Source organism: Hemibagrus wyckioides, linkage group LG09 (genome assembly GCF_019097595.1).
Source record: "Hemibagrus wyckioides isolate EC202008001 linkage group LG09, SWU_Hwy_1.0, whole genome shotgun sequence".
Lineage (NCBI taxonomy): Eukaryota > Metazoa > Chordata > Actinopteri > Siluriformes > Bagridae > Hemibagrus > Hemibagrus wyckioides.
The window spans coordinates 23,852,361-23,996,539 of record NC_080718.1 but is presented as its reverse complement, the minus strand read 5'-3'; the positions used below and the strand labels follow the sequence as shown (position 1 = coordinate 23,996,539).

The 144,179-nt window shown below is 39.7% G+C and overlaps 5 protein-coding genes across 12 annotated transcripts in view; 2 read left to right on the top strand and 3 right to left on the bottom strand.

The window, feature by feature from the left end:
* The window catches only part of rps6ka1 (ribosomal protein S6 kinase a, polypeptide 1), a 100,047-nt gene extending 97,829 nt beyond the window's left edge, over positions 1-2,218 (top strand). For 3 of the 6 annotated variants that reach the window (XM_058398933.1, XM_058398931.1, XM_058398932.1), the window contains one exon: positions 1-2,218. This exon is cut by the window's left edge and continues 1,512 nt beyond it. The gene's annotated coding sequence lies outside the window, so the exon portion shown is untranslated. The other 3 variants (XM_058398937.1, XM_058398935.1, XM_058398934.1) reach the window with 1 other exon arrangement.
* Positions 2,219-13,125: 10,907 nt separating this feature from the next.
* On the top strand, positions 13,126-18,341 carry LOC131358954 (TMF-regulated nuclear protein 1-like). Its single transcript, XM_058398404.1, has one exon. It carries the CDS (start codon positions 13,665-13,667, stop codon positions 14,178-14,180), a length of 516 nt encoding a protein of 171 aa, XP_058254387.1. The 5' UTR covers positions 13,126-13,664; the 3' UTR covers positions 14,181-18,341.
* A 5,058-nt stretch (positions 18,342-23,399) lies between these two features.
* Positions 23,400-67,163, bottom strand: asap3 (ArfGAP with SH3 domain, ankyrin repeat and PH domain 3). 3 transcript variants are annotated; one of them, XM_058398970.1, is made up of 26 exons: positions 66,801-67,163; positions 58,732-58,804; positions 51,797-51,942; positions 48,421-48,495; positions 46,258-46,307; positions 46,061-46,172; positions 45,438-45,523; positions 43,663-43,738; positions 41,127-41,213; positions 40,782-40,891; positions 37,622-37,691; positions 37,429-37,516; positions 36,770-36,818; positions 36,449-36,615; positions 35,629-35,762; positions 34,779-34,870; positions 34,081-34,261; positions 33,012-33,097; positions 32,485-32,600; positions 31,476-31,543; positions 29,553-29,660; positions 28,814-28,985; positions 27,707-27,935; positions 27,056-27,257; positions 26,819-26,947; positions 23,400-25,615 (listed from the first exon to the last, which is right to left on the bottom strand). In XM_058398970.1, exons 1-26 carry the CDS (start codon positions 66,924-66,926, stop codon positions 25,541-25,543), a joined length of 2,907 nt encoding a protein of 968 aa, XP_058254953.1. In that variant the 5' UTR covers positions 66,927-67,163; the 3' UTR covers positions 23,400-25,540. The 3 variants fall into 3 exon arrangements, with proteins under 3 accessions (XP_058254953.1, XP_058254954.1, XP_058254955.1); XM_058398971.1 differs by having other exon boundaries at positions 26,823-26,947; XM_058398972.1 differs by lacking the exon at positions 66,801-67,163 and adding an exon at positions 58,961-59,201.
* Positions 67,164-80,708: 13,545 nt separating this feature from the next.
* On the bottom strand, positions 80,709-103,635 carry e2f2 (E2F transcription factor 2). Its single transcript, XM_058400028.1, has 7 exons — positions 102,836-103,635; positions 86,760-86,862; positions 85,572-85,791; positions 84,704-84,865; positions 84,445-84,559; positions 83,901-84,099; positions 80,709-83,770 (listed from the first exon to the last, which is right to left on the bottom strand). The coding sequence occupies exons 1-7, from the start codon at positions 103,100-103,102 to the stop codon at positions 83,517-83,519; spliced, it is 1,320 nt and encodes a 439-aa protein (XP_058256011.1). The 5' UTR covers positions 103,103-103,635; the 3' UTR covers positions 80,709-83,516.
* Positions 103,636-120,231: 16,596 nt separating this feature from the next.
* id3 (inhibitor of DNA binding 3) lies at positions 120,232-121,911 on the bottom strand. Its single transcript, XM_058398152.1, has 3 exons — positions 121,536-121,911; positions 121,318-121,406; positions 120,232-120,617 (listed from the first exon to the last, which is right to left on the bottom strand). Exons 1-2 carry the CDS (start codon positions 121,827-121,829, stop codon positions 121,350-121,352), a joined length of 351 nt encoding a protein of 116 aa, XP_058254135.1. The 5' UTR covers positions 121,830-121,911; the 3' UTR covers positions 120,232-120,617; positions 121,318-121,349.
* Positions 121,912-144,179: the final 22,268 nt, after the last annotated feature.

The following is a 144,179-nucleotide window of genomic DNA, read 5'->3' as shown; positions in this document are numbered from 1 at the left end:
TAGCTGTCATTCTGGTCAGGCAGGAAGCGGAGAGGTTTATCTCAGACGCAGGTTCTCACAATTTACATAATCCCCCCCCCATTAATTAAATTCATTAGATTTCCTCCAGCGAATCAGCATATAGTTAAATTGAATCATTTAGGACTGATTCGATATGAACTGTTATGTACTGAATCATTTTGTAAAGTGACTCATTAGAAAGTTGGTTCGGTTTAAGTAACGAATCACAATCTGAAACGATTCACTGATCAGCCTCTGACGAGCAGGTGTTCGCTTTTCATATACTGAATCACTTGACACTAAACAACTCATATGAACCAGTGAAAAGAGTCAAATGAACCAGTGAATTGTTTACAGAAGAATCGATTGAATCGTTCGTCTATTATACTGAAATGCTGAGTGTGTGGTGGAGCAGTGTGTGACAGCTGATGGTGTTTCAGGGCAGAGTAACTGTGTGAATCATCTTTGTACTGTAAATGTTGTTAAAGTATATATTATACATATATTTTCTTGTGTTCAGAAAAGTTTCTGAAGGTTGATCTAAAGCTTCTTTCCTCCAAAATTGCTTTGTCCAAATGTGGCACTTGCTTTCTTCATGTCTTTTGGGGGGGGGGGGTACAGCCCCAACAGCACGTGCTGTTGGGGCGACCGTCATCTCCAGTGTATGTTCTTGTTCTCTGAAGACCCAGAGTCAGGTCTGTGTTCGGTTCCTGATGCTTTTCTATTAAACTCACCTTTTTCTGCCCTGCACTTTCTCTGCTTCTGTTTCTGCTTCTGTTGCTCAAACTTTCTACACACAGTGTTGCCAGATTGGGCGAGTTCCCACCCAGTTGGGCTCCTTTTGGTTATGTCTAACTGGGAAAATATGCCTTGGGTGGGTTGATTAAAATTGGCCTGGTTTGTGATGCAACTAGCGGGTTTTTAATTTTGACTATAAACATGATGTTTTATTAATTTTCCATTCAAATGAACTTTATTATAAAGTATAACATGTAATGTTGACGTTTTAATAGAGACCGGCCATGCTGTATGGTTTAGAGTCACTGAGGAAGAGGCAGGAGTCAGTGCTGAAGATGTTGAGGTTCTCTTTGGGAGTGACACGGTTGGCCAGGATTAGGAATGAGTACATCAGAGGGACGGCTCATGTTGGACGTTTGGAGGACAGAGTTAGGGAGGACAGATTAAGATGGTTTGGACATGTTCAGAGGAGGGAGAGTGAGTATATCGGTAGGAAAATGTTGGACATGGAGCTGTCAGGCAGGAGGCAAAGAGGAAGGCCAAAGAGGAGGTATATGGATGGAGTAAATGAGGATATGAAGCTAGCGGGTGCAAGTGTTGAGGATGCAGAAGATAGGGATAGGTGGAAAGAGATGATTCGCTGTGGCAACGCCTGAAGGGGAAAGCTGAAAGAAGATGTTCAGTATAGCCAATAAGGTTCAGGAGAGTCTTGTCCTATCAGACGTTGTACTATAATAAAGACTATTTATATTTATCTGGAAGTCCCTATAAAAAAGTAAGCGTGTTTATATGCTATTATTCTGCTATAAAATTCTGATGTCATGTTTGATAATTAAATAAACGTATACAGGTAGCTAACAGTGTGTGTAAGTAAATAGTGCCCTTTGCACTGACCCATTTGTTTTGGGTTTTCTGTTTATTACTGTATTAGTTATCACAGTGGGCTGGTATTTTTTAAATGGGTGACTTTTAAGCTGTAGTTGGGATGGAACCCTTCAATCCAATCTGGCAACCCTGTGTACACAGAGTCAGTCGGTTTAATCTGCTCCATCGTGTGTCCAGGTTACATATACCCTGTGCTTTCTTCCTTTTTTAGGATTGTGTGGTAATTAACTACAAGACACAATACTACAAGACACAATAAAGTCCAAGGCTTTATGAGACGAGGAGAAAATACACAGATCCTAAAGCACGGGATAAAAATTTCAACACGACTGGACATTTATTCCTGCTTTTTATACAGATGCTGCTTTTCACATTGATTTAACATATCATGTTTCACAGAGCTCAGTCATTTTGGCATTGATCATTAGAATGTGCTATTGTTTTTAAACAAACCAAACTGTTTATTATTATTATTTTTATTATTATTATTATCAGAGGCGGCAGGCATTATCATTACTGCTAGGATAAAATATTGAAAAATTCAATTGTTAAAGCATGCAATAAATCTACTATGAATCAGTGAATCTGAGTTCAATGTGGGTTTATTATCAGTAATGAAGGTAATCATTAAACACACACACACACACACACACACACACACACACACTGACTGGAGTTGCCTAATCACTTGACTGCTGTAAAGTATTTGCTAATTGGGTCGATCTGGTCCAAGCTCCTTGATTTGATCCTTGGTATTTTTGTAAAGATAGAACCGAAATTTATTTTATTTTAAATGAAAGATAATATGACTAACAGAGGAACAGTACGACTAAATGATTTTATTTCATTATTAAAATATATAACTATTGTTAACGTGTTGAAGTAGAATTCTTCACTGGCTAACTTTAATGGGGTGGCGCCCCGGCACACCCTATTAACCGGTCGCCACTGATTATCATTCACATTTAATCTGAATTCCTCGGAGCTGTGCCCCTGAGGGCCTGAAACCCCAGCCTCAAACCTGAAGTGATGCACGGAAAAACTTGTACATGTTAAATATAAAAAATCCTTTCCACGTCACTCCCTTTTGAGTTTCTTTGGAGACGTGTCATTTGAGTCGAATGTGCACTGTGCTGCTTTTGTACTCGAGCTGGTCTCTAATTTTATCAGCTTATTGGATTAATGTACTAAATACTCTGACACACTTGCAGTTATATGTGAGGAATTCGGCTCAGTGTGCTCTCTTTAAGATGACTTCTAGGTTCAATTCCATTCAATTTTATTTGTAAATAATGGACGTTGTCTCAAAGCAGCTTTACAGAGAAACAAAAGAAACAAAAAAGGACAAACTAATCATCCCTAGTGAGCGAGCCTGAGGCGACTGTGGAAAGGAAAAACTCCTTTAGATGATAGACAGGTCTGTGTTATTTCTTCCAGTTCTGTCTAACCAGTCAGCTGTCCATGAGCAGATGATTGATGGAGGCTGAAGTTCTTCCTCCGAGACACGTGAAGCCAGCGACTGCATCTTTGTCAGACTGCTGCATCACATGGCAGTGTAACACACTCACTATCTACCCTCTTCTGCATACTTACTGACCTCAGTGGTGTCCTCGATTGGGTAGTGATTGACAGGTCATAGAGAGAATGCTGATTGTTTGCTCTTTTGCTCCTGGACTGTGGTGGTGTCAGGATTCAAACTTCTTGACAATGCTGTGAGTCTGTATGTTATTCCTTCTTACATCCTGAATGGATGTGTGTGTGTTTCAAACAGTGTGTATATTCATCTCTGATACACACTCTAGCATTTTAACTAGCTGTGTTGAGAATTTTAAAATGTTTCCTGTTGCTCAAAGTTCTCCGGGGCTATCTAACTCAGAAGTCTTTGGTCCAGATAGAGATCCAGTAATTCAGCAGACCAAACCCAGCACTAATACAAACATATGCATTGCTCATAGCTCAGTGACTGTTTTCTGACAATGAACCACATATTAATGCAACTTATTTAGCTGAAGCAGTTCACTGGACCAGAGAGCAGCTCCAGGCTTAAAGACATTAGCTTAGAAAAAGGGAAATTTTCACTTCCATAGATTCTTCATTTTGTTTATGATCTCTGAATGTTCTGAATGGTTGAAAGAAATATCACTGATGAAAAACAACTGGGCTAGAAAAGTGTGTTTATTCTCCCAGCTTCAGTTTTAAAACAGACTCAGATCTCGTCTGTACAGGATCTGTAGATCTGCTCAAAACGCTTTCATGAAGCTCTTCAGAAAAAAGCTCCTTGCTTTTTTTTTAAGCAAGGAATTGCATAGAATTAAATATAGAATTTGGAATTGCTGATCCAAGTCCACTTGTTAAACTCTTAACATGGGGTGGTGGTAGTTAAAGTGGTTAAGGCTCTGGATGGTTGATTGGAAGATGCCCCAGCACTGCCAAGCTGCCACTGTTGGGCCCTTGAGCAAGACCCCCAACCCACCCTGCTCCATGGGCACTGCATCATAGCTGCCCCAGTGCTCTGACCCCAACCTCCAAGGATGGAATATGTGAAGAAAGAATTTAATTGTGCAGTAATGTGTAATATGTGACAAATAAAGACAATAGATAAAATAATGTATTCTTCAGCCAAACGTGTTTGTGTTTAAATATAGCTCTAAATTTGGGTTGATTTTATTATTTTAAATATGGATGCCTTTTCAGATCAAGCATAAGCAGGTACATAACCTGGGGCCAGAAGTATGTGGACACCTGACCATCACGGTCGTATGTGACCATAAAGAAGCACAGAGTTTTCCATTTCCCTGGAACTAAGAGACTCAAACCCTGTTCCAGCATGACAATACCCCTGTGCACAAAGCCCCTGAGCTCCATGAAGACATAGTGTGTTAATGTTGAAGAGGAAGATCTTGAGTGTCCTGCACTGATCCCTGACTCTGACTCAACCCCACTGAACACCTTTGGGATGAACTGGAACACTGACTAAACCCCAGACCTCCTCACCTGGCATCTCAGGAGAAACTCTCCAACATCTAGTGGAAATCCTTCCAGAAGAGTGGAGCTTATTATAATGTGGAACATGTTCTGATGATCATACACGTCTGTGTGTTTGGTGGCTGTGTAGTAAAACTTTCCGTATAAACAAAAGCTGCTTAGACTTTAGGTTCAGGTTCTGATGGCTCTAAATGAACTCTGTATCCCTTTAATTCGAACAAACCTGCGATAAAGTGAGAGCTTCAGCTAAAAGAGCTTTCCAGTATCAGCACACATTTTAGTGCTTTCTCTGCACTAACCCATCTGAGTCAGCTCACAGAGCAAGAACCGAACGAACCTCATCAGCTCCCTGTTAAAGTCATGGTCCATTGTGTGTCTGGTCAGATTCCTGGGCAGGGTCTGACCCTGATACAGCTACATGATGGCGTGCTTTATGAATAAATATCTGATGCTCAAGCACTGGATGAAACCCAGTGTTCATGAAATAAAATGGTGCTGATTTCATACAGGAAGTGATCATGTAGACTGTAATTTATATTAAATTTAATGAGAGTATTGATTAACATGCTGCTTATTGTAGCACAAGCTGCCTCATGGCTGTAATTTCTAAACCTCTAAATATTTAATGTGAGTATTAAATCTTAGTTTTTATAGTCACTTAGATTATTGTTTTTTATTCTATGACATGTGCAGTGGGTTTTTAATGGATGATGTAGAAATCCTCTGTATCACCAAATTACTGTCAGTATTCAGGGATTAAATGCTGTGCAGTGTGCAGAGAGGTTTTATTGAGCAGAATGTAGATGCAGTTTATCAGCGCTACATAAATGCTATTTTTATTTATTACATAATCGATGGCTTGATTCAGGTTTTTATTACAACTCTACAATCAACCAGTGGAGCAGGACTTTAATGAACAATCCATATGACTTCATCTAGCTGGACATCAGGCATACAGTGCATCTGTCTGTCTCTCTCTCTCTCTCTCTCTCTCTCTCTCTCTCTCTCTCTTTCTATCCCTCTCTTTCTTTCTGTCTGTCTCTCTATTTATTTCTCTCTCTCTCTTTCTGTCTGTCTGCCTCTCTATTTATTTCTCTCTCTATTGCTTTCTCTCTTTTTCTCTCTCTTTTTCTGTCTGTCTGTCTCTCTATTTATTTCTCTCTCTCTCTTTCTGTCTGTCTGCCTCTCTATTTATTTCTCTCTCTATTGCTTTCTCTCTTTTTCTCTCTCTTTTTCTGTCCCTCTCTTTCTGTCTGTCTGTCTCTCTATTTATTTCTCTCTCTCTTTTTTCTGTCTGTCTGTCTCTATCTATCTATCTATCTATCTATCTATCTATCTATCTATCTATCTATCTATCTATCTCTTTCTGTCCCTCTCTTTCTGTCTGTCTGCCTCTCTATTTATTTCTCTCTATTGCTTTCTCTCTTTTTCTCTCTCTTTTTCTGTCCCTCTCTTTCTGTCTGTCTGTCTCTCTATTTATTTCTCTCTCTCTTTTTTCTGTCTATCTATCTATCTATCTATCTATCTATCTATCTATCTATCTATCTCTCTCTCTCTCTCTCTTTCTGTCCCTCTCTTTCTGTCTGTCTGTCTCTCTTTATTTCTCTCTCTCTTTTTTCTGTCTGTCTGTCTGTCTGTCTGTCTGTATGTCTGTATGTCTGTCTGTATCTCTCTCTCTGTCTCTATCTATCTATCTATCTATCTATCTATCTATCTATCTATCTATCTATCTATCTATCTATCTATCTATCTATCTATCTCTTTCTGTCCCTCTCTTTCTGTCTGTCTGTCTCTCTTTATTTCTCTCTCTCTTTTTTCTGTCTGTCTGTCTGTCTGTCTGTCTGTATGTCTGTCTGTATCTCTCTCTCTCTCTCTGTCTCTATCTATCTATCTATCTATCTATCTATCTATCTATCTATCTATCTATCTATCTATCTATCTATCTATCTATCTATCTCTCTCTTTCTGTCCCTCTCTTTGTCTGTCTGTCTCTCTTTATTTCTCTCTCTCTTTTTTCTGTCTGTCTGTCTGTCTGTCTGTATGTCTGTCTGTATCTCTCTCTCTGTCTCTATCTATCTATCTATCTATCTATCTATCTATCTATCTATCTATCTATCTATCTATCTCTCTTTCTGTCCCTCTCTTTCTCTGTCTGTCTCTCTTTATTTCTCTCTCTCTTTTTTCTCTGTCTGTCTGTCTGTATGTCTGTATCTCTCTCTCTCTGTCTCTATCTATCTATCTATCTATCTATCTATCTATCTATCTATCTATCTATCTATCTATCTATCTATCTATCTACCTACCTACATGTCAGAAAGATTTTTTTGATTTTCCTTTTTTGCTTGTTTTAACTTTTTTGTAGTTTTAGTACTTCTTCCTGCAGCGAGTACAAAGACATTCTCACCGTTCTCTCTCTCTCTCTCTCTCTCTCTCTCTCTCTCTCTCTCTCTCTCTCTTGCTTGTTCAGTCTCTTGTCAGAATCCAACTCTGGGACTTGTTTCTAACCTTCCTGAGATCTCCAACACCACCCCATTGATCCACTCCCTCCACTGGCTTCCTGTATCAGCCTGCATCAGATTTAAGACACTAATGCTTCCCTACACACCCATCATAAAAGAATTGATCACTCCCTGTACTGCCCCACGCTCCAGCTGATCCTCCAGCACCGCTCGACTGGAACCATTATCTCTCAGGGTACAGTGAAGACCTGCATTAAGACTCCTCTAGATGTCCGAACAGCCGAGTCACTGACTGTCTTCTAATCATATCTAAATACCTACCTTTTCCTGAGGTACTTGAACACTTTCTTGCTGCATTCTTGCTGTATTTAATCCCAACAGAGATTTTAGAGTGATGATATTTCTTAGTCTGTGTCTAAGTGAGCAAGAATCGATGTATTCACTGATTCGAGACTTCAAGCACTTCTGTAAGTGGCTCTGGATAAAGACATCTGCTAAATGCTGGAACTGTAAAGGTACATTTTAACAAACATTGAGGTAAAAACAGTCAAACACTGTCTAAAACCATGCTAGCCAGGTGACTTCCTCACACACAATGTCATTTTTGATCAAGCTGTTAGAAGATTTCTTCTGCAGAATGGACATTAAGCCTAATCTTCTCAGTTTGCAGTCAGATATCAGCTCTGCTCCTGCGCGTAGATGTTTGTACTCAAGCCTACACACTGTCTCTACTACAACACAGAGGGGTTTTTTTTTTACCTTGCTTATATTTATAAATCTTTATTGATTCAGTCAATACTTCACACGTGTTAATAAAGTAATGGAGCATCCTTTAGGGTGGAGGTTGCGTTTCACTCAGGGTGTGTTCAAATAGAATTGAAACCATGCTTTTCTGATTGCACATTAAACACACACTGGCACGCACAAAGGCCACTTGGAGTTCAATTCAATTCACTTACATTTTGTTTGGGTTAGAATTTTCTGGTTCACTCGGAGAAGAAGTCTGAGTCACACTGCTGCTGATGCTGCTGATACCTCCGAGCTGAATTCAGGGAAGATCTTCCCAAAATATTATAGGGCAGAGGATGCCAAGATAGATACACAGGCATGCACAAACATTTAGAGTTCAATTCAATTCAGTTTCATTTTATTTGTATAGAGATTTGAACAATGGACATGAGGCAGCTTTATGTAAATACACATGATCAGCCATAACATTATGACCACCTGCCTAATATTGTGTCGGTCCCCCTTTTGCTGCCAAAACAGCCCTGACCCATCGAGGCATGGACTCCACTAGATCCCTGAAGGTGTGCTCTGGTATCTGGCACCAAGATGTAGCAGCAGATCTTTTAAGTCCTGTAACCTGTGTTCCTTCCATGGACCACCTTTGATAGATACTGACCACTGCAGACCGGGAACACCCCACAAGAGCTGCAGTTTCGGAGATACTCTGATCCAGTGGTGTAGCCATCGCAATTTGGTCCTTGTCAAACTCGCTCAAATCCTTACACTTGTCCATTTTTCCTGCTTCTAACACATCAACTTTGAGGACAAAATGTTGACTTGCTGCCTAATATATCCCACCCACTAACAGGTGCCATGATGAGGAGATCACCAGTTTTATTCACTTCACCTCTCAGTGGTCATAATGTTATGCCTGATCGGTGTATGTGCAAGTGCTGGAGGTGATGGTGGTGAAGAAGAAACTCCCAGAGACGATATTGAAAGAAACCTTGAAATAAACCAGACTCAAAAGGGAACCTCATCCTCATCTGGAGGACACCAGAGGGTGTGATTATAATTCTAAATCATTTCTCTTCTATAACTGTGTGCTATATGGTTAAAAGATTGCAATAACATAACCAGGAAATTCATTCTGGTTTTAACATAAAGTCTCTTGTTCATATCAATAACACTTTAAAGGCATCTTCATGGTTTCTAAGTGGTACTATACTCAATAATCTCATGTATGACCTTGTGGTTCATCCTCAGCATCAGGGAGCATCCTCTAGGTGATGAGACTTTAAGCAGGGTTCCAGCATCCGGATGGATCGGACAGGTCTGGAGAGCAGAAGCGGTCAGGAATCACTGGTCCACAGAGAGAGAAAGAGAGAGAGGTTATTACACAGATTATTAGGTATGCAAATTCTCACAATCCTCACATAATGGTCAGGTGTAGAATGTAGGTAATCCCAGTGTGCTTACTGGTGCTGCAGAGGTGCCAACATTTACAGTTGCATTTATTATTTTAAAGATTATTTTAAAGCTGCTAGATTGAAATACAGTATAAGACACATGAAAATTACTTCCTCAGTCAAAGCTGCATTCAGATCTCACACAAATTAAAATTCCCCTTTGACAGAAACGACATGGGATGTGAAAGAGGCACTTTTTTTTGCTGGTGAGTTTCACTTCACTGTTGCTCAGCTGCTTGTACATGATCGAGCTGCATCATCCATTCTGACTGGTGTGTGGGTGTGTTTGAGGTTAAGTGTCAAGTGTGTGGGTGTTTGAAGATGTGTATGTGTGTGTGTGTTGCCAGACCTTCACAGTCTAATTTAAGGTAAATGTGGGAGGCTTCAGTGAACTCTGCTGAATTTAAGGCCAAAAAACCCCAGAAACCAACTTACTCTATACTAATGCTGAACTTTTCTACTACATCTCGAGTCCATTCAAAAGAACATTGTTATAGAGCTGTATAGTGTATAGTGTGGGTCGAATGTGATCTGCAACTTTCTGCACATATTATCATCAGAGAGCAACTGCCAAAGCACAAACCGTGCTGGTCAAACTGGTAGCCCATCCTGACCAACTGGCTTCCTAATTACCGGTTTAACCTGACTGCTGGTTTCTTCTTTCTTTTTCAGGAAATTTCAAATGGTTGTATTGGCTTTTCCCAATGCGTAAGCAATGGCTTTCTGTTATAGACATCTCTCTAGGCTTCATGTTGGTTTATCCATTTTAGCATTTGATTTGTGTTCATTGTCAGTAACCACTTTATCCTGGTCAGGGTCTGAGACAATCTGGAGTCTATCCCAGAAACGCTGGGAGGCAGGAAGGCACGAGAATACACCCCTGGATAGGACGCCATTCTGCAAGATTTTTTTGCACTGGGAAAATTCCACACAAATATTAACCCAAATTCAGAATGAAACCGATAACCCCAGAGCTGTGAGCCAGTAACACGTACCACTGCACCACCATGCCCTCGTACTGCTGTGCTTTCTTGTGAAAACAACTTCTCTATGATTTTGCTTACATCTCAGTGAGTCAGAAAGGTGATATTTATAGTCTGATAAGGTGATATTGATAGTCTGACCAGTATGGTGTGTATTTTGGTAGCTGGTTAGACCAAGCTGGATTTTTTAGCAAGGACGGTAAACACTCGACCTTTTCTCTCTCTCTCTCTCTCTCTCTCCCACCCCCTTCACATCTAACACAGAGGTGAGATGTGTATATCTATAAGACTGCAGTAATGCAGAGAGCCTTTGTCATAATGGTTATATAACATTTGTTCTTCTAGAACATCTGAAGACTCTTCTATATTTTATCTTCTAAAATCTTCTATATTTAATAACATACACATTCATCTTATGAATAAAAATATTCAGATTTTATAAATACATCCATTTTTTTAAAAGCCCCACTCAGGTATCTGGTCCTTTGCTTTAGTGAAATCTAGTGATGTTGCATGGCCTACATTTGCATACTGGAACCTGATTGGCTCTTATAATTTATGATGAAATAACACGTCTGGGGTCTAAAGACGTGCTATAGGCTGATTGACATGTCTAAATTGTCCATTTTTGTCTGTGTGTGTGAGAATGTGCCTCCAGTGGGTTGTCCCCTATCTTGTGTCTCGAGTCCACTCGAGGAAGCTCCAGCAATCAGCATGAGGTAGGTACTGCACTCTGATAACCGCTTTAATCTTTATTTATCCAGAAGATTTCCATCACCAAACACTTAAGCCGCTGTTCTGTGCCAAGGCCAAAGTTTTCACAAGCTAAACCTCAGTGTCGAATAACACAGTGACCGTATCATCCTAGCTAACATCAGTGTTAGATGTCAGAAGCGTATGAACCACATAAACCCCACAGAGCTATAGAGGGGCTCTCAAGCTTCACATGTCTAGACTGTATTGATCGTAAGCATTTACAGGAAGATGCTTCTGCGGGTCTTACTTTTAACTGAAAGATGATGAGGGTGCAGACAGTCGTTATAAAGGCATTATCCTGGAACCTAATAAATTAAAGCTGACACATTCATGGTTTTTTGTTTTTTTAATCTGTTTGCTTTCTCCGTTTGCCTGTGGATAGTTCATTAGCTTTGGTACTCTGGATAAGAAGAGTAACCTGGTAGAGATAGAAAGACGGTGTTCATCGTCTCTTTCCTCTCCTGAAGGAAACAAGATTGACAAGCTGAACCGTTCAGCTTTCTTTTGGACTTTGGATAGTATATATAGATATTAAATAAATATGTAGCTTACAACTTAGAAGGTTTATTTTCCCTGTAGAAGAGCTCTACTCCTTTTATACCTCAGCAAAAATCCAACAACTAGAATTTTTTATTCATTAAATTATACAGTATATTGCCAAAAGTTTTGGGACACCCCTCCAAATCATTCAGATGTTGTTTTTCTGGGGTTGGGCTCAGCCCCTTAGTTTCAGTGAAAGGAACTCTTAATGTTTCAGCTTCATACCAAGACATTTTGGACAATTTCATGCTCCCAAATTTGTGGGAACAGTTTGGGGATGACCCCCTTCCTGTTCCAACATGACTGCACACCAGTGCACAAAGCAAGGTCCATAAAGACATGGATGAGTGAGTTTGGTGTGGAGGAACTTGACTGGCCTGCACAGAGTCCTGACCTCAACCTGATAGAACACCTTTGGGATGAATTAGAGCGGAGACTGTGAGCCAGGCCTTCTCGTCCACATCAGTGACTGACCTTCCAAATGCATTTCTAAACGAATGGTCAAAAATTCCCATAAACACACTCCTAAACCTTGAAGCCTTCCCAGAAGAGTTGAAGCTGTTATAGCTGCAAAGGGCGGGACAACTCCATATTACATTCATGTGCATGTAAAACCAGACATCCCTAAACTTTTAGCAATATAGTGTAGTTTTGATCTGTTTAGAGTTTCACTTTGTAATGTATCTTACGTTTGCCTCCATAAACATTTCTCTTTTTACTCTCTTGAACATAAAACAGAATTCACAGCTTGTTATGTTACTGAGAAGTCAGAAGTCCTGAAGATTTCCCCACATCTGAATACGTAGTGACCGTTACAAAACTCTGACACTGGAGACTCCATCCATAAATGCTAGCTAAACATCTTCTCACAGAAATCACCCCAACACATAACCTAATAAACACAAGTCCCAGTGAATTAGCGGTTACTACAGAAATTCTAACAGTTCAACAAGTGCAAGAATATAAACATACTGTCAGAGCTGCTGTAATGGAAAATGAATCAATGCCTTCTGACTCATCGGATTTGGGAATTCGACAGCGCTGTCTATGTAAATTTAGATATTATAACAGGTTAAGTGTTGATGGAGAGTGTGATGAGGAAGAAGATGATGTTAGTTAATGAAAAAATATTAAAAGAAATAGATTCATTGGATTTTCACCTCCACTGTTGATCAGGAGCTTTTTAATATTTTTTCGAGAAATGATTGTATCGTTAATGTAAGGTACAGAGAAATGTCATTAAAACATTTCTTGTGTAAAATTGTGCAATGTCCCTTTAAGAGTGACCTTCTTGAAAACTATTCTAGTACAAATCTTTTCACTCCAGTTACAGTGTAATATGTCACTTAATATCGTCTTTTATCAAACTCTGACCTTTAAAGCAGCCACTGTACCAAAAACTGATATAAGCTCTGCAGTTATCATGCTGGTTATTTTCCATGCATTGTGAGTCACAATTAAAATGAATGTGCTTCTGCTTCCTGCTCCATCATTTATCAGTGCCAGTGTCTGTTACTTAGCAACAAGCGAGTCGAGCCACATCACCAAATGTTATGTTTGAAAGTGGTCCAGCATGCGCTCGGCTATTTCTGACCCACGCTGAGGAGAATGACGGAGAGATGAGATGAGAGAGGATGATTAATACAGGGCTGTGATGCTGATGCTGATGGTGTTATGACTCTGTTGCTAAGGGCAAAGAAAAGATGCACGTGGAAACAGAGAGGAAATCTGGAGCACAACCTCTTGAGAAAAGGCAAATAAACCCAGGCTGTCTTTGGGGTAGGAGGTTTTACGATAGGAAAGTAAATCGGATGGAGAGAATGGATACTGTTTGGGGGGAGAATTGAGAGTGGATGAAGGAGGAACAGCTAATGCTGCTGTCCAATCAGGAGCAGTTGCCTCATCAGCTGCATCCAATGGCATGAGAGCAGGCTGATTCAGTGCAGGGAAGCGGCTCTGCTGCCGTTATTAATGAATGGAGCGTTTCTCTGCTAACACCACACCTCATCTCTCCCTCTCCCTCTCCCTCTCTCTCTTCTCTTCATCTCTCGGCAGAGGTGAAAACAACCTCAGAGGCTTCGCTACCTTTAGTAACGTGCAATCAACATCTCTGACGCAAAATGAAGAAGCAGCAAGAAGAAGATGAGAGTACTGACGGCACTCCATCCTGTACAGCTCCATCATCTTCCTCTTCCTCTTCTGCCCTGGCTCCACCACCAACCCGGAGATCCATCTCCATGGGTGACTTCCGTCGTGCCCAGCCTGGTTCTGAGATGCCGTCTGCCCCAGCCACAGCACCATCCTCCAAACTGGTGACCCCGAGCTCAAGCATGGAGTTTGAGGCGGCTCGACGGCGCCTGCTGGAGGTTGAGGAACGTCGGCGTGTCATCCAGGAAATGGAGCGGCGCCTGGAAGAGCTACGTGAAGTGTTCGTACGCTCAGAGCGTAAAGCTGCAGAGCACGGTGAGCTTGTGGCACGAGTGGCGGCCACAGCTCAGCAGAGTGAGCTTTACGTTTCCGAAAACTCTCAGCGGCTGAAGAAGGGGCTACGATTCAAGCGGCATCGGCCCACCATCATCTTCTCGTCCATGCTGGGTCTCAGGACGTGTCTGCCATGGCCCGTAAAACTCAAGTAGCATTGAACGAGAAGAACTGGACTTTTGACCACTAGTCTGGTCTCAAGGGAAGTATCAGAAAGCCCTAAACATTTAGGTTTTATTCTTCATGTGGAATCTCTCCTGAGGACAGGGATGAGTCCTGCTGCTGTAATGTGAGACACCACACTACTGCTCAGAGATCTATGTGTATGTATGTATGTATGTATGTATGTATGTGTGAGAGAAGCTTCAGTGTCTTTGTGTCGTGTGTGGGGCTTATACGTCTTTGGTATTAAATACAGAGAGCCTCAAAGGTGCTGTGAAACTGCATGGGGAATTGAGGTTATATGACCTTATGATGGACCGAGAGCTCTCAGAACTCTCTCCGTTTCTATGAAAACACTTTGCCGACAGCCTCGAATGGTGTAGAATTGACGTCAGACTTGCATCCACAAGTCACGTTTAGCATCATTTGTGGTGGTTGTTATGGTTGCTGCTCTTCTCTCTCGGGTGCAGAGCTTGGACACGGGGGAAGAAGCTCTCGTCACCTCACGTACGGCCTCCTGTACCGTCTCCGCTGCCGGGAAACTCTCCTACTCTGTGTTTGCTTCAGAATGTTTGGTAATACCAAGAGAACCTCCAAAACCGCAGCCTAACATCGACTAACAGTCATTCATGTTGCTGCTTTACCTAATGCTGGGTTTCTAGACGGTTCTACTTTTAGTTAGTCACACAAGGACCTATGTACAGTTTATATTTATATATATTTTGTGCTTCTTTCGTCCGTACGGACATGTTTAGGGTTTAAACGTTCAGGTATAAGACAAAAACACAGGTGCAAAAGATCAGAATGGACGCGGTTTCCTGGTGCATATTTGGATGTACTTAAACATTGGCTGGTTCAACAGGGTCGATAGGAAGTCGCTCTAAGCGCCGACGCTGCATTTCTAACTTCATTTACTGTCTTCTGAGCAATGTCTTTCATTGTGATTGAAACCCTATAGGTTTTTTGTCCCCCCGTCTGTGTGTACGTCTCCTTGTGTTGTGTTCTTGTTAGGAAACGAGAGTTTGTGAAGCTCAGGAGAAAGTCACCAGGGATTTCTATTGTTGGCAAGAGCAGGTTAGGACAGGAAGGTTCAGAAACTCAGAGAGAGAAGATCCTAATTTCACTGTTTAATGAGCAGAATAACCTTTATGGGGATTGGGTTTATGTGGTCGTTATGATCTATACTCCTCCATATGAGTAGTGTAATAATCCACATTGTGCCTGTGTACATAGATGAAATGCTTCCTGACGTTTCCAAACACTAAACGTGCACTTTGATTAGTGAAAATAGCTTAATAAATGCAAATGAGATGCAAGGATTGGGAAATGATTTGACTTTAGTTTTCCTCAGAGGGATGCTCTTATATGTATGTGTATGTTCCTTCTCATAGACTGGGTTAACATCACGTTAACTCAAGAGCATCACGTATCAAATATTCCGTTTTCGGGATTGTGAAAGCGTTTAGATATAAATAACGTTCACTTTGTTATAACCTTTAGAAGCAAATCTAGCGCAAATTTTAAGCAAATCGTGAAAGAGCAAGCTGACAGGATTTCCAGAACCTTCCGCTTCAAACTCGCGCTTTCACCCCCGCCTTCATTGTCTCTGCGCTCTCACGCATGCGCAGTGCCGAGCCCGCGTTGCTGCAGCGCTGACCTTACGTCACTTGGGCTGGCTGTTTTTTTTTTGTTTTTTTTTTTATAGCTGATTTATTTAGCACATTTATTCTCTTCAGCAGCAATTTCACTTCACTTTAGCCTGGTTGCTAATACGAGTGAGAAGTGAGAAAGTGAGAAACGAATCAAAAGCAAGCCACAGAAAGTACCTTTCGGTCATTCGAGTGCGAACCGATTCGGGGGGAAAGATTCACACGAAAGAGTCGATTCGTTCTTGATTCGCCCTTCACAGCCTACTCGGGCTGGTTGTGTGGGTGGCTCAGCGCCATGTTGGACTTTAGATCAATTTTACTCAAATATTAATGGTTGTAGACACGTTAGATGTATTATACGTACATTAAAACATAACTACATTTAAATAAATGTACCCACATATACTATTTTATTTTTTAAATACCCTCAAAACGATTACAAAAACATTGTGAGGACATGGTGAACAGCAGGGCTCTCACTAAGAAACACACAAACTGTTTTAATATCTTGCTTTGTCTCAAATAATAGTTATTTGGCACTGGATATGTGGACTTTGAAAGCTGTGTGTAGAATTTCTAAGGGCTTTTCTCTCTCCATCATTGTGTTCAAGCGCTTAAAAGCCCCTTTGTAAATGACTTAAGGTCAACTTTCTCATGCTGGTTCATTTTCCAGCAAAGGGCTATCTATCACTGAAAAGTATACGTACCAAAATTTTCCCAGTGCATATTTAAACAAGTTAATAATACACACAATGCTAAGCTACGATTGTAACCGATCTCCTTCATGTTTCAGATATGTACCGTTCACCTACATCTATCTAGTAATATATATTATATGGGCAAAAGGTTGTGGACATCTGACCAGGTTTGGAGTGGATGACCTCTGGTGTTCTGCACCGATCTGTGAGGTCAACCACACTAAAACTCTTGGGTTGCGTCTTCACCCAACATCACAAATGCTCTAGCGGCTGAATGAACACAAATCCCCACAGCTACCAGCAAGTCAAGTCAAGAAGCTTTTATTGTCATTTCAACCATATATATAGCTGACATAATGAAATGAGACAAGGATTCTCTGGTGCTGCATAATTAAACAACATAACAACACAGAGCTACAAAACAACACCGAACTAATGACAGAAAGCATAATGTCCTAGCAAACTAAAGTACACATGTGGAAAGCCTTCCCAGTAGAATGAAGATCTGAAATGTTTCGGTTCAAGAACATGTGGGTGTGGAGATCAGGTGTCCACAAACATTTGGTCATATAGCTAACGCACAACTACTTACCAAAAGAACACTGTCTTAACGTTCATGTAATGAAATATCTCCATCAGATTTCAGAAAAACTTGAATCATGGACGTCAAAACGAGCCGCTCAGCTCAGAGACCCAAGCTGCTCAATACATGTATGAATCACAGACTAAAGTAACAGCCTGTGATGGAGGCTACAGTGGTGTGGGAAAATGCAATATTTTGATTATTTTTGTTAAATAGCTTTTAGACAACATATACTACTTCCAAAGTGGTGTATGTTCACATTGTTGTACAGTAGACACACACACACACAAACATCGTAAAGTGTACAAATCTATTATGTAGGATTTGTACTATTAGTACTAGTTTACCTTTAAGACAAATGTATGGTACATATTTGGTAAATGTACCAATCATATTCATTTCTATGACGCTGTATGAATGTTAAAATCACTAAGACTGCATCATTTCTTCAAGGACAAAATCTCTTTCAGAAACGTAGCATTCTCTATCATATTTATTACTGCATTTATTGAGTACAGGGAGTCAAATATTTCCCCACCACTGTATCTCTCTCTATCTCTCTCTCTCTCTCTCTCTCTCTCTCTCTCTCTCTCTGTATCTACACGTGTATAATGCCACTTATTCCTTCAATGCCTTACTCAGTCTGTACAGTCTGTATATGAGCGTTTCAATGTGTAGACGAAGCCTCAGCTTTGCCTCTTGTCGTCTTTGCACTGCACCTCCATTGAGTTCTGCTGTGAAGGAGAACACAAGTTTTTTCCCCCAAAGACCTCAGTGAGTGGGCCCACAATGCAGCATGAATGTACCGTACGTCCTAATGTCCCAAACCTCGCTGTAATTCTGTGCAATTTCTTAATACTTCTGTTGTTTTAGTGATGTAGGAAGCCTGATTACCAGAACCCGCAAACCCCAGATCATCAGCGATCCCTATACTCTTAATAAATATACTTCATTATTTAACTTTTTTTTTTTTTTTTAAAGAAAATCTGCTCTAAAATTTATAATCTGCCTATTATCTTCTTTCGAATTCTTGCTTCCAGGCTTTCTGCATGAATGTACTTTGCTTTAGATTGTATTTAAGGCACATTATATGCTTTAATATGTAATTAGATTCTGTAGTCAGGTCTTTATTCCTGACACACCACATATGATGACAATAATGTAGAACCTTGCTGCTTATGTACAATCCTGAGAAACAATAAACACGGATATATTTCATGGTCATTATGTAAACCGTGCTTTTTTCTTCTGTTCACACTTCGCTGCTTACAGATAGCAAATACAAGAATGAGACTAATTCATGCTGATTGAGGATCGTGACTGCTGTGTGGAAGGACTGACCTTTGAGATTTCACAGCATTCGAGCGCAGAAACGGATCATCAGCAGAACTCGATAGGTCAGGTGATGAAGAGGAAGTGCTCCAGATGTGTTCTGCTATATTTAGAGCTGACGTTCCGTTTGTATCCCGGACAGTCTGATAACAATGAATGAAAACATGAAGAAAAAATGCAAAGCAATGATTTTTTTTTGTGTGTGTGTGTGTGTGTGTGTGTGTGAGATGCAGTGAGGCTTCAGATGAAATAAATGCAAGCTCAGGATTTTAATTCAATTCGAACAACTAACTCAGTTCCTAAGTGTAAGTTTGATGAGGAAGAAATATCCATCCATCCATCTTCTACACCCGCTTTATTCCTAATTAGGATCACGGGGATCTGCTGGAGTCTATCCCAGCACCCATTGGGTGAAAGGCAGGGGGTACACTCTGGACAGGTCGCAAGGGCCACACATATAGACAGACATCCACACACACTCATTCCTATGGGCAATTCAGAATTACCAATCAACCAAATGTACATGTTTTTAGATTGTGAGGACACCAGAATACTCAGAGTAAACCCACGCAGGCACGGAGAGAACATGCAAACTCTACACAGAAAGGGCCCTGCCGGGATTCGAACCCAGGAGGGAACAGTGCTAACAACTGAGCCACCGTGCCACCTGAGTAAGAAACACTAGGATTTTATTTTCCTAAACAAAAGCACATCCTGCATCCTCTGAAATCACAGCAATGGACCGATTTTTATTGTTTAATTCATTAAAATATCTACTGTACAGCTAGAAACAGCCGTTCCTTCACCAGAGTGAAAGTGCAGAAAGTAGGGAAAACATCTTCACTGCCACAAAAACACATCTTCTAACCCGAGCTTTTCACCATATTAACTGTTATAGTTGCAGGTTTTTGTAGTCTCTTTATCATCAAACTTAGATTATGTAAACTGTTTTACTGTAGAAACAGTAAAATAAATGCATTGACAGGATGCTTTAAATATAATCTTCTGAATTATAGTATGAACTTTGTTCTGCTGTTTGAAAGAAATTTGTCAGAGCTGCTGTTATAGGAAATTATTCAACAAGTGTCTATTCTGGGCTAGTGCAGAAGAGTGAGAAAACATATTTAATGTGATCTAGGAGAAGAAATAAGATCATGATGATCAGCGTGGCTTATGAACTTAGTAGTAAGTAAACTGGCATGAACTTCAGCTAAACCTAGTTCCGGGACACTGAAGAAGTATGTTTATATATATATATATATATCTTATCAAACATCTGGAAGTTCAAGTCTAAAAACACTAGAGAAAATGCTTCTATTTTACACAACAATTTTCTTTACATGTTAGATTGGATATATTTTCAGCAATCTTGGAAATACTGAGGTTCGCAGTATCCGGTTCGTCCCCAAATGTTGCTTTAACGACAATGAGACTTGAGCTGCATGGACTCCACACATTTGTGCAAAAACTTAAGATCCATTGTAGATCAAATCCATCAGTGTCGTCCGTACACACGCTTCAACAGCAGGGATGAGACATGAGGAAAATCTGACTTTAAATGCAAAGAGGATATCGTACACAACATTACATTTAAACAGGGATCTAGAAACAGTGCATAATCTTGAATGTTCAATATTAAACATTACATAAACATTTCAAACCCAGGCACTAAGGGGTTAACTCTCAGTCCCGGTCGTCCCAAAGCCTGGATAAATCAGGGGGGTTGTGTCAGTTAAGGCATCTGGTGAAAAGCCAAACCAAATACAGGTTGTTTTTTGTTAGATTCTATCCAGATGTTTCTTATTAAATCTTATTAAATAACTAGTAAATGACAACCTCTGCAAAGGAAGGAAGTTTAATCAATCAAAGTCACATACAGTGGTAGCTCCAGTAGTTAAGGTGTTGTTGATTGGAAGGTCAGGATTCAAGCCCCAGCACTGCCAAACTCCACTGTTGGGCAATTGAGCAAGGCCCTTAACCCTCTCTGCTCCAGCATTATAGCTGCCCCTGTGCTCTGACCCCAAACTTCCTCAGCTAGGATATGCGAAGAAGAATTCCACTGTGCTGTAATGTATGTTGTATTTTCAGCTGCTCCCTGTTTGGGGATCATTTGGTCCGCATGTTTAGATTTGGAACAGGTTTTCCAGGCTTGGGACCGGCACTGAGAGTTTAATCTGTGTTTAATCCAGGCTTGGGACCGGCACTGAGAGTTTAATCTGTGTTTAATCCAGGCTTGGGACCGGCACTGAGAGTTTAATCCGTGTTTAATCCAGGCTTGGGTTAGCTCCCTGCCTGGGAATCGAACCCGGGCCATAGCAATGAGACTGCGGGACCTGCTGCTGGACCACCAGGAGGCTTGTGCTGTAATGTATGTGTGGCAATAATAAAGGCTTCTTCTTCTATATGGCCATACGTTTGCGGACACCTGACCATCAAACCCGTACCTGCTTACTGAACATCTCATTCCATATTTGGTCTTTGCTGTGGAGTTGTCAAACTCCAGCGTCAGTTCTTCAGCTTAAATGTATAATGTATAATCCATAAAATGAGTTTACTGTACTGTATATAAAATCCATGAAGCTATACCGTGACAGAAGATTCACTCCTACATGCTTTCTATTTTCTTATGTAAGAGGAGACTTGAGTTCAGAGCTTCTAAGCCGGAAAGAAATAAGTATTTTATAGGAATGGTGCAAGATCAAGGGGGAAGAGAGCAGTGTGTGTGTGTGTGTGTGTCAGTAAAGACAGAAAGTACTATTACTCTAGTTCTATTTCATTTTAATTTAGAAATCGACAGAAATAGATATACTATGAATGAACCAGTGAAGTAAACACACTAAACCATTCAGCATCTAGACTTTATACATCTAAAAATCGTATTCTTAATGAACCTGATCGAACAGAACAGCAGGATTATTTCCTTCAGAGCAGAAATCAGCTCTCTGTATTCAGTGACTAAAAAGCCTCATTGACACTAAACAAACTCATAAATATTGGATTATTCAGCTTTATACCGCTGCACTGCAGATCTCCAGCAAATCTCCAGTGTGTGTGTGTGTGTGTGTGTGTGTGTGTGTGTGTGTGTGTCCTCCATGCAGTGATGTAACACCTGGAATTATGCAAGATCCTCACTCAGCCCTGATTCATGGCATCTACGTGGCCTTGATTACACACAGGATCTGTAAACACATAATCCGTATGAAAGCAGCTACTAATTCACTCATCTGTGAGGTGTGTGTGTGTGTGAGACAATCATAAGCAGATATTCCTGAATATACTGCATTATTCAGTGTTTTCTAAGGCTTAAAGTGTACAGCCAGGGGTTCAGCATTAGGATATTTTTCTGCATTACACATTTTTCTAGATTATTTGGATTTTTATTCATCCTAAATTATTATTATTTACATTGAATCGACTCACAATCATTTTTTAATTACGTCTTTTCACACTTTATTAATTAACCCTGGGTCATTGTGAACTGCAGGGAATCTTGGTTTATCTTCGTTTCACATTTCACACTGCTCACACTTTCCCTGGGATTACCAATTAATCCTGGTTTATTCCTAATCTCTACATTGTACATTCTTCTACACTCTACATTCCCAATCCCATGATTAACAGATGATTTTATCTGCAAATGTTTGTGCTGTAATCAACCCAGAATGGATAAATACAGCGTGCATCTGCATTGAATAACGTCTCGTCTCGTGCTTTCACATCACTGAGACAGCTTTGCAGTTCTGCGTCCGAGATGGTTTTACCTGTCCCAGCTTTCGAATCCTTTTTGGCCTTTTTAAGTAGTTGACCATGGGACGTGGTCCGAATTTCCGCTCATTTCTGTGATGTTCAGTATTTTGCCGTCTGACGCTACCGAGCCATTTTTTTTGTCTTGCTACTTCCTGGTACTCACGTGATCTGTGGCACACGCTGTTCAGTTTGTAATTGGTGTCTGTCTAAATGTCTAACATTCTAACGCCGCATCGTTTTACACTGTAGATGATATGAAGTTAACACTGCAAGAGAGCTGCTAATCCTGCTCCAAAGCAGTGTTTCATAAGGTCGGGTAAAAAGCCGTCCTGAAACCACTTCTCAATTACAAGTGATTAATTCTTATATTTCCTAATAATAAACCATGAAAAATTACTTTTACAAAAATAAATAAATAAATAAATAAATAAAATCTAACTGTAAATTGAATTAAATAATTATAATTTTAAAAAATCTACTAAAATGATTTTACCCATTTGGATTATATAGGTAGAATATTCATGAATAAAAAGCACTAATGCCTCAAATACATACACCGATCAGGCATAACATTATGACCACCTACCTAATATCGTGTTGGTCCCCCTTTTGCTATCAAAACAGCCCTGAGCCGTCATGCACTGTGTATTCCGACACCTTTCTATCAGAACCAGCTTTAACTTCTTCAGCAATCTGAGCAACAGTAGCTCGTCTGTTGGATCGGATCACACGGGCCAGCCTTCGCTCCCCACGTGCAACAATGAGCCTTGACCGCCCATGACCGTCTCCAGTTCACCACTGTTCCTTCCTTGGACCTCTTTTGATAGATACTGACCACTGCAGACCGGGGAACACCCCACAAGAGCTGCAGTTTTGGAGATGCTCTGATCCAGTGGTCTAGCCTTGTCCATTTTTCCTGCTTCTAACACATCAACTTTGAGGTCAAAATGTTGACTTGCTGCCTAATATATCCCACCCACTAACAGGTGCCATGATGAGGAGATCACCAGTGTTATTCACTTCACCTCTCACTGCTCATAATGTTATGCCTGATCGGTGTATATAATTTTTTAATGCAGAATGAATTTCAACCTGCTTTCAGTTTTCTTAAAGGACTCATTTCTGATGTAGCGTAACACATTTATTCCAAAAAATGCTTAACATATTAACAATGAGCAAAACAGTAAGAAATAAACAATCATAAAAAGAAAGGACATTTATTAAAGCTAATATTACATCATTCATGTACATTTCAACTAAAATGCATTTCATAGACCAGAAGGGTTTTTTTGGCAACAAACAAACAAACAAACAAAAAGGGAGTTGAACTGAATGGTTTGGATCTTGGGGACCTGTAATAGCTTCATAGAAGTGAATAAGAGGAGTGCAGGAGTGCACCGGTCTGTACTCGGCCCTCTGTCCTGGCATTAATAATGCAGAGGGATCTCTAAAAGCTGCTCGGATGCAATGCAGTACTAAAGCAAGTGGGCTGGGTCCAACACACACACAAACACACACACCCCAAAATACTGAAAATACAGACTGAACTTCAAGCATAATACAGCAACTACATGTTCTGACTCCCAGACCTAGATTATTCACTAATGTGGAAAATACTGCTCTTTCATATCAAGGCTATATAAAAAAAAATCACAACCAAACACAGAAATCGAATTATTTCCCCACACTCACTCTGTGAAATATCAATATCTGAGAGCCTCTGCTCTTGGACTTCACACTCACTTTGTTACAGGAATCTGATCCTCCCTTTTGTGGCACTCAGTCTTTTCCCACTAAGAGACAGAGCTCTTAGTGTGGATGGACAACATCATCCTGCGCTGTTTAGTCCATTTAACTGGAGCTCGGGTGCTCAGTGTGGTTATTTAGGCAAAACATCCAGAGAATTGATGATATCGGGGCGTAAACCGGGCCGAAGGACAGAGCAGAAATGCTCTAGATATTTAGGAACAAAAAGAGAAGAAATAAACACTGGATTTGACACAGAAAAAGTTTCGAACTCATTATTCACAGACTTGTATGGTGCCTGCGTTATGTGTTCAGGTGATTAAACCTTTCTCCTTTAACTCTTCTGTTACTGTGAATAGGAATGAAAGAGGGTTCAGTTGTTTGATTCGTTTTGTGGAATTATGTGCAATGCAAAACTAAACCAAAACAAATGACATAAGTACCGATTTCGCTCCGATTCGGATTGAACAAACAGAGCAGGTGTGAAAGTGCTCTAAAATATTCGTGCCTTGAGTTTCTCTCTCTTTTATTTTGGTCTATTTAAAAATAAATTACGTTACAACGATGAACCATGAAGCCAACGACTGAACATCACTATTTACAGACTATAATCTTTCAGACTGACGAGCTTGGTGTTACTGTAAACGTTAGCGAAGGACCGTGTTTGTACGCGTTATTCTTTCTAAAAACTGACTGAATTTTTTTGTGATACGTTCACTGATATTAAAATATCAACATAGATAATAAAGTTAGCTAGGTAACGACCGAGGCTGCTGATTTAGCGAGCTAGCATGAAGCTGCATCATGTTTTATCTGGGAAAATGTAAAGAACCATGAAAACAACATCAGACGGTTTCGAATAAAAGATTTTGACAGGAAATGAATAAACGAGTCGGTATGATCGATTACACTGCAGATGAAGCTTGAGACGGTTTGAGAAATGCGTCAGAATTAGCGGTGTAGAAAACCGTTCATGTGAAATCTTCTTGTAAACACGTGGCTCCGTGTCTGTCCGAGTTGTGGGTTTTAAAATGGGATTGGAGAAGTGAGAGACTGCTGATTCAGCGAGAAAGACAAGCAGAACGTCCAGTTAAAGGCAGGAAACACAATATCTTTCCTTTTCTCTGTCTCGGTCTTGCTCACTGGGCTGAAAGTCACTCAGTGAGGATTGTGTTTCACAGGATGCTGTTCATCAGCGTCTCATAACAGCAAAATATCCATTAAACCATGGGAACCTGTGGACTTGGGCACGAACAGTCAGGAAATGCACTGCATTTATTTTCCCTTAGTGCTCAGATGATCATCTGCCGTCCTTCTGGAACCGATGGCTTCCTGTTACCTTTATGAGTCCGTATACCGTATGTGTGTTTACTAAGTGCTGCTTCACACACCAGCGTCTCTCCGGCTCCGCATGGCAATTTTAACGTCTCTAAAGTGGCACGGCCGATGTGCTAAACAGTCTGAGGTACAACATCAGGATATAATTCCCCCCTAAATCCACTTTAGTGCAGCACACGCCGTTCCGACGCGGACACGGACGAGCAGGTGGACGCGCTGTCCTCGATCGTCTCGCGTGGGTGGAAGCTTCCGGAAAAGAATCACTCTCCCAGTTTCATAACGTAGTTGACTGGAAAGTTGCCGCTTTTGCACGGCTTGCCCTCTACATGCCCCACCTGAAAAGGACACGAGATAATGCACATTAAAATGCTGCTATAAAACATACAGGTCACGCAGTTAGAAGGATGATGAGACGTGTCCAGCAGCGCACTGCTGAATTCTTGGATCTGATTGGTCAGAAGGTGTTGAATCTGATTCTATATTAATGTGCTCATTCCGGTTCGTTATTATTATTCCTATAGGAACAGTTTCACACACTGGGCATGCAATCTACCACTAATAATAAACAGATTTTAATAAACCCTGTGTTGTTATTTCACTATATATCACTAATATGTTGAGGTGACGTTTTCTGTAAGATGTTTGTTTACCATTTTTAGATGCTTCATAATAAGAATGCAGCTCTTTTATGCTTTTCTGACACGGGAATGGAATTTCCGGGAAATGGAATCGGACATTTTCGTCTTGTTAAACTTATGAAAGGGGATTTAGAGCTCTTCTAACTCAAGATATATCTTATGGATGTTTGACTACAGTAAATGTAAAGATAAATGGATAAAAATGGCATGTGGTAAAGGGTAGTCTTTCTAAAGAGATGATGAAGTGAGGTATAAGAGGAATAAAGCACCTCAGTATGTGCTGTTTTTGGAAATCAGTAATACATCCTATATTTTCCTATAACAGCAGACCCCAAGGGATTCATCTCTTTCTTCTTCTTTTAGATATGCGAGTGAAGCGTGTTACCTGCGGTCTGGGGTAAGCTATTAGGCGCGACTGTGGGTAAAATAAATGATTTATAAGCTGCGTCTATAGGTACGAGGTTGCATTAAATGCTGCTTAGGCAAATGGAATGATGCCAAAGACATGTCAAGTGTAACACAGTTCCAAGTGTTTAAAGGCATGGATAAAACTGATAAAATTAAAACTAAAAATGTCTGGGTAATTTAGTCGAGCCTCGTGATTTTTCCCTACGTTAGACTCGATGGATGAGGAAGCAAACCAAGCTTATTGTACTATACTATGTAGATTGTATATATATATATATATATATATATATTTATTATTACTGTAAAGTGCAATAATACTTTCAACTAGTCTCACTACCTGGTCTTCTGCCTGAGAGTCTCTGAACAAGAATCCTCTCAGCCTGACAAGGCTAATAAAAACGGTATTAATAACGGTATTATCCCTGGTTCATTAATACATGAGGTTTAATGCTGATGATTTTGTTTGGTGTGTGTGTGTGTGTGTGTACTTACCCACCAGTGGGGATCATCAGAAGCAGTCACTATTATAATATCATTTTTACAGAAGGCCAGCTGGTCAGAGCTCACAGACATACAGTCCACTAACGCAAGAACCTTCCTCTGCCGAGGTCTCATAGAGATCTGACACACACACACACACACACACACACACACACAGTATAATGAGTTCTGTGTAACATTCTGAATTAAGAATGCAGTAATATCTAATCATTTGGTGTAGCTGGTTACCATGGCGTTCTTGCGTGACCGGGGTGGTGGCAGTATGACGGGTACTGAGAGATTAGCATTAGCATTAGCATCAGCATTAGCAGTGCTGTTATTGGTCAGACTGCAGTAGAGCTCCTCCATGCTGCTTCCAGAGCTGGGAGATCCTGCTGCACACTTGCTACTTCCACTACTAGTTCGCCGATACGATGTTGTCTTCTCCGACCTACACACACACACACACACACGTTAACATTTCCATCTTGTTTGTAACTAAGCAGACTTTTGTGCCAACCCTAAACTCCATCCATCTTCTGCATCACTTTTCCTACGTAACAAGGAGCTTGGAATCTATTGCAGGGGATGCTGGGCACAAGGCAGAGGGACAACCTGGAACCCATTACAGGGCACAATCACACACACACACACACACTCTGGACAATTTAGAGATGCCAATCAGTCTCCTGTCTTTGGATTGGGGCAGGAAACCAACATACATAAAGGAAACCCCTGAAAGAACCCTGAGAGAACTCCACACATACACCACAGAGGCAGGACTATTCCATTTCTTCAGCTCACTTAATGCTTTGACTAATTCTCAGTGTGTGAGTGTGTACATGTGTATGAATGTGTGTGTGTGTGTGTGTGTGTATAACAGAGATCAGCGGCTCTTACACGACAGGTCCGATGGAGCTCTGTGTCCCTGATGAACTCTGACTCTCCCACACCACTGCCTGTCTCTTCAGTGCTCCGTTGCGGGGCGAACAGGGTACCCGTAACCCTGAGACCTCTGTCTGGGGTGAAGGGGGGCTGTTTCTATAGGAACCACTCCAGGAACTGGAGCTGAGGCGGGAAACAGAGTGTGACTCCTGGGTGGAGGTGCTGATTTGGGGGTCAGAACGACCTGGAGCAGGATGAAATAAACTATGTGTTAAGATGGAAGATGAAGACATAAAGCATGTTAGAAGTCTAAAGAGCATTATAGCACTGGCTTTTATACGTTTTCCTGATATGTGTAATTTAATGTCTAAATTTGCCATGCATCATGCAAGAAATAAAACATGATGAGGCGTGCTTTTACAGGAAAATAATCAACCACACTGCCTGATCCTGATTATTATTATTATTAATATTATTATTATATATCATTATATTACCAACAATCCAAACTGTATTAATTAGCAAATTTATTAATGCACTTATTAACATATCATACTTTTTATCCATTTATAGTTAATGTTGATCCATGAACATCCACATGAGAACTGAGCTCCTGTTATCACTTATGTACCAGCAGCTGTAAACAGCTGCTCCCATACCCAGCCTCTCTTTTGTAATGTATTGACTGTTACACCACACAGTGTTACACACCGGAGACTCCGTCCATAAATTTGCATTTCATCAGCTTGGAGGGTCTGGGATTTGAACCCATGACCATCCTAATCAATGGTTAAGGTATTGGACTACTGATCAGAAGGTTGTGAGATTGAATCCCAGGTCCACCAAGCTGACACTGCTGGGCCCCTGAGCAAGGCCCTTAACCGGCAATTGCTTACTTGTATAAAATGAGTAATAAGGTAAGAGGCTCTGGATAAGGGCAAAATGCCATAAATGTAAATGTGTCAGGTAAAGAAAAATTCTTCTCCTAAATAAACCTCACCTTATCAACATGTATGCGTTTTTACTTTGTCAAAGCTGCTGTTATAGAAAATTAATCAACACCTTCCGACCAATCAGATTCAAGAATTCAATACTCTAAAGCAATGAGGCAGAGGCTCTAACCTCTCTGAATGGATTTAGCAGGAAGAGGAGGAGGTGTGTGGCCTCCGGAGACGCTCGCTGGGTTGCGGCAACTATATTCTACGTTCTGGTACGGTCTGTCAGGGTCGCATGGAAAATTCCCAAAACAGCCATTAGAGGGCAGAGGCGAGCGCAAAGCCCGGGGTGGACTGGCCTACGTCAAAGAAAGAAAACAGATAAGCAGACAAGACGTTTTATTAAAAATGATCCTTTTCATACACTTGTTATCATGTTAGTCTTGAATAAATAATGTTTGTGTCTCACTATTTATCCATATGTTCTGTCTGTAAAGTCAGATGAATAACTGAGAGTAGAGTGGAAATAATTTATATCCATAATAATCAATCACTCAAAAGGAACTTGATTAATCAACGATTATTCCTTCTCTCAGGCATGTCACAGAGACGGAGATCATTCAGAGGTCTGTATATAATCATTTCATCATTGATTAAATAGAGCATTTTGAGTATATTTCAGTAAATTTCAACTTAAAGCTACACACTGAAATGAACTGTACTACATACAGAGTGTGTGTGTGTGTGTGTGTGAGAAACGGAAGTTCTTGTACAGCATATAAGCATGAAACTTCCCTGTTGTCAGTGAAGTTGAGATAATGCGTAGGAAGTGTGAAAATGCCGCTGATGTGTGTTGTAAATAAAATTTGCTGAGTATAATGAGTGATGACTATAGATGCATGATGAAGATAGTGTTGTTCACGCACCTTCTCATCCAGATCGTCTTCGCTGTCATACAGGAACTCCTGTGGCATCTCCCACGTGTACTCCACATGGATCTGGGAGTTAAATTTCCCACTGTGAGCCAACTCCAGCTGGGAACACACACACACACACACACAAAGAGAGGCAGAGTATTTAAAACCCAGCAGTTGTGACTCAGTTGAACATCGTGAATGAGCGCACAATGTAAGCACACAGGGAACGACATTTTGGACAGAGCATGGACAGCTGCGTTCTAAACACACACTATGTCCACTCTCATGCAGTCGGTGTAACACAGATCCTGACCCCGGCAGTGAAAGGACACTATGTGGATGTTATGACACTGAGTCAATATGCAGCGCGGTAGTGAAGCGCCAGCTTGTGTTTACAGAGCGGCGGGTGGCCGCTGATACGGGTCAGTGTGCTGAAAACCGAGCTTTGATTCGATCCGAAGAGACCCGAAAGGATATAAAAACAGATTTGTATCAGATTGCAAACTCCTTCCATTACATAAAGACGTACATAGACAGCGGAGTGTAACACTATATCTCTGTCTCTATCTGTATTTTAATCCAAAGTGGGTGTGGCCTAGACCTTAAAACAATAAACTCAAACACTAGAACAAAAACCCGAAGCTGAAATAATTGTCATGGTGTGTGAGTTCCGGCTCTGACAGTTCCCCAAACCTCAACTACAACGTTGTGGTTTCATCTAGTGATGAAGAGATGTATGTGGGTGTATCTGCACCCACACATTATTATAGTGTGTATGAGCCTGCAACATTTTTTGGAAGAATCTGGTTCTATTGCGCCTCATTTCAGTCACTGTGACCCTGACCAGGCAGGTACTAAGGATGAATGAATGAACTCAAAAAAATAGTCTTTTTTGCACATTTCCTCACTTGCTGTTGTTGTTGTTTTTTGCACGTTTCACCAGCTGCTGCTATGCAGAAGTGTATATGTTTACAAGAACCCTCTTTGTTTACAGTTCTCCTATATTGCACATTGTACGGTAAAACCCCGAGTTCTGTTCCGTTCGTATGCCGGATTTGTCTGACGAAGTGAGTCCTATACAGCTTTAACACAAATATACAATGTAAAGCATTAAAATAGACCCCATGATCTTGTCCTTGTTCTTTTGAATCGTGCCACGATTCACGTTAGAACAAGCGACGTCTACCATCTTTTTGCCTCGCTCTCAATTATTTTCAAGTTTGTTTCCATGGTTATTGCTTTGTGCTTCCTAGCAGATCCCCTCCACATCACTACTGCTTTTCCTCTTGCTTCCAGACATCCTTGGCTCTGATTGAGCGCTGTACTATTGTACACTATGGCAGTGGACAGTAAGCACACAGCAGCAGAAGACGACGTCTGGCAGACACTTCCGCTATCTACGAACGTTCGTAACACGAGGACCGTTCGTATCTGTGAAAGTTTGCAGCTCGAATGTTCGTAAGTCGGGGAACTTATAACACAGAATGGCGCTATTTTGTGTAATTGTCCTGTACTGTGTTGTTTTGTATTGTCTTTTTGTCTTGCACTGCACTTTATGTGGCTAGTCCTGATCTCTGTGTTGATTTTTATACCTCTATGTTGTTTTATGTAGCACCTAAACGTTGTTTCATCTCACCGTGTCCCGCTACAGCTATATATGGTTGAAATGACAATATAAGCTTCTTGACTTGACTTCATATTTTCATGCTTACCTCAAAGTTAAAAAATACTTGTAAGCCTATTTCGTTACACCGGAGTCCTGACACACACCTCTAGTCTCGACCAGACGCCTGTGACAAGTTTCCTACACGTGTCTATGTTTGTATCTGTTTGTATTAAATACAGTATTCATATTCAGGTACATATAGGTATTCAGTAGGTTTTCGGGATTGGTTTGTAAAGTGTATGTGTGTGTAATGAGATCAAACCTACCAAGTCGACACACAGCGAGTGCTGCAGTCTCTTGGCGATGTCCAGTGCAGTCTCTCCAGCAGCGTTTGCTAAAAAACAGAAAGAAAACGAACCACAGCGTTATATGCTTTTGGTATGTGAATGATCAGGGCACGTGACCGTAAAAAAAATGGGGAGGGGTTCGAATCGAATCAAAGCAGCTTTTCACATCCCCATCAAATTCATTAGCATTTTCATAATGATGCAAAATCAAATGTTTCTTAAGATTTCACGTCGTCTTCGTCTTGTCGGTGCTAACGTTCGAGCGAGAGTGTATAATTCTGCTACTTCCTCGTCTCCTCATGCACTGTACTTGGTTTCATCCATCTTCCCATTTACCCTGTCCAGTTTCCCCAGTCCCTTTTGCTACAAAGCCTCCCCAAAAAACATGATGCTACCACCACCATGCTTCACAATAGGAATGAGAATTCCTAGATCTTTGCAGTATCGTGTTTCCCCCAAGACCAGGAAGTTCAATTTCGATCTCATCGGACCAAGAGAGCATTTTTTGCCCACATATGCTGAGTCTTCAAGGTGAATTATATATCCATATTTTTTAATAATGGCTCTTCTGTCAATCTAGACTTGGTGGTTTTATTAATGCTCTATGAGATATTCAACATTTAGGATTTTTTTGTAACCAAACTTCCTTGAGAGGAACAGATGAAGAACATTTGATAGTTTAACTAGACACAGATTAACTCCATTCAACTAATCAGCTGATTCCTGGTGGCAGCTAGCTGCTAATTTAGAGGCTACACAGCTAGAGGGATGAACGCTTGTGCAATCACAAATGCATGTTCTTCACTCAGTTTAAGCCTGAAGTGTAAACAAGTCCTCCAGATGTTCTGAGCTCTTCATTCAAAACTGAAAAATTTCCTTCTGGCCGTTTCAAGCAGTTCTGCCCTATCACTAAATGGTCATGTATGTGTTTGTGTGTGTTATGATGATGATGATGATGCTAATGATGATGACGATGATGATGGTGTACCTGTGTGTAAAGTAGCCTTCCCCTTAAGAAGCAGTTTTAGACATTCTGGTTTATTGTAGATCGCACAGTAATGTAGAGCTGTGTTTCCTTCCACCGTCTTCTTCTCTAGACAGCCACTGTAAAGAACACACACACACACAAGTTAATGTTTTAAAAGTGGGCAGGGTTACAGAGTGAGAGTACACATACACTCTCACTTTGTAACCCCGCCCACTTTTCACAATTACAGTCATGACAATGTCAATAATACATAATGCCACACATTCTTGTGTTTGTTCTCTCTCTCAAATACACACACACTCTCTCTCTCACACACACACAGAGAGTCTCTATCTCTTTCCTCTCTCACACACACACACACACTGTCTCTGTCTCACACACACACTGTCTCTGTCTCGCTCTCACACACACACTGTCTCTGTCTCTCTTTCTCACACACACACACACACACACACTCTGTATCTCTCTCTATCTCCCGCTCCCTAACACACACACACACACACTCTCTCTCTCTCTCTCAAACTGACCAGTTCTGTGTCAGAAAATCAACCAGGCCCAGAGAGCTCTTCTCAGCCAAACGCACAGCCACATGGAGAGCAGTCTCTTTCAAATCCTGGGAAAGACACAGATGAAGAGAGATTAGTCAAGTCAATAGATAAGGACTATCTTGGCGATATCCTGCTATTTGAATCATATCCTCAGAACTCCAGATCCCCAGAATCACAATAATAGATTTAAATCCACATCTAGAATACATGTCTCATCTCAGCGGAGGCGAAGATGATCCGGTTACAGATGAAAGACGAGGAGGAGACGTGGAATTACAGGAAACAAAGAGGGAAAGATCATAACAGGAAGGAACGTTACAGCATCGTGACGTCTAGCTATAATGAATGACTCGAGTAAAAGGCATTTCAAGAGAGGCAGTTAACCACATGTTGAACACTCAAACCTCCACATTCCCTTTGGGATATGAGTTTAAAATCATTTCAACTCTATAGAAATAAATGACAGTCCACCTACTGGACACTTAAGGTCTAAGAGTGGAGTCTCAAAAGCAGAGATGTCCGATTACAGGTTATATCTTTCTTACTTTTAAAACAAAAATAGATTTGAGAAATTATATTTAAGCTGCACTGTTCTCAATTAAAACTAAATACATCAGTTATAAATGTACAAAATGATAAACATTCTATCATTCTATCACACTATTTGAATCCATTACAACATGAAACCCGGCTAAGATTTAACTCTCTTCTGTGGTTTTAACGCGAGTGAGCAGGGGTTAGATGTGAAGCTGGAGGGATAAAGAAAGGCCACGCTGACTAATGGTTCTTTGGCACGAGCTTCATGCTTGTCGTATCTACTGTACACTGAGATTCATCCTGTTCAGGGTCAGTGTGGTTTTTGCAGAACTTATTTATCATTGGATTGGATTCATTTGAAAACACTGCATGAGGAGCAAAACCCTCTGTGCTGTCAGAGTGGGAAAGATGCTATACACTCTCACAGAGACTTTAACTGATGGTGGGAGTCGTGTATGCGGAAGAAGGCAGACAGCTCTTTTTCTCTACCAGATGTGCATGTGTGTGAGACCTTTTGATCGGGTACAGCTGTGGGTTTGGACAGGTCTTCTCCCTCGGCATACAGCTGCAGGAGGGACGTCAGGTCTCTCGACTTCACGGCGTCGTACACTCGCAGGGGCTCCGAGTGCTCTTTAGGCATCACGTAGCGCCTCTCTACGTACTTCGCAGTGATGTACTCCTTTCTCGCGTTCCTAACAAACACACACAAACTTTTCAACATCTTTCGACAACAGTCTATTAGCCCCTGCTCTGTTGGGCAATTGAGCAAGGACCTAAACCACCCTCCCCTCCAGGGCCGCTGTATCAGTGCTCTGACCCCTCCTCAGCTGGGATATGCGAAGAAAGGGATTCCACTATCTGCTGTGGCGATAACAGAGGATTTGCTGCTTCAGTTCTTGTACAGATTTCGTTATGAGATTATAAAGATTATAAAACATGCATGCATTAAACCTCTACATATTGACCGTTGCTTATTTTCTTCAAAGATGCCAATATTTCTGGAGGGCACTTGGACCGCTTGCGCAGTGATTTATACTACTGAACAGCCACAAAAGTAAATTCGGTTCAGTGTGTTTCTGTGTTTATACACAAGAGCCACAAAAAGACCTTTCATAACTCACTGACTGACCGACTGGACAGAGTCCAGAGCCTCTTGATTAGCAGTCCAGCACAGTGTACAGTGTGGTGTGTGTGTGTTGTAAAACTCACATGTCACTCTGCGGTATGGGTTTCACTGAGTCATCGCGAAGGTTGGCCTCCATGACGTCATTGAACTTGTTGTTACCGATGCTCACTGCGAGCTGTGGGACAAAAAAGAAAAGCGGGAATACAACTGGGCTCCCGTGACGCAAACTCGAACCTCTAATTCAGATTTAAGACTGACGAGTGATCCAGGTTCGGCCACAAGGCTCAAAAACACATGGATTATTAAATTTATAATGTACTAGCTGATCTGTGGAGAAAGATGACGTTTGTATACGGAGCCAAGGGTCAACCGATGGGATTCGTCCAGTTCTTATAGTCAAAGCTTTAAGTTTTTGGACAGTAATGCAGGATTTTCTATGCACGGGAGCTATGACGACACGCATGTGCTTTGTTATTGATTATTTTTCTATAACAGGATATCCTGATGTGTGTTTGGTCAATGATTATAGTTACCTATTCAATTTGTATTAATTAGCTTCATTTAATAAAGCAGAACGTTCAAAACACAAATCTTCCATCCTGTGAAAGAAGACGAGTCCTTCCACAAACATCTCCTCACACAACATCATGCGAGTCCCTGGGTCGGTTGTTACCATAGAAACGATTGATGTAAACCTGTGATCTGCTGTAAGGCCAGCACTCCTGTATGAGCTGCTCTCATAGAAAACTAATCAACACGTCCTGACCAATCAGAATCGAGAATTCAGTGGCGCTGTGGTATGAATTTGTTTAATAGATGTCCTAATAGATGTGCAAACTATGCTGGTAAGTACTGGATTGTAGCAAATGGTTCAGGGATCAAATTATTATAGGTTTGGGGGGAAAAAAAGTGTGTGTGTGTGTGTGTTTTTACCAGTAACTCGGATGTACTCAGCATGTCGAGAGTGAGCGACTGTATGCGTGAGTAGTGAACCCCGAGCTTCCGGTGGATTCCTGAGCATTCGATACAGGTGAGGATGCCCAGGTTAGAGGAGAGCCAGGTGGGTTCTGCAGGAGAAACAAGACGACCGAGTAACACAATGAGACCAAATTAAGCCGAAAACGTCTATAGAGGTCAACTGGAGAGAGTAAATATGTAGATATTATTATGTAAAGTGTGCTGTGTAAAAGAGTCAGTTGAGGTAGTGCGTGTTGTACAAAGAGTCCTGTGTGTTGTATAAAGGGTCAAGAGTTGTGTAACGTCTTAATATGTAAAGAATGCATGTGTGCTGACAGCTTGTGACCAAAAATCTAATATACAAGGAAGCAGTTAAGTGATTAATGCAGGTAAATGCTTCATTTGCATTATTATTAAATTTAGTTTTATTATTAAGCTGCACTGTGGATAGTTTCTGGTCACAGAGCTGCTGTGAATATTGTATTGGCTGTAGGTTCCATCAATCCGCCAGCCATTCTGAACAACTACTAATGGTTTAGTTCGTCACTAATCCTGTATAGCTGCCTAATATAAGTAAATATATATTCTCTATAAATCCTTTCGGATCTGATATATTAAGTCAACAGTAAACAAAGTCGAAATTTTTGTACTGCTGCTTGTATGGGCTCAGGGTCGACGTGCTGAGTGTTCACTTGCATGCAGGATATTACAGAATAAATCAAACAAACAAGCGTAAACAAGCGAGAGATTATTCATTAATGTCGGACGTTTTTAGCGGCGCAGACGTGAGTCATACCCGGAGCGCTGCAGTCACAGCAGGTCTCGTTGCCTGGAAGATTTCTCAGGCCTGCAATTACAGAACGCGCCAGGTCCTGCAGCCCGCTGCCCGGGTACTGGAGCTGATCTCCTCCCAGAGCCGTGTTCAGAGCCGCCTCTTTACTATTCTGGAGTACAGACACCCAGCTACAGAGAGACAGTTGTTGATTATAAAGTCAGCACATAACATTTAGTGAAAATATCAGAATACATTCAGGACTAAGAGACAAACTCTAGAGCTGGCATCATTAGTGTGTCTGTGTATATATAGGGGTATTTTGGGATGTGGTAGGTTCCTTACATCATACATTCATGCTCATCCTCTGCTTGGAAATGATACGTGCGATTATCTGTGTGTGAGAGAGAGACAGGGAGAGAGAGATACAGAGAGAGAGAGAGAGAGAGAGAGAGATGGGTGTGAACACAGTGAGCATATCAAGGAAGCAATGTGGGGAAAAAAATATAACGGCCAAGGGAATGTAGGAAGAACTAACAAGCCAAGACAAGCCCCTTACAGCAAATGCTTTTCATTACCACACACACACACACACACACACACACACACACACACACAGCATCTCTTCTATATATAGACACACACACACTCCTACAAAGAGCTGCACCTAAGTAAAAAGCTCTCTGCTGTGCTACTCCTCAGTCATGGGGTACTCTGAAATCATCAATGCAAACGGTTTTGCTTTTATTTCTAGAAATAAATGCTTAAAATTAGAAACAGTTCAAACAATCACAATGAAAAATGTCACAAATTTGCCTGTTTTAACTCTTTTCATCCAGTCACACTCCAGACTGGTGCTTTCTGTTTCAGATGATATATATATATATATATATATATATATATATATATATATATATATATATATATATATATATATATATATATAAAATATATATAAAATAACAGATAAGTTCATATTCATGGAATGCCAGTGGTGGACATACGAGTCACAAGGTCAAAGGTCCTCTTCTCCTCAGGGTTGGGTCGAACCTGACACGTGAGGAGGTTGAGCTTGGCTGGAGGTCTGTTAATCTGAGAGAGACAGAGCAAATATAACCTTAATGCACTTTATAAGGTACAGTATACTGGATTTTACAGGGTGTGTGTGTGTGTGTGTATAAGATGCAGGAACCTCACCGTGCTGTGAGAGATGGTCAGACAGCCATACTTGACTCCACATTTCCTCTTCTGCCACACCTTCCTGATTCTGAGACACAAAAACACAAACACATGGTGGAAAAGTGACCTCACACAGACTTCTTACCCAGCTCAGCATTTTACCAGCGCTTGACATCAGAACTGAAACACAGCTCAGATCTCAGGCCAGAAACCCGCTGTCTCGTACAAACCTAATGACTGCCGTCCACCATCATCAAAAGCGGGATTAAAAAAAAAGAAAAAAGAAAAAGAAAGCAGCAGTAACCATGCTATGGAGGAAAGCAATATGTCCTGATGAGTCACTGTTTATTCTTTCTCCACATCTGGACTGGATTTTCTTGGGAGGAAGTCAAAGGAAGCCTTCAACCCACATTTCCTACCTTCCAACCGCTTAACACAAACAAGACGCTCGTCTTAAAGGCGTCTTATAAACCCCACCGAAAATGGGACTGCCTCCTTTATACTCTTTTATGCCGATGAACAATGACTCCAAGTGGATAACTGAGGCCTGGAGAACGTTGCCTGCTTTATTTTAGCCTCAGACTTCAGTTCTTGTCTGACGAGAGTGGAACCCGATGTGGTCTTTTAGCTGTTGTAGGTCAGTCCCTCTAAAATATTTGACATGTTGCATATTCTGAGATGCTTTTCAGCTCAACGCAGTTGTAATGAGCGGTTATTATTATCACCATCATAATCACCATTATTATTATTATTATTATTATTATTATTATTATTATTATTATTATTAACTTCACCATCATTATTATTATTATTATTATTATTATTATCACCATCATAATCACCATTATTATTATTATTATCATCAGCATAATCATTATTATTACTATTATTACTATTATTATTATTATTATTTCTATTATTTCCATCCTGCTTGCTGGATGTTTTTTGTTTTCCGCACCACTCTATATAAACACCAAAGCTCTAAAAGCTATTGTTTTTGTGCACAAAAATCCCAAAAGTTCAGCAGTTTCTTAAATTAATCACTTATGATGTCAACATTATCTTCAGCTCTTTACATATGTACAGGTATTAAGTGGTCAGTGAGTATAAATATATCCCCTACTGGGTGTGAACTGGTGGAACGCCAGTCCATCACTGGGGCTCTGTTCACACACATTCACATACTCTTCACACCTTGGGGCAATTTAGTGTTGCCAATCCACTTTCCAGCCTGTTGTCTGGAGGCGAGAAGGAATCCAGAGACCAAGAAGAAACCCACAGGGACATGGGGGAAATACGTGAGGTCAAGACCCCGATCGAACTGGTGACCCTGGAGATGTCAGATGGGAACTCTGGGTTTTTTTGTTTCATTTTGTTCATTTGAGCTGAAACAATGGATTCATGGTGCAGTCTGATTGTGCTACACTAAAGATGTCAGCACACTGAAACTAGTGTACGCTCGTGTGTGTGTGTGTGTGTGTGTGTGTGTGTTATCTACATGTGTAATCTTAGGATTTAAACATTCGAGCCTACACTCAGTCAGAGGTCAAACAAGACTAAATGAAGAACAGCTGAATCATACAAGTAAACGCACCAACTCTCTCTCTCTCTCTCTCTCTCTCTCACACACACACACACACACACACACACATACACTCACACTCAAAACAAACTGCAGCCCCTGTCTTCCTGGGGTAACTGACTGAGCCAACAAACACCATCATCTAGACACCAGTGTTTGGTTTTAGGAGAAAACAAAAGACCTGACAAATGATGAAGTGTGTTTGAGAAAGAACATTCTAGCGATTTCCCAATACACACACACACGCACGCACACACACACACACACACACACATACGCACACATGCGTCTGGTTTACTGGCATAATGTTTGAGAGGTTTAATAGGAAAAATGTTGGAAGCTTGTTAACAAAATAGAAACTGATCTTATATTCTGTCCAGGATTTTATTTACATCACCGGGTTAATTCACCCATAAAGTCATTTATTTAATATGGAAGTGCCAGAGCCATCAAGCAACACAACAATGAGCAACACAGGAATTTCTATTTCCTATATTCTGTGCTAACCATTCATCATTCGTTTCTCTTCTTTTCTTTTTGTGTCACCAGATGAAGTACATACTTCCTTTCTTTTCCTTTCGCCTGTAATTGGACATGTTCCAGGAATGCAGGTCATCATTAATAAATCATTCGTGTTCAGTGAGCTCTTTATCCTGGTCAGGGTGGACTCTTGGGAACCACTGGACACGAGGCAGGAATACACTCTCCAGTGTGTTTGCACAATGCACTTTATAGTACATGAAACTGACCAGCATGATAATTACATCACTCTCCATTCTGTAATGTTGTACATAGTACAGGTTACATAACCGCACATCATGCTACTACATGTAACCTTATATTCTATTACCTCTTATTATGTCTATTCATTTATCAGGCATAACATTATGACCACCTGCCTAATATTGTGTTGGTCCCCCTTTTGCTGCCAAAACAGCCCCGACCCGTTGAGGTACGGACTTTACTAGATCCATGAAGGTGTGCTGTGGTATCTGGCACCAAGGTGTTAGATCCTTTAAATCCTGTATGTTGCAATTCACAGGACTTAAAGGATACTTTTGATAGATACTGACCACTGCAGACTGGGAACACCCCACAAGAGCTGCAGTTTTGGAGATGCTCTGATCCAGTCGTCCAGCCATCACAATTTGGCCCTCTAATTATTTCTATTCATTTACAAAGATCAGGCATAACATTATGACCACCTGCCTATCGTGTGGGTCCCCTGTTGCTGCCAAAAACAGCTCTGACCCGTCAAGGCATGGACTCCACTATAGATCCCTGAAGGTGTGCTGTTGTATCTGGCACCAAGATCGCTCAAATCTTTACACTTGTCCATTTTTCCTGCTTCTAACATTGAGGACAAAATGTTGACTTGCTGCCTAATATGTCCCACCCACTAACAGGTGCCATGATGAGGAGATCACCAGTGTTATTCACTTCACCTGGTCATAATGTTATGCCTGATCAGCTGAAAGAGTGGTACCTCTACGCTGATTATATGATGATGAAAAGACTTGGCAACAAACAGGGTTTACCAGGTGATTGACTAATCAGATCTGGTTCAGACTGGGGAACAGCCTTTGTCTAACTCACCCGTCACTCTTCTTGAGCAAGAAGCCTGATTTCTCGGTGCCGTATTTCTTGTTGCCTTGTGGCTGGTGGATGCTGTAGCCGTGACTGGAGTTCTTCCTGTTTAGATAATCCTGAAAAGAAAAAACACACATCATTATCATCATCATCATCATCATCATCATCATCGAGCTACTCAGGCAGGTTTTGACATAAACGTCATGATGACGACATCGGATACAGATTTAAAGATCAGAATACCAAGATGATGAGATCCTGAACTTTAAAGAAGTATGAGGCCACAATCATGACGTTCACATCCAGACCAGCTCAGTGACTGAAGTGAGTCATGCTGGGAGTTGTAGCTACCTCTTTACCCTCCACTTGTAACTGACTCCTGAGGCAGTCCCGGAGCTGAGAGAGCTGCTTCACCTGCTCGTCCTCGTCCTGACGAACCTACCAACAAAACAGACGTTCAGGTTTTCCCCAACACCGTAAAATGAGCTTTGTTTACAGAAAGAAATGTAATAAGAGAAAAAGTACAGCAGCTCTAGGAAAAGCTATACGGAAATCTCAGACCAGGATTAAACATAAGAATATTCCCAGTGTAGAAATACTGATTTATGTGCTCGAGATGCCTACAACACACATATTATTAATTCACAGCCTCCAAGGACTCTTCAAGTCCTGCATTGCAGCATCTTGTCGACCTCCATCACAGATTCCCATCAATTTGTTCTGCTTGTTTACATCTGAGGGGAAAATAATCCAAGTTTGTCTTGCTGGGATCGCTCGCGCCGTGAATGATTGCTAGGAAGTCTGGAAGATGTTTTCCTGCCCCATCTCTCCAGCTTGAAATAATTGAATTGTTTTTCTTCTTCCCGACGAATTAAATGTTTATGGTTTTCTATCCTAAATCGAAAGCATTCAAGTCTCTACGTGAGAAGATGTTTTTATGAGCTTCACCCAAACCAGTTCTGATGCCGAGGAGCAGATCTGCTGTAACATGCCTCAACAACAACAACAACGACGAAAAAGAAATCCAGGAGTCAGGAAGAGTAGCAGGAATTTATTTATTAGGCTGTTTGTCCAATATTATGTATTAATGTAGAGGCTTAGGCATGCAGACAACAAAGCCATGCTTTGTTGACAACATGCTAGACAACAAAGCCCAGTTAGTCATCGCGAACATGGAGAGTAATGATTTAGAGTGCGGCGCTGGGAAATTGTAGAATTTTTCTGTACTAGAATTCTCGAGAAGTTATGAATTCGGAAATATCTACAATGTTCTAGAGAAAATCTCTTTGAGGTTACGAGCAAGCAGACGTTGATGAACTCTTCACTCCTATTCAAGATTTCTTTCTGAAGAATTGAATTATGAAAGACGGCAGTGTTAAAATTCTAAAATAATCCACAGTGCTGATACCGACCTTTCTTTCCCCAGTCACTTATTCTAGAATTTTCTCTAAAGTTATGAGGTGTAGAATGAGCAGTATGGGTAAAGACCTTTTGTTTTTCAAGGCCACTTGTTCTAGAATTCTCTTTAAAATGAAGAAATCCAAAAAAACCAGAGCATTCCTAGAGAAATTTTCTGTAACTATTTCTAAAATTCTAGAAATTTCTGACTTCAGAAGTTTGGAATACAAGAAGAACTGCAGCGGTGATCAAGGTTTCAGTCACATATTCTAGAATTTTTGTCTGAAGTTATGAGGTGTAGCGTTACCAGTGTTGGTAAAGACCTTTTTCTTCCCCCAAGGTCACTTATTCTAGAATTATCTTTGTGGAAGAGATCCCAAAAGAAACAACAGAGCGTTGCTAGAGAAATTTATGTAACGATTTCGAAGATTCTAGAAATTTCTGACTTCTGAAGTTTTCTATACTAAAAGAACTGCAGCGGTGATCAACGTTTCTCAACATGTCACATTTTCTAGAATTTTCTCTGAAGTTATGCACACATTAACTAGAATAAGTGTGGATAGAAGAACCTTCACAGTCACTTATTCTAGAATTCTCTCTGAAGTTATGAGGTGTAGAATTACCAGGGTTACTGGTACTTCTGGTACTTACTAGGATTAACTAGAATAGTTAACTAGATAGAGGAACACTTTCATAGTCACTTGTTCTAGAATTCTCTTTGAGACTACGACTTTCTCAAGATCACCTATTCTAGATTTCCAAAACAGCTGGAGTGCGATTGATAACCTTCTCAAAGTCACTTGCTCTTGAATTCTACTTAAAAACAAAAAACAACAGTCACTTTTTCTAGAATTCGTTTTTGAGTTCTAGAATAAGTAAGGGTCAGGAAGCAGTTACAAAAAAAAAACACTGGGACACAGACACGTCTATTTTTGAAGTTCTCTTTCAGTTAGACAGCAGATTTTCCCTAATTCTGACTACTTCCTCTTGCTAAAAAAGACCACACACACACTTACACACACACACACACACAAGCGCACACTCTCACAAGCATGCACACGCAAACACATACACACAAAAACACACACATATACACATACACACTAAAGTGTACACAAACAGACAGACAGGCCACTGACTCTTCGGTCCAGTCTCTACAGAGGAATTTCAGGATTATCTTTCTTCCTCGTGTGGAGGCCAAACCAGTGCTTCAAGTTGCACACGAGGTTTAATTTTTATCGTCTGGCTCAGAAAGACATTATACTGTAATCTCAGAGAAAGATGATCTCAGGAGATACTGCCAGCATTTGCCATTATGACAAAAATAAAACAGTATCATCGCCAAAAATCTTTCCATAAAGGCAAAGGAATAGCTAGGTATGTCTTCGTGTTCTGGCAGGACAAATAGGAAATCTGAATGTATAGATATTATGATTAGATTATGATTGAGGAGAAATTTGAAACACACACACACACACAGGAGCATTACCGTGTGGACAGATGCTGCCAGCTTTTCCACAAACGGACTCAGATGTTCAGCAGCCTTCAGTCCATCCTGAAAAAAACTGAAAGAAGAAGAGCGATGATCTCACACACATTTACATATCCCTCCTTACATAACACCGACCAGACATAACATTATAACCACTGGAATACGTAATATTGTGTTGGTCCCCATTTTGCTGCCAAAACGCCTTTCTATCAGAACCAGCATTAACTTCTTCAGCAATTTGAGCAACAGTAGCTCGTCTGTAGGATCGGATCACACGGGCCAGTCTTCGCTCCCCACGTGCATCAATGAGCCTTGACCCTGACGTCGGCTCACCACTGTTCCTTCCTTGGACCACTTTTGATAGATACTGACCACTGCAGACCGGGAACACCCCACAAGAGCTGCAGTTTTGGAGATGCTCTGATCCAGTGGTCTAGCCATCACAATTTGGCCCTTCGTCAAACTCGCTCAAATCCTTATGCTTGTCCATTTTTCCTGCTTCTAACACATCAACTTTGAGGACAAAATGTTGACTTGCTGCCTAATATATCCCACCCACTAACAGGGGCCATGATGAGGAGATCATCAGTCTTATTCACTTCACCTGGCAGGGGTCATAATGTTCTGGCTGAGTTTTTACAGTTTGTCTTCAGTCAAAATAAAAAGCTCAGAGCGATGTATTAAAAAATGAGCTTTGCCTTGAAATAATATTATACTTTAAACCTGCTACAACATGAGAGAAATTACAGCAACCACGATTGTACAAGTCAGCTGTTAGGGCATGTAAAGTTCATGTAGTTTAACAGCAGCTTGTTAAAAGCGGGGAAATGAAAATCGTTTCAAGAAGAATCAGTGACCTTTTAAAGAGAAAAGTATAAAATTGGTATAGCGTTTTCACCAACACTATCATTAAAACTATTATACTGCATGGCGAGAAACACAGGAAGAGGACACAAACACATGAGACGTCATTCTGTGTCCTTTTACTGTAAATGCGGCTTTTTCTTATGTTTATTTCCCATAGTTCAAGCTAATGTTACCAGAAAAGGCCTAAGGTTTAAAATTAGGCACATAAACACTTTAGTATTCACACACACACACTTAAAAAATGGACTAGGCTAAAGACCCAAATATTTTCTCTTCATATATTTCTGATACAGGCTTTATTAATGTGTGTATAAAATAACCGTTACACACAACAGGAGAAGCTATTTAGCTTTGTTCCAACAAAATAATTCTCATTAGAAAAAGAATACAGTATATGGCCAAAGGTTTGCCACACCCATATGGCTTATGGTTAAAAATCCCGTTCCAGATTTACTCTCCCTGTACTGTATATATAATCTCCACTCTTCTGGAAGGATTTCCACTAGATGTTGGAGTGTTTTGTGGGGATTAGTGTTTATTCAGCTATAAGAGATGTCAGGTGAGGAGGTCTGGGGTTCAGTCGCTGTTCCGGTTCATCCCAAAGGTGTTGAGTCAGGGTCAGGGTTCGGTGCAGGACACTTCCTCTTCAACATTAACACACCATGTCTTCATGGAACCGGGTCCGAGTCTCTTCCAGTTCCAGTACATCTGTGGAAGTATCCTAGACAATTGTGTGCTTGAAACTTTGTGGAGCCACATATGGCTGTGATGGTGAGGTGTGCACAAACCTTTGGCCATATAGTGTACACAGTGCATGCTGATATTTCTTCTTTGTTCAAAATAATTCTCTAGGATAAATATGAAATAAAATGATATAAACAGTGGTCATGTGCTATGGAACGTACTTGAGCTGGGCTTGGAAATACTTGATTAGGCTCTGGAGCAGATCAGGACCCTGTCGGATCTTCATCTCCTGAACCTTCAGCAAATACTGAACATGGGGAGAGAGAGAGAGAGAGAGAGAGAGAGAGAGTCTTATTTCCTCTCAGTCTACTTTTGTGTAAACAGACATCTCCAGAACAGAGGACTCCTGAACAAATGTCAGCTTTTTTGTAATACTCTGTCTGAACCCAATCTCCATCAATAGCACCTCTAGCATAGAGGTAATCAGTACAGACAGGAACACTGTAGAAATTCAAGTCAGAGGCTGTTCATGTAGGGAAAAAAATATCTGCAGTAAAGCAGAAACCGAAGAACATCTGGAGGCCTGTGGCCAGAGGAAAAAAAAGAGGAGTCCCTATAGAAGAACAGAATTCCCCTCTCCTTCAGCTCTTTATTTTAATTTATTACAACATCCTGGTTCAGCAGTGCAGCTAAAGCTAAATTTCCCCTGATCCACATACAAAAGAAAAAAGAAACCTCCCCAAACCACACAAGGAGAACATGACCTCAGCACATTTTGTTACTTTTACCAGCCTGTCGAATGAACTGAACCCGAGGAAGAATCGCACGCCTCACAGACACACACCTCGCACATCTGCAGCTGGAAAGTCCTCCTCTCTCTCTCCATGTCCTCCACAATGTCCGAGTCCAGCCTTATCAGACCGTACTGCTTCTGCCTCTCCCTCTCCAACTTCCCTCTGAAAGAAACAGAGACAGAAAGGAAACCTTGTTTAGCTGCCTGTCTGTTTGTTCCTCTGTCCATAGTAAAGGGTACATTCTTACATTTTAACGTCGTAATCCTTCCAGCCTTTCTCCATCTGCTTCCTCAGGTCCTGAGAGAGACAGAACAAAAGAGATAAAGGGAAATCACATGATGGAATGCATTCTTGCATTTAAAAATAAAAACATCAACAATAATGCGGGCATAACATTATAACCACTGACAGGTGAAGTGAATAAGACATCATGGCACCTGTTAGTGGGTGGGATATATTAGGCAGCAAGTCAACATTTTGTCCTCAAAGTTGATGTGTTAGAAGCAGGAAAAATGGGCAAGCGTAAGTATTTGAGCGAGTTTGACGAAGGGCCAAATTGTGATGGCTAGACCACTGGATCAGACCATCTCCAAAACTGCAGCTCTTGTGGTGTGTTCCCAGTCTGCAGTGGTCACTATCTATCAAAAGTGATCCTTTAAGTCCTTTAAGTCTTTAAGTCCTGTAACTATCCTTTAAATCCTGTGGAGGCCGCACTTTGCAACTTACAGGACTTAAAGGATCTGCTGCTAACATCTTGGTGCCAGATACCACAGCGCACCTTCAGGGATCTAGTGGAGTCCGTGTCTCGATGGGTCAGGGCTGTTTTGGCAGCAAAAGGGGGACCAACACAATATTAGGCAGGTGGTCATAATGTGATCAGTGTATGGAGTGATAATTATGTTCTCATGAGTCTAAAAGCTTCTGTGCTTTCTTCTGCCATCTATTTTGTTGTTGTTGTTGTTGTTGACTTACCAAGTCAAGCATTTTTTTTTTACAAGAGAACTGAATTTCTGGTCTTTAAAACAACTCTTATGTAACTTTAATGCAAAACTCTTGTAGTTAACCAGCACCAGATTTTTAAAGAGTCTCATTGTCATCTGGTTCGACTGATGCTGAATCCTTCTGCTTTTAAGAAGGCATTAAAGAAACATTTTACAGCATAACTCGGAGCATCATAAACTGCTTAGAAAGTTTGGGATGAGTTTAGAGGAACAATAGCTCTGAGCAAAAACATCACAAACATTCATAATCATACATTTTATTACATTTCTTCTATGCGCCTATTATTAATCCCATTTCCTTATATTTATAAGATTTACGGCTCTTTCCAAATAGATATAATCCTCACTGCTTTATTCATTTATCTTTATCGCTAATGGCTTCAGGGTTGTGCCAGATCCAGAAAGGATCCCTTTTAGCAAGTGGTAGGAATATAGTGTGAATTTAATGGAAGTCTATATATATATTACAGGGCACAAAGCACAGGCATTCATATCCAGGGGCAATTTAGTGTAGCCAATCCATCTACTGGCATGTTTGTGGGAGCTCAGAGGAAACCAGAGAACCTGGAGAATGAAAAAAGTGCACACTTACAGGAAAAACACACGAAACTCTACTAAAATCGAAGTCCTTTCCTTGGGCCTTGGAAGCCATCATGCTGTATGTTTATTGCTCATCAGTCCCTCCAGGATTTCATGGAGTTTGTTTGTGGTTTTTGTGGCCGAAAATGCTTGATTTTGCATTTTTTTGTGCTTCCTTCTGGTGAAATTGCACAAAAAGATGTACTTTAGCTGTTCCACACATGAGAATCAAAGAGGGCTTTGGTTGAATATGTGTAGTGATGATGCCATGTGTCACGTGTCGGCCCAGATCTACAGTAATTTAGATAAACTGCAAGCTTCTCTGAATATTGCTGAGTTTGCTCGATTTTTCGGTTATATACGCAACGGCACGGTGGCTTAGTGGTTAGGATATTTGCCTCACACCTCCACCATCCTGGGTTTGAGTCTTGCGCCTGCTCACTGTATGTGTGGAGTTTGCATATTCTCCCCATTCCTGGTGGGCATCCTAAGGATGCTCTGGTTTCCTCCCACAGTCCAAAGACATGCTTCAGGCTGATTGGAGTCTCTAAATTGCCTGTAGTGTGTGAATGAGTGTGTGTGTGGTGATGGGTTGGCACTCTGTCCAGGGTGTATCCTGCCTTGATGCTGGAGATAGGCACAGGCTCCACTTGACCCGAGGATAGATCGGATAAGTGGTACAAACAATGGAAATGAAAAAAATCTGTGACTGCAAATCATGAAATCCTGACAGTACTGGCTTTTGGCACCTTTAATATGGATAGTTGAACCTTTAATGAAGACCTCTTCCACTCCATCTTTAACAACTCGTGCATGTTGGTGAAACTCACCAGTCTGCTGGCTGTCAGTTCACTCTTCAGGATGTTCTCCAGAGGAAAGGAGAGGATGCTGTTTAGATTCTGCACCTGCATACACACAGAGAGACAGACACATTACACACACACACACACACACACACACACACACACACACACAGCTGGGAGACAGACCAAGCATCCAAATCATACACCCAAACACAACTTGTGCCACTTTAAAGTAAACTCTCAGTGGAAGATTTATTATCAGCAATTTCATTCCAGATGCTGGTCCATATTTCTAGGTTTCCAGTCGACTTTCCCTGTGGAGCTGAAAAGACAGAGTTCCAAAAGGAGGAGAAGACTCGACCTGGCAGGAGAGGACTTCGTGTAAATCTTCCTCTGGAAAGAACGCCATGAGAAAATTCCCACAAAGAAACAGAGTTTATAAGTGCACAGAATTTGCTTGGAACTGAACAAAGTAAAAAATTGAAGGAAAAGGATTTGAAACTCGTACAAAAAGAAAAGAAGAGAAAAGCGTGAGACCCTGGTGAGGACGAGTGCACTTTTTACCCTCACCTTGTTTGTCTTGTGTTCATGACAAGACATGAAAATAACACTCAAGTGCTGAAAGACAGACAGCACACACTTGCTGAGTTCAGAGCCAAGAGCAGCATATGACCCCCCCCCCACACACACACAGATGCCTTTCTCTCTATCTCACACACACACACACAGCCTATCAAATCCTACAGCCAAAACCTCACAGCAGCAGTGAGTTGGTTCTCCTGGGACGCAGGTCATTAAGCAGTTGATGATTATCAGAAACACAATGAAGCCTTAAAGGACCTCCATAAACATGCAAACAGTTCTATTCCAATCCATTTTATATGTATAGCAATTCTATTTGTATTTTCACAACAGACGTCATCTCAAAGCAACTTTACAGAAACTGTTCTCTATAGAGTTCTACAGAGAGGAAGATGACAAAATCTTCAGAAGAGCCAGGCTCCAGAAGACAGATATCAGGACTATAAATAATTCTGTACGTCACAGAAAGCAGCACAAAGTCCTGAGATGAGGACAGGAAAGTCTTTCTGATTTTTCTTCCTCTGTAGGATTGAAGTTGTATTTTCTCCCTGAGTTCGGATCTAAAACCTTTCCACTCGGAACAACGTGGCAGCTCACAACAAAACACTAAATATCGGGTAACTTATATTTTATGAAATAAAAAAATAACAGGAAAAAACACTGTTAAACTTTCCCATGTTTTTTGCAGCATCCAGTCTAAAGTATCCAATCTACACTATTGAGTCTGCAGTATCCAATCTACAATATTGAGCCTGCAGTATCCAATCTACACTATCGAGTCTGCAGTATCCAGTGTACAGTATCCAATCTACACTATCGAGTCTGCAGTATCCAGTGTACAGTATCCAATCTACACTATCGAGTCTGCAGTATCCAATCTACAATATTGAGCCTGCAGTATCCAATCTACACTATCGAGTCTGCAGTATCCAGTGTACAGTATCCAATCTACACTATCGAGTCTGCAGTATCCAGTGTACAGTATCCAATCTACACTATCGAGTCTGCAGTATCCAATCTACACTATCGAGTCTGCAGTATCCAGTGTACAGTATCCAATCTACACTATCGAGTCTGCAGTATCCAGTTTACAGTATCCAATCTACACTATCGAGTCTGCAGTATCCAGTGTACAGTATCCAATCTACACTATCGAGTCTGCACTATCCAGTTTACAGTATCCAATCTACACTATCGAGTCTGCACTATCCAGTATACAGTATCCAATCTACACTATCGAGTCTGCACTATCCAGTATACAGTATCCAATCTACACTATCGAGTCTGCACTATCCAGTTTACAGTATCCAATCTACACTATCGAGTCTGCACTATCCAGTTTACAGTATCCAATCTACAGTATTGATTATGCAGTATCCAGTGTACAGTATAGAGTCTGTGTTATCCAATCTACAGTATCCAGTCTGAAGTGTCCAATCTACAGTATCGAGTCTGAAGTATCCAATCTACAGTATCCAGTCTACAGTATCGAGTCTGCAGTATCCAGTCTACAGTATCAAGTCTGCAGTATCCATTCTGAAGTATCCAATCAACAGTATTGAGTCTGCACTATCTAATCTACACTATCTAGTCTAGAATATCTAATCTACACCATCAAGTCTACAGTATTGAGTCTGCATTATCTTAACTACACTATGAATTCGACAGTATACAATCTCCAGTATCCAGTATCCAATCTATACTTGCACTGTTCCGTCGTTTTTGTCAGTTTGTTCAGTTCTTAAAGAATAATTACATTATTATTTTACACTAGAAGGTCTGCATCTATATTTTCCCCAAATGTATTCATTCATTGAGCTAATCTTATCTCTTATTTTATCCTATCCAGTAAGCAGATTCTACAAACGGGAAACCTGATGTCCTTGAAAGACCCGAAACGACAAGGTGTGGATAATCGATTCTGCTACAAAGCTCCAAACCTGAAACTGTTCATCTAAAAAGATGCAGCAGAACTGTACTCATAAAAAAGAAATACATCGCAGATACAGTAAGAGAGCTGGAGTCAGCAAAGGACACACACACTGGATCAAAAAGGATAAAAGTTTATTTTCCGAGCCCAGTTTCTGTGTGAGATCAGCATCCCTGGAGATTTTCTGATTGACAGTTTAGCGGTCAGGAGCTACCCACTCACTTACTCAGGTCTGGGATGAATTAAGGTCACTATGGAGACAATCGGTCAGAGTGATCCGGACCAGTCCGGTTCAAGAGGGCCTTGGCTGCAGCTGCCGCACACACACACACAACATCCTTCCCAGTCCCCTAGTGCACTCTTACAGTGTATCTGGAGCCAAATCATTATTCATTCCTAAGTAAACGAAAGATGTCACACACACACAGGTGCACCCTGAGTAACCTGCCGCTGTGCTTATGACTTGGCTGCAGTTGTAACATTATTTAGGCTGAGCAATATTTCTCATCAAGCTCTAAAGCCATACTTTCTGGACTTATAGGTTGTGTCTCAGTAACACATGACTTATCACCACATGCTTTCTTACACATATGCTACGCTAGGACAAGATGCGCTAGGAAATTGATTATGACCTAATACAATCCCATCCAAATATCAGCTAACTGAAGAGAGTCAGCGTCTCATATATATGAGATAATGTTCAATTGCCCTGTGGTATAATCAATCTATCTATCTATCTATCTATCTATCTATCTATCTATCTATCTATCTATCTATCTATCTATCTATCTATCTATCTATCTATCTATCTATCTATCTATCCACAGTATATACACACACCTACATATATTCTGTTCTATTAGTCATACTACTGCATAGTTGAAATCTCACCAGAGTTTTGAGGAGCGCCGTCACCTCCCGAGTGAACACTGCCAGGTTAAGGAACCCCGTGGAGATCTCGTTATTGTCCTGAGAGAGATGGCTGTTTCCCAGGTTCTCCAAAATCTCAGTGTATTGCTCGTTACACTCCACATGACCTAAAACACACAAGTAGACAAATATAAATATCTGATCTGTGTCACGGAACTAAACAAAAAATGCAAATGTTTGAGATACGAGAACATAAGGTTGACCTGTAAACCATCCACACGAGATTTTCAAAACAGCTTAGCTTAATTTTTACGTTAACAAACATTTCCAGACAGTTTTGATAAGCTATTAAAAGCTAACCCGATGAAGCATTTCACAGATATTTACCTCAGAAAACTAAAAAGAGGCTTACTATATATGCCGTATTTTTATTATTTCATTGTGATTACTATTCTATAAACATTTAGAGAAAATATAACGTATATTAAGCTTTATATTTACAATATAATATTGCTTAACTACAAAGTGCCCAGAGCTGTTAGCCTTTTGCAGAGGTTTACCTCGGTAAAATAAAAACAAACAAACGCTCAAATCCTTACGCTTGTCCATTTTTCCTGCTTCTAACATGTCAACTTTGAGGAGAAAATAAATGTTCACTTGCTGCCTAATATATCCCACCCACTAACAGGTGCCATGATGAGGAGATCATCAGTCTCATTCACTTCACCGGTCAGTTCAAAGAAATTAACGGCATGTAGTCTAAAATATTCCAGGTCCTGTAAACAGTCATATCCCTGAAAGAAGCTTTCCTTTACTAATAATAACACTAGCCACATTTCCAATCTTTCAGCATAACCCAAGAGAACTTATTCCAACATCTGAGGTTCTCTTGTGCATGATGAACATCCCAGTTTCCCTTCAGATGGATTAAAACTGAGCGAGACGCACGAGAAAGCCACGTCATTGTAAAAGTAATGCTTGGCCATTAACTCTGTCTATATATCACAGCGTGAGATAAAAGGCTTAGGACTTCTGATTTCTTATCGGAAAAACAGGCAGAAACACACTGCAGGCAGACGTGCACTCAGACATCAAAGAAGGTTTCACAGAGCTCACACTCGCTGAGAATGTGTTCGAGCCGAACACCAAGCAGCTCCACCGAACCGCCATGTGTGCCACGTTACATAAACTACAGCCAGGCTGTAAATATAAATCCTTTGTGTTGCTGTAAACGCTTTCACGTCAATGCTGTTTTGGTTCTAAGGCTATTCGGATATTATAATAGGGATGTTCAGACCATTTTAACGGGATACGATGAAAAGGAAGTATATAATAATTCGTTAGTTGTGCTGGAGAAAATATACATATTCATGTATTACAGGAATCTCAAGCTTGGCCTGACTTGACCTCTGTGTTATTTGAGTCTGAGGCTTTATACAAGCAAAGGAAACAAGGTAAAGCTGAGAAGCTAATGATCACCGTGTTAAAAATGAAAGGAATAACACACTTATTGGGGGAATGATGCTTTAGAAAAATAATCAGTGACCACGTGGCATGACTTGAATCTGAGTCACCCCAAAGTGTTTTATTCCTCTTATACCACAGTAACTTGCTAACAATTAATGAAAAAAAATATCATTGTTTATTTTTAATAAATTGTTTATTTATTCAAAAAAAAAAAAACCTTGTAGTTACATTTAATAATCTAGATATTTGTTTTTATTTATAGTTTTAAAGCTTATAGCCCTACCAGCTTCAATGACGATTTCAAGGCAAATACAGATATTAATCAAACATCCAATAAAAATTCAGCTTTAAAAATGACAACGGCAAATGATTCTTTAAAAATTTACGTGCAAAAACCAAAATGTTTTCCTGTGTCCATCATATGGAAAAATCTTTCAAAGATTGATAAAAGGAGACTAAAAAAATCTATTTTACAGACAAGAGAGATTTAAAATATTGACATTTTGGTGGTTTATCACCGTTCAATAAATACCAAAGGGTTGTGTCTTGTTTGGCACGTTGTGTACACCAATCAGTGCTTTCTACGTTTAGGGTAGAAAGACATTTTCCCAACTACATGATTTAGTTTAAAAGAACTTCGACATTCTTCCCATTTGTCTAATATATAACGGTTGATTAATGGCTTGAGGTCTGAATTTGGGCTTTTCTGCTCTCTGATTATTCCTGTGAGGGAATGGTTAGGAAATGTCCGCAAAACAAGTGAGCTCCTGTTATTTTTGTTACAGCAGTCATTTTTGCACCACACTCTCTTTTAACCCTTTCTTTATGTTAAAAAAAAAAGACAGCTTTTTCAACTAACCAATAAACTGCAACATGAAGGCTCAAAGTGCGCAAAGGAAAGTGGAGCTTAGGTCCAATCTTTTACGATAAAAATGATACTGTATTAGAATGAGCTCTATAATAAACACCTTGTTACAGATATTACTCTAAGAGCTGTAATCAATGAAAATAATATTGATAATGTATGTATGTATTCTAGGCATACAGCATACCGACCAGGCAGTATATTATGACCACCTGCCCAATATTGTCTTGGTCTCCCTTTTGATGCCAAAACACAACAAACTGTGATGCACTGTGTATTCTGACACCTGTGTATTCTGTTGGATCGGATCACGCAGGCCAGCCTTCGCTCCCCACATGCATCGATGAGCCTCGGCCACCCATGACCCTGTCTCCGGTTCACCACTGTTCCTTCCTTGGACCACTTTTATAGACACTGACCACTGCAGACCAGGAACACCCCACAAGAGCTGCAGTTTTGGAGATGCTCTGATCCAGTTGTCCAGCCATCACAATTTGTCCCTTCATCAAACTCGCTCAAATCCTTACACTTGTCCAATTTTCCTGCTTCTAACACATCAACTTTGAGGACAAAATGTTCACCTGCTGCTTAATATATCCCACCCACTAACAGGTGCCATGATGAGGAGATCATCAGTGTTATTCACTTCACCTGTCACTGTTCATAATGTTCTGCCTGATTGGTGTATTAAGCAAACATTTGGCAGACACCCTTATCCAGAGTGACTTACATACATTATATCATTTTATAAAACTGAGAAATTAATGGTTAAGGGTGTTTCTCATGGGCACAAGGGTAGACACACATGGACCTGGGATTTAAACTCACAACCTTCCGATCAGTGGGTCAATGCCTTAACCAGGGACAGGGACACTACAGATGTTTTTCTGTAGTTGTTTTTTCTTCTTCCCATCCTTTCCATCCTTATAAACTCACATGAGTTAAAATAAACATATAGAGTTTCACTATGAAGCAAGAAGGGCTGTAGTGCCATAAAACCACTTTCTGTTTTTATTATGCATTATTATTACTGTTGTATTACTACATAACCTTCAGCTCAGCTTTCTCATTATCTGCCACATTAATCAGAGCGGCGTTCCGTTCCAACATATCTGTAACCAGTCTGTCAAAAAACAAGCTTTAGCCAAATGCTAATCCAGCAAGTCGCTCCACAGCTCATCTTATTTGGAGGATTGTTTTTCATTGTTTTTTCTTAGCCTGGCTCTGTTAAGTAAAAATGTTGGCTTAAAAGCAAAGACGACTGGAATTTGACCTTCTTCGATCTGACCGATCCTTTTTGTGTATACGAAACAAATAACTGTTAACGTTATCAGCTTTATATTATCTAGAGACTATTGCTGTTACTGCAACAACATGGATATGGTGGGTGGGGGGGGGGGGGCAAGGTGTGACCATATCTGATTATAACTTAAGTTTATATTTATGACATTTGGCAGACGCCCTTTCCATATAACTGAGCAACTGAGGGTTAAGGGTCCAGCAGTGGCAGCTTGGTGATGCTGGGATTTGCTTCTAAACTAGGAAAACTCACAAAGATCACATGATACTTTTACTCAAACAGTCACCGGATTAAAGTTACATCACCATGGCTGATCAACCAATCAGAATATGTGTTGTCTATTACATCATGTACACCGATCAGCCATAACATTATGAACACTGAGAGGTGAAGTGAATAACACTGATGATCTCCTCATCATGGCACCTGTTAGTGGGTGGGATATATTAGGCAGCAAGTCAGCATTTTGCCCTCAAAGTTGATGTGTTAGAAGCAGGAAAAATGGACAAGTGTAAGGATTTGAGCGAGTTTGACGAAGGGCCAAACTGTGATGGCTAGACCACTGGATCAGAGCATCTCCAAAACTGCAGCTCTTGTGGGGTGTTCCCGGTCTGCAGTGGTCATTATCTATCAAAGGTGGTCCAAGGAAGAAGCAGTGGTGAACCAGTGACAGGGTCATGGGTGGTCAAGGCCCATTGATGCACATGGGGAGCGAAAGCTAGTCCTTGTGGTCCGTTCCAACAGACGAGCTACTGTTGCTCAAACTGCTGAAGAAGTTAATGCTGGTTCTGATAGAAAGGGGTCAGAATACACAGTGTATGACGGATCAGGGCTGTTTTGGCAGCAAAAGGGGGACCAACACAATATTAGGCAGGTGGTCATAATGTTATGGCTGGTCAGTGTATATGACATTCAGTACATTTCAGCATCTACATCAATAAATACCAATAAATTGATATTACTAAAGAAATAACACTACAACACACAGTATCTGTAGAGAAGCACACTAACATCCACCAACATTCGGGTCAAAATCCGGGAAACTTAAAAAGAAATGTTGTCCTGATCCGTAATAGTAAATAAGAATGAGCAAAGAAAGAAGGATACAGTAAAGAAAACAAACCCCGAGCGATTCAAACAGCATAGAAATGTATGGAACGTGTCTGCATTGTCGACGTGGTTGCAGGACAGGAAACCTGTCAGACACGTGTGAAAAGTTCAGCTCTTGTTTACGAACGTTCAAGACATAAGACACAGACATGTATTACGGCAGCACCATTGTACAAGACAATTACACGGCATTATGTGAGTTCCTCACCCCGGCAACAAGGATTAAAAATATAGACGGCATAATTCTACTGTTTTTAAAAAATAAATCACGTCACTTCGATACGGATATACATCCTGCATGACCGTGTTTAGTAATAGTTTAGTATAAATAACCGACTTCTGACACAAGTCATAAATCACACATACACCTCACATAAACATTCTGAAGGCATAAGTGAATGAAGCTTCAGCAAGGTCATGCCCTCTTTCTCTCTCTCTCACACACACACACACACACACACTGCACAATGAATAAGGAATATGGCTTAAATATGGGGAGAAGTTGGAGAGAGAGAGAGAGAGAGAGAGAGAGAGGTGATTCAGAGCTTCATCAGATACCCCGAGGGGAGATTGGACCCGATGAGGCCAGGAAACCGGGGCCTCCCTGACTGAACTGCCTTTACCGGAATAAACCATCTGAGTTTGGTTAGGCGGGGGGGGAGTGTGTGTGAGTGTTTTAAAAAGAGGGGGAGGAAGTGTAGGGGTCTACAGCCAAACTGTAGCATTACAGTGACTCATAATATATCTGCTTCCCAAATGTGAAGCGCTTTCTGAAGGGTTAATGATCCATTTCCCAGAAACACATCATACAGGCCAGGTTGAAAAACAAAGAGAGAGAGAGATACGGCTGTTTGGTCTTCATGAACTTCTCAGATCGGGGGAGTTTACATAGCTGCAGCTCTAGCAGGCAGTTTCCGTATTTCTTCAGTGAGTCATCATGTTTGGAAGAGGAAGAAAAAGCAGGGAGGAAAAGCCAATAAGGTGTCAAAGCCCTAAAGAGCTCTCAGAGCTTCCATGCAGTCTGGGTACAATAGCCTGCTTTCCTTTTTTATTCTGAAGTGTGAGATCATTTTCGACAACATCGGCTCTTCCAATCGTTCGAATCACAGTCCTGTGTCAATGAGCTTGTTCGAACATATGACCGTTTCTGTAGTAACAGCTAACACAGGAACAAATAATAAACCTTTTACTATTTAACGAAGACAAATCTGAGCTGTTTGTACAGTTTTCCCCCAACGGGTGCAGTCTTTAGGACAGGATTTGGGTTTTCCCATTTCCTAGTAACATTAACAGCTAAACATTTGCCTTATTAACTTTAAGAGCTACAACACAACTGTAAAACAGCCCCACTTCTTTTATTAATATGTAAAAACAAAATTGGAATAGTATTTTTTAATCAGGTGAATTCCTGTGGTGTAAAATAAAATACAACACTTCAGGTTGCAAGATTAAAATGATTATCTTCAGGATAAGTAACTAGATAACTGTTCATTTTTGTATTAGGACATGTCCTGCATTGTCCTGTTTTATTCTGAAACGAGACCCTTTGGCTCTTGTTCCTTTGGCTATTTACATTTATGACATTAGGCTTATCCAGAGCGACTTACAATTTATCTCATTTTATACAACTGAGCAAAAGAGGGTTAAGGGCCTTGCGCAGGGGCCCAGCAGTGGCAAATTGGTGGACCTGGGATTCAAACTCACAACCTTCTGATCAGTATGCGGACACCTTTACCACTAAGCTACATCCCTTTTTGAAGGTTAATGATCCATTTCCCAGAAACACACATCATAAAGGTCAGGTAGCAAAACAGAGAGAGAGCGAGAGAGAGAGAGAGAGAGAGAGAGAGAGAGAGAGAATAGAGAAAAGAAGATTTTTATAGCAACATACAATTAGATTTTATTTATAGATTCCATATCAGTGGAACAAATATCTATCTGGTAAATATCACAGATATCAATATCTGTGTTAGCCTCTAGAGTTTAATGTCCAGCTTCTCATCTCTCTTCAGACAATAATTTTAACATAGTAGTTAGCTCGGAATGACTTTCCTCTCATTCTGTTCATTCCATGACTTTCCTCATGCACTAAACATTCCTGCAATATCCGTCTTATTCACATCTAGTTGGCGCAGCTCAGCTGTTTCCTCTGTTTCGTGACGTGATTATAGCAGTACTAGTAGCAGTGTTGAAAGATTTGCGAAATGAACTCACTCAGGCCGGAGGCGTGGATGCCCTTCACCATCTTCTTCATCCTGTGCAGACAGCTCTGGTCCTGCTCCAGAGCCTGAGAAGAGAGAAAGAAAGATCTGTGTTAAAGCGCAGCATTAACAACATTCAGTCAAAGCAGCATTATGGAAATTGTGGCTCATAACAGTTCTGACGAAAATGTATGTTTTTAATATTCGTGAAATTTTAGTGGACATCTGACCATCACACCCACATGTGCTCGTTGTTCTAGTTCATCCCAAAGGTGTTCAGTGGGATTGAGTCAGTCAAGGCTCAGTGCAGGACACTCAAGTTCTTCCTCTTCAACTTTAACACACCAGGACTTCATGAAGCTCAGGGGCTTTGTGCACAGGGGCATTGTCACGCTGGAACAGTGTTTAAGTCTCTCTCAGGGTTTGATGGGAAATTGTAAAACTACAGCATACAAAGACATTCTGTATAATTGTGTTCCTTCAGCAGCTTGAGGAAGTACCACTTATGTGTGTGATGGTCAGGTACCACAAACTGCATACTTTTAGCCATATAGTGTGTACTGTATATGTTGCTGGATAACAATTCTAAGCTTCCACTTATTATATACTGAAATAACGTGATGTTTCAAACAAATGTCATATAATGAGGAACCACACTTTCTCACTGACCATTACTTTAAAGCGTTAAAGAGCTTTCCTGTCAACTGCAAGCATATAGGATACACCCTTAATCTCCACCATCACCCTCTTGCTGGACATACTGGTATTGTAGTAAGGTGAGTCTGCTGACTCAGCAGCGAAGTCCTGAGGTAAACACGCTCACAATCTCACACAGAGTCAGAGATAGAGTGAGAGATAGAGCGAGAGAGAGAGAGAGAGAGAGAGGGAAGGCAGACGTTACACCCACTAAGATGACACATAAATGCTCAATTAACCTGCTGGAACATTGTAGTCCATTACAAAACCACAAAACCAGAGAGACACTACAATCACATTAGCAGCAATAAATCAACATGTAACCAGGACGGAGAAACACTGAAACATCACAACATGCCTTAACTAGAGTGTCACAAGCATCGAACATGGTTAAAATATAACTGCTAATATCTACATATAGCATAGAAAGCGTTAGAGCTTGTTGGCTTGTTGAGAATGATGTGTCTAGAAGACGTATCAAATATACCGTATTTAAATCAAGCCTTTAAATAAAACACAACGAACACAGATCAGCCATAACATTAATACCACCTGCCTCATATTGTCCCCCTTGTGCCACCAAAGCAGCTCCGAGACAAAATATGGACTCTACAAGACCTCTGAAGGTGTGCTGTGGTATCTGGAACCAGGGTCTTAACAGCATTCTTGTTAGATCACTTAAGTCCAACACATCCCTGAGATGCTCAGATTGAGATCTGGAGAATCTGAAGGCCAAGTCCACACCTTGAACTCTTTGTCATGTGACTCAAACTATTCCGTGTGGCAGGGAGCATCATGTTGCTGAAGGGAGTATCATTGCCATGAAGGTGTGTATTTTCTCTGCAGCAATGTTCAGGTAGGTGTTATATCACGCACATGAATCTCCATGAATCTTACCCCACGTTTAACGAAGCACTCTCTCAAATCTGTTTGGTGTAAATTAATTTTCTGAAAATAATTCCAGCTCTAATTCAGATCACATTATGGTGTTCATTTCTTGAAAGAGACAAAAAAAAAAAGGGCAGGCAGCAGAGCTACAAAATATTCTGGGATTCGGGTCTCCAGTCTGTTTTCCCATCAACTGTTTCCTGTTTCCTGTAGAGATCAAATAAGCCTTTTCACTTAGAGATGTTTTTGCTTCTTACGTTAATACTGATATTTTGATTATTTGAATTTTTAAGACAAATTCAAGTAAAAAAAAAAAGTGATGGTCATCACCCAAGTAAAAAATTCCTGCATTCATCTTGAATAAGTGCTTTATCCTGGAATCTGGAGCCACTTCCTGGAACACTGGGCGTGAGACACCCTTTCACACATTCACACACTCTTTCACACATTCACATACTCTTTCATACATTCACACACTCTTTCATACATTCACACACTCTTTCACACATTCACACACTCTTTCACACATTCACACACTCTTTCACACATTCACACACTCTTTCACACATTCACACACTCTTTCATACATTCACACACTCTTTCACACATTCACACACTCTTTCACACATTCACACACTCTTTCATACATTCACACACTCACACATTCACACACTCTTTCACACATTCACACACTCTTTCACACATTCACACACTCTTTCATACATTCACACACTCATACATTCACACACTCTCACACATTCACACACTCTTTCATACATTCACACACTCTTTCACACATTCACACACTCTTTCATACATTCACACACTCTTTCACACATTCACACACTCTTTCACACATTCACACACTCTTTCATACATTCACACACTCACACATTCACACACTCTTTCACACATTCACACACTCTTTCACACATTCACACACTCTTTCATACATTCACACACTCATACATTCACACACTCTCACACATTCACACACTCTCACACATTCACACACTCTTTCATACATTCACACACTCTTTCACACATTCACACACTCTTTCATACATTCACACACTCTTTCACACATTCACACACTCTTTCACACATCCACACCCTCTTTCACACATTCACACACTCTTTCACACATTCACACACTCTTTCACACATTCACACACTCTTTCATACATTCACACACTCTTTCACACATTCACACACTCTTTCATACATTCACACACTCTTTCACACATTCACACACTCTTTCATACATTCACACACTCTTTCACACATTCACACACTCTTTCATACATTCACACACTCTTTCACACATTCACACACTCTTTCATACATTCACACACTCTTTCACACATTCACACACTCTTTCATACATTCACACACTCTTTCACACATTCACACACACATTCACAATTCTAAATTGCCCACAGGAGTGAGTGTGAGTGTGTGTGGTTGTCTGTCTATATGTGTGGCCCTGTGATGGACTGGTGACCTTTTGCCCAATGTGTGCTGGGATAGGCTCCAGCAGATCCCCGTGACCCTAATTAGAAATAAAGTGGGTATAGACAATGAATGAATGAATGGACACACACATTCACACACTCTTTCACACACTCTTTCATGCACACTCTTTCACATACACACTCTTAAACACACACACTCTTCCACACTCACATATACACACATACACATATTTTTACACACTCTCTTTTTCACCCACTCTCTTTTACACACTCTCACACACACACTCGCATAACTTGTGGCAATTGAACTACTGTTACATGTTTTTGGAAAGAAACTACAGAATCCAGTGGAAACATCAGGACTGACTGAACCAGTGGAAACGACCCGAGGTGCCACTCTACATAGAAAATGTATTTCTGAATTTTTAATAGAGTAGTTTTTACTCAGTTTTAGTATTAAACCATTTCCCAGTGGTTTTCATGTAGTATTAAAAAAGAGAAGCAGCTAGGAAGTTGGACTATCTGTAAAGAAAATCTTCCTGGGTGAAGCAAATAATTCTAAATGGATGTCTTATTTTAATGAATATATAAGAGCGAGATGAATAATAAATTGAGCCGAATAATACGAGATAGAAGCTTTATGCTGCAGAAAAAAGGCACTTTCACCCCAATAGCTGACTACTGGCATGTCGTTAATAGTGTGTGTGTGTGTGTGTGTGTGTGTGTGTGTGTTAAAGAGAAAATGAACATGCCCCAGCTGGTGTGTTTGTCTCTGTGTAAACGGAGCAATCTGGCCATTCAGGTTTACATCCAAAGAATCAAAACCTCCCACGATACACTGGTACCAGTGCTGTGAGCAGACTCTACTTGTTCAGACACAGTTTAACTGGAAGAGATTTCTGTTTCGTTCTCAGTTACTGACAGCAGTAAGTGTGTGTCATATTTCTCTCAAGTATTTAAATATCATGACACAATTTTGGCAGAACAGCAGCTCTGAAAATAATGACAGCTCCAAATTCAGATCTCTTCATATCACGTTTCTTATTCTGCCTTATCCACTTATTATCAAGTTATTTATATGCACTAAAAAGAAGAAGGAGGAGGAGGAGGCCAGGTTTACATTTCACTATACAATGTGGGACAAAAACATGATAAAAAAAAAAAAAATAATAATCTCAGTATTATGTTCTAAAAAAGCGTCAGGCGTCACTGGTGGCTCAGGTTTTGGTGTCAACCCACAAACAGAACTGCTCGCTCATACATCATGCATAAAAATATGTTTTGAGACATAACACCCATAACACATTGCTGGGTTTCTTCTGGGTGGTGTTTAAGTCAATAACAGTGCTGAATGCAGTCTGGTGTTTTTGGAAATTTCGCACACCTTTGTGTTTGTGTTAATGTTGTGTGTTGTAGCTACACTATATTGCCAAACGTTTTGGGACGTGTGCCTTTACATGCACATGAATTTACTATGGATTTGGCCCGCCCTTTGTAGCTATAACAGCTTCAACTCTTCTGAGAAGGTTTTCCACAAGGTTTAGGAGTGTGTTAATGGGAATTTTTGACCATTCCTCTAGAAGTGCAATTGTGAGGTCAGGCACTGATGTAGGACGAGAAGGTCTGGCTCGCTCTAATTCATCCCAAAGGTGTTCTATCGGGTTGAGGTCAGGACTCAAGTTCCTCCACACCAAACTCACTCATCCATGTCTTTATGGACCTTGCTTTGTGCACTGGTGTGCAGTCATGTTGGAACAGGAAGGGGTCATCCCCAAACTGTTCCCAAAAAGTTGGGAGCATGAAATTGTCCAAAATGTCTTGGTATGAAGCTGAAGCATTAAGAGTTCCTTTCACTGGAAATAAAGGGCCAACCCCTGAAAAACAACACCTGAATTCAATGATTTGGAGGGGTGTCCCAAAACTTTTGGCAACATAGTGTACCTCATTCACTGCAGCTCATCAGAAATATGCTTATGATTTGACAGACGACCAATTAAAGAGCTAAAGCTAGAGATAAATTCTGTTACATTACATCCCAATATTGTTAACTAGCATTAGTTAGCTAGCATGTTCTAGTATTTTGACATTATATACAGATATGTTTGTTTTAATAAATATTTTTTTATTTATTAACTTGTTACTGACAATTAACAGAAAGAATGAAGCATGAAAGACATGAAATCCAACCAAAATTTGTTCATTAAAATATTAACAAAAAAACCTTATTGTCTTCAAAACACGAAATCTATTTCCATAGCTTCAATATCCCGACAGATTTTCCATCCGCTTTGGAGAAACAGATTTCTGACAGAATCGAGTGATTGTGAATAAACGTTCACATCCTGAGGTGACATCCTTTCATTTTGCTTCGATAAATAAAAGTGATGAATAAATAGAATGATCTCCTGAATCTGATGTATTAGTTCAGGGTTTAAGAGACAGGAAGTGCTGCATAGTCTCTTCACAGTGCCATTAAAACACGCTGCTAGGAATCGCCTCTGCTGTCCAGGTCGTTTCTGTTTACAGCCCTGAGCATTAACCTTGGATCTTTCGCCATCTCTTTTCTTCCAAACAAGCTTATCAGGGTTTATCTGAGGCTATGCTAATCAGTAACAGAGACACTGCAGTCTGACTGATGTACACATCCTAGCGCTGTGAACATTTCTACTACTGATTATTGCTCTCAAATCCACCCACACACACACACACACACACACACACACTCATTCAAAACCAGAAGAGCAATGCCTGGCAATCTCTGATTGAATATATGACTGATAAGCAAATAGTTTGGCAGAAAGAAAAATCAAGTTTCCACAATTTTTCCATATTACAAGCTTCACAATGCTGTTCGAAGTAACTGGATGAAGATATGAGCATGTAGATGTCTACATTACCCTCATAGCCAGAGTTAAGTCTCAGCTAATTCATTAGTTTTGAGTTAAGAGGGAAGTGATTGTTTTTTTGCGCAGTTTGTTTAATCAGGAATGGTAAATGAGAGGAGTATATAAATACTGTGTGTGTGGAAATTTTAGTATTTTAGTGCATGTAAATACAGGCACACTTCTATAATAAACAAGGACATGTTGCACGTGTGTGTGTGTGTGTGTGTGTGTGTATGCACATGTGTGTGTTGCTCTTCCAGACTTCCTCTACCGAGAGGCTCAAAGGGCTCAAAGGCTTTAATCAAATTTAAACAAAAACAAACTCTGCTGCTCTTCAACCTAAACAGCCTTCTACGCCTTACACTGCCAGCCAACTGACCTTCTTACACACACACACACACACACACACCAGAATCACCAGATATCCCCCTCCTTTTACCAGAACCTTGAGAATGCTTCAGACACACACACACACACACACAGCACATTAAGTCAGTACAACCCAGGTATTCTCAACACACATCCCCACCCCATCAGGGACTGAATTAAAATAATCCATAAATTCCACACACACACACACACACACACCCTCAGCCTCACAGGATTATTGGCTCGTGTTACCAGGAATCATTGTCCGAATATTGTTGTGCATTCAGACACAACGTGCTCCTTCCGAGCCTAACTCTGTCCTGACAACAAAATAATCTATATTTTTTCTACTGAGTCTATGCATATAAACATTCTATATCAGGTTTCTCTTCCAAGGTGTGGTGAAAAGTGAACGTGAATCTTTAATCACGCACGGGGTGATGTGATCGAGTTTAAACAGTAATTATACGGATAAAAACTGTGAATTACAGCCGGGAGCTCAGACAAAACATGAGCTTGGGTCTGCATTTAACTTGGCTTGCATCTTCGAGGTGAAGACGTTTGGGTGTTAAACGTTCCACATACTTGAGAGAACTTAAAACCAGTTTATATGGTTACACCCAAAAGAAGGAGTGGATCGAGATCGCTTTTCTAACTCGGTTTCTTCTTTAATACAAGCCTGCTGTATCTGACTGCAACAAGACAGAGCACTCTGAACAATCCTGAAGTATGTCTAGATGAAAAGAGAATGAAATTTCAGCAAACTTCACAGTAGTTCTGAGGGAGACGTTTATGGAAGGAGTCTCCAGTGTCAACAAATCGTAACAGGGAGAGGTTAAGCTGGAACTTTACATTACATTTACATTTGGTAGACGCCCTTATCCACAGCAACTTACGTTTTATCTCATTTTAAGACAACTGAGCCACTAAGGGTTAAGGGCCTTGCTTAGGGGCCCAGCATTGACAGCGCTGGGATTTGAACTCACAACCTTCCCATCTGTAGTCCAACATCTGGAAGCTACCACATCCAACATAAGATTTCCACCAGGCTGGTGAGGGAATGATGATTTATAGCTCTTTCAACGTAAGTGGTTCATGGAAGTAATACAACTATAATCTAATGCACTTTATTTGTATAGCTCTTAACAATAGACATTGTCACAAAGACATCAATTCAGGATATAAATGTATCCCTGCGAAGTAAGCGAGAGGCAGCAATGGCAAGGGAAAACTCCCTGAGACGACATGAGGAAGAAACCTTGAGAGGAACCTGGGGGACACTGAATTAGTGTGATTCTAATGAATTTCCCTCTTATGTATTATATGATCAAAAGGTGCAATTGCATAACCAGGAAATTCATGCAGGTTTCAACATGAAGCCTATCTTAAAGTTATCAACTATGTGTATGAATGTCTATTTAGGTCCATGTTTTCTTTTGTTAAAGCCATGTGGGTTTTTGATAAGGAGATAAAAAAGAAATAGCTAGACTACTGTTACTAAAGCCAGGTTACGTAAAACCAAAGTTTGTTATGAAACCTAAAATTAGCCATAATTAACGTCTAATCCGCGTCTTATCTGATTTAAACCTTGCCTTTACACCAAAACACCAGGGGTCAGGTTTTTAGTTTTTTAATAGTGAGGGCGTTATGATATAAACTGTAAACAATGGGTTCGGCACAGAGCGCTCGCGCCTCAGGTGCCTCAGCATTGCGGGACAGGTAAACGCACGCGCCTTGCACAGGCGCTGCGAGCTCGCGCTCTCACTCACCTCCTCGAGGCCCGTGACCGTGCTCCGACAGTCGCTCATTTTAGCCTGAAAGCACGACGTGGAAGGCGAAGTTATGTCCTCATTCGCCAGCGAGACGAAGTCTGAGATGTTTAGTTTCTCAGGCATGGCTGCTCTTAAAGTCCAAACTTTCCTTTCTTTTAACAACAAAAAAAACTCAATCAAACACACAAGGCACGCGCCCGTACGGAACTTGTGTATTAATCCTCATGAAAACATTTCCACAGTGGAAGAAGAAACGGAAGCATATCCGCGAGTAAAAGTGCGCCGAGAGGGAGAGAGGCGCGCGCGCTCCTCACGTCTCACTCACTCACTCCACCGACTGCTCTGTGTGTGTGTGTGTGTGTGTTTTTCACCCTCTCCTGCAGTAGCGCGTGCTCGTGAGCTAATCGTTGTAGCGTCACGTGGGAATGTTTGGGTTGTACACGCTAAATAGAGCGCGCTGCAAAATACAGTAGGCCACAAAAGCCCATTGTCTTGCTTATACTGTGTGTGCATAGCTTCTTACTGAGGATATATTGTGCGTTAACTTCGGCAAGACCGAACATGCATAAATCATGCAAATTATAGGAAGAAATTGTGAAAATGCATAACCGGTTTCCTCATCAAAACGTACAAACAGTGGACCTGAAAACAAAATGGAGGGCTCTGAGGGGTTTTTTTGTACCTGTCCCTTAGTGTTATGGACAATAATCCCATAGAAGACTTCACAGTTTTAATGTTAAAACTTGTAACATTTTCAGAAGACTCATCCTGTACTTCTGCTGTGTTTGTCCAATGAAATGCTCTATAAAACCTATATGTCCCACCCCTGCGCTATAAAAGCAGCTCATTAGCAGGAAATGTGGTTCATTGGTGTGTTTCTGGCTGTCCAATTTCACACATGTAATTCCCTTTTGGGTGGAAAAAGGCTTCTGGAGGTTAGTCATTTGGACTGGAGTAGCATTGTGGCTTAGTGGTCAGCACTGTTGCCTCACAGCAGGAAGGTCCTGGGTTTGAATCCCTGGGTTCGAACAGACAGGGGCCTTTCTGTGTAGAGTTTGCATGTTCTCCCTGTGCCTGCGTGGGTTTACTCCGGGTACTCCGGTTTCCTTCCACAGTCCAAAAACATGTACATTAGGTTGATTGGTAATTCTAAATTGCCCATAGGAGTGAGTGTGTGTGTGGTTGTTTGTCTATATGTGTGGCCCTGTGATGGACTGGTGACCTGTCCAGGGTGTACCTTGCCTTTCACCCAGTGTGTGCTGGGATAGGCTCCAGCAAGTCCCTGTGACCCTAATTAGGAATAAAGCAGGTGTAGAAAATGAATGTACACATGTAGGGCATAAGTTCATAACATTTCAAGCATGTTGTTTAGGATATCATCCTTGTTAAAGTGGACAGATGTGGATGAAGGAAGTGGAGAGAAATCCTCCACTGTTGAAAAAACTCTTTAATATATTATAATAATAAACTTTTATTAAATATTTAACTCTTAATATTTCTAGTTGGCTAAGCTACACTGCAGTTTGTTTAGATTTGGTGGGGGTTTGGTGTAACACTATTGGCTGTTGTGTAGCACTTCAACATAATGTTATTTTTTAACTTTCTGTTTCAAACAAAAAATACAGCAACATACATCACTTCGGGTCGCAAGAAGACATCCAACTTTATTGGTTGTTGTTCGTAGAGGCTATGTTGCCTCCAAAAGCAGTCCCCAATTTTATTTTCCCAAGTATATCCCCAAGTTTAATGGAGAATATTGGTGAAAAATATTACAGTTTGTCACTATTAAATAGTAGAAGTAATGGTTTATTAGGGGGTGGTTCCACAACATTCAGCTTTATAAGCCTTTATCTAGCATAGACTCTAGTACAGAATTAGCAATGATTATAATATAGTTTATTCTTAATTAATGTAATCTATCGGGTTGCATTTTCTAAGTGACCTCATCAGTCATCATCCAAATATCATTAGGACTTAATTTTATTTTACTTTGAATGTTAGGAAATTTGGACAAACTTTCATGTCAGTTGCGGAACATTCCGGATATTTCATAGGGGTTTCATTGGGTGACAACTAATTTGTACATTTTTCAACATAGGATGTTTGACCTATTAGCTTGGATTATAAGTCATTTTTGTTAAAGCATCCGGTAAGCCTTGTCTGCAAGTGCCTTCAACCAGTCCAGCTTGATCTGTAGCATTTTTTCCCCCAAGACAACTATGCATTACTAAACAGTCTACACCATCAGAGTTTAATATGAAAGACTCTTCTACAATGCATAAATTATGGTACACACCACCCCTACCACTGAATACAAATTTTACTTGTCACATAGAAAACCATACACAGTACAACATGTAGTGAAATGCTTTTAATGACTGTCCTTGATATAAAAAAAAAAAGAGCCAATTAACTCTATGGTAGAAGAATAAAAATGAAATAAATATACTAAAACAAATTAAATTTAATTTAATTAATTAAAATTAAATTAAATTAAATTACATAAAATAAAATAAAAATTAAGTAGAACAGCTAGGGTATATAAGGAAAATATGGTGGAAAATTGCAGTAGAAAAACAAATATATATATAAAAATTAGAAAGGTTAGTGTATACAAATATAACTATAGAATGTTATATATATTGGTAAAGTAATGGGCAATAAGTTCATGAGTAATAGCATGTAATATACAATATATAATTGTAATAAATGTACCAATAAAACACAATGTAATATAAATATACTTTTATATATATAAAATTTTACTCTAAAAGTTTAACTTTCCAAATACAGAGACAGTATTCAGTATCAAACCCATGTTAGACATAGCAAAATTAATAACGAAATCATAATTGTACATGTACTGGTGTGAAAACCAGACATTTCCATATAATAATTGCTTTAAAATGTTGTAACACATTCCCATGCTCCATTTCACTCTTCACTGGAACGACAAACAGCCTCTTTTCACTAGAAAATCTCGAGCTAATGTTCATATCAGGATGACTGAACTCCAGATGAATGCATTCATGTAAATGGAGCTTTTCATGGATTATAAACAAATACAACAAACTCCTTTTTTGGAACCAAATGAAACATTAAAGGCTATAAAGGGCCTTTTAAAATCCAGCTGAACATGTTTGATAACCTAAATGAGAGGACTGCTGATTAAAATGTCCTGTATATAAAACTACAGGATGTTTCTCTTCTTTAATGGTGGCCCATTGTACTTTTCTTCTGTTTTTGTAAAAGAGAGGCTGATCGTTCCACACCCTGTTGGGTTTGCCTTACATAAAACTCGGTCAATAAAACAGACGGGACGTGTTTGGATTAGATCGCCTGCTGTATTAATGTTTTTGTCTGTCTTTTTGTTTGTTTGTTTTGTTTTCAGTGTATTTTGAAAACTGCATATAAAAGTGAATGAAATTTCTTTAAAATGTAACTGTGAGGATTATAATAACCCTAAGCAGCTGCGTTGTTCACTAGAGGACTAAGACACCATCTAATAATAATAATAATAATAATAATAATAATATGGTGACATTTTATGTTAGGAAACGTTTATGTTTTTAGTGTCAGAACCTGCGTTACAGTGCGTATATGTTCTCCGTCTCAATGAAAGTCTTCAGAACTTTTAATTTCCTTTTACAGTAATGTATTAGTGTGTGTGTGTGTGTGTTTTGTTATAGCTGCTAATCAGTCAACAGCTGCTAGAATGTAACTTTTAATAGAAAGTAACCTTAACTAAGTTAAGTAACTAGAAATGGATAACAATTACAACATGTGCTTTCATAAATACACAGCTGTAATTGTTGGCAAACTGCTACGGTATAAATTAAATAAAACACTTTACGATGTGCCGCGTTAATGGAAAAATAACGAATAATGAAGTGCCAACGCTGGAGAGTTGAAGTGTTTAACATATTTTTTTAACAAAGTCTTTAAACTTTTTTATTTAATCTTTGTACTATTGTTGCCAACAGATATTGTCTCTCATGTCGGCAGAAGTTGCTAGCTCTGGTTATAAATGAATCATCTCTGGTCACTTTGTCGCTGCGAATCGCAAATTTGTGAAAGTAGCACCTAGTGAACCACTATCAGGTTGTATTGATAGATAGATGCTTTAACACCATCTACCAAGTGCCATAAATGTACAAATGAGACCAGTAGTTTTTGCATGCAGTAAAGTACCTTTGTCCTTACACTATTATTACTAACACAGCTTCCACTTTATTCTAAATCCCTTCATCAGCAACCTCACTAGAGCAGAATTTCTGCCACATTATAATCCATTGCCTGGGCTTCACAGATCCAAACCAGTGAAAGTATATAAATCACAAATATGGGTTTTAAATGGTAGGTTAGAGAATCAGGGACTGTTCTTTTAAATCAAAGTGACCCTGGAAAGAAAAAACACACACCATGTGGGACGTATCTGAGCTCCGACTCTATCCGAAAGAGATCTGCAAGCAATTATGACTGTTTTTTCTCTCTCTCTCTCTCTCTCTCTCTCTCTCTCTCTCTCTCTCTCTCTCTTCTTGTTTTGTACAAGACATGAGGCCTCCCTTCTTCCTCTGCATGGAAAATGTATGCTGTGGTTACTTGAAAATTCTGCATTATAAAACATATTGACCGATGCTTTGTGTGTGTGTCTGTGTGTGTCTGTGTTTGTGTGTATGTGTGTTAGACCTGATCTATTAAAGTTGCTGAGTATCTTCTTCTACTATATTTCTATAGTAGTCTTTCTATGTTTTGTTTTTGTGTTTTATTATAAAATACATACATTTGTTCTTGATTTAGAGATCAGAAATGTAAAAGTGCTTCAGAAAAACATGTCATCCGTAGTTGGTGTGATGGAGAAATGACCCAGAAGCAGTGTTTATGTACATAATTGAGCCGTGTTGGTGAGGAAGGTGCTACAAAGGGAAAGAGAACGATAAAAGGAAATGTGTATTTACTAAGGCTGTTACACAAAGAGAGTAAAAAAAAGAACAGGTGTGTGTGTGTGTGTGTGTGTATGTTTATGTGTGTGTGTGTGTGTGTGTGGTTTTACAGGGAAGTGTAAGAATGAGTGAAAGAAAATGGGAGAAAGGAAGAGAAATTGTGTGTGTGTGCGTGTGTGTGTGTGTGTGTGTGTGTGTGTATAAAAGAAGAAAGAGTGTGTGGGGGGGATTTGCCTGAATGCACTGTTTGTATAGCACTGGAAGTGAGCTGCTCTATTCACTCTCTGTCTTTTCTCCAACTTTCACACTCCAACCTCCCCCCATAACCCCACCTTCCACTGTGACATAGCTCCCAAACTGACCAACCAGGCGTGGACGGAGGCGGTTTTTGAAACAGAGTGCGTCCAATCGGCTTCACCGGGGACGACGTCTCTAAAAATGGGTTCCCGTAAAGGTGAGCGTGGGGACGTCACACTTCCCAGCACACAGATGACTCCCATCCTCACGGTCCAAAATCTGTTGAGTCAACACTTTAGGAACTCTATTAGTTATCAGTGAAAGTAACAAAAGCTCCAGAGAGATGTACATTAGCACTGTAAAACAAGTGTAATAAATTAAGAAGTGATAAATAAGGAACGACAGGAAGATTTTAAGTGAATTGCTAACAGCTCCAGGACAGATGGTTGTAGAGATTATTGTTCTGGCTGAGAAACCTGGCATGTATACAGGAGACCAGAGCATCAAAGAGCTTTTGACTATGAGAGAGAAAAAAGATCAAATCCAGGCCTTTTTCTGGACAGCTCACACCCTCCTCCATTTCAGCTTCATGATGATAGAATGATTCAATATTATACATTAAATAAACTTCTTTTTTAAGCAGAATGATGTGTTGTGGTTGGTTGATGGTATGATGTATAACTCAGAGTATGAATCACAATGAATCAGAAAGTTTTATATATATATATATATATATATATATATATTTATCAAATTTCCTTTTTAAGATATAAAAAATAAAACCAGTAGGATACTGGAAATTGCAAATGTACCAGTAAGTCATATTACTAGCAGTCTGGGAAGTAAAAACTGGCTTGGTTTAATTGAACATATATTCTATTCCAGATTTTTACAATTCAGCTTTTTGAACCTATTCTAATTGAATATATATTTTTATATAAAACAGACATGTCTGTGACCAATAAAATTTGATTTTGATAAAAATTTAAGATGTTTTTGTACTGGGCCAAGAGTCCTGTTTTACTCCAGCCTTGTTAAGAAATCCCTTTTTTTATTTATAACATTCTTTCCTTTGTATTTCTAAATATAAAATATGTATAACATTCAAAAGTTTGGGATCATTTGGCAATGTCCTTGTTTTAAGGTTGTGCACCGGTGCCTCCCTCCCACTGCTTTTCTGTTCTGGTTAAAAGCAGTTTACTCTGTTCTATGGAGGGAGTAGATCACAGCATGGTGATGTAAGTTCTTACCGTGAAAAGAAACAAGTTCCTTCTTCCTGGATCTTTTGAACCCACAACTCCTGCTGCTCCAGATACTGAACTAACCCAAAGAAGGCCAGTTTTATTGCTCCATTAATCACTACAGCAGTTTCCAGCTGTGCTAGCAGAATAGCAGAAGAGTTTTCTAATAATCAGTTAGCCTTATAAAATGATTAGCAAACGTAAAATGCACTGATGAGTGCTGATAATGTGCCTCTGTGCTACAACGTAGACCTTTCTTTACAAATCATCTGATTCATTTTAGGTTTTTGAAATGGATAAAAAATGGGTTTTCTTTGGAAAACAAATAAATTTCCAAGTGATCCCAAACTTTTGAACATTAGTGTAGATCATATGGATAAGACCTTACCTTTATTTCCTTTAGTTTGTCTCACTTGAGGAAACCTTGAAGATTCTAAACAGACTGTTTTTAGATGGAGAAATGGACAAGGATTTGAGCGAGTTTGATGAAGGGACCAATTGTGATGGCTAGACCACTGGATCAGAGCATCTCCAAAACTGCAGCTCTTGTGGGATGTTCCCGGTCTGCAGTGGTCAGTCTCTATCAAAAGTGGTCCAAGGAAGGAACAGTGGTGAACCGGCGACAGGGTCATGGGCGGCCGAGGCTCATTGATGCACGTGGGGAGCGAAGGCTGGCCCGCGTGATCCGATCCAACAGATTGTTGCTCAACTTGCTGAAGAAGTTAATGCTGGTTCTGATAGAAAGGGGTCAGAATACACTGTGCATGATAGGTCAGGACTGTTTCGGCAACAAAAGGGGAACCAACACAATATTAGGCAGGTGGTCATAATGTTATGCCTGGTTGGTGTAACATGTCTTTATCACTGTACATTCTTCATAAATATATAGACCATATATATCCTATTTATTACAACTACTGTATCCCTGTACATAAATCTTCCACTCCCCCCGTATATATCATCCCTTTAGCTGTGTAAATATACCACTATGTACTTCTGGTTAGATGCTAACGGCATTTCATTGGCTTTGTACATGCACTTTGCACAAACTGAATCTACTTTAACAGTACTTTCTCCTGTTGATTATATCTGAGAATATAATGTTAAAAAAGACTTGTAGAGATGCTAATGTGAATGTGTCTACTAGCAGCTAGCCTGCCAACTGGTGAGCTGGTTAGCTATTAGAGAAAACGTCTGGACTTTTTTTTTTTTAAATAAAAGCATGCATTTTCACAAAACCTAGCAAAGCCATTTTGATCGGGCAAAGCTTCTAAGACTTCCTCAAGCCATTACAGCTTATTTTTAGAAATTAGACATTCTTTTAGACATTGAAAACGACATATTCGGGAGCCCTTTAAGACAAATGTCGAGTAGACGACACCAAGCTGTCACAAGCTGTAAAGAAACTCCAGAAACATGACAGCTTTAAGAAAAAAACACAGAATATGAGTCACCGGGTTCAGTCTTTTAAGATGACGCTTACTGTCACTCACTCACACACACATCCTTTCTTTATTTAGAAGTAAACTGTATATCAGCTTTCTTTTTCCCACGTTTGAACACAGCATGCTGTGAGGGCTCCCCCGGAGACACTTCTAGACTGGAAAGACTTTGAATACACTTTTAAGAAAGAAGCAGACACACTATATGCAGACTTAAGTGCGTAAATGAATTAACACACTGGGTGTAACCGTTTAAGAGTCGTCACAGAGCTGTTGTGTCAGACGATGTGTTGAAATCTGCACAGAAATCCCAACCCACTGTAATTAAAAATGAACTGTTGTCAGCATGAGGAAACAGTGTTTGTTGGTTTGGTGTATTGTATGATGTATTCAGAGTGTAGAATTTCCCCATTTCTCCCCAACCCACCACCAGTCAGTCCTCATTATGACCCTGAACACCGAAGGGCGAAGGCTAGCATGCACTGAGACATGTGATCCCAGCCAATCACGTCTTTGCTGCACTACACACTCAGAGGAAAGCGCTATCGGCCCTCTTACGCATACATGAGCTCACAAACTCACATGATTGACCGGTATCGCATATAGAGCTCTTTATAATGCAGGTCTAAATGTAAATAATCTGTATTTGTATAGCAAATGAAAGCACAGTTCTGTATTTTGGATTAGCTTAGTCTTTAGGAAAGCCATGAACCTTGGGACCTATATTCAGAAATATCCAGAAAACAAAGCACTGATATTTGGTGATATACTGTATGCCTGATATTATACTGGGATGTTTGGTATTTTACTGTTTTTTCTCCAAATATATACTTGGACAATGGTATCTATGTATTTTCTTATGTCCAAAGATCTTAATTTGAGATGTAGCACCTCCATCTAGACCCTGTTCCTTTTATATCTCACAAAGACAAAAGAATAAGGTTGAAGTGAGTCAAAGTCAAAGTGTTAGAGGTTTGTTTTTAGGTATAAGTGTTATAAGCAGAAACAGAGTGGATTTTATCTCTGATCATCAATCTGTCACAATAAAGAGAAACAAATTCCAGCATGGACATGGCAGTAATCCACTGGAAAGCTTCACATACAGAAAGGTCAGGTTACATACAGGGACATACGATGTGCTAGACAAATCTAGAGAGTAAAGTCTTGTGGACACAAGAACAATTTATTCAACAGAAAAAACATTTTTGCCAAGCACAAGTTGGATAGTCAATGTTTTTTTTTGCGTAATATATACATCACACCATAAATGGGGTTTAAGAAAGTAGTTAAATGTCTAGTTTAGCTCCTAAACACTAGAAACTACTGAAGTGGTCCTGGTTAGTTATAGAACATTACAATAGAAATAGCCTTTATTTGTCACATATAAATTACTGTACAGTGAAATTCTTTCTTCGCATTTCCCATCCTTGAAGGTTGGCGTCAGAGCACAGGGTCAGCCATGATACAGCGCCCCTGGAGCAGAGAGGGTTAAGGGCCTTGCTCAAGGGCCCAACAGTGGCAACTTAGCAGTGCTGGGGCTTGAACCCCCAATCGTCCGGTCACCTAGAGCCTTAACCACTTGAGCCACCACCGCTCAAGCCGCTGTGTTTTAATAAGATACTTGGTAAAATATTTCTCATAAGGTATAAACATCAAGACACTGCTGGTTTCCTAAAACTAGAATCTGAGGTCTAGACAGTCCAGTTTTAGTGACTCTTTACCCATCATCCCCTCAGATTCCTGTTCTTGTCTGAGCTTCTTAGTGAAGGGAAATAATAATCCTACAAAAAAACAAAACAAAGACATTCTATACAACTGTGTGCTGTTAAAATTTTGGCAAAGGTTTGAGGAAGAAACACATGTGGGTGTGATAATGTAGATTTCCACCACTAAGAATGTATGGTTCCGCACTGATCAGGCATAACATTATGACCACCGGCTTAATATTGTGTTGGTCCCCCTTTTGCTGCCAAAACAGCCCTGACCCGTCGAGGCATGGACTCCACTAGATCCCTAGGGTTACAGTACTTAAAGGATACTTTTGATAGATACTGACCACTGCATCCCACCCAGTAACAGGTGCCATGATGAGGAGATCATCAGTGTTATTCACTTCACCTGTCACTGCTCAGAATGTTATCCCTGATCTGTGTATTAGCATTTAACTAGACATTAACAAGAATATTTTCTTGACATCGAACCTGATTAATGGCTAGAGCATGAAAAACACACATTATTAATAACATAGTATTAATGGCACTTGCATACAAACTTTCTTTTCTTTTTACACCTAGACAGAGATGTTTAGGTTTAAGACACAAAGGCAATTAGGAAAAATCAGCTCTGGAATTTCAGCTGTGTGTGTGTGTGTGTGTGTGTGTGTGTGTGTGAAGTAAATGGTGAGATCAAGTAGCAAGGCTGGACTCATGCCAAGAAAACAGGAAAAATAAACCCATTTCATGACATGATTCTATTGAATGCATTTTTTTGTATATGTACACAAGCACAATTTCTTAAGACTTAAGTTTTTTTAAAGAATGCCAACCTTTGGGCTCACAATAAAAACGCAGCCTCTGACCTTTGACATTTTTCTGCATGCCTCTAATCACATTCGGTTTCCGAAGAAACGCCTGAAGAAAGGAGGACTGAGTCATAATTAATGCAGCCATGTACCTGTCTGAATCAGACAATACCGTCATTTGGGTCACATCCGCATGACTGTGGGAAATCCGTCATGAAAAGCATTCAATACACGCTTGGGAAATATTACAGAACTATTAAAGTCATGAATGTAGGAATCCATTGGAAGGAAATGACTCAATAAACATGTAGGTATGTTAGAAATGAAACAGGAAAATACTCATGGACGTTTGTAGGACAGGGTTGGTGTGATGTGGCCCGACATGGAGAAGTCCTGAAGTTGATTACTTTCTAATAACACCATGTCCTGATGTGTGTTTTATTTCTTTTATACTACAGCACATAGATAATTATTACAGTTTTTTTTTATTTTTAAAAAAATTGTTCAGTTATATTTTACTCTTGCTTGAAGTTTATAATACAAATAATAATAACAATAACAATAATATAATAATTAATAATAATAATAATAATAATAATAATAATAATAATAGTAATAATAATAATGCAGCTTGTCATATTACCAGGAAGCTAGGAAAACTCGTCTTTCCTGATGACTTTCCTGTAGCAGAAAAATTACTCACCAAAGTTAGTAGCTGGTCACAAAACTTTCACACTGGAGAATCCTTTTGTAAATATTAAATATCTCCTTACAGAAATCATCAGCATATCAATAAATAATATACACCGATCAGGCAAAATATTATAAGCAGTGAGAGGTGAAGTGAATAAGACTGATGATCTCATCATGGCACCTGTTAGTGGGTGGGATATATTAGGCAGCAAGTCAACATTTTGTCCTCAAAGTTGATGTGTTAGAAGCAGGAAAAATGGACAAGTGTAAGGATTTGAGCGAGTTTCATGAAGGGCCAAATTGTGATGGCTAGACCACTGGATCAGAGCATCTCCAAAACTACAGCTCTTGTGGGGTGTTCCCGGTCTGCAGTGGTCAGTATCTATCAAAAGTGGTCCAAGGAAGGAACAGTGGTGAACTGGAGACAGGGTCATGGGCAGCCAAGGCTTACTGATGCATGTGGGCAGTGAAGGCTGGCTCGTGTGATCCGATCCAACAGACGAGCTACTGTTGCTCAAATTGCTGAAGAAGTTAATGCTGGTTCTGATAGAAAGGTGTCACAGTGCATGATAGGTCAGGGCTGTTTTGGCAGCATAAGGGAGACCAACACAATATTAGGCAGTTGGTCATAATGTTATGCCTGGTCGGTGTACACTCACAGCTATACATTTATAGAGTGATCTAATCAGCCTATCACGTAGCAGCACAGCAATGCATAATATCATGCAGGTAAGAGATTCAGTTCATGTTCACATCAGACATCAGAATGAAGTAAAAGTGTGAGATCAGAGACTTTAATCATGGCATGTGTAACCGGTATAGAAATTACATCGCTAAATATGCAAATAATCCACACAAAATTGTCTGAACCTGCACAGTTAAGTGGTGCCTGAGTGCTTTCCCTTACATTTTCATAGCTCTATGGCTCCACCTCTTCCCTTTCCATTGCGTGAACAGAACATGTGAGGGCAGCTTGATTAAAGGCGCTGCTTATCTGTACGGCCACAGAATAAAAGGTTTAGATGACCTCAGTGTAGTATCTGTTTGTCTAAGGTTTTTCAACACAACACAGAAGAAATAGTTTTTAACTGGTGGTCCGAAGCCATCTACAATGGTCTCACTGGGCGTAGTGACCGCGCCGGCGTACCCATAGTTGTTGATATCAGATGAGCTGGGTTAGAGTATTTCAGAAACTGCTGATCATCTGGTAATTTTACACAAAGAACTGCCACTGAGTGAGTAACAGATGATGAAAGACAGCAGATGGAAATTTGTTAGAGCTGCCAGGAAGGGTATAATACCTCGAGTAACCACTCTTTACAACCATGGTGAGCTGAAAAGCATCTCTGCCTGCACGAAACATCGAACATTAAGGTGGATGAGCTACAACAGTGGAATAGCTCATCATGGTCCACACCAGTCAGGCAAGAACAGGAATCTGAGGCTGTCCTGGACACAAATTGAGGCCATCAGAGGGGACAGAGTCACCTGAATTTGGACAGTTGAAGAATGGGGTAAAAGAAAAAAGTTTCAGTGACTCTGTGTCCATGATAGTCTCAGATTCCTGTTTCTGGCTGACAGGAGTGAAACCTGATGCTCTCTTTTGTTACTATAGTCGTCCTGTCAGCTCAGACCAGTCTGGTCATTCAAGTCTAATCTCTCTCATCGACCAGGTGTTTCAGCTTGCAGACCCTCAGCTCACAGGCCATTTCTTCACAACATTCTTAGTAAACTTGTGTGAAAATCTCAAGAGATCATCAGTTTCTGAAATACTCAAACTAGCCCTTAGGTCACCAACACGGTTAAGGTCACACTGATTCCTCATTCTGATGTTTGATGTGAACATGAACTGAAGCTCGTGACATTTACATGCATGATGTTTATGCACTGCAATGTTGCTGCTACATGATGATTAGATAACTGCATAAATATACAGCTGTTCCTAATAAAACGGACAGTGAGTGTATGACTTTCATATTGACATGTTGATGATTTCTGTATGGAGATACACCAATCAGGCATAACATTATGACCACCTGCCTAATACTATGTTGGTCCCCTTTTTGCTGCCAGAACAGTCCTGACCCATCATGCACTGTGTATTCTGACACCCTTCTATCAGAACCAGCATTAACTTCTTCAGCAATCTGAGCAACAGTAGCTCGTCTCTCGGATCGGATCACATGGGCCAGCCTTCGGTCCCCACGTGCATCAATGAGCCTCGGCCGCCCATGACCCTGTCGCCGGTTCACCACTGTTCCTTCCTTGGACCACTTTTGATAGACACTGACCACTGCAGACCGGGAACACCCCACAAGAGCTGCAGTTTTGGAGATGCTCTGATCCAGTGGTCTAGCCATCACAATCTGGCCCTTCATCAAACTCACTCAAATCCTTACGCTTGTCCATTTTTCCTGCTTCTAACACATCAACTTTGAGGACAAAATGTTGACTTGCTGCCTAATATATCCCACCCACTAACAGGTGCCATGATGAGGAGATCATCAGTTTTATTCACTTCGCCTCTCACTGTTCATAATGTTATGCCTGATCGGTGTATTTACTTAACATTTATCGATGTTTTGTAACCAACTTCTAACTTTTGTGAGTAATTTTCCAGCAACAGGAAAGACGAGTTTTGGAAGTTCCCGGTTTCCAGGTAAGCTGCATTAGATAACGGCATGAATACGCAGGTGGACAGGTGTTCCTAGGAAGGTGGACAATAAGGTTAAGCATTAATAGAATCCTGTGATTTGAACTCCAGCTGCTGCAGAAACTAATCTACGACATAACGAGGAACAACCACTGAGAATAATAATAATCCATCATCATAACACCAGGGTTTTATTTATTTAACAAAAACAAAACACCATGAAACATTAAGTGCTCCCTGCTTTCTTTTGAAACAAATGCTTATTTACACATTACACTAAGAATCAATTCGGTCAAATTATACAATATAAATACAAAATCAGCGTTTCTTCGACTCATGGCAAATATAATGCATTTTACAAAGAATGCTAAGAAATTCGAACTAAACAATTTGCACTACAAACAAACTCATTACCTAATACCTCTTTATGAAAACAAACACACACACACACACACATGCTCAAAAGCACACAATTTTCAAGTTTGTTAGGACAGGACGTTAGCCCCACGCATAAACGAGGGACGAGTAAACGAGGAACCCTGGGGAATAAAAGCATCTTGTAACATTCACACACACTGGCAAGTCTTAGGTTAGGGGTTTATCCCTGGAGAATCCATTTCAAAAGGGATGGGGAAAAAATGCATTATTGAAATATTAATCACCTCGACCGTCTTAGGTTGAATTCGTTTTAAAAATAAAGCTTAAGATCACACTCATGACAGCCGTAATAAATCAAACTAAGCAATTTCAGACTCAAATGAGTCACAGATCGTCTCCTTGTTTTAAAAAAGAAAACCAAAAAACAGTGTTAAAAAACACGGCAAGAGACGAGGCTGAATCACACATGTTTAAAAATGAGCCATGACTTGGCTCAACCTCACACACACACACACACACACACACTAGACTAGTTCTGGTTCTGCCTTTAGGACAGGTGGGGCAAGAATTCGACGTCAACAAAAAATAAGACACAACATCGTCTTTGTTCTCTTGTTATTAAGAGAGAGATCATTCAATTCCAAACGGATCGTTTTTTAAAGGAATAATTCGGAGAAAAAGATCAGCCAGAATGATCCATCCGCCCAGAATGTTGGATGTTGGACACAATCAAGCCAGAATCGGTGCACACTGTCAAAATCAGTGTGAAATAAAAGATGGGGGTGTTTTTATAAAAGGTATATAATCTATACATACGCTGAAATCTATAGTCATCACTCAAACAAATATCCATCAGACATCCTCGAGTGATTTAGGTTTAAAAAACGTCTTATTTCATTATGCACAATCGCCAACAATGTGACTTGAATTATGTGTGATGTAGGATTTTGGCCTAGAAATGTAATCTCAGCTCATTGACTGCAATAATAAGTAGCCATTTTTTCCCCGTCGCAAGCCGTTAAAACCGATCCGATTTCTCATTTATGTATAAAAGATGAATAATAGAAAACGATCAGAAATAAAAAATAGAAAGAGGGAAAGAAAACCCCGCCCAATAGGATCACTTCGATGAACTCTTAGCTGCCGGAACGTTGTGTATCCTTTGCGTTGAAGCGGTAACGCGCTCACGTCACCTTGTTTCGAGGTCGGACCTGAGAGGTAGGCGAGAACAGCGCTTGGAGAGCTAGCTTGGATTATTGTACATGGCGTAAGCTCTGGGCTAGATCTGGACTTCACAGGCACGATTGTGAGATTTGTCTCATTAGGTTGTGATGAAATACTGGTTCTGTGGAGGATAGAAAAAAGCGGTACTGGTACCATTCCTTTGTCATTGGACTGCTACATTTTACGGTTTGTAAAATACCTTTAGTTCATATTTTTCCACCTAGCAAGCAGCTGTCTAGTTAAAGCATAGAAAGTACTGTCCAAATATCTAATCTATTCTACTTTTAAGCCACACGTGAAAAAGCACGTATTAAAGGTCCGGTAGATAAAATCAGCACCCCAGTGACGAGGAAATGTATAGTTTAGACCCCTTTTTTCTGGATAACACACATAATGAGCACCAATCTGAAGTACATGAAGGACAGAGTGACTCTGGCTTACTACTGCCCTCTAGTGGCAAAATGATAATAATACAATTTAAAAAAAAAACAAATAATAATAATAATAATAATAATAATAATTATAAACAACCGTACAAATGCTTAGCTTTGGACATCTTAAGACAGTAAAAATAAAAAAATTCCTGAGTTTCAGCTTCAAATCGAAAAACAATAAATGCATGTTGAAATCCTCTACAGGAAAACACTGTCAAAAGAAAAAAAAATTCCTACAGTGTCTGTTTTTGGCTACATTACAAGGTAGAAAAATATCTTTTCTTTATCAGAAAATATCTATTAGCTAGCTAGCTCATTAACTATGGCTATAACAAATTAAGCGATGGCTTTCTAGAGTAATTCAACCCATTCCTCCTGTTTTATTCCTCTTCCCATACACATTTTAGTCTTTTTTTTTCCTGCTCTAACACAGCGAATTTGTGCATTTCTAGGCACTTTTGAGGTTCAGTTGTGTGTTTTAGAGCAATGTGAAGAAGAAGCAGAAGAAGAAGAAGGATTGGGAAAGATAAGGAGTAATTTCATTTAAATATTCAGATTTTGTCATAAAAGCCTGGAGATATCCTGTTGCTTATCTGAGAAGTTTTACATTCTTCTAATGTAAAAGCCAGGGCCGTGTAGCTCCTCTAGGGGGCGCTCTGTGATTTGAGTATCAGCACGAGTATGGAGATATTTCTGAGGTTTTTTTTAGATAGATATTGTCACATATACGAATAAAAAAAGCAAAGCTCTTAATGTAAAATGGCTCATGACTCTTTCCTTGGTTCTTCACATTTTCTAACAAAACTGCAACTAGAAAATAAAAATAAAAAAAGAGTAGTACCTATCTTAAAACAAGAACTAGGACCGTCCCATTTTACATAGAGCGTGTCACACATCAGGACTGTACCATTTCACACACACACACACACACACTGAAGCACATGTCTTCAGCTCTGGAGTAGATCCCCCAGATCGTAGTTATCGAAAAAGTCAGAGACCCCCTCTCCGTTCTCCAGCCCCCAGAGGTAGTCCTCGTGGTCGAGAGGGGGTGAGAAACAGACGAAGGAGGGGTCAGAGGTCAAGGCTGTGCCTGGGAGCTGATCTTCAGTCATCTGTAGCAGGCTGGGGGGAAGCCCAAGAATGCCCTCTACATCCATTAGGGTGGAGGTGCTACTGTTATCCTGGGATTTAGGTGGTGTAGCTGTGGAGGAAAATAAATAAAAAATGTGTCTCTTCATCAGTTCTCTAACAAGGCAGAAAGGTTCTTCATCTAGTTCTGACAAGATTCAGTGGTCAGTCAAGATTATTATGTGAAACGTCCACTGTCTTACCTTCTTGGCTGTGCTGCTGTTTAGGTGTGTTTGGATGAGACGGTGTGTTGCAGTGAGTCGTTTGTGGGATGCCGTATGAGTGGTCCTTCCTGGCAGAGCCACCTTTTACTGGACTTTCATCCTCTAGCACCTCCTCTGGACACAGATACACCTCGATAGCACCGTTCTTACTCTTCAGGTAGATCTGCATAGACCCCTCCTGATAGGAAAGAACGTGTAATATTAAATACACAGAATTAACTTTGTTTGAATTTGGCTCTCTAAATAATCTAAATGATTTCATATACACTACACTAACCATGACTATGGTTATATAGCTCACCTAAAGTGAGGTTATTGTATATTTATGTTTAGCATGATACACTGATTATTTGTATGAAGTCTCAGTGTTTTTGAATGGAGGTTCTTTATACTGAAGAGGAAGAAAGGAATGTAATCAGATTAGCACTAAGACCCTGGAGAGACAGAGTGACTCTAAACTGCGCTCCTGGAGGATGCGAGACCTGAGTAAGGTGAAGGGGTAAAATAAAAGTCTGACCCTCACCTCAGATACCTCTGGTACCTCCAGCTTGGTCTCAGAAGGAGCTTTGACCGCAATCACAGTCTGCTTCTGCAGGCTCGAAATGGACCGAATGTCCTGATATGTCACATATCCATACGTGGCTGCGAGTTAAGGGATAATAGCTGTATGTGTATCAAATTCTAATAAAACTCATATAAGCTGCTCATGCTAACTCACTCACATACTGCATATCACATTTACACACACACACACACACACACGGCTAGGGCTGGAAGGATATCGTTGGTTGTCTTTGTTTTCAGTGAGCTCTCGCAGCTGATTGGTGCTGGACTGGATGAGGTCATCTAGAGCGTTCTCCTTCCTGTCCAACTCGGCCAGTTCTCTCTGCAGAACGTTCATCCGCTCCGAAGCACTCGCCGAACCCTCAAACACTCCGGTCACCCTGATACACACATCCGAAACAAAAGCATTAAACCTAAACCTAAAGCAAGATTTTCTATTTATTTTTTAATCAATACAAGTGTTAATTGACGTATTTCAGGAAGAGAGAGGTCCCCGTTTGAAGACAGACAGTGACTTGGACATCTAGAGGAAGTTCATTCCACTACTGAGTTATCAGAACAGAAAAAGAGTCTTTATGTAGGTCTTTCTTTTACCCTGAAAGATGGTGGGATCAGTCGAGCAGTGCCGATGGATCACTATTATTAATATTAGTCGTATTTCCTTTGGGAGTGGACAGGATTGGTTATATATGGAAAATGAATGGAATTAGCTATAATTCTTTGGTCAGTGGTGGGACTGGTCATAATTCTTGGTCATATTTTTGTTTCAGTGGGTGAAACGTGCATTAAAAAAGTCCCAAGCAGACCATTAGGACAGTCTTTAAGATCACAGCAGCAGTTCATAGAAGGTTCTGGACTTTGGTTTTGTTATCCAGGTGAGATTATTCACAGATCCACATGATGTGAGATAATATCTAAATTTCATACTATGTTTACTAAAGTATTCAATTATGTAATTAGGGAAAATAAATATAATATGCTGTTTATTTATAATACCTTGTCTGTCTCTTCACGTCATGGTTAATCCCCTGATGATTTATTGACACCTTCGTATGTAAGCATTCATTGTAAATTGAACAGACTTACAGCCACTGAATGTGGTTTTTGGATTTCTTGCGGATGAGCTGAACTCCCTCCAGCACGTTGGTGATGTCGTAGATCCTCCTCTTCTGCACCTCCAGCACTTCAGTGGCCCAGTTCAGGTCCAGAACGCCGTCTGCCGACTCGCTCAGCAGCCCCACAAACTTTTTGGTGAGCAGACCGAGCGAGGTGTCATAGCGTGTTCGCTCGCCCGGAGACTTGGGGGCTGTGTGATGAAGAGGAGAAGAAGGGAATCGTTTATTTATTCGTCTGAAGTACAGCTAGAGTGTCTGGGTCAGGGCTGTAATGGATCATGAAGAGGACTAGATGAACAGGGAAAGTTTTTACTACTAAATGCGAGTGAAATTCACATATTATTTCAATTATTTATTATTATAAATTAAGAATTATACACCGATCAGGCATAACATTATGACCACTGAGAGGAGACGTGAATAAGACTGATGATCTCCTCATCATGGCACCTGTTAGTGGGTGGGATATATTAGGCAGCAAGTCAACATTTTGTCCTCAAAGTTTATGTGTTAGAAGCAGGAAAAACGGGCAAGCGTAAGATTTTGAGTTTGACGAAGGGCCAGATTGTGATGGCTAGACCACTGGATCAGAGCATCTCCAAAACTGCAGCTCTTGTGGGGTGTTTCCGGTCTGCAGTGGTCAGTATCTATCAAAAGTATCCTTTAGCCCATGGAGGCCCCTCCTCACAATTTAGAGGACATAAAGGATCTGCTGCTAACACTCAGTACCAGAAACCACAAGACACCTTCAGGGATATAGTAGATCCCATGCTTCAACAGGCCAGGGCTGTTTTGGCAGCACTAACACAATATTAGGCAGGTGGTCATAATGTTATGCCCGATAGGTATATAAAGGCACACTTAATAATGAGACAGCTTGTAAAGCCTGGTCGTTGTTTACAGCCTGACAGTACTGAAAGCACATTTTGCAAGATTGCAGCAAGTTGGTTGCTAAGGAAACTCAGCTGGTTGCTCGGGTACTGCTATGTGGAGTCTCACGTGGATGCTATGCTGTGTCTAGGAGGTTTCACAATGACTCCACGTAATTGCAGAAAGCACAATGTGATATATATCATTCATATCACCAATTATTTAGAACAATCTCTCTCTCTCTCTCTCTCTCTCTCTCGCTCTCTCTCTCTCTCGCTCTCTCACTCACTCCTTGGGCTGGAGAGCCTTGCCAAGGGCGTGTTCCCCTTTCCTTTGGGTGTGCGGAAATCTGGGAGATAGAGCGGATCCTCCAAATCCAGCCGTCTCTTCGCCTGGAAGAGAAGAAAGAAGAAAAAAACAAAACTAATTAATATGGCGAAGCTTTCTGAGTGTCCCATGTCAGTGCTTTGTAATAGTCTTCTAAAAGATTTTGCTTCAGGATAGAGAACTGAGACGATCTCAGGAACAAGACGAGCTGCGTTTTTTTCTTATTAATGGGCAAGAGGTTGCTGAGGGAAGACTGGATTGAGGGCAGTGATGAGTCTCATAACCACAAATAGGAAGAAAACATAAACGGATGTGAAAAACAGTGGCTTCATCTATCTATCTATCTATCTATCTATCTATCTATCTATCTATCTATCTATCTATCTATCTATCTATCTATCTATCTATCTATCTATCTATCTATCTATCTATCTATCTATCTATCTATCAGCATACTATAATAACTCATGCAGTCCCAGTGAGTTTGTGGTTAGTTGCCGTGTGGTTTCCAGGTTCACTTGAACAAAAAGTTCTCACTCGAGTACTCGCTATTCATCCACTGCAGCACTCGACGTTCTCTCAATACGACCTCAATACAAGCCCTTAACGACCTCACGCTTTAACAAGTGCAAGGAAAACTCCAGAGCAAATCTCTTCCACTTTAACACTTCAGCTTGATCTGCATTAGAACTGAACTGAACAGCATCTGATTAAGTGTCTTAAAACATCTGCGCTTAAGATAAAACCAACACTACTTTAAAAGCCTATATTTACCTGTATATATATATATATATATATATATATATATATATATATATATATATATATATATATATATATATATAGTGTACGAGTGTAGATACGAGAAATTACATCTGGAATATACTGAGAATGCTTTATTGCAGATAGAAAAGCATTTACTCAGAGGAAAATATAAAATACGATATACAGATTTTCAGTTGTGACTTAAAGACAACCATAGGCAATAAATCAAACAAAGATAAGACAGATCAGGCATAACATTATGAGCAGTGACGGGTGAAGTGAATAACATTGATGATCTCCTCATCATGGCACCTGTTAGTGGGTGGGATATATTAGGCAGCAAGTCAACATTTTGTCCTCAAAGTTGATGTTAGAAGCAGGAAAAATGGACAAGCGTAAGGATTTGAGAGAGTTTGACAAAATTGTGATGGCTAGACGACTGGATCAGAGCATCTCCAAAAACTGCAGCTTTTGTGGAGGTGTTCCCGGTCTGCAGTGGTCAGTATCTATCAAAAGTATCCTTTAAGTCCTGTAAGTTGTGAGGTGAGGCCTACTTACAGGGCTTAAATAATGTGCTGCTAACATCTTGGTGCCAGATACCACAGCACACCTTCAGGAATCTAGTGAAGTACATGACAGGGCTATTTCGGCAGCAAAAAGGGGAGACCAATACAATATTAGGCAGGTGGTCATAATGTTATGCCTGATCTGTGTATAAGCTACATTTAAAAAAAATCCATACTAATCCAAAATATAATTAATGTATTTAAAATTCTCATCATGGCTAAAAATGTATATGTATATATCTCTATCCATTTCTTCATATAAACAGATTTTCATGACTTAAAGACAACACACTACACCGAAAAGCAGAACCCTCCATCAGCTCCGTTGCTCTTACATCAGTAAGCCATTGCTAGTTTTAAGATTTAATCATTGACTGTATGTCAGGAGTGAAAGTACAGTAATTTCCTGTTGCGTTGCATTTTGTCACTGTGTTGCACTGGTGTGTTCATGCCACGTTGAAATGCAGTCACTGCCCGATCGCAGCCATGAGCTGTTCTCACGGGTGTGGCTGCAATTGGGAAGAAAGAAAGAAAGAAGGATCTGAAACTGTACATTTCTATGAGGGGGTGTTGTCCATGTAGTATTTTACAGACTCGCTGTTGTTTCTTTACCATCGAATTAAATCCTTAAAATTGAAGATTATTGGAGTTACGTTCTGAAAACATGCTATGATAGTGTTAATAGGTAATAATAGGTATGTATAGCTTGCGAACGGAATTCTTACACAGCTGACTGGACGAGACATCTGTCACTCAAGATATACAAGCAGTAGGAAATTGTGTATCTGACTTTATTTCTTGTACATGTGTGGAGTTCTGCCTTCACTATAAACCCTTTTTCTAAACAGTGCAACTTTAAATCTTTTAAAGAAAATAACAAACATATATATTTATCTTAATGAGAAAGTGGAATTCATTCAGCGCTACTTTGAGGAAGGATGAACATATGCCGTGATTTTGGATATGCTGATAGTGTATCATGGATTAAAGATTAGTTTGCAATGTCTAAAAACACACCTAGGGAATGCAGGAATGTTTCGAAGATTAAACTATTCCAGATTAAAGGATGTAAGGAGCGTTATAAGAGCAGAGCTGTGTTCATACACACACAAGTCCACTTTCTACTGCTGCAGCCTGCTGGACCTGTATGTCCTGAGTGACAGATGTCTCGTCCAATCAGCTGTAAGAATTCTATTCACAAACTATAATCACCTTTTCCAGTTTGTCTGAATTGATATTTTGTTTTCGGAATCGTTCGATTGTTTTGCACTTCTCGGCCACCGTACCTTTTACCCATGTGCAATGGCAATAAAGTTGAATCGAATCGAATCGAATCGAATCGAATTCAATTTAATCTAAATCTAATCTAATCTAATCTAATCTAATCTAATCTAATCGGGGAGGTGGTGGCTCAAGTGGTTAAGGATCTAGGTCATTGACTGGAAAATTGGGGTTTAAGCCCCAGCACTGCCAAGCTGCCACTATTGGGCCCTTGAGCAAAGTCCCTAACCCACCCTGCTCCAGGGGCAGTGCATCAAGGCTGACCCTGCGCTCTGACCCCAACCCCCAAGGATAGGATATTCGAAGAAAGAATTTCACTGTGCAATAATGTATATGTGACAATAAAGACAACTTATCCAATCTAATGATGAAGCTCACTGCAGAACCTTTACATTTTATCTTGAACAAGCATAAAATAGCATGAAAACTACCCAACAAACAAACCCATCATACTAGACCTGATGTTTAGACCTGATCTATTTTTGATCCACTGGTTTATTTCCTCTTATATGATGCTCACTTTTCTTTTCTTGATATCCTCAAGTCAAACTAAACTCTGCACTGAAATAACGCACAATATAGCATGAGGGCAGAGACAGCCTTAAGGGTGATTTTTCAATAACTAGTGGAAGTGGAAAAAAAAAAACAGGATTAGTCTTGGTTCAGGATGCAAAGCAAATGACAAGACACTGTCGAACCGGAACAGACTGATGAGTGTTTTTGCGTTTCGTATTGTATTTCGAGAAACTAAATCCGTTCATAAAAGAGATCTGAAAGTGATTAAATCATTTGATTGTAATAACTGGCAGCTTAATACTGTCTATTGTTTTCATAAGTTTGATGAAGGGAATCTAATGTAACCACAAAATAGGATGCAAATCATGTGCCAAGATTTCAGTGTGTGTGTGTGTGTGTGTGTGGGCACTGAATCCTATGTGCATTTGCATAAGGACGTCACTGTCTCTGAGTTTGTGACTGCATTTGCATGTGTGTGTGCATGTCTGTGTGTGTGTGTGTGTGTGTGTGTGTGTGCTGTGAGTGTCAGTCAGAAGAAGAAGCCTGGTATTGTCCCTAAGCTGAACGAGCTTTCCACCTGTCACTAACATCTGGACCGAAGAACAGGTGGGGGAAAGGCCCAGTTTCTGTAGTTCGATCCTATTTTCTTTTCCTCTTTCCCCGCACTAGAAGAACAGATGTGCAGCAGCCGGCTTCTTAACCACACCGTAATCCAGACAGATTAATGTCATTGTGATGAGGTTAGAAATAAGGCAGCGTTCTAACTAGGATTTGTTCAGGTTCTTGAATTGTACTGCAGCAGGAGAGAGAGAGAGAGAGAGAGAGAGAGAAGAGAGGGAGATAGATAGATAGATAGATAGATAGATAGATAGATAGATAGATAGATAGATAGATAGATAGATAGATAGACACACAGACAGATAGATAGATAGATAGATAGATAGATAGATAGATAGATAGATAGATAGATAGATAGATAGATAGATAGATAGATAGATAGATAGATAGATAGATAGATAGATAGAAAAATAGGAGAGGGAGATAGATAGATAGATAGATAGATAGATAGATAGATAGATAGATAGATAGATAGATAGATAGATAGATAGATAGATAGATAGATAGATAGATAGAAAAATAGGAGAGGGAGATAGATAGATAGATAGATAGATAGATAGATAGATAGATAGATAGATAGATAGATAGATAGATAGATAGATAGATAGATAGAAAAATAGGAGAGGGAGATAGATAGATAGATAGATAGATAGACACAACCTTGACCATCTTTTACTAAATCATTTCCTAACAATCCAATCGATTCTGTAACATCATGATATTGTTGTTATTTAAAATCATTCATACAAAATGATACTTGCACAAATCAAGGTACATCAAGGTAATGGTTCTCTTACAATAAAATTCCTCATCTACTCAATGTATCGCAATCTAGGAGAACACCAGTACTACACAATACAATACTACACAACAACTTCCCCTTCTACTAACACAACTTAAATAAAACTAGTTTATAAACCTGGAGCAAAAAACACCCACATTATACTGAGTTAAGCCAAGGTCCTTATATACCCCATGGGGTAATGACTAAAATTTTGGGTCACACCATCTCTCTCTCTCTCACGCACATACACTCACTAGTACTTGAGAGGAAATGTCATACCCTTTCCTCATACCTAAACCGCAGTGATGAGTAAGCACTCTTTCAACGCTGTGTAACCGAATGCAATTTATCATCGAGAGAAAAATCCTTTCAAACACATTTGCATGCTTCAGAAAAGCCATGGCATAAGAAGAAAACTCAGTTTCATAATCATAAAAGAAGGGAAACAAAAGAGAGAGAGAGATTTGAGGCAGAATTGACCTGAGGCAGAATTGGATAAACAGACGTGTAGCTTTAACTTTATATGAATATGTTACATGGCACTGTTACTCATCAGAGGTCAAGCCTGCAACACCAATTACATCTAAAACTTATTCATCATATAAGAGAGCAGACATGAATTTTCACCCAAAATACCAGAGCTAAAGCATGGTGTAAAAATGATGTCACTTTTTTTTAACCTTCTTTGCTTTTTATTTGGTTTCATGCAGCTTCTGAATCCTCGATTCTGATTGGTCGGAAGATATTGATTCTCTAAAAGCTGCACTGGTTCCAGCAGCAAGACGAACGCCCACATTTGTATTAATGCCGGTGTTTTAATTTCCATAGTAACATCTCACACAGAGGCTTATAATCATAGTCATGAAGGTTTCTGTAAGGAGCTGATTATTAAGGAGTCTCCAGCATCAGCACATTGTACAGCAACCATACCAAAGTCTTTTTTTGGAAGCCTTTGGTTTCACAGTAACAGAGAGAAACTGGTGAAGAAACAACCGTTTATAGATGCTATAACCTACACAATAGTAGGAAGTAACTTGTTTCCTCAGACATTCAAGAACGTAAGCCATAACAAAGTATTAGTGTTAATTTCGGGTGATATTACTGAAAAATAATCAATTTCAAGGCACTTATTTCCCCATATAAGAATGCCCCCTCTCCTTCCTCATATTCCTTATATACAATTTACCTCAATGCTCAAAAAGCTGAGTTGTTTTCTTATACATGATCGTTGACTATTAGAGCTTTTCACACCAACCTGCGACCATTTTCCAATCATTTAACAATACTATATAAAAGGAGGAGTCCGCTGGGGGTGTGTAAGGTTACTCGTGATGGCCAGCAGTAGTGAAATAGAAGAAGAAGAACCGAGGGCATGAAGCTTTTATCACCACCACACATACATTACAGCACAGTAGAATTCTTTTCTTCATATATCTCAGCTGAGGAAGTTGGGGTCAAGAACCTTGCTCAATTGTCCAACAGTGGAGCTTGGTGGTGCTGGGGTTTGAACCCTGATCCTCAAGCAGGCTTAACCACTTGAGCCACCACTGCCCCTAAAAAATGAGAAAGGGGAGAGCAAACACAGTCCCCCACTATCAGAAATGATGCAGTCGAGCCCTAACCCTAACCCTCCTACGAATTTGAGGAATTCACAATGGTCAGCACAGCCTGAGAGCAATGGCTGAGCCTCGCTTTGGGCAAAGCACCTCCTTGATGGTACTGTAGGTATATAAATAGTATATGAAATTTCCAAATTGATTTCTCTGAGGCAGAATTGAATAAACAGATGTATAGCTTTAACTTTATATTAATATGTACATGGCACTGTTACTCATACTGTTACTATTGAGCATGTGATCTGATTGGACTGCTGTAAAGGGATAGGATAGCTCAGTGGGTAAGACATTGGGCAACTAATCGGCGTTGGACTACCAACCGGCCACTGCTGGGCCCCTGAACAAGGCCCTTAACCCTCAATTGCTCAGTTGTATAAAATGAAATAAAAATGTAAATCGCCAGGAATGTACCAATGTACCAAATGTATAGATGCTGAGAGACCTAAACGAGGCCCAGGGTGCCAATACTTTAACCGTAGTAAAACAGAGAGAGGCTGTTAGTGTCCACTTTGAGGATGTAGTTCATTAGGTAATATGTCATTACGTTATACCCTAAAAGCAACGTAGGTTGATGTAAAATGGAGTTAACTAACAGAGGACTAGATAAATCAATAGATAAATAATAGCAAGAATAAAGCCAAAAATTCTATGATACATTTGTGCTGCTGCCTCTGAAAGCAAAAACCCCAGCAGGCAGCCACTACACCACTAACATTAATCACTACACTATTAATGTCATTCAGCCAATCAACAGTCTGCAGTGTTTATAGCCCCGCCCACATACCACATGTGCCCTGTTCAACTCACATAATAACTATATTCAGCACTGATCCCTTAGCACAATACAGGGAGGAACCACAAAATACAGGAGCACAGGATTACCATTGTCCCCGATGTTCAGTGTAAAAATGTCTGCTTTGTTATGTTTCAGAACGCCAACGGGGTTAACGATACGCTTTGAAAAACTGTAAATATTGCAGCTGTACTGCAACTTTTCATAGGTTTAAATCCCCACCTTTTACATACATTCTTCAATAGGGTCCACACCCAGACGGGACATGGCACAACTCTCCTTCCTCCTCTACTGATGAGTAGTGCAACGAAAATGAAACTGGATGAATGAAAATGAAAATCTCGCCTGAAAATGAAAATAAGAACCAAAAGAAGAAGAAAAAAACCACAGTTCCAGAAATGACCGTTCTAATTTTTTATTGATTTCATTTATTATTTATCTTATCATTTATCTGAATCGGATGTAATCGACTTAACTGTTGAAAGTCAATGCAAGTCAGTTTAGTAAAATTGAATTATGTACACATTTACAATCCATTTAGCCAAAGGCAATTAATCATACACAGATTTGAAAGTATAAGCTACTGTTAAAAAATATATATATCAATAAATATATATTATATATATATTTTATATATTTTTATATATATATATATATATATATATATATATATATATATATATATATATATATATATATATATATATATATATATGTAAAATATATATACCGTTAAAATATATATATTAATCCTAGGTGAAACAAAATATGACGAAAAAAGTGCTGAAAGATAAAAGGCTTTAATTCTGTATTTGACATTCTCATGATGGCTAAAATTGTATATGATTTTCTGTATCTCTATCCATTTCTATATATAAACAGATAAATTAGAACTGGAGAAAAAACGTTTTATTTATTTATTTTTAAATTTAATTTAATCCTACATATTTGTCATACTAAATAAAGTTAAGTTGTCTTTGTCACATATACCTTATCTTACAGTGAAATTCTTTCTTTGCATATCCCATCCTTGGAGGGTTAGGGGGGTCAGAGCACAGGGTCAGCCATGATGCAATGCCCCTGGAGCAGGGGGCGCTGAGGGCCTTGCTCAAGGGCCCAACGGTGGCATTTTGGCGGTGTTGGGGCGTGAACCTCGACATTCCGCTCAACAACCCAGAGCCTTATCCACTTGAGCCTTATATTCTTTATATCCACCCTTTTTAGCTCGGTCTTTGTTGAGACAGTTTACTGTGTGTGATTGGAACAATTAACTGCAAATAGTATTGGTCATGTGACATCATGTCTAAACTTGCGCCCTGTGTGTCACGTACACACTAGTCTCCGCCTACACAATTTTCTGTCCACATGCTTTAGGTTCTTAAAGGCTGGAATCTGATTGGCTCTCTGTGCTTGTGAACTAGTTTCCAGCAGGACTTAATCATCCATCCAGCCATCCATCCCACTTATCCCACTTATCCCACAAGGTCATAGAGAACCTGAAGTCTATCCCAGTAGACTCAGGGCACAAGGCAGGGGACAGCCTGGACAGGATGCCAGTCTATCACAGGGCACAATCTCACACACCATGGACAATTTAGAGATGCCGATCAGCCTACAAAGCATGTCTTTGGACTGAAAAGGAAACTGGGGTACACAGAGGAAAGCCCAGAGGCATGGGGAGAACATGCAAAACTCCACACGCACACACACACGCACATACACACACACACAAACACACACACATGGGTGAGGCAGCAAACTTAAACAGCATGACAATCAACTTGATTACTGGACAAAGTATTGGTAGATATTAAAGACTTTTCAATCCAGTTCAATTTGATTTATTTAGCACTTTTATTAATGGGCAAAGCAGCTAAACAGGAATATAAAAAAAGAATAAAAACTATAAGTTAAATATACATAAGAATGTTTTGTGTGATGTTGATAAATTAGGTGAACTTATTGACAGCTACTGAGCTACTGGAAAAGACCAGTGTTTGCTGAATGTTAGAATGCCCAGTCCTGTGCTGAGTAAGCTTCATAATTTATCATATTTTGTATATATTTCAACATGCTTTAATGTTTTAGGCTGTAAATTAAAAGATCAGGGCTTATTTTAGGGATTTCCTTCATCTTAGCAACACTAGCGTGAAACATATTAACAGTACAACTTGTATTGCAATGTAAATTCATGTCGAGATACGGGATTATAATTTAATTTATCTCTCAATCTTATCCATTAATGATGTTTAGGTTACATGTACTGGTATTTTTTTCTAGCATAATACATTATAGACTACACCATAATCTCTCTGTAGCTTTTGCAACAACCAAAGCCTGGTCCGAGTACGCCTACATACACACATAGTGCATCTGCCACACCCTAGAGTAAACACACACACACACACACACACACACAGACACTCATTCATATTGCAAAAGGTCATCCTGAATTGCTGATGATGCCATCAAAGGTTTCAGGGCAAAAGGGAAAGAAGTCGGTGTGTGTGTGTGTGTGTGTGTGTGTGTGTGTGTGCGCATTAGAGAGACAGCCAGGGTGATACAGGGACAGAAGCAGAAGGAGAGAAAAAGGTGGATTTAAGCTTTGTCTTTGATATGCAGCTGTTTGAGGTTTGTAGGCTGAAGGTGCTGGAGCTCAGTAATGGATCACTGATCAATGAGCAATAAAAAAGTCCTACTTCGGGGGTAGACAAAGGACAAAACGTCTTCTGACACTTCTGAGACCTGAAGAGTTAGAGCTCACGTTATTGTCTATCTGCGTTTACTGGAAAGAGGATGTAGATGTAATCTAAGTTCTTTCTTTCTTTCTCTCTTTCTTTCCCTCTCCCACACACACACACAAAAGTATGCATGAAGGACACAGAGAAGCCTGTAGACATGTGCCGTTCTCAACACATGCAGTGTTTCTTTTACAGACAAGTGCTGAGGCAGAAGCAGCACACTGAAAACACCAAAAGAGCGAATTGTCAAAGCTTTCACAGACGTTAGAAAGCGCATTCGCCAGTACAAACCTCTTCAGCGTTGAATAAGCTAAATAATACATGTGCTCCAAAAAGCGTCAGACACACATCAGTGTTCAAAGTCACGGTCTGGTGAAACGTCACCTCGAAACATCTCCTTTGAATGTAATCAATTTGTAAAGAAAGGAAAAGCTATGGAGATACAGTGGCTTAGTGATTCGCATGTTCGCCTCGCACCTCCAGGGTTGGGGGCTCCTGTGTGTGTGGATTTTGCATGTGCTTTAGGGGTTTCCTGTAGGTACTCAGGTTTTCCTCCCCCGATGCAAAGGCATGAGGTTGTAGGCAGATTGGCTTCTCTAAATTGTGTGTTAGTTAGTGTGCGCGTGAATCCATTGTAACCTGTGATGGCTTGCCACTGGAACAGTCTCCAGGTTCCTCAAGACCCATGCATTATGAAAGGATAGATTTACGTATTATATTACACTTACTGTATATTAATTAACATATTTCTTTATCAAAAAATGTTATGGAATGTTCCTTCCTGTTAGCACTTACTATAAATAGCTGTCCCCTCATTCAAACCTCCCTAATTTTTCCTTCTTCCTTGACATAAATAAGACACAAAGAAAGAACCAATGGTGGTCATGCCACGGAGAAACTCCTCTGTCCTGTAGACGTCTGTGTCTAAAGAGTCCACCAGCTTTACATAGACATTGAAGACTCCTTCTAGAGAAAAGCTTTACATCAACCTGGTTTTCTTTTAAGTCCCCATATTAGTAAATTGCCTTAGATTATTATGTATCTACTGTCTACTGTACAAGTTTGAGAATATAGAAAAATATATATTGAAAACTGCTGTTACAGAAAACTCCATCCAGCTAGAACTTCAACAAAAGAACAGCAGCATAAATTACTATTCCTCGAAGTCTCAACTAACAGCCGTTAAAAGTCTGACCCAACAGGTGCTACTGGCCTCTGACGGATGGGGCAGACGCCTACGAGTGTGAGCATGTTTCAGCTCATGAAGCGCTCACACATATGAGCATCTAACCAGTGCCCCGCTCACTCAGACTGAAACTATGACAGAGCAAGAGCTCAGTTTCGTCTGCCGTTTTGGAGGAGTCACGAAGAGACGCAAATGAGTGAACGTAATCAGAAAAGCAAGATACAAAGCAGAAATACAGGATATGGGAAAGTGATCAGTGACTGATATTTATTGATTGTGATAAACAACTTCTTCTTCTTCTTTCAACACAGCAATTTGCCTTGCAATTGTTTCTCACTGAAGCATGACACACACATCTGTTCTCTTTTTCAATCTCGTGTCCATAAAACAAGTTCATTCCTGTTAGCACTTATATGGTAGCAGATATCAACGGTCATTCCCTCAGCAGGCTTTTCCTGGCGGGAAAAATGCAGATTGTCATGTTCCCGGGAATCTGCAAAGTCTTCACATGCATTTCACTCTGCTCCAATCCGACAGGTGGTACAGGATGACTCCGCCCCCACCGCAGGGCCTGAGGTCTCGCTGCGTGGTTCGATGAGGATGAAAATGATGTAAATCGTATGTTATGGTCTTCACAGTTAGCAGATCTCAACTCAATTAAAGACGAGTGGAAGTTATTGGAGATTTTGGACGAGTGACTCTCTTTAGCACCGCCATCAAGACACCAACAGAGGGAATGTTTTTGTGTATTTTTCAATATTTGTCCCTCTCTTACAGTTCTAGAGCCTTGAGCCTAATGTATTTGCATTTATCTTGTTAAATTGTGCACACTTCATGTAAATAATTGCCCTCACATATCCTTGTGCTCATGGCCTACACAGGAACCTTATAATTTGTCACTGTTATTTTATTTCTTTGTTTATTTTTCATTCTTTCTTGACACTTAGACAATATTGTCTGCTAACAATCAGTGCCAATAAAATACTTTGAAACTGAAACTGAATTGGCTTGTGTCAAGGTGAAATAAAGCTGGTGGCTCAAGGTGACCTGAAAGTAGCATATAGCTTTGGGACATAGCCTAGAGGTTTGAGATCCTGTGGGACCCAAGATCCTATGAGAGAACGAGTTCTCCTTCTTTTTCCTCTAAAGACATAAGACTTGCAAGACAAAGACAGGCCACGTTGATTGACATGACAGTGTACTGGGAGTCTGTGTGGAGCAACATACTGTAGTTGTAGTGGAAGCGGTGTATTTGTGTGTACACATCCTGGACCGTGTCCTTTTTTTTTGTTTTTGCTCCATTTGCCAAGCTGGACGTGGACGATTCACATCGACTAGTAGCGACTGAGCTCGCTGAATCCGTGACAGAGATCGAGTGGCTCAGATTGGCTGCCAGGGACATTACTGAAATCATGTTTATTTGCTCAATATTTCTCTGATATTTCTGACATTAAAATGCCTTTAAAATCCCAAAGACAGGCCATGTTGATTGACATGGCAGTGTACTGGGAGTCTGTGTGGAGCAACATATTTACCTATTTTTACATCTTCGCTTATCTTCATCTTCACTAAAGGTTTATTATTACACAGTAATTTCACTTACACAATAGTGTAACTGGTTTATATAAGTTAATTACAGATTACTGTATGCAAACAAAAGAAATAATTGCAGGAGTGGGTGGAATTGGTCAAACACAAAAATTCCAGACCGGATTACAAAACAGTCCTACACACACACACACTTGTATTATGAAGCTTTTTGTGGGCATTTTAATGACAAAATGTACTAAACATGCAAAATAATCAGAGAAATATTACGCAAGTAAACATGCTGCCCTCTGTGTGATTTCAGTAACGTCCCTGGCTTGCTCACAGCCAATCGGAGCCACTCGATCTCTCTCGCCGATTCAGTGAGCTCAGTCGCCGCTAGTCGATGTGAATCGTCCACTAGTTTGGGCAAACGGAGCAAAAAAAGAGACGGTCCAGGATGTGTACACACAAATACACTTCCTCCATTACAACTACAGTGATCTGCCCAACCTTTCCAAACAGACACGAACAGGTCAAACCTGGCGGACAGGTGTTTGGTGTGATTAGACTCATACTGTGAGAGGACAGATTTAAGAACTGCTACAGCTTCATGATTAAGTTGATATAAACAACCTTCAGGACTGTCTTTCTTCACCAGTCCAAATCTGCAGGATTTCTAACATGCGTCTGACGCAGTTTCATCAAACAGGGAAAAATAGTGCATGAGATCTGATGACGTGAACACATGGTGTGTGTCCCCCCTCCCAACTCAAGCTTACCTCTACAGTTAGACCCAGGGTGTTTATACACCTAAACAGACTTCTCGCCCCTTCCCCCTATTTCTTTCTCTCAGGTCCCGTAGAAGTAATCTTAAATAAACCTCTTAAGCCTCAAACCGTCAGACCCTTTATATTCCAATACACTCACACACTCCGCAGGGTTCCTTCACTCACTACAGGTCGCAATTTGCTGATCTGGAATTTTCTTTGGGATCAATAAAGTATCTATCTATCTATCTATCTATCTATCTATCTATCTATCTATCTATCTATCTATCTATCTATCTATCTATCTCCCTCTCCTATTTTTCTATCTATCTATCTATCTATCTATCTCCCTCTCCTATTTTTCTATCTATCTATCTATCTATCTATCTATCTATCTATCTATCTATCTATCTATCTATCTATCTATCTATCTATCTATCTATCTATCTATCTATCTATCTATCTATCTATCTATCTATCTATCTATCTATCTATCTATCTACTTAGACCAGAAAGCACAGATGGAGGTTACATAACAGCTAACACTAGGTTTAAACCAAGTCCTGATATAAACATTAGTCTTCTTCTTCTTCTATTTTGTGAAGAATACAAATGCAAATTAAGTGTTTGGAAATATGCGCATACGAGTTGTAAATATATTAACAGAATCATTTTCATACACACTCAGACTGGAACCTTGTACAGATTTAGTGCATAAACGTTATGTAAATGTGTGCGATGAAATTTTTGTCTGCTTATTAGAGACACACAGAGCATTTCCCAGCCACAAAACAGGTCCCGACTGCCATTATTTACACACCTACCTGTCACTGAAGTTTGGATTAAAAGCATACTATTCAAATGAGCAGTTAAACAGGCAAATAAATACAACAACTTTAATAATAATAAAAAGTTGAGGTCTTTAATTAAATCATTTAAAACATTGCCTTTGATTTATGGACCTCACTCCGGAAAAAATGCAAAATTGGCGGGTTTTCCATATGCAAGAAAAATCAAAAGTACATATTCATCATTCATCCACAGTAACTGCTTCCTTATACCCAAAGTGTGTGTGTGTGTGTGTGTGTGTGTGTGTGTGTTTGTGTGTAATATGCCTCCTTGGCATACACTTCCTCTATCAACATTTATGAAACACAAATACTAGGTTATCTGTGTCATACTGAAACCGTGTAAAAACCTCAAATAAAACAAATCCATAAACATAAGAATAAAAAAATTACAAAAATTGAAGTTTATATTTTTCTTGAATTTTTTTGAATTCTGTAATAAACTTTTAATAACTTCAGTATGGACAATATGGAAGGAAAAGTAATAACGTAAGTATTAATGGATAAGTATCACACACATTACATATGAATGTATCTAATATCAGATATATTCAGATCAATCAGATCATTTCCACATGAACTGGACAATGCCCATATCCAATCAGATTAAGTCTATAATCAGATAGCAGGCACATATATCCCTATTAGATCGGATACTGTCCATATAAATCAGATATTGTCCACATTAGATCAGATTCTGTCCATATTAATCAGATAATATCCCTACTAGATCGGATACTGTCCATATGAATCAGATAATGTCCATTTTAGATCAGATACTGTCCATATTAATCAGATATTGTCCACATTAGATCAGATTCTGTCCATATTAATCAGATAATATCCCTACTAGATCAGATACCATCCATATTAATCAGATGATATCCATTTTAGATCAGATACTGCCCAAATCAATCAGATAATATCCATATTAAATAGATAAGATCCCTATTAGTTCAGATAATATCCCTATTACATTGGATACTGTCCATATTAATCAGATAATGTCCACATTAATCAGATTATATCCCTATTAGATCGGATACTGTCCATATTAATCAGATAATGTCCATATTAGATCGGATACTATCCATATTAATCAGATAATGTCCATATTAGACCAGATACAGTCCATATAGATCAGATAATGCCCATATTAATCAAATAATGTCCATATTAGATCAGATACTGTCCATATTAATCAGATAATATGCCTATTAGATCAGATACTGTCCATTTAATCAAATAATGTCCATATTAGATGAGATACTGTCCATATTAATCAGATAATATGCCTATTAGATCAGATACTGTCCATATTAATCAGATAATATGCCTATTAGATCAGATATTGCCCATTTAATCAAATAATGTACATATTAGATGAGATACTGTCCATATTAATCAGATAATATGCCTATTAGATCAGATACTGCCCACTTAATCAAATAATGTCCATATTAGATCAGATACTGTCCATATTAATCAGATAACATCCCTATTAGATCAGATAATGTCCATAATAATCAAATAATGTCCATATTAGATCAGATACTGTCCATATTAATCAGATAACATCCCTATTAGATCAGATAATGTCCATATTAATCAAATAATGTCCATATTAGATCAGATATTGTCCACATTAATCAGATAATATATCATCATATAATTAGATCATCATATTAATCATATATTGTCCATTTCGTATTCATCGGATATTATCCCTGTTAGATCAGATAATGTCAATATTAATCAGACAGTGTCCGTGTTGGCCAAAGAAGCCATACGACTTTCTTTTCTGACTATTTCAGGAATGAAATGGTTTCATATGTATAACAGATCGGACTGTAGTGTAGTTTGGTAGAGGAAGTGTTCAGTAACATTAAGCAGTATGTGATGCAGCACAGAGGGACTGGACCTCAGACAGCGTGCTGGATAAAGCTACTAGTCTCTAAAGCAGTGTGCTGTTCCGCACGTAGCCCCACTGTCGGTCAGCAGCAGTAGGTAAGAAAGCGGGGTCTTACCGGGAGTCGGGTAGCGGGCTGGCGGCCATTCTGAGCTCGTGCTCCGTGCGGAGTGGCGTACAGACAGTCCGCGGTTCTCCGCTCGGTCGCCGGTGTGTTTCCGAGCTGTGTGAAGTAGCCGAGCGGTACCGAGCTCATGGGAGGACTCGCGAGACCCGAGCTCAGCAAATCTGCCCTGACCCCGGACAGGAGTTTCTTCTGCGGGCAGGACAGAGCCACAGGAGCCCGAGCTGAGGCCGGAGACACGCGTCTGGGGGTCCGGATCATCGTGCACACCGAGTACCGACTAAAACTACAGCAAAATTTCAGCAAGCGGAAATAAAAGTGTGTGTGTGTGTTTGATTTGCGGTTCCGAGTCAATCAAGTCAATGATTCAGCAGTTATTAGGATAAATCGATTTCAGTTTAAAGTATTTTTTTATATATAAAAATGAACAGATCTAATTGAGAAAGCTAGGAATTTATAAATATGCGATCAGTATTTTTTCGGCATACTAAACGTCTTTGAGTCCGGTGTCCTTTGTTCCAGCAGCAGCAGCAGCAGCAGCAGAGGATTTCAGCTTATTATCTGAGATTCATTAAAAATGCACCTTTCATTCAAACTGTTCAGTCTCTCTTATGCACCTTTAAATTCAGCTGAGTTTCACTAAAACGCGAAGAAGTCTCTAAATATCGCCTTGTTTGCTTGTTTTGTTTTGTTTTTTTTGTTGTTTTTCCTCCGATGTGGATTCAGTAGAGCTGAGCTCCGGACTCCAGCAGCGGCGACACTGCTCCCTCTTTGACACCAAGCCGGAACGACAGAGCGCAGTTTTAGCGCCAAATTACGTCCCGCGAAATTCGGATCTCCCGCGGTTGGAGGCGCGCTCTGATTGGTCGGCGGCACGCTGCGGCCCGCGCGGCTCCGCATAAATTAGCATAAAACAGTTGGAGGACTGTCGAGACACCCGGCCTTAAAGGGCCAGCGCGCATTTTTAAACCCCCTTTTATCTCATAGGAACAAAGAACATCTTCAATAGAGTTGTTGTTGCAAAATATATATATATATATTTTTTTTAAAAAGAGACCAAATTGTGCTTAAGATGAAAATATTTCCTAATACTGTGTATTCTTCACCGGTTATTTGTATGTTTGTCATGAATATGACATAGTCTCTAGGTTTATTTAAATGCATATTAAGCAGCAGGGACACAGGGAGACATTTTGGGGTAAGTTGGGGTGCCGGAAATTCAAAAAACAACACCAGAATAATTACTGACAATGGAAATCTTCTGAAAATTCATCTTCTGTTCCTTTTTGGCTTGTGTAAGCCTAAAAAAAATAAAAATAAAAAAATAAATATGTATATTTTATATATACTATATATAATATAGTATATAATATATATATTTTTTATTATTATATTTTATAGTTTATTTTATATTTTATTTTTTTGAGGTAAGCTTATATATTATATTATATTATATTATATTATATTATATTATATTATATTATATTATATTATATTATATTATATTATATTATATTATATTATATAATGCTATATGCTATATAACTTTGAAATGGAAATTTTGAACATTATGGCAAATTACAAGTTACAAATACTGGGAAAAACAAGGAAATGTTTATAAAAGAACAAAACACTAGTTAGTTAATACTACTCATAAGTTTATGATGTATTTACAGTCTCAGATCAGTGATAAGGATATAAATATCTGTGTCTATAATGGTTGATTTAAAGTAAAACTACCACAAACTCATTTAATACAGTGTTTGACACAGTATATATATATATATATATATATATATATATATATATATATATATATATATATATATATATATAATCATAAATTTAATCTCTCAATTTGTTTAGAGTGTAAAACCTGGGCTCTCTCATTTTTATTATGGGTTTTTTATTAAAGTTGCCTGTTTCTCAGTGTGTTCACGCAGGCGTACAATATATAGTTGTCTGCCTTCTTGTTTCTACTATCATGTTTTAACAAGGTCTTTATTGCGCTACCTACTGATGTGGAGGAGTATTTTAAGTACTCTGCCAGTCATTACATATTTTTAGTAACTAAATAATATATATTTTATGGACCAATTAAGTGTAATTGGATAATTTCCCACGGCACTCCGGACGATCTCTCTTGCGTGCCTCGGCACAGTGGGTGAAAATCGCTTGTTTAAAGCAATGAAGTGAGATTTTATTTTTCTGTGCGAGCAGCCATGTTGACATGGCGTCATGTACTGACCTCAGGGTTGAGAAAACGTTTGAGGGACCTTTTCTTTGGCTTTTTCTAGACAGATGTCAGAACGTCTGGCACAGCATATTTCACATACTGTGACATCATCAAAAAAGGGAGCACTTACTTGATAAGCAATACATCATTGTGCTGCTCATCTCTTTGCCACATCTCTAAAGACAAAGCAGTAAAATATCACACCTTTAAATGTATACTTCTAAGCTTGGATCTAAGCAAAAAAGGATGAATTTCTATTGCATTACACAAAAATATAAAGGCTCCTGATTTCTTAGTCTTAAAGTGTATTGTTTTTTTTAGTAATACAAGCTTTGCTGCATATTTAGGTATGAGCTGTTTCATCACTGCTGTTTTCTTTTTCTTAGCATTGGTGTAACATGTGGCTCAAATCAGAGCCATGCTTTTGACATAAACGGTTGCGTAAGTAGTGACACTCAATATTAAGTGTTCTGTCAGAGAGACGGTCTGTCTGGTTAACCCACCTGTGATTACACCACAGTGTCTCTCAACCTTATGTAGACTGTTCAGTCATTTCAGTGTAGCGTAAGTCATTTATTAACATCACCGGACAGAAATTGTCTTGGTTTCAGATTAGATATATCTCCTTCATTGGTATCACAACATACATACACAAGCTATAAACTTCATAAACATCAGTGTGTTTCTTATTTTTGTGTGATTTCTTTTGATAAAAAAAAAAAATTAAGGAAAACATTAGGAATGTTTATAATGTTGACGTGGCTATCTTATCAGGAATCTTAGGAATTTTCTAGGTCTTTCATTTTCCTGCAGCCACCCAGAGGGAAACCACACAACAAACACACACATGGATGCACACACACACACACACTATTCTCATGAGGACGTTCCACTGACATTATTAATAATTAATGAGAACTTACATCTAGATCTAACCCCAACCTTAATCTCAGTAACCCAAAGGAATTATTTAGGAACCAAATGTTCCCACAAAGTCAAAACCGTCACATATTTCTATTCTTGTGAAGACATTAATCTCCTTTGATATATAAAAACACTCTACACAGGACTATTTGGAGGCCATTTTCATGGGAAGTCACTCTCCTAGTTACAAAATGTCTGAAACAATGTCCATCTCTTTTGCACGCCATTTTTAATTCTGCTATAAATAACATTCACAAACACCAAACACTACAAGATCTGCTCTTTATTTGACATTAAAAGGATAGGCAAGTACTGTACTAGCTAACTGATTCATGTAGGTTTTGTTTTATGTTGTGTGTGTGTGTGTGTGTTCAACGCCTTTGGTGCCTGACTACATAATTCCAGCTTTATTATCGAAGTGGAATAGATTTTAATAGATTTTTTAATAGATATTCAGAACTAATTAACCCCTTATAGTCTTACGGTATTCCTCAGTTATTTACGTTAAAGCATATATGTCTAACTATTATAAATTATTCAGGAACTAATTCAAACTAATAGGAAAAAGTGTGAAATTATAAGACTGAGGAGTGTCTGGATTCCTGACAGGGCCTTGTTGAAAAATCTTCCTAGCTATTCAAATTATGTAAATTTTGAAGCTAGTGATATTTTGTTTAATATGTATATTTTTATGTTCTGTAACTCTGTCTGAACTCACCATCCTCCCTGAACACTTTTATGACTCTCTCACTGTTCAGACCCCCGCTAATGCACTGCTACAGTTAGTAGCCTCTGGGTTTATCCACTTGTTTTGACTTGTTACACAGACACACACACACACACACACACACACACAGGTGCTAAAACAAGCTCCAAAACATCCTAAACAGTAAAATGGTCTCCTTGATCTAACAGACTTATCTAAAACACATATGCTTTGAATAAGGCATTGACATTATAAATCTACATTCAGGTGACAGAGCTGAGAAAAAAGCAGCTGGTTTGGCACGTTTTTGGAACCCTCTGTCCTGGATATTTACATGTTTCTGCTGCTTCAACACACCGAATTGTGTGATTCAACTAATCAGCAAATGAAAAAAGTATGATTTAATTCTATTTATTTAGCACCTATTCCATTCTCTTCTAGATTATTTCAGTTTTTCATGTAATACCTTGTGCTATGCACGTTCGCCTCATACCTCCAGCATCCTGGGTTCGAGTCTCGCTCCTGCTCACTGTGTGTTTGCATGTTCTCCCCGTGCTTGGTGGGATTCCTCCGGGTGCTCCGGTTTCCTCCCACAGTCCAAAGACATGTTTCTAGGCTGATTGGAGTCTCTAAATTGCCCGTAGTGTGTGATTGCGTGAGTGATTGAGTGTGTGTGTACCCTGCAATGGGTTGGCACTCCGTCCAGGGTGTATCCTGCCTTGATGCCCGATCACGATAGGCACAGGCTCCCTGAGATCCAATGATAGATCGGATAAGCGGTACAGACAATGAAATGAACCTTGTGCTATGCTAATAATCAAGTATGTTCATGGCTTTCTTTGTCTAAATAAAGTTGTCAGCACCAATTTTACCCCTTTGTCTACTTGGCATCCTCCTGAACTTATAATTAATTCTCACCTTAATGCATATTTGTAGTTTATTTCAACTTTGATTTTAACAAGGCATCTCATGGTCTAAAATGGCCCATGACATGATAATCACTATTCTAATGACTATTTCCCCCCCAACACTATTAACATGTATCTGTATTACCTTCGGATATGTATTTGCATCCCGTTAATGTTTATTTAACACATCAGGTGAAGCAAATCAGTCAGTTCTTTGTCACATATTAAAGTGTGAGTATCATTTGAATATCATTTAAAGTACAGAAGCTATCAGGATGTAGTTCTGAAGTTCACCTGGTGGCTATAACTGTGATCTACTGCAGGTTCAATTCAACACATACACCGGTCAGGCATAACATACTGCGCAGTGAGAGGTGAAGTGAATAACACTGATGATCTCCTCATCATGGCACCTGTTAGTGGGTGGGAAATATTAGGCAACAAGTCAACATTTTGTCCACAAAGGTGATTCAAGATTCAAGATTCAAGAAGCTTTTATTGTCATTTCAACCACATATAGCTGATGCAGTACATAGTGAAATGAAACAGCGTTTCTCCAGGACCTGGTGCTACATAAACATTACAACATAAAGATCAAATATGAAAAAACAACAACACAGAGCTAGGACCGAAGTTTGTCTTAAGCCACATAAAGTGCAAAGTGTGCAGCTAGTTGCAAACAGAGCAAAGACAAGACAGTGCAAAGAAAAAAAAAAAAGAAAGACAACACAAAAACACAGGACACTTAGCGCCGAAAAGAAGAAAAAGAACATGTGCAGGGAAATGGAAATGAAATGAGATGATGTACAACTTTGAGACCTGACAACATGTATTGTGCAAAAATACAATAGCAGCGGTTGAGGTAGTGCAAAATAGAAATAAATATAAATATAAATATAAATATAAATATAAATATAAATATAGCAGCAGATGTAATAAACACAGGGGGTTGAGGTAGTGCAATAAGTATTCAACAATATAAGTTATGTGTGTGTGTGTCCACACAGGTGAGAGAGAGTGTGTGTATGTGTGTGTATGTGTATGTGTATGTGTGAGAGACAGAGACAGAGACTCTCAGTTCAGTCCTGAGTGTGTGTGTGTGTGTGTGAGAGAGTTTTGTACAGTTCAGTCCTGGGTGTTGAGGAGCTTGATGGCTTGAGGAAAGAAACTGTTACACAGTCTGGTTGTGAGGGCCCGAATGCTCCGGTACCTCTTTCCAGATGGCAGAAGGGTGAAGAGTGTGTGTGAGGGGTGTGTGGGGTCATCCACAATGCTGCTGGCTTTGTGGATGCAGCGTGTAGTGATAGAGGGGAGAGAGACTCATATGATCTTTTCAGCTGTCCTCATTATCCGCCGAAGGGTCTTGCGATCTGAGACGGTGCAATTCCCAAGCCAGGCAGTGATGCAGCTGCTCAGGACGCTCTCGATTGTCCCTCTGTAGAACACAGTTGATGTGTTAGAAGCAGGAAAAATGTGCAAGAGTAAGGATTTGAGCGAGTTTGATGAAGGGCCAAATTATGATGGCTTGACGACTGGATCAAAGCATCTCCAAAACTGCAGCTCTTGTGGGGTGTTCCCGGTCTGCAGTGGTCAGTATCTATCAAAAGTGTCCCTTAATAAGTCCTGTAAGTCTCTTCTAAGTCCTGTAAGTTGCGAGGTGGGCCCTATATGTCCATGCCTCGATGGGTCAGGGCTGTTTTGTCAGCAAAAGGCGAACCACAATATTAGTCAGGTGGTTATAATGTTATGCCTGATCGGTGTATAGTGCTTTAGAATCTCATTCACACACTCACACACACACACTCACTCTCTCTGTAACCATTTTATTTTATGGTGCCGGACACGATACACCCTGAATGAAATCACAGAACACTACACACATTCAAACACTCATTTAAACCTAAAGGGAACCAGAGAACCCGGAGAAAACCCACATGGACATGGCAGAGCATGCACAGAAACGCCACACAGATATTTGTGGTGGTTGATCTTGAATGTCCCAATACAAATAAAGATCGCATTTTCATTATGGTAGTCATTCTTCCTAGACTTATCGGTTCTAGACTGATTGACATCTTGAAATTGTCTGCAATTTTGTGAATGGGTGTGTAAGTGTGTGTGATTGTGCCCTGTTTGGCACGCAATCCGTCTTGGGTGTCCCTTACCTTGTGCCCCGAATCCCCTGGGATAGGCTCCAGGTTCCCCTACAAAGGCTAGGCTATAATTCGCTGCAGTTATATAACTGCTGTTTAAAAATAATATGCATGTCAGATTCAGTATAACCACATGATTGCAAATACAATATTCTTTTTATACCAGAGAAATTAATATTGAGTATATTATTTTTGCTCTGTTAGCAGAAAAAGATCTAGAAGAAACCACATTCACATCAGCTAGCTGGCTAGATAAAGCCATTTAAGTTGTTTTCCTGAGTAATATCCTTTGCTGTGTCCACAGACTCTACTGTTGTAACAGTTTTGAACCAGGAAGTGGAATTTTATGTGGCAAACATAGACAAGTGGAGTGATATAAACAAGTAAATTTCCCATTTCAGTTAAAGGAACTACAAGCACTCTTGAAATGTTTCAGAACAACGAACTAGAAAATTACTGTTGTAATTTAATAGCCACTAATTCACTAAGAGAACATTTACTGCCTGCCAGATGTGATCAGTCATCTGCCAAACTCTCATTATCATTATTATTTGGTAAACTTTTGGGTTTTTTAATGTTATGCCACACCTAATTCGATCAAAAGGTGCAGGCTATTTGGTGGTACCTCACATAGTAAAGTTATGGAACAAGCTTCCAATTAATGTTCAGGACTCAGACAAAGACTTAGTGTTTAAGTCTAGGCTGAAAACACATTTGTTTAGTCAAGCTTTCTGTGTAGTTTTTCTTAGGCAAAGGAGCAGAGCTGGAGGGTTCATGAGCATAGAGTATTTGGTGAACTGTGTTTGGTCACCTATATGAGGATGAGGTTCCCTTCTGAGCCTGGTTCCTCTCAAGTTTCTTCCTTATATCATCTCAGAGAGTTTTTCCTTTGTGATCACCTCATTGGGGATAAATGTTAGAGATGAATAGTAACTTAATTGTAAAATTTATCATTTTTATTTGATGTTTCTATATTTCTGTAAAGCTGTTTTGAGACAATGTCTATTGTTAAAAGCGCTTTACAAATAAATTAATTTGAATTGCTAAATGTGACTGTGGAGTGGTTATGTCTCAGGAAGCCCTCATATCTCTCTCTCTCAATCTCTCTCTCTCTCTCTCTGTCCAGCTACACATGCTACTCCCCAGCTCCCAGTGGTCTGAGTCCCCCCTGTGACCTCCTCTTTTCTCTGGACCTGCCTGATCCATCCTGTTGCCCTACCTTTGGTTGGTGTCTCATTGCTTGATGGTGCTCACTGCTGCTGGGAATGGCTCTGAATGGGTAGCCTGGAGACTCATGGGACTGATGTGGTTAGAACCGCTTGGAGGCTATGGCACCAGCTTTGAACTGTTGTTGCGGCGGTCAGTTTTGCCCACGGGTCTGAACATTTGAAGGCTTTGGCAGGATGGACCAAGTGTTATGCTGACCTATAAGTTGCTCATAATCTCTTACACATATCCACATGACTATATACAGCTATAGAAAGTATATTATTTATAATCACCCTCACCCAAATAGTTCGCTTTGTTTCCTTCCTGTCTTGCTCATGACATCTCAGGGAGATGCCACCTTTGCCTCAGGCTTGATAAATATAAATAAAATTTTTATTTTATATTTTTGTAAACCTTCTTTGAGACAATGTTCATCTTAGGGTGGTGGTAGCTCAAGTAGTTAAGGCTCTGGGTTGTCAATTAGAAGCCTCCAGTACTTCCAAGCTGCCACTTGCCAACTGCCCCAGAGTAAGGCTCTTAACCATCTCTGCTCCAGAGTTGCTGCATTATAGCCAACCCTGTGCTTTGACCACAACTTGGGGTTATATGAGAAAAAAGAATTTCACTGTGCTGTAATATATATGTGACAATAATAAAGGCTTCTTCTTCTTCCATCTGATACTTGGTAATATATGCATATCTGTTTGAATGAAATCATTGTTCATTGAAAACTTGACTTAATCTGTCACTGGATAGCCTGCTACTGGATCTTGCTAATGGATTCTTTTAAACCATACAGCTACAGTTACACAAGACTGCCTTAATGTAAGGCTCAATCAGACTATACACAACTGCCAAGCTTATGTCCTCTCTGCAGGGAGGAGAAGAAGATTCACACAGAACATTGTCTTATCTCACTTAAACACAAAGAGAGCGACAGGCCTCCTAGTGACGCGATAACGCCTGCAGATCCCACCCTGCCATTTGCCTTAATGTGCATAAAACACACCCCGCTGCCTCTCAGCCACAAGCTGGCGCTCTGTTAAGTGAACGTTTCTGATTCCTATCAAGGCGTACGGGGTAGAAAAAAAAAACTAACGAAGACAGCTTTCTCAGTAACATGATTTGAATACATATAAAACTATAAATTCCCATTAAAGATAAAAATAAAAAGCGATAAAGCTAGTATCGCCTTAAGTGAAAAATATAACCGATTTCATGTTCTGCAGCTTCAGCAGTGGTTTCTTGCTGATGCAGGACTTCCTGTTTCTTTAGAAAGTTTGTGTGCTATTCTGCAAATTTATTTTTTTACAGTCCGGGAATTTGTTACAAAAATACACTGCAGTTATCCTCTATCAATATAGTAATACTGCTAGCTGTCTGAAATCACCTAACCCTGAACCATGAACATGAACTATGGAAATGAGGTAAGAAACAGAGAGACTACAGACTAGAATGTGGCACCATGACACCAAGCACCATCAACAGAAGCTTGGAAAAGACTCACAGAAAATCTAGAACTTAAATAGTGGTGTGAATAAGTGATAATAAAACACAGGTCCGAGTGATTAGGGAACATGTGACCAGATCATGTGACGTGCAGGGTGCAGGCTGATGGGTATTGTAGCTCTGCACCATTTAGTGCTACCTTGACAATGCCAGAATTCAGTATCCTAAAGCTCCTAGAGCTCACCTTGAAAGAATTCTACATTAATGGAAAATTTTCTCCCACTTTAGAAACGTTTCATCAGTATGTGAATAACTGACCAGTTAATTTGTTACAAAAAGGAACTTTGTAATGTTTCCCAATTTCTCCCCAGCTTAGTCATCATTTCCCACCCACTAGCTCTGCCCTATCATGAAGAGTGAAGGCTAACACATGCTTCCTCTGAGAGTTAGCCAAACTCATTTTTTTCATGCTGCATTACAGAGCAGCATAAAATACTGAGAGGAAAGTGTTATCTACCCACTTCTGCATTCATGAGCTCACAGATGCCCACATTTGGGAAGTGCCACTGTGAGAGACAGAATATCATCCCTCTAACTCAGAGAATATGGCTAATTTTGGTCCCGGTACTCACTGTCATGGATGGCTGTGGCATCATTTTCATTCAGGAGATAGCTAAACCAATACTTTTACCTCAAGTTCACGTTCAAGTTCAAGAAGCTTTATTGTCATTTCAACCACATATAGCTGACGCAGTACATAGTGAAATGAAACAACGCTTCTCCAGGACCTGGTGCTACATAAACATACAACATAAAGATCAAACACAAAAAACAACAACACAGACAGTAGCTAGGACAGTAGTAGAGGCGCTGCTGGGCTTTCTTGGTGATGGAGCTGGTGTTGAGTAACCAGGTGAAGTTCTCTGCCAGATGAACACCAAGGAATTTGGTGCTCTTGACGATCTCCACCGAGGATCCGTTGATGAACAGCGGAGAATGGTCACTCTGTGCTCTCCTGAAGTCAACAACCATCTCTTTAGTCTTGTCGACATTCAGGGAGAGGTTGTTGGCTCTGCACCAGGCTGTTAGATGTTGCACCTCCTCTCTGTATGCTGACTCGTCGTTCTTGCTGATGAGACCCACCACGGTCATGTCATCAGCGAACTTGACAATGTGGTTGGATCTGTGCTTTGCTGCACAGTCGTGAGTCAGCAGAGTGAACAGCAATGGACTGAGCACACAGCCCTGAGGAGCTCCAGTGCTCAGTGTACCTGGTTGTCTTTAAGATTTTGGATTACAGTTTTGGAAGTATGCTTTGAACTGAAAAATCTAGTTGCAATCGCTTTTCTGGATGACAATTACAGTATTTCTATCACTTTTCCACTGGGGCATTGTGATGCTGCCACCCCTATGCTTCAAGTTGGAATGGTGCAAACCTGCAAACTTCAGCCTGCCCTGTTTTTTAATGCTGGTCATGGAATAGGAGCTTCTTCCTCGCACTACAGCTTTTCAGACCATGACGATGTCAGTCTCTGTTAATGTTGGATGTACATATTTGGTATGTGAAGCCTCAAACATCTTGGCCAGTTCTTTGTTGTTGTCTTGGGGTTCAGTTAAACCTTTCAGATCAGAGTTCATTCGTCTCAGGGATTTAATCTGTGCCTTATTCCTGAACGATGAAGTGTTTGAGTGGTTCCAAGATTTTGATATTGGTATATATTGTTTGTACCGATGCTTGAGGAACCTTCACTTGTTTCAGTTGTGGGCTCGAGGTTTTGGATGATTTCTATGGTATCAAAGGCAAACAATGCCCAGGCTGAAGTCAGGTGCACTCCTATTTTACTTCTGATTATGACAAATGGCCAATCAGGGGCCTTTAAAGGTCATGAGTGATTTGATAAGTCATTAACATTCTGAGATTTTCTTCTGAAATCTCTGACACAGCCAGAACAAACACGCTAAATCATTGAGCATTTGATATCAGGATGTCATTTCAGACCACTGATTTTAACTCATGGCCAAGAAATTCTTTCACTCTAGATATTACACATACTAGCATTGTACACTTTATTGCCAAAAGTGTTAGGACACCCCTCCAAATCATTGTATTCAGGCATTCCAATCACTTCCATGGCCACAAGTGTATAAAATCAATCATTTAAGCATGCAGACTGCTGCAAACATTTGTGAAAGAATGGGTTACTCTCAGGAGCTCAGTGAATTGAACAACAGCAACTCAGCCCCAAAGTGGCAGCCCACGTTAAATCACAGAGCGGGGGCAGCACGTGTTGAGGTGCACAGTGCAGAGAAGTTTCCAACTTTCTGCAGAGTCAATAGCTACAGACCTCCAAACCTCAAGTCAAGTCAAGAAGCTTTTATTGTCATTTCAACCACATATAGCTGACACAGTACATAGTGAAATGAGACAACGTTTCTCCAGGACCCTGGTGCTACATAAAACAACATACAACATATAATTACAAACAGAAACAACAACACAGAGCTAGGAGAGAAGATTGTCCTAGCCAAATAAAGTGCAACGTCTGCAACTAGGTGCAAACAGAGCAAAGACTAGACAGTACAAAAACAGGAAGTACAAAAAACAACACAAGACAGGACACATAGCGCCGAAGAAGAAAAATGAAAATGAAATGATGTGCAAACTTGAGAACTGTGAAAACTAGGTATCTGATAACATATATGATTCTCATCCTCATGTGGCCTGTAGATTAACTCAAGAACAGTGTGTAGAGAGCTTCATTGAATGGGTTTTCATGGCCAAGCAGCTGCATCCAAGCCTTACATCACCAAGTGCAATGCAAAGTGTTGCAGTGGTGTAAAGCACTGACCACTGCACTCTAGAGCGACGAATCACGTTTTTCTGTCTGGCAATCCGATGGATGAGTCTGGGTTTGGCGGTTGCCAGGAGAACGGTACTTACATGACTGCATTGTGCCAAGTGTAAAGTTTGGTGGAGGGGGGATTATGGTGTGGGTTGTTTTTCAGGAGCTGGGCTTGGCCACTTAGTTCCAGTGAAAGGAACTCTTAATGCTTCAGCATACCAAGACATTTTGGACAATTCCATGCTCCCAACTATGTGGGAACAGTTTGGGGATGACCTCTTCCTGTTCCAACATGACTGTGCACCAGTGACCAAAGCAAGGTCCATAAAGACATGGATGAGTGAGTTTGGTGTCCTGACCTCAACCTGATAGAACACTTTTGGGATGAATTAGAGCGGAGACTGCGAGCTAGACCTTCTCGTTCAACATCAGTGCCTGACCTCACAAATGTGCTTCTTAGAGGAAAAGTCAAAAATTCCCATAAACACACTCCTAAACCTTGTGGAAAGTTTTCCCAGAAAAGTTAAAGCTGTTATAGCTGCAAAGGGCGGGACAACTCTATATTAATCCCTACAGATTTTTTTTTTGGCATTATAGTGTATGTACAGCTTACCTTCTGCTGCTACCAGCCATCTTTGTAGACACATCTTTGTGTAGAACTTTGAACCCTCAACTGTTGTAAGACAGCACCCCCTTCTGGTGATTATTTATTATTAATTTGCCATACTCTCTTCATGTAATAAACAGATTAATCTCAAATATCCTTCATGCATCTTTCCTCTGGCGATTAATCGACACAGTTGGCTGTTTACGGGACTGATTATAGCCTGAAAGGAAATAAATATATATAAATAGGCTTGAATAAGTGACATAATAGGAAATGTCCAAACACTGCATTTTTTTGAGAACAGTAAAATGATTATGTACATGTTGTTTGTTTTCCATAAATTATTTTGTCCTTTTTTAGTTACATTTAATATTGAGGCATGTTGGTGAAACAAGGTCGCACTTGTTCACCTTACTATGGTTGTACCATGGTCACTTTTTGTCTTTTTTACATCTTTAAGCTGCTGTTATAAAGCTTTGCTACTTGATATTAATTTAATGTGAAAAATAAACTTATGTTTACATGCACAAGTCATTATAGAAATAATAACACAAGGAGCAAGAACATCTATTGTCCAGGATTGCGGCCAAAAATGCTTGGTTTTGCTGCAAACTATTTTCCTTCAAAGTTTACGGTGAAAGTTTCGGAGATTTTTGTGCTTTTTTTGTGGAAAACAACTAAATTGGCGACATCGTAAACACTGAATTCTTCTTTAAGACGACTCCATTTTGATGGCGTCACACACAATGCTTAGGCCCAAATTTTGCGTTAATTTTGAAGAACTGAAAGCTCAGAGTATTGTATAGTTTGCTGGCTTGGCGTTATCTGGAGGTACTTATAATAGAAAGCCAAAACCTTCTGACCAGTTGAGTCATTAGATACCATGTTTACTACAAACTTCTAAATCTGCGTCCACTAGCAAATGACGCAATCATGTACGCATCCCTATCTACTGTGGCCAGATGTGGTCCACTAGAAAATCAGAAAGAAGATCAGAAACTACTCTGCATCATTAGCATGTTCAGTCAAAGTGATAAGACCTTGTGTTTCCCTAATGAGGAAGGTCTTCATATGTCAAGATGATACAACTCCAGTACTTGATTTACAACAACTAGGAATTTAGTGATCTGTATAACGGGACAAAAACCCTTTACTGACATATTGTACATGTTCTGTTATGTTAAATCTGTTAATATAAACTGTACAAACCGTGCAAAATCAATTCAAAGCAGTAATATAGAGTTTACGTCACTAAAAATATTATGATGCTTGTAAGTGTTGTTTGCCCTCTACTGGCAAACAATAATGACAAATCATCTAACTGATGAAATTATGCTGATGACTGAATGCACAGTACTTGCATCATCCTTTTATTATATGTAAAAACATCCAGTATATGAAGTTATATATATCCAGGATATGCCATGGTGCTTGAGGATAACTATGTTTATACAGTTTTATCTATAAAACTGCTATGGTTCTACTTCACATATGGAATAAGTGTCTCTGTAACTGTCTACTGTCTTGCACTGGTTGCACATGTTGCACTTTATGCAGCTAGGACAAACTTTCTGTCGCTAGCTTTGTGTTGTTGGTTTGTTTTGCAGCTATATGTTGTATGTTGTTTTGTGTAGCGCCAGGGTCCTGGAGAAACGTGTTTCTTTTCACTATGTCAGCTATATGTGGTTGAACTGACAATAAAAGCTTCATTTGACTTGACTTGACTTGAAGTTTGTTTAGCAATGACCAAATTTGTATCTGTATCTGTTCAGTGCTTCTGAGTGTGGCCTAGGTTCTCAGAAACATTGTCAGGAATCAGGAAATTTGGTAGTTATAATCATACATAGGTGTAAATTAATAGCTTCTCCTTGTCCCTTAATTTGATATTATTATTATTATTATTATTATTATTATTATTATTATTAAATCCTGTTCACACAGCAAAGCACATGATGTTTTCTATGAATGAATTTAGTTAGTATATTTCCTAAAATATAAACAAGCTAGCAGCCTTTAAACCACTGCGACCCCGACCAGGCAGTGGATGCAAATGCATCACAGTGCTATACATTCTTGTTAATGAACATGGTCTTTGTTTGTCACACAAGCTTCAAATCTGACAGCATGAGGCTGAAAATTTCTTGTGCCTTTTACTGTTGCAGCCCAAAACAACCACAGCCTGGTCCTGTGTACTATTTTTCTGTCAAACAAGACTAAAGAGAACAGTTCGGACTGCTGAAAGGATTATCGGCGATTCTTTGCCCACGCTTCAAGAACTGTTTACTGAGTGAGGAAAAGGGCTCAGAAAACCACTCTGGACCCCTCACATCCAAGCCATCTCCTTTCTGAACTTTTGCCATCTGGCTGGCACTACAGAGCACTGAATACCAGGACAGCCTGGCACAAGACCAGTTTCTTCCCCCAGGCAATCTACCTTATGAACAGTTTACCTACTTTATTCCTAATTAGGGTCACAGGGATCTGCTGGAGCCTATCCCAGCATACATTGGACAGGTCACCAATCCATCATTGGGCCACATATAGACAGACAACCACACACTGGCAAATTTAGAATTACCAATCAACCTAATGTACATGTTTTTGGACTGTGGGAGGAAACCGGAGTAAACCCACACAATCACGGGGAGAACAAACACACCCAGGATTCCAACCCAGGACCTTCCTGCTGTGTGGCAACAGTGCTAACCACTAAGCCACCGCGCTACCCTATGTGCAATCACCTTATATTTATTTGTTACCACCCTACATCCTAGTACATCCCTACATCTTATTCTATTCTATTCTATTCTATTCTATTCTATTCTATTCTATCCATAGCACACATGCAAATACAATATATTTATTTTTAAAATTTGTTTTTTTTGTTCATTTATATTTACACATGTGTATTTTATCTTATTTTATCTTTATTGTTTGTATATTGTTGTTGTTGTCTCTGTGTACTGGAAGCTTGTGACACTAAAACAAATTCCTTGTATGTGCAATAAAGCTCTTTCTGACTTCTGACATTTGAAACATATACAAAAAATAAAATCAGACCCGTATCAGTGTCAGTATTATAGACTGAACATATTATTATCATTTTGAATATTGCATTTAATTTTATTTAATCCTTAATATGGATCTTATTGGCATTCTTCTCTGGCCGTTATTCAGTCATTTTTAAGAGGCTGATTTTTTTTTTCACTCATTAACTGTTATGTAGATTACTATTACTTATTTATTGTTGAGGTTGGAGTGTAGTATCCATATGATTAGTTAATAGATCTTTCTTTCTTTATTTATTTATTTAATTCACGCCAGAAAAAAATACTGGGCTGTAGAAAAGCTGCAGTAATAATACGACTAGGAACTGCACAGGCTGCTGAATAATTCACTGACCACTAGATGGCGCTAGATCATAACAGCTCATTTTCTCACTCCTTTAGAGTCCCTGGAGCTTTTCTTGTTGTAACTACCCAAAGTCTGTGGCTATTTTTAAATGTCTGTCTGTATTTAGAATCAAATGCATGTTGTAAATATGACTCTAAGCTAAAAATATTTACTTTGAGTGTGTACTAACTGTGGGCTTAAGTGCTGTAGATATGGTTATGCAATGATGTGTTCTATAAAATTAGGATCCAATCGAAGGAGACATCTTGAACTTGAACTTCGAGTCCATGGTTCTGTTAAGCGGTTAGAGCTCTGGACTAGGATATGAGCTGGAATCCTGGTACTGGCACACTGTTGAGTAAGACCTTTAACACTTATCTACTTAGCTCTGCTAAAATGAATAATTATAAACCATAAATCATTAAATTCAAGACATCTGTGTCAACATTGCATCGTGCATAAGTGTTAAAAAAAATCCCCACTGAATGATTTTTCACTCGAGCGCTATTTAAAAGCAAGCTCAATGTGTCTCCGCAGCCGTGTCAGTCACCGCTGCACGTGCATTATTCTCATTCATTGGTAAAGAAACAAGCTACCCAATGACCAGCTGTGTGTCTCAATAGGAGCCCGGGCTTCTGCATTGTATCGGAAGGCAATATCAGACGTGCATGCTAGGCTTGTTTTTCTTCAAGTGATTTATTTCAGTATGCAAAAAAGGTGAATGTATACAAAACACAACTGGTGAGAGTTTATAAAACTCAGCAGATACATTTACAGTCTGCAGAAATGTAGAATCCCCACAAACATTTTACAATTCACTCTATATTTATAGAGTTCACATTATAATCTGTCTATAATCCATACACACCCCACCTAAAAAAATATGTACATATATTTAAATGATAACAATAATTTGACGTCCATTCGTAACCAAATTGATTGGAAATTAATTTGTTATCACACACAGAGAGAGAGAGAGAGAGAGAGAGAGAGAGAGAGAGAGAGAGAGAGAGAGAGAGAGAGAGGGGGAATGTAAAGTGTGTGTCGTCCTAATAGCTTGGAATGTAACCAGTCAGCAATACACAATGCCTGATTGTAGCATCACAAAAAGAGAAATGATTGTATTAAAAAAAAAAAAAAAAAACTTTATAAGAGAGCTTTCCACCCGAACTTCAGAAATCTTCAGCTTTGGTGTGTTCAAGTGTCCAGTGACCAAAGACTGCATGGTTCGAGTGGAGGGCAGGTTCTTTTCCCACACTCTGAATAGCTGCACTCCTTGTGTGTGTGTGTTCAGCCCCTTCACTCCCTTTCTCTCTTGTCCATGAGTGGAGAAGTTTCTGTCCTGCACCTGCAACATAGATGGGAAAGAGAAAAGTGAAGTCAGCGCTCTCCCTTTCTCTCCTCCCCCTCAATCAATCAATCTCTCTCTCTCTCTCACACACACACACACACACACACACACGCACACGCACACACGCACACTTCAAACTGCAGACAGTCTGGCGCCGGCTGGAAAACTTTCATTAACCCAAGCTGATAAGAGCTGGAATCTCTTTGCTCTCTTGTCCGGTAGAGAAGTGTAACTTTCACACTGACTACATTTTTTGTGTGTATAAAATACAGGAAGTGATCTCATAAATAATTAAAAAAAAAAAACCCCTGCTAAAGATAGCAATGAGAACTTTTTGATGACTAGCCTGATGACTAACAGGAAGAATGTGGGATGCTTTTAAAGTAAGTTTAAGAAGTTAACGCTGAAAAGAAATATGACTCATTTTTTTGTGATCAATTAATTAGGGCACTACTGGGTGTACGGGAATTAATGCAAATTTATGCATGTGAACCAGACTTAAAAAACTTTTTAATCTGATAGATCTTAGAGAAGAGGTGAGGAATAGGTGTACAACCTTTACAGTACCCAAGCCCTACTGATCATGCAGTAAAAACATGTGGGAGTGAATAGCGAGCGAGCGAGCGAGAGAGAGAGAGAGAGAGAGAGAGAGAGAGAGAGAGAGAAAGTGTGAAACCATTCAAGTTTAGAAACCTACCGATGGAAAAAACTTGAGGCGCGCGCTCTCCTCTAATGGCACAGAGCTCCATCATTTTCTTTGGACAGACTGTGCTTGATCTCTGAGGTCTGTTTAAACAGAAAATGAAAGACAAACACACACAAATGAATATTCATAAGGTTTTGCATGTCAGGGTCATCACAGGAGGAAGGATGGAGGAATGATGGGAGGGTTGAGGAGGTAGGATGGAAACTCACCTTGAGTGCCATCAGCATGTCCGGAGTGCCTGTAGGGCTTTCCAGCGCGATCTGGAGATCGAAAATATAATCGATGACATGCTGCAGGATCTCCATCTGGCTGACGGATTTGTTTTGAGGGATGCTCGGAACCAGCTCCTTCAGGCGGGAGTAACAGTCGTTCATGTCGTTCAGAGTACCAACCGGTTCCTCGCTCGGACTCCGGCTCCGGCTAATGGACAAACTCTGCTCCGAAATACAGCACACAGCCTCGTAGCAGCTTCTCAACGAGCGAACAGGACTAATGGCCTTCATTTTACTTTCTTTTTGCACAAGAGAAAAATCCAAAGCGACGCTGATATCCAGAGGAGCTCGAACCTACTATACAGCTGTCAGCCTCCTCGCGGATTTATATACAGTGCGAGTGCGTGGCTCCGCCTCTTCTCGAAGATAAACAAAAGCCGCAGCCAATAATAATGCACTATGCAAATGACGCTCGATTCTTTAACTCGTGATTGGTTGGAGTGAAGCGCCAGTCAAAGGCACTGTAGTGGAATGAGGGAAGCTGCCAGATGAGAACAGAGCAGAGTTTTAATAAACTAAAATGGCCTAAAATAATCTGGGTGATGAATTCTAGTGGAGATTTGAGGGCAGTGAACCCAAACAGCTCAGTGTCAGCAAGAGCAACGGCATGCAGCTGGAAGAACAAGCACAGCTGGCTCCGCTTCTGCTGTGGAGTTTTATAGTTAAATTATCACCAAGGCCTGGGCAGTTAGTTACTCAGCCTGGGGCAATTCACACTTTATCGACAGGATTGAGTGTGATGCCTTTGGAAAGTTTCTATTTATTTATGTTTATATTTAAAAAAAAAAAAGTTTATGTCAAAATACATGTGGGTAGAGTTTGGATGTTACCTGCAACCTACATAATGTCATAATATCTATCTATCTATCTATCTATCTATCTATCTATCTATCTATCTATCTATCTATCTATCTATCTATCTATCTATCTACTTAAGAATAGCAATGTTAACACCACACACACACACACACACACAGGTCGCGTTATGGTTTAAACACGTAAATCTGTTACTCCCATGGCCAGCAGACACCCTGGCGTCAGGAACGAACTCCCATGACAGACTAGACACACACACACACACACACAGAGAGAGAGAGCTGGTGAGCTCGTGCTATGAGATAATTGGCTATACGGGTATAATCAGACCTTTTGGTGAAAGTGAATCTGCACTGTCCTGTGAAAAAGTTGAGCAGTGTTTAACACTAATGGAATTCAGCAGACTATCAGATCGCGCGGCGGAAATGTTTACAAACGGAAAGAAATAACTGCGCGGTCTTTGTGCATTCTAAAAGTGTTACTCCTCATCCCGAAAACCCCAAAAATAAACTCGTGAGAGAGAAAAGAGGGGGGGGGGGGGATGGAGAGATCTCCAAGCCATCGCCAAGCTGCTCCCTTTCTCTTTTTAACCCATGCATTTTTTTTTAGTATACTCCGAAGTGTGTGTGTGTGTGTGTGTGTGTGTGAGTGTGTGTGTGCCCCTCCCGCCCCACCTCTGTTCCCATTTTTCCTTTTTCTCACAATCCTGTTTTTGTGCAGGAATGCGCTGGCGGCCCAGCTGTGTGTCCTAGCCCGCTCCAGCTGTGTTGATCTAACGCGCGACTCCCAGACAGCCTGGCGCCAGCCTCGTGACGTCACCCATTCACGCGCTCCAGCGTTCTCCGCCGGCCAGGAGCCCGAGCAGCAGCTCTCATTGGTCAACCGGGACGCCACTCAAGTGGGCAGCAACAAGGTCCCGCCCACACGGTGAAAGAGATGTCTGCTCGAGCACTTCTGAAACTTTTATCAAACTCCTTTAACCTTTATCCTTTATTGATTTTATAAAATGAATCCAACATTTCAGAACTAAAGGTGCTTTCACAAGGAAAGGCCTTCAAAATACTCCTTACGATATTCAGCCAACTTAGTAGATATCACACAATGCTTGTATACTGAGATCATTAAAACTTTCTACCCATAGAGCAGTTAAATGTGAACTCAATGTGACACTATTTATTTCATATCAGCTTCATATTAGGAAATTAAAGAAGAAATGCATTAGAGAAGCTGTCATCATTTTAAACACATTCACTTATTCCAGTCATTTATCATCCTTGTCAGGGTTGCAGTGGCTCCAGTCCTGAAAACAGCTGGACGTGACACAGGTCCATCACAAGGACACTATGCACACATTCACATGTAGCCAATCCACCTACCTTCTTTTTTTCTGATGAACTAATTTAAGAATACTAATTTGACCCTACAGAAATGATCATAACAAAGTAATACTGATTGATCTTGATGTCCACATAGTCAGAACAGTGCATTAAAACTGTTTACATGTCCATCAAACTATTTTTCGGCAGTGAACTCGGTGCTCAATTGTGGTGTTAAAGCTCTGCTTCTCGGTGTTATTTCCCAATTTAACCCCTGGGAACAGATAACAGCCTAAGGCCCTTGTGTGCTAAAGACTGCATATGCGATTTGAGAGTAATGCTGATCAGCATTCTCACAAAGCTACCACTGTGACAGCGTTAGCCTGCAGCACTCACAGTGTTTTCTGTTGAATAATTAACCTTTTTACCTGACTGGGGTGTTGGCTCACTGACATTCGGATATTGTTTTCACATCCAGTGAGATTGTTTTCTGTAAACTGGCTGATAGCTGAGGTTGAGAAAAGACTTAGAAAATGACTATTATTGAGATGTGTGTGGACATGCTTTAGACATGTCTTTTATATAACTTTTATCCTGGTAATTGATAGTTTCAACAAGTTTCAATAGCATTTATGTTTATGGCATTTGCCTTTTAACCACTTACATTTATCTCATTTAATCAACTGAGCAGTTGAGGCTTAAGGTCCTTGCTTAAGGTCCCAGCAGTGCCGGCTTGTCTGTGCTGGGATTTGAACTCACAACCTTTCCAATCAGTCGTTCAGTTATCATCTTACCTATATGTAGAGGAATGGTTTACAATAATAATATAATGGCTGAAACAAAAAACGTTGTTAGCTTTACATTACAGTTAAAAGTGTTTAGGAACTCAGGGTACTAGGGGTTTCAGACTTACTAATATTTTTGCAAGCTAATCTGATTACAATATCACATATGCTTTGGGCAGCATGTAAATAACGTCTTAAATGGAACATTACTGCTTAGTAAAATGGAATATTTGACTAAGCTGAAAGCAGTCGTTTTGGATAGATTAACTAACTAGTGATTCACATCTACCTTTAACCCTATACCTGGCTTGCAAATGTATTAAAAAAAAAGATATATTTACCCTGTCATGTATACACTAAATTTATGGCACATTTACAGCCTATATGTTGCTTGAGGAAATGTCCTTCACCCTCAAGATTGCATACATCTTGTAGGAAGTATGTAATCTTAAAAACTTTCCTGTGTTTGTCCCAAGACACTTATCCACAATATGCTCATACTGGACATCCTTTCAACCCACTTAGTAGTGTTTGACATTGCAGTATACAGTTGTAAGAGAGCGATCATTTTGAATCACACTCTCCAGTGTCACCTTGAAGAGGACGATCCCCCTGTTGAGTTTCTTCATGTTGTCTTAGGGAGTTTTCCTCACCACTGTCACCTGTATCTACAGTTTAAAGTGCTATACAAATAAAACTAAACTGAATTAATGCTAGCAGGACCCATTTTCAAGCCCTCACCAATGAGTCAACTCTGTCTACACGCATGTTCCTTAAAGTCACATACAAACATACGAAACATGCCAGTATGTCAGACTTATTTCTTACTATGTTGCAGGGTTTTTACATCAGAATCAGAACCAGAATCACCTTTATTGCTAAATACAGTCAGTTTACATGTACAAGGACTTTGTATATTTGTGCATACTGATAAGCAAAGAAGCATAAATACACTACCGCTCAAAAGTTTGGGATCACTTGCATATTTCAGCTTGGTTTCAGCTACAGAGAAAGACTCCATCAAGCCAATCCATCATGTGGGAGATGCTCCAGGAAGCAGGGGGTGAAATCTCATCAGATTATCTTGAAAAATTGACAGCTAGAATGCCCAGGCTGTAATTGCTGCAAAAGATTTTTGATGAAGGCAAAGTTTGAAGAAAGCATTCATCAATTCCATCAAAATCATTATTTCTAACTCTGACATGTCTGTTCTTTGGCTATATTTTCTTTTCAGACTAATTTCCTGTGTGTTTCCTTGGAAAACAATACAATTTTTGAATGATCCCAAACGTCTGAGTGGTAGTATATAAAGAAATTATAAGCCATGAAAACCATGAGTATAAACATAAAAATACTAAAAAATAAATACATGAATAAATGCAACTTTATTATATATAGATAATGTATACTGTTTACAGAAAGCCTGTCCAAAGCGTATTCTTATGTACTATTTTAACACTGTATAAAACCACGGATTCCTTACGCCGAGTTTCATATGAAACACAGTTCTTCAGTGGGATGAGTGCTAAACAAATACAATGATCCAACCTCCTCCTTTCTTGGTTTAGTGTGGGATAATACCAGGTACACAACCATAATTATCCTTAAATTATATAAGTCACACCCTATAACGCATTACATGTGACAAACACAAGACGTTGCTTCATTCTGCAGTCCGAGTTTTTATTTTTTGTTTCATGACACGTGTACAGAAAGTAACCACAGTAACTATTCATGACAATGGAAAAGAGCTTGGATAAAAACTGAGTGCTTAATAAGGAGAAGGAATACGTTTCTGAGAAAAAATAGAAAGTCGATTTAGACCAAACTCCAGGCGAGGTGATCACCATGGAACAGTAACATTTACACTTTTCAGCTACTTTGGTATCCAATTAAAAAGTTTGAGGAGAACATTATCTGAAATTGGATAATATGCCTTTGAGCGCACTTGCCCTGATAGTTCTACTTGGCAACACTCAAAATATCTAGCCTGCTGTGCTATTTTGTCTAGATATAGTGATAGCCATGCCCTTGATATTTCATAATAATGCGAGTCACCCAAAACCTCGTGCATTACCTTCACGTGCAGTTTCATCTCTTCACATTCAGTACAAGCTTTTTCAGTACACAAAGTAAGCACATTATGCTTCAAGCACTTCTTAACTCAAAATACTCCTTTAACGGCTAAATCTTAATGAGCCTCTGAACCCGATTAAGAGGTTTTTTTTCACCTTATATTTTAGTCACTACATTTAATTTCTCCATAATCATATTTTATAAAAGTATATGCTGACCTCTCAGCATCAGACAGCTTCTAACAGATCTAAACTTAGTCAATCACCATAATCTGTTGCTTTATTGAAGCAGATTGTATTATGACAGCTCGCTATTAGCATTCAGCATACAGATGTTGTTAGTTAGCCTTATCTAATTACTAATCTCTCCGATGTTAGATATCTTTTGTTTCTATGGTCAGAATTATTATTTTCATGCCAATATTTAAACAATTAGGAATAGAGCTGTTAGCTAATACTGTACTAATTTCTCAGATGTTAGCTAGCTATTTAGCTAGTTTGTATAGTTACTAACTTGCTAGCTAAGGGATAGTTAGCTTTGTTCCAGGCTTCTTTCCTGAAACCTTTTTACTTTTAAGACTTAATAAATGTTATAATATAATATGAACGATTTGGGAGCTGTGTTTATTCCAGCGTTTTGCTTGTTTCTTGGTCATTATACTGAAGAGCCAGCTTTTCTGTTAAAATGCACATGTACAAATGTTGAACTGTAAATGCTTCGTTACAATTCAACATTTTCCCATATACATTTTTTTAACAGAAAAGCTGGCTCTTCGCCCACCAAGGAGTTATAATAAGTTATAACAACTGTCTCGCGCTGTGTTTGTTCGCGCGCGGATTCCTGCACAGTCGCGAGGAGGACCAGGTGAGCCCCAAACCCCCCCCCAACACACACCGCGCGCACGGCTCCGGAGAGGGAAAAAACATTATAAGGGAGGACACAATCGGTGCTCTCTCTCTCTCTCTCTCTCTCTCTCTCTCTCTCTCAGCGCATGGGGGAAGAATTTCGCGAGCGGCGTCAGTGTGTCTGCCTCGCGCTCTCGCCTTCTCGCTCTCAAGCACACACACACACACACACACACGCTCGCACCCGCGCGCTCTTCTCCTCCTCTCGCACGACCTTCCCGCGTGCAGCTGGACGCGCACAATCGAGCTGTCGACAATCGGCGCGCATAATTAGAGCCTCCTCCCAAAGAAAAGCTTTCAGGGCGTCTTTAACCCCATCCCCGTGCACAAAGCCTCTTTATTTATCAGCTCTTACCGAGGGACATACGAAGCTAAAGAAAAGATCAGGGAATATTGTAAGGAAAAGCTGTTATATATTATCTAAGAGGCCATGCGCTAAACCCTAACACGTTAAATTCCTTTTGTTAATCAATCAACTTTGCGTGCTTTGAATGTACAGTTCCCAAAGCAGGTGTTTTTGATTATTGCATTACAGCAATCTGTATCTGTTGTGGGTGTGGCTTAAACCAGAAACACTGGATAAACCGACATGGATGTGAGTGACAACCTCAATTACATCACCTGAGTTCTTACCTCAATCCATCCATTCTGTGTAGCGTTTATCCTACACAGGGTCCCCGAGAGATTAGAGTCTATCCCAGGGTGCGTGGGATACAAAGCAGTGGACACCCTTGACCCTACCCAATGCAGGCCACAATCACACACCTCAAACACCCATTCACACACACCACACACACACAGACACATATGGACAAAATAGAGTTACAGATGCAATGTCCATGGACTGGGGGATGAAACTGGAGAACCTGGAAAAATCAGTCCCCCAAGCCTGAAGGTGCAGGGCATATTTGCTGACCACTCACCCCATCATACACCGCCAACCCTGAGGGTGAAGGCTGTCATGAGTGCCCTCTGAGTCACTGAAACCCAGACACCATGCGTTTTTTAAAATGCTGCTCATGCTGCTTCACAGGGCAGCATTGCACACTTGAAGGATAGCACTATCTGCCCTCTTCCACATGCATGAGCTCACAGATGCCCAGATGATTGACCGGAGACATTCATCCCATCCTGGCCAATTTTGCTCTCGGGGACTCCCGGCCACAGCTGGCTATTATTATATTTATTTGTACCTGCCTGTAATATTTTTTAACTAAGTAAATATATTTATCAAAATATAAACAAACAAGCAGCGCAATTAAACACCTGGGATCCTGGGATCATGGCCAGGCTGTTACTAAGGATGCATGAATGAATGCTGTAAATGTCTTATTTACGAACATGATCTTCTGTTGTTGCTTGGTTGACACTTTTGTTGCATCCCCTGCACGCGAGTAGACGAGTTTCATCCAGTTGCTTTGTGAATCACGGCAGCAAGCCTTTTAAAAGACAAACAAACAAACAAAAATGCACTTTATATTCATATATTTGTATTTGTTTAAGTGTAGAACAATCTCCATATATTCCAAACGACATTCATATTACACCCCTAGTATGTATATTCTTTAAACACATCCATGTGTTCATCCAAGTTAATATTTATATTACTATCTTCATGAACATGGACACACCAAGAATTTGGGATATTGCATTATCTACAACTTGTAAGTCGTAACTAGGAAAAATCAAAGAAAACATCTCAACTCAGAATTCCATATTTGGAAATTTGGGACAGTCTCCTCAACTCCAGGTTCAGCAAGTGACATCAAATCAACATGGCCGCCCACAGGATCAACCAGAGTAACCAAAGTAGTGGCTGGTTTTAAATTTGCAGATGTTTGTTCCTGCTAGATAAAGACAAAAACATTCTTATTAATGGGAAAGATTTTGTAAATTATACCTTAGTTAGATGTTTAAAAATTATGATTATAAATACCATGGTAAAGTTTGTTTGATGTTATATATTCAGTACACATATTCACAGTTACATTCTTAATACAGACAGCAATGACAACTTCACAGTGATAGAGAGAGAGAGAGAGAGAGAGAGAGAGAAATAGACATTCGTCCTATTCTGGGTCACTAAAGTCGATGTTCATTATCAAAGCCTTTCTGATGTCACGTGTATAGCTATTAGTTGCCTCCAGTCATGCTTTCTCTCTCTCTCTCTCTCTCTCTCTCTCTCTCTCTCTCTCTATAATGTTAGTCCACTAAATCACTAATGAGGTAAAATTTCCATTGAGAAGCCAACAGCTGATTTCTATACACCCTCTTAACCATCTAGCAGATCTGGGTCATTGCCCCTCTCACCTCAAGATGCTGCACACACACACACACACACACACACTGAACCACCATTTGACCTGATTACAGACCACAGTATGGACAGACTAATCAGACACAGTGCACCCCCACTACCTTATTGGAGCCATCACCATTTGCCTACCATCCCAGTACACACACACACACACACACACACAAACCTCTATGGATATATTACCTGGCAAACACACGTAACCAAGTGGGAATGCATAAGTAGAGGCCAGTTTGCAAACACACACACACACACACAAACACACACTCAGCAGCATATGAGTGGTTCCTGTGAGATCGAAGAAAGGCCTTGGGCTATACCTCACACACATGCGTGCACACACACATACACAAAAGCTGCAGTACAATGCACAGCAACCGTCAAATTATTTCATCTGTGAATCAGGAGAGAAACAAAGGGACAAAAGGAAATGCACCAGAAGGAGAAGACTGCTTAAATAAGAAGTGTAAATGACAGTTTATTAGATCTGGTTTTCTTTTGCACAATAAAAATATGAATTGAACCAACAGGATTCTGTGGCTTTCGGGGGTTTTATACTGTTACAGTAAAAGTGTCTAATTAAGCAACTTTCATTCATTAGATCCAAGATAAAAAATAATGGATTGATGTCTGACAAATGGATTTGATGTTGGTTATCCAGCTTTTATTAATACATATTCACTATATTGCCAAAAGCTTTGGGACGCCTGCCTTTACATGCACATGAATGTAATATGGAGTTGGTCCACACTTAAGACCTTCTGGGAAGGCTGTCCACAAGGTTTAGGAGTGTGTTTATGGGAATTTTTGACCATTCCTCCAGAAGCGCATTTGTGAGGTCAGGCACTGATGTTGGACGAGAAGGTCTGGCTCGCAGTCTCCGCTCTAATTCATCCCAAAGGTGTTCTATCAGGTTGAGGTCAGGACTCTGTGCAGACCAGTCAAGTTCCTCCACACTAAACTCACTCATCCATGTCTTTATGGACCTTGCTTTGTGCACTGGTGTGCAGTCATGTTGGAACAGGAAGGGGTCATCCCCAAACTGTTCCCACAAAGTTGGGAGCATGAAATTGTAGAAATTTCTTGGTATGCTGAAGCATTAAGAGTTCCTTTCACCAGAACTAAGGGGTCAAGCCCAACCCCTGAAAAACAACACCTGAATTCAAGGATTTGAAATTGAATGAATCACAATACAAATAGAATTTACCTATACAGATAGTAAAAGGGATAAATATATATTGAAAATCTAAAAATATATCAGATAGGTGGCAGAGTAGTATGACTATTTTGAATAAAGTGCAATTCTGTGCAATTCTATTTGCAATTTATGCATTATTTAGTATGAAAAATTGAGTTGAAGTAGTGGGTGTTATGCAGACAAGTCCAGTAGTCCAGTGTGTTTTACTGGTTGAGGGACCAAATGACCTGAAGGACCTCCTCATACTCTCTACGTGCTAGCCTTTAGGAGGAAGAAACTTTTCAGTGAGCGCAACAGAGAGAAGAGTCCGTTCTTCAGCTTGTTAGGTGCCATCTTTGTCTGTTGCAGTCTTTAGACGAGATAATCAATTGTACAGAAATAGAAAACAACACATTGATTTTGAACAGATAATTGGGGACTTTGTATCAGTGTAGTGTGATGTGGTTTGTGTAGCTAATTATCAGTGTATGTTGGTATAAGCCACACCCCCAACATTTGGTATCTGAAAAAAATAACACGAAGTAGTGGCAAATTTCCAATTTCATAAACAAAGGGTTCATGATATAATAAGGTTTCAGGGCAGCAAATGATATTAAAGTCATTTCAATATCAAAGGTACTTCTGGTTTCTGTAAAACATGCATCACAGACAGACAGGGAGAAAGACAAAGGAAGAATTAAGAACCTTGAGTAGTTAAGATAAGATTCACAGAGAAGGACAACTTCAGCAAACAAAACTGTCGCCGTGTGTGTGTGTGTGTGGCTTCAATTTTCAGTGTTGCTCACCTGTGTCAACGTATTGAGTTAATTATCAGCCTACAGACGTCTGCAACACACTGATAAGAGTGTGTGTGTGCCTAACCAAACATTCTAGATAAGACACTAAATCAAATACTACAATAATAACTCTGCCAAGAAATGAAACATGATTTTAGGAAGTGGTGAGTACTGAAGTTCAGCACAGTGAAGAAATGAATGATGAAGACATTTCCTCTGGTGTTGTTCTACTGGACAATTCAAATTTGCAGATATTTTCAGAAATAGAGCTAAAGCTGTGGCTCTTTATTGTCACTCCCAAATACAACGTAAGCTTTTTTCCAAGCATTATTTGCTCCCCAAATCCAGGTCTTGTTACTTTATAGCTGGACCATTCACAATAGTGTGGATTACAATCAAGCTTTCTCTTTTGGGGAGAAACATTTTTGGGGTTTATTCGCGTCTTGCTTGCTCCACATCTTTCACCCAATGAATCAGGATTTGGATCATTCAGACACCACAGTGAAACTGCAAAGAATTTTCAAATCATTATGTCTGGGACCTATTAAGAAATCTGGGTGTCTTTTGTTTTGTTTTTTTATTACAGTGAATAAGCAGGGTTTGGACTTAGTCATAAAATTAAAGCTGGAATTTAGGAAACCCCCCACAGTAATACACATTATATATGTTTGTATTGAAATATTTGTGATGTGTTAAGTGATTCTTGGGATAATTTGTTGGCTGGTGCTGTAGTATGTTCTTCCAGTGAGACGTCTGTGGTCGTCTGCCATGCTGATGTCATGCTAGCGTGATTACACTGGTGTTTAATGGGAGAAAATAAATGAAATACTCTCAGACATAAAATTGTGGTCAATAATAGGCAGATTTGGCTCATAAAAGCACAAGCGCAAGAGCTTCTTGGAAAGAAGCTAGAAAGCTATAGAGCTATTCACTCCATGGATTTAATTTAAAAATAAAATAAAAAATAAAATAAAATACAATTAAATTAATTAAATTAAAAATATTAAAAATATATTAAAAATAAAAATAAATAAAATAATAGACAAACTATTCAAAAAATATAGCATATGAAAGCAACATAATAACAATAAAAAATAGTAATATGATATAGAATGACTGTATATGAATATAGTGTATGTGTGCAGTTTTTTAATGCAAATAGTCCATGTGATATGCAAGATATATTTCAGACAATATTCCTATTTTATATTGTTTCTTATTTTTAATTTAGTTACAGTATTTATGTGCACAGTCTAATAAAAAGTAGAGTTCTCATTTCACTGCAGTTTATATACTATACTGTACATAAATCTTGAATCTTGAATCTATATGGCGCAGTTTCACAGCACAGACTCAGCTTGGCTAATTTAATCTACTAGTTGACGAGCCTGATGCCTATGATGGTGGTTTTAGCATCACAGCTGAAGGGATCTGATCAGTTTGAGAGAAGCGTACAGGCGAAGAGGTGAGAGAACTGGAGAGAGTAAAAGACTAAAGCTCTGCTGCATCACTCTCTTTTCTGATTGAGATGAAACAAATGCTAAATCCAACTGATTACTGACTACAAGGAATGTTTGTATAAAATACTGATGTGTTGATAAAAGAAGTTTTCGTTCAGAATTGAACTTAAAATAAGATCAGGATCTTCTTCTTGTATTTACTAGATATACAGTATATCACTATGATTTTTAGACCAAGCATGAATACACTGGATTTTATAATCATTGATACCAATACCAATACTGAACTGAAGGAAGGTCACTGAACATTTTATTTAGCTGTTACTGAAAGCTACTAGCTGATTTGAAATAAAATGCATTAATCAAAAGTAAAGTCAAGAGGTTATGTGTATTATTGTCTTTCGACTATATACAGCTGGTGCAGTAAACAATAAAATTAAACAATGTTCCTCCAGGACCGTGGTGCTAAATAAAAACGCAGAAGACAATACAGAGCGAAGTGCACTCTACAGACCTACACAATACTACACAAAGTGCACGTGTGCTAATGTATGCAGTGAAGATCAGGTGTTGCTTCACTTCAGAAAAGTGGCTTGATTGTCAAGAACAATATACTGTCTAGATACAATCATTTCCCCTAAACTAGCATTGTCTTGGACGTTTCTTTGCCTGGTGAGCTTGTTTAGTTGAAGAAGATGGAGAAGTTTCTCCTTTTATTATTTTCACACAGTGCAGTTTGTTTTGCTTTGGTTGCATTCATTATGAAATACATCCAGATATTTCACATTTTTGGTGTTGTCTATAGTATCAGAAGTGGTAGATCAGTTGTTAATGTGTTGGACTACTGATTGGAAGGTTGTGACTTCAAATCAACGTACCACCAAGCTGCCACTGCTGGGCCCTTGAGCAACGCCCTTAACCCTCAGTCGTATAAATGAGGTCAATGTAAGTCGCTCTAGATAAGGGCACCTGCAAAATGCTGTAAATATAAATTGGTATTTTATACCTAGTGCTTGAGTATGAGTATTGATTCCTCTCTACAAGCTACAGTATCGATTGTGTGTGTGTGTGATTACTATGGACAAGAAAGACATCCATTTCCTGTACTAAGAATAAAATCTTAAGACCTATGGAGTATTTGATCAAGTATTTGTTTCTGCAGGTGGCCTAGTTTGGGATGGTATTAGTTTAAGGCTAATATCAGTGTTTATATTAAGGGTAAAGTTTGGAGTCAATATTAAACATAAATTAAGAGTTTCATATTAAGCGTACACATAGTCATCATTCTGTATTAGGCCTAACCTGCATGTAATCTACCCTGACTAATCTTTACTCTACTATGGACTTGCAGTAACCTTTACCTCACTCTGAACTTAAATTTCATTTAATCTCAACCCTTCCCCAGATGTGATCTTCACTTGCGTCGGAACCATATAAAGGAGCTCGCGCTCAGCAGGGGATCTCCATTCAGTGTGCGCACAATGGCCCAGCAGTGTGTATGAGTGACTAAAATCTAAAAGCACTCCATAATAACCCTAACGCATGCACAGCTGCCGAACACTGCAGATGCCACTTCCTGTGGGAGGGATCCACAGGGGAATAATGATGGCTTTGATTGGATGGTTATGAGAGACTGACACTTCCTGTCCTTTTGTATAAGTGCCATTGTGCAGGAGACAGGATATGAGTACGGGGTGGGGTAAGAAACATCTGCTGTAATCCAACATTAAGAACACTGCCACCTGATTTGCATAAGCCAAGTTACTTATAATAAGGAAATAAAAGCAAAACACTTTTTTGTCAAATTGAATCAAAAGATGGGAGCATTTTAGTGTCTAATTTTTTACACTGTCATCCTCTCACCTCTCTATCTTGCATCAAGGTATACTTACATGTTTCCTTAAATGTTTCAAGAACACACGGATGATTGAATGCTTGTCTTAACTTTAAATATCTGATAATTAGAAAAATTATGGTGGTAAATAAGACCTTTAAAAGAGTTTGTTTTGTTTCGTAGTGGTGCAAACTTTTTTGCTAGCACTATAGAATTAGACGCAGTGAGAATAAATGTCTACATCCTGGACCAGCATCCTTCAAACATTCTGTTTTCATTCTGTTTCATTCATTGATTTGTCCTTCAACAAACAATATTACCATAAATATTGGTATATAAAATGAAAAATCTATAGAAATACCACCAGTGCACTAACCAGCAGCTGGTCTATGGTCCGACAGAGATTAAGGGTGTGTCTTAATCCACTCCCTAGCTCCCTAGGTTGTAAATCAGTATATAGTGTACACAAGTTTATGCACTTATGTTAAGGACCCTGGGTCATTACACATTAGGACTCTGATAGCAATTTCCTGTTCCTAATTTCCTCATCAGTCACTGTAAAAACCCAAAGAAATAAAATATTTAAGTTTTATATGTCATAAATTTGTTTATCATTAAGTTTAGCTTAATTACACTTGTTTCTGTCATGGTGCTAAAAGTAGGATCATAGGCTAGTCAGTGGATTTAAAAAAAAATCACATTGAAAAACGTCAAACAAAGCTAAAATCAGCAATGATTTAAGAGCTACAACAACATCAAGCTACTTAACTTTGTATATAAAGGTGGCTGGAGTTAATGTCCCATTTTTTCCAGCTGAGACGCTTCAGAAAATCATTTCCAGAAACGGAACATAGTTGGGATTTTTTTTAGGAGACTAACGTTCCTAATTCTATCCTTTTCATACACAGGACTACATTAAACTAAACAGAACTACAACGAGACTATACAGAACTATTTTAAACTACACAGAACTACATAATACAAAATAGGACTACATGAGACTACAGAGGAATAAATGAGACTACATAAAACTATTATACAGGACTACATGAGACTACACAGGAAAAGATAAGACTACACAGAACTATAATACTGGACTACATGAGACAAAACAGGACTACATGAGACAAAACAGGACTACATGAAACTACACAGAACTACATGAGACTACACAGGACTACATGAGACTACACAGGACTACATGAGACTACATGAGACTACACAAGTCTACATGAAACTACACAGGACTACATGAGACTACACAAGACTACATGAGACTACACAAGACTACATGAGACTACACAAGACACCATGTGATAACACAGGGCTACATGAGACTACACAAGACACCATGTGACTACACAGGGCTACATGAGACTACACAAGACTACATGAGACTACACAAGACACCATGTGACTACACAGGGCTACATGAGACTACACAAGACCACATGAGACTACACAAGACACCATGTGACTACACAGGGCTACATGAGACTACACAAGACCACATGAGACTACACAAGACACCATGTGACTACACAGGGCTACATGAGACTACATGAGACTACACAAGACACCATGTGACTACACAGGGCTACATGAGACTACACAAGACTACATGAGACTACACAAGACACCATGTGACTACACAGGTCTACATGAGACTACACAGAACTACATGAGACTACAAAGAACTAAACAGGACTACATGAGACTACACAAGACTACATGAAACTACACAAGACTACATGTGACTACACAGGACTACATGAGACTACACAAGACTACATGTGGCTACACAGATCTAAATGAGACTGCACAGGACTACACAAGACTACATGAAACTACACAGGACTACATGTGACTACACAAGACCACATGAGACTACACAAGACACCATGTGACTACACAGGGCTACATGAGACTACACAAGACTACATGAGACTACACAAGACTACATGAGACTACACAAGACACCATGTGACTACACAGGGCTACATGAGACTACACAAGACACCATGTGACTACACAGGGCTACATGAGACTACACAAGACACCATGTGACTACACAGGGCTACATGAGACTACACAAGACACCATGTGACTACACAGGGCTACATGAGACTACACAGAACTACATGAGACTACAAAGAACTACACAGGACTACATGTGACTAAACAGGTCTATATGAGACTACACAGGACTACATGAGACTACACAAGACTACACAGAACTACAAAGGACTACATGAGACTATATAGAACTACATGTGAGTACATGTCACTACACAAGACTACATTACAATACACAGGACTACATTACACTACACAGGATTAAATGAGACTACACAGGACTATACAGGATTAAATGAGACTACAAAGAACTACACAGGACTACATGAGACTACACAGGACTACACCGGATTACCCGTGACTACATGCATGAAGTTTGCTAAGTATATATACAAAGACAGTGAAAAAAATCTAAAAGGTTCAAGGTGAGGGTAAAGTCAGCTTCCTTCAGATAAACCATGTATATAAATGCATGTGATAGAACACAGGATCTGCTACAGAATCTGCGCTGCTTCATGTTTAGAGTCGCTGAATGACATCAGGTTTTTTCATTTAGTTTACTCACTGCTATAATATTTTTTCAAGTACCCTGCTCTGGTCTGCTGAAATACTTTGCTAGCTCCACATCTGGAGAAAGATCTGCCAGTTGATGAGTGAAACTGTCTAGGATTATCAGATAGTGGAGATGGTGCTTTTCTGGATTTGTAGTTGAGCATCAGGATTTTAAATCTAACATGGATATCTTCGGAAAGCTAGTGGGGGAAAGGCAGCAGCAGACAAGCAGAACTCCTGCATTTTGTATCTGTTTTTTTTGTTGTTGCAACTCTAGCAGACTTTCATCCTGGTTCTAGCAACTCTAGTATTCTCTTAACCCGGATTTAGCAACTCTAGCATACTCCCTATCTGGTTCTAGCAGCTCTAGCATATGTCCTCTAGCAACTTTAGCAATTCTAGCTTGTTATAGCAACTTTAGCATTCTCTTAAACTGGTTTTAGCAACTCTAGCATACTTTCATCCTGATGCTAGCATTCTCTTAAACTGGTTTTAGCAACTCTAGCATACTCCCCATCCGGTTCTAGCAGCTCTAGCATACGTCCTCTTGCAACATTAGCAATTCTAGCTTGTTTTAGCAACTGGTTCTATCAATTTTAGTATACTTTCAACCTGGTTCTATCAAATCTAACATACCCTCTATTTGGTTCTAGCAATTTTAGCGTACTCTTAACCTGATCCTAGCAACTCTAGCATACTTTCATCCTGGTTCTAGCAAATCTAGCATACTCTCCATCTGGTTCTAGCAACTCTAAGCATCCCCTTAACCTAGATTTAACAACTCTAGCATATTCTCCATCTATTCTATCAATACTCTCTATCCGGTTCTAGTAAATCTAGCATACACTCTACCTGGTTTTAGCAATTCTAGCTTGTCCTAGCAACTTTAGCATAATTTCATCCTGGTTCTATCAATTCTAGCATACTTTTAACCTGGTTCTATCAAATCTAACATACCCTCTATTTGGTTCTAGCAATTTTAGCGTACTCTTAACCTGATCCCTGCGACTCTAGCATAGTTTCAACCTGGTTATAGCAACTCTAGCATTATCTTAACCTGATTTTACCAACACTAGCATACTTCCATCCTGGTTCTAGCCGATCTAGCATACTCTCCATCTGGTTCTAGCAACTCTAAGCATCCCCTTAACCTAGATTTAACAACTCTAGCATACTTTCCATCTGGTTCTATCAATACTCTCTATCAGGTTCTAGCAAATCTAGCATACGCCTAACCTGGTTTTAGCAATTCTAGTTTGTTCTAGCAGACCTACCATTCTTTTCACCTATATACAGGTACAAGAGTAGAGGACCAAGCACTGAGCCTTGTGGAACTCCAGTGAGTGGAGCAGATGTGAATCTTTTTCAGTCTTAAGCATTCATTCAACTTCACTAAGCCCTTTATCCCGGTCCCATGGATCCGGAGCTTATCCTGGGAACACTGGATGGAACTAGATTTGCAATTTTGTCTCTGGTATGTTAGGGATACGAGCACATATTCAGATATGATGCAAACCACTACCATGTCATGCCATGCTGCTGAGTTTGAAACTTCTTTCTTTATTCTTTCTGTTTTTAGAGAAAAATCGAGGTTAATTTTTGCTGTTGGAAAAACTGTAATCCACATTTTTCATCTTTTTTATACATTAAACGTACGCTCATATCAGTTTTTAATACACATCCCATAATATTCAGTTTATTAAATTATTCTTCACTAGTCACTTTATTAATGTCATTGAATGGGAATAAATTTAGATGAAAGAGCTATAATTGGCATGAAGATTAACAACCTCAAGTTGACACACACACACACACACACACACACACAGCTATAGCGGCACTTGACTTTAAGATGATGTGCAATGCATGTCACACTTTTTCTCACACACACATTTTTTTCTGTTCGGCTGAATTTTCCATTAGCGTTTGCAAAGATAGAGCGTGCGTTGCTTCCTGCCACTGCAAAAGCACAACCACAGCAGCTAACCAGTAACTCAACTTCAGTGCAGAGTGAAGCATTAATAACACACACACACACACACCTCAGCACCAGTCTTGTTTTTCCATGCTTGCAATGAAGGTGCAGGGTTTTTTTAGATCCTTCAAGTCATGTGACCTTTCGCTCATGTGTCTTTTCAGACGACTCCGCTAAGCAGTTTGGGATGAAAAGAAACTTTCGAGGAACTCAACAGAAGAGAGAGAGATAGAGAGAGAGATTTACAACTTGTAATTCCTCATAAAGTAACAGATTACTAGATACTTCAACTTAAAAGGCTGATTCTTATTAAAAGCTTTTCTAGAATGTTTCTAGAAATTTCTCAGCACTCTGTATGAAACATCAGTTAGTGAGGATGAAGCCACACACAGGACTTGCTAGCGATTTATAGAGGTTAACTACCCAGCTAGATATTTAAGGATGATAGAAGACATTCCTAATTTGCATATTCATGCATATTCATTTATCCCATTATTTTATTAAAAAAAAACCAAAAAAAAACTACAAAGCGGTGCAGCTGTGTAGAGATGCAGGCCATTTGTAGCTTTGCATATTCTACAAAAGATATATTTCTATTTATCATATATATTTCAGGTTTTAGGTTTAAGCTTAATTTGCATATTCTTGGGTGTTTCTGAACATCCTGTTCTTATCTGGCTGAGCAGAGAATGTGTGTAATGTCTATCAAAATAGCTTTTTTTCCCTCTCTTCCTCTCTCTTTTGACTAAGCAGCTGCAGCAATGTGTGTGTGAGAATATATGTCTTTGCATATGTGTGTGTGTGTGTGTGTGTGTGTGTGTGTAGATCTTGGTGGGGACAAAATATCCACACAAGAATAATCTCAGATGGCGTTTGGATGGTACCAAAGCCCAACACACACACACATTCAGTCATTTAAAGCTTAACACACACTCACACACAAATGTTCAGTGATGTGTGGATCCAAAGGTTGAGTGCTAATCTTCAAGATTGCCTGCATCTTCCTGTGTGTGTGTGTGTGTGTGTGTGTATACACCTTAACTCACACTTGATGAAACACACAACATACTCCCCCAACCTCCAATGGAATTGTTCCCATCAGTGTTAGTGTGTGTAAGTGTGTGTACATTTTTGCGAGTCTGTACGTGTGTGTGTGTGTGTGTGTGAGTTTTGTTAGCATGATAAATGGGAGTTGGAGTGTTTGTTTGACCCAGGCAGTCTGGCAGTGATGGTACAAGAGCCTCCACCCTCTCTCCCTCAATCGCTGATGGCAGATCCAGATGTGAAGGCAGACTATGAGGAGACAGAGAGGGCAGGGGGTCTGAGAGAGAGAAAAAAGAGAGAGGGAGAGAGAGAGAGAGAGAGAGAGAGAGAGGGAGGAAAGTTGTGAGGGGAGAAAAAGCTAATCTCAGCAATCAGGAAACCTCACACACACACACACACACACAAATATTGACAACAGCTGATTTCTTTACACCCCTGATCTTGAAAATCTGCTTCTTCAGCTCTTACCATTACTGTAGTGAGATAGACATTACTGTCATGGTGTGGCATTTCCACTTATTTGTGTATTGATGTTGGAAACATGATGTAATGTCACACTGCAATGAGTTGAAGGAAATCCTTAATTATTTTAGGAAATGAAGTGTCACAAAGCATTAATGCATCACGCCTTGCTAACATTACCTAGCAATTTGCATGCTGCTAGAAATCTAGCTACCAAAATGTATAATGATTGTCATTGTCAACAAACGGCAATATAGCTATACAGCACCAAGGCTAACATCAACCTCAACCTCAGTTTAACTTTTCCAAAAAAAATAAATAAAATAAAATAAAAAAATAAGACAATAATAATAAAAAAGACTTTCTTTAAACAGCTAAATGTCTACACAGTGGGTCTTGTTTATTAAACTTGATATGAACAAATGTATTCATAAATCAATTGTAGCCTTTTTATGTTCAAGAAGTTAATATTCAAAAACATTTTTGGTGTAAATTAACGTATGAGTTGACAAACAGATTGATTAGCTAGAAACATATAAATGACAATGAGTTAGCACAAGTTTACGTTTTGATTATCGTTAAAGTTTAATTTATTTCTTAAAATATTCAGCTGTGACCTTTGCCTTTTATGGAGTTTTGTGGGCGTGACTAAATCAGCTATGCGGTGAATAATTTGTAAGTGATTTATCAATATGACGAAAATGTGAAGTTTTTGCAAATCTGCCAGAACATTTTTAGCACAGTGTGACCTTTTAATACATTTGCAGAACTATAAAATTAACAAGAAGTTATAAAAAATAATGCAGAGTGGCATTCATTAAAAGGGTATTTGGGGCTCTTAAAAGCTGTTGTACAGAGCCAGGAGTAGCTTGTACTGAACCACACACACACACACACACACACACACCTAAGGGCAAATGTTTGTATGGAGTTTGATGTTTTCCTGGAGTCTGTCTGGATTTCTAACGGGTTCTCAAGCTTCCTCCTAACACCTACATTCTAGTAGGTGGATTGGCTACTTTAAATTGCCCCTAAATGATTGTGTGTGTGTGTGTGTGTGATACCCTATAACGACCTGCCTACTTCATAATACCAGCTTGTTCATTGTGTCCCTAAGACAGGCTCCATATCCATCATGGCACTGACCAGGATAAAGCTCTTCCTGAGGATTAAATCAAATGACTTTCATCATGGTGATGAGCCATGTCCACATAATGTCAAAATTGTCATCTGAGCTAAATATATGCCCCCCTCCAGTGCAGGAAACATGCTCTTCTCACCCCTCTGGAGCTGACTTTCCTAAAGGTCAAGAGCCGCTGAGTAATTCTTACTATCTCTCTATCTTAATGCCTCATCCGTCATCGTAAGCCAGCCCTCCTTTCTGTCTCCGTGTCTCCCTGTCTTCAAAGGGATCGGGGGAGGCAATACGGGGACATTTGGCTGTTGTAATTGCCCGCCGTGAAACGGGGCTCTATGCATGGATGAATGGATACGAGTTACAGTGTAGTGAGGCTTGAGGAGGCCCGGCAGGGTTCTGCAGATAAGGGAAGAGAGAGTTGTTTAGATCAGAGTGAGAAAATCTTACTCAACCACAGCAAGTGCAACAAATCTCTGTAGTAAGGAAGCAAGCATGCTGAGTGTGAAATGCTTGTGAAATCATCTCGATTTATCCGTATTATTATTTTTTACCGTGCTCATTTTTTCCAGCTCCAAAAATCGGTTAAAACATGGGTCAGTTCTTGTCTTTTAGTTAGTCCAGGAGTTACTGGCATTAAAAACGAAGGTGCAGGTGAATTTTCTGGAATGCACGAGTGAATCTTTTCCCTCTCTTTTCCTGTTTCGTCTTTCTTTCTCGGGAATTCACTAACTACCTTTTATTTCTCACCTGGATCTTTACTGAAGCAGGATTATTACCATGTCACTGGCCATTTTCCTATCAAAATATCAAATTTCATCTAAGCAGCAAGTGGAATATATTCAGTTCAGTTCAATTTTATTTGTATAGCACTTTTAACAATGGAGATTGTGTCAAAGCAGCTTTACAGAACATACTGTAAGACACATAGAAGAAAAAGTTTCAAGATTAATATTATCCAAAATATAAGCAAAAAGGTTCCATCGTCTCCTGAAAGACAGAAATGTATTTAGGTAAATAAATGTTTTTGTCTCTGATCTGATGATAATGTGCACATACATGGCAGAAAAACATTAATCATTAAACATTAATCATTAATGCAAAAAAACCTGAAATGTTCAGCTTGAAATCACTTAATATGTGTGAGATTTATAATTTATATCCCAGTTTTATAAAAGGATGACACACGCTGTCAGGTTTAATCCACTTACTTGTTTCAAGTACACACAAATACAATGAGAATGATTTGTAAAAAGACGTTTCTTATTACTGATTTGAAAGAAATCCAGAAACAAAGTTAAAACGAATAAGAAGAGCACTAAGAAAATAAGTTTTCATGGATTGACCTGCGAAAAATTTACGCACCACTTCATTTGAAAAAGGAAAATGTAAGGTCCCTATAGTGTAGGAAAAGTTATTGAGTCAGTTTGTTTTGTTTTTAACTAATAGCTAAGATGAAAACTAAACAAATACAGCCATTAGGTTTAGCAATGGAACGCAAATGTGTATTTGGAAAGACAAAAATATGACCGCCTTAGTTTACATTTGTGTATTCCAAGTATTTTGTTTCACGAATTGGTTTACATTTTTCTTGGCTGTTAATGTACTGACTTAAAACTGCATCATCTCTCTCTCTGTCTCTCTCTCTCTCTCTCTCTCTCTCTCTCTCTCTGTCTTTGACATTGGGTCATTCATTGAGGTCAGGGAAAAGCTCAGCTTGTTTGTTCTGACACGCTATGCTTCTTTTTTTAGCCACTAAATGAATCAACCAGCGAGAGCTTGAGCCAAATGAACAAGTTCCAGAGCGAGAAAGCACCTCATTAATATTGTTACTCTAAATGAAGAATTCACTTTCAC

Bases quoted from the DNA above. Each gene is read 5' to 3' on its own strand.
- LOC131358954 (XM_058398404.1), top strand. From the start codon at position 13,665: ATGAAGAAGCAGCAAGAAGAAGATGAGAGTACTGACGGCACTCCATCC.
- e2f2 (XM_058400028.1), bottom strand. From the start codon at position 103,102: ATGATCCGGACCCCCAGACGCGTGTCTCCGGCCTCAGCTCGGGCTCCT. The intron at 86,863-102,835 runs GTAAGACCCCGC...CTTCTCTTCCAG, and splicing joins AGCCCGCTACCCGACTCCCG to GCGAAGAGACGGCTGGATTT. The intron at 83,771-83,900 runs GTAAGACAGTGG...TTTCCTCCACAG, and splicing joins ACAGCAGCACAGCCAAGAAG to CTACACCACCTAAATCCCAG.
- id3 (XM_058398152.1), bottom strand. From the start codon at position 121,829: ATGAAGGCCATTAGTCCTGTTCGCTCGTTGAGAAGCTGCTACGAGGCT. The intron at 121,407-121,535 runs GTGAGTTTCCAT...CTGTTTAAACAG, and splicing joins ACATGCTGATGGCACTCAAG to ACCTCAGAGATCAAGCACAG.
- asap3 (XM_058398970.1), bottom strand. From the start codon at position 66,926: ATGCCTGAGAAACTAAACATCTCAGACTTCGTCTCGCTGGCGAATGAG. The intron at 33,098-34,080 runs GTCTCACACACA...TGTCTTTCCCAG, and splicing joins CAGCTGTACCCGATCAAAAG to GATTTGAAAGAGACTGCTCT. The intron at 25,616-26,818 runs GTAAGTACACAC...TGTCCTTTTCAG, and splicing joins CTGATGATCCCCACTGGTGG to GTGGGGCATGTAGAGGGCAA.